General features: G+C 41.1%; 2 protein-coding genes across 2 annotated transcripts; one reads left to right on the forward strand and one right to left on the reverse strand.

Moving 5' to 3' along the window:
• Positions 1–44683: 44683 nt before the first annotated feature.
• Positions 44684–90975, reverse strand: LOC118665125 (intraflagellar transport associated protein). The gene is made up of 7 exons (XM_036326158.1): positions 90852–90975; positions 87700–87917; positions 66923–67080; positions 65046–65117; positions 62482–62548; positions 53074–53246; positions 44684–46224 (listed from the first exon to the last, which is right to left on the reverse strand). The coding sequence occupies exons 2-7, from the start codon at positions 87830–87832 to the stop codon at positions 46057–46059; spliced, it is 771 nt and encodes a 256-aa protein (XP_036182051.1). The 5' UTR covers positions 87833–87917; positions 90852–90975; the 3' UTR covers positions 44684–46056.
• Positions 90976–102918: 11943 nt separating this feature from the next.
• Positions 102919–109000, forward strand: RAG2 (recombination activating 2). Its single transcript, XM_036326157.1, has 3 exons — positions 102919–103040; positions 106056–106121; positions 107348–109000. Exon 3 carries the CDS (start codon positions 107376–107378, stop codon positions 108957–108959), a length of 1584 nt encoding a protein of 527 aa, XP_036182050.1. The 5' UTR covers positions 102919–103040; positions 106056–106121; positions 107348–107375; the 3' UTR covers positions 108960–109000.
• The last annotated feature ends 7398 nt before the right edge of the window (positions 109001–116398 follow it).

Here is a 116398-nt window from a genome sequence, read left to right on the forward strand (position 1 = left end):
CTGCATGACCTGGGCCAAGGACCTACCTCTGAGGATGAATGTGAGGATTAGGAGTTGATTCACTCAAAGCACCTAGAGCCGCAGCTGGCACCAAGTAAGCACTTGACAAATGCTAGCTGTTAGCAGTCCTATTCCAAAGTGTGACTCCTCCTAAATTGGTTATTCTATGGTTTTCACATAAAAACCGGTAGAAAGTTCAGCTTCATATTGGTAACCAACCTCTGGAAAAATGTATGGGGTTGCAAGCATTTCTGTAACAAACCTCACTTCCAGGTTCATCTAGCATTTTAATCTATATTTTACTGAGGACTTGATTCATTTTCTTCAGTTTCATTTATCTTATCGAATTATTATGTGATTCTCTGAAGGCCACTTTAAATCCTTTCTTCAACAAGGTGGGTCTTATGTATAAATAAGTAGTTCTCAATTCCTTTATGCAGTCTCTCCATGAATAATTAAGGGGTTTTTAGGTTCAAGCTGGCCACATCCCAACTTCTTCAGCAACCTGATCATTACTGTTTTACATGTTCAAGCACCTTAAGCACACAGCAATTACAGTAAACCACATGGGAAACATACATAAGAATGTGGTTGTTTTCCACCTGTCTTCCCAATCAACATTCTGTCCTTGTGATTCTTGATATAGAGTACATTCTACAACATCAAGCTATTGTCCAACTTCTGCTGCCCTTCTCTTATATTACTATTGCTGACCTGCCACTGATAGGCAGAGTCTTTCAATTGCTTTTGTGGCATTCACTCATTCAAAAAGCATTACTGAGTGCTAATATGTGTCACACTCTGTGCAGGGCATTAGGGAGGCCATAGGCGATAATACTCAAGACACTATCTGTCCTGCAGGAAATTAGAAGCCAGTGAGCAGACCCACAAATTGGCAGGCTATTACCATCCTGCAAGGTGCATGTTATGAATAATAAAGGTCGACAACACTTATTGGACACTTGCTACCTGCCAGGCACTGTCCTGTGCATTATACATGAATGACTCCTTTTATCCTCACGCCGACCAGACGAGGCAGGCACTACCATTTCCCTCACTTTGTAGTTGAGGAAACAGAAGCACAGAGTGTGCAAGGTCATACTGTAAGAGGCAGAAGCAGACTTCAAACTCAGGCAGTCTAACTCCAGGGCCTGTACCCTGAATCTCACTATTATTCTGCTTTTCTGCAACATACCATGAAGGAGAGTTTGGAGGAATAAAGGTTCAAAGGCTCTTTGGACCCAGCAATGCAAAAAAAAAAAAGTAACTCTGGGCAGAAAAAATAATTAGTGGGAAGAGAGAAGGGCAGGTACCTCTGGAAAAGCAGATTAGGGAGCAGAGTTAGGTACATTCCGCGGCACGGAACCGTGGGTTGAGGGATGGCTGAATAAGCAGCCTGCAGTAATGACCCGTAGCGCCATTGGAGGGTGGCCACTGTAGCAAATTGCACTACCGGCCCCCAGGAGACCAGAAGTTTTATATAAGAATCCAAATCAGCGCTTTCCATAGAGTTCATCCACACACTAAGATCTGAGGCCCGAAGAGGCACTCGCCTCCAGCCTTCACCGTGAAAGGAGAGAATAATTTTGCAGCAGGCATTGTCCAAGATGTCTGTGTCTGCGTGTGTTCTCTGCTTCAGTGTTGCATTTGTGACATTCAGCATTTATTAATTGCCTATTGCTCCATAACATAACGCACAAACTAAGCAGTAAGACAGCCATCGTATTATGAGGCTCACAATTTTGCACACTAGACTTTGTGCACACCAGACGTGGCTACTGGATGGTTCCAATAACTGGAGATGGCTGGGACAGTGTGCCTGGGGCCACCTGTCTGAGGCATCTGACACATTATATACCTCTTTGTTCACTTTATTATGGAATGTATCTCCACACTAGAATATAAGTGCTATGATGACAGGGTTTTGTGTCTATTTTGTGGAAGGTGAGACAGAGCGATAAGAGAAGGACTTGCTAATAAAATGACGTCTGAGCAGAGACATGATGGGAGTAAGGAATGAGCTGGTAGAATCTGAGGTCAGAGCATCCCAGGCAGAGGGAATTGCAAGTGCAAGCGTCTTGAGATGGGAGTGGTCCCATCCCAGCAACACGTAGGAGACCAGGAGAGTCAGGGCAGTGGAAAAGGGGGTGAAGGGGAAGAGATGAAGCCAGAGAGGCCAGCTCATGTGCCTACTTGGGACGTCCTCACAGCCCTCCATTCTTGTGCTGCCCGAGCATCGCCGAGGCCCAGGAAGAAGTGCAAAGAATATAAACTCCTCCCCCTCTCTATGCCCCACTTTGTCACCTGGACCCCATGACAGCTCTTCTTGGATCCACTTTCTCTTGAACAGTTCTGTCAGCTGCTGACCAGACTCCACTGACCAGTTTTCTCACAAGACAGCTCAGCTTTCACTCCTACTCCTCTAACCAGAGGAATTAAACCCAATCCGAGGATCCCCAAGAAAACTGACATTAAACCACCACTTCGTCTCTACTCTCCCCTGGTTCCTGCCCACAGCCAATCCTTCCTTCTTCTCCGACACCGACAGATGTGAATATCTGAGAACACAGACAAATGCTTGGAGGAAGGGTGGCGTTGTCCGCACCAGCAGTGTCCACAGGCCTCCCCATGAAAAGCACCAGCAGGTGAATTTTCATCAGATCACAAATGAAATAAGAAAAACAAATCTAGTGGGTTTTCATGAAATTCCGTTTGTTCAATTTAACTTTAGTTTGGAGATCTGTCGGCCAGTTACAGTAACAGATACCCAATATCGTGGTTGTTTAATACAATAAGAGTATACTTCTTACTATGGTGGTAATTAAGCTCTTGTCTCTCTTCTCAAAACCCACCTTTCCATGCTCATCCCTATTGATTTCCGGCTGGCATTCAGCAAACCACAGTATGCTGTTTCTGCCAGTAGGAGGTGCTAGAAGGAGCGTGCAAGGCTGGAGGATGGGTAAGGAATGTGGTCCTTCCTGGGCTTATTTTAGGTTTGTCTGTGTTTTTCGTTTTTGTTTTGTTTTTTAATATATTTTTATTGACGTCAAAAAGAAGGGAGAGGGAGGGAGAGATAGAAACATCAATGATGAGAGAGAATCATGGATTGGCCGCCTCCTGCACGCCCCACACTGGGGATGGAACTCACAACCCGGGCATGTGCCCTGACCAGGAATCGAACCGTGACCTCCTGGTTCATAGGTAGATGCATGCCGGCTGGGCTGTTTGTGTTTTTGTAGGTTGCCTTGTTTTGCAACACCTGTCAATGTCACCTGAGCACCACTTTCTCACTTGGCAGCAGCAATTGATTCTAGCAGCTGGTTTCACTTTCCAGTTTGTTTGTTTGTTTGTTTCCCTCTTTTCCAGAATGAGCCTCATCAAGTTCCCAGAGATATGGGCACAGCAGGCTGTCCCGTGCCCCCTCCTCAGAGGTCAGGGTGTCAGCTTGGCACCTGCTCACTGGGGATCCAGTGAGGATATTGTGGGTCAGCAGTGGCTGTTTGGGCACCCGGGCTCCTGTCACTGTGACCCAGCCATTCCTAGGCCCGGGTCCTCGGCAGAATCCTTAGCATCTGTCCCACACATGGGGAATTCAGAAAGAGGATTGTGGGACGTTTTTAAGGGCCAGGAGCAGGTTGAAACTCACTCCCACCACAAAGGCTGGGGACTGGAGTCCGGCTGTGGCTTTTGTTGCATGCACGGCCACCATTGCCACAATGCCCTTCCTACACTTGGGTGGCAGAACGTCCTTTCATAAATTAGAGGACTAGTACATGATAGGTTGTGTCCTCAAAACCACGGTGCTCTTGTTCAGTGAAATCAAAAGCCGGGGAACCACCGTTCGTGTAACACAGCTGGCCTCAGATGCTTCTCTTTATGCTCACGTAGAGCGATGCCCTGAATCTGTTTATGCTCATTTCTGAGTTATAGTCTTTCCTCCTGAGCACAGTGATGCATCAAACGCCTCTCCCCCTAGTGCACGGGAAACCTATAATCATATGTCATCCTTGATTCCTAACATCAGAGTTATAATTGTTCTCTAGTGAACGAGCATATTAGAGGCTCCAAATGACTGTTGAAACTGGGACGGCATTGGCAAAATTCTTTGAGCTCCTTAGAAGAAATCTTCTATTTAAAAAAAAAAAGACAAATGCAGAGTTTAAAATAGTCTACGTTAGTTGGACATACGCATTGCTACCTGTTGTAACCCTTGCTTTCCATAAAGCTGCTTAAGTTAATGTCTGTACTCTTGGCTCTTTCATTAATCTTTGCAGACTGTGAAATGTTTGCCTAAAGCTCCACCCTCCCATAAAGCACTTTTGAACCCATGTTAGGTAAGGCCACTGTAAAGCAATAGGTCCTCTGACCTTCAGAGGGCAATGCTGATTGTGAGACCGTCTTAGCATATCATCCCCTTGCTGCAAAATAAAAACAAGTTTAGCTCAGTGCTGTTGCTATTCCCTTTTTAAAAAATAATTGAACCAGCCCTACCTGGTTTGCTCAGTGGTTAGAGCATTTTAGAGCATTGGCCTGAAGACTGAAGGATCACCAGTTCAATCCCCGTCAAAGGCAAGTACCTCAGTTGCAGGCTCTATCTTCAGCCAGATTGGGGTACAGGAGGCGATTAGTCGATATGTCTCCTTCACATCTATGTTTCACTTTCTGTCTCTTCCCCTCCCTTCCACTCTCTCTAAAAATCCATGGAAATAGATCCTCAGGTAAGGATTAACAAAAAAATTTAAAAAATAAAAATAATTGAACCAGAAGTTTTCAGGGTGAATGGACAGAGCCCTTGTAATTAGTGCAGGAAGAATTTTTTTTAAGCCAAGTTAGGACTGTGGGAGGTAAAGAGGCAATTAAGAGTCTCTCTCTAGGTATAGTCATACCAAAAATAAGTAAAATTTTAAAGGAGAAACACCATGGCAGCAGGGTTTTTAAAAGATTGCTGGTGTTTTGTTCTTTTGTGTTGTTGTTTTCCCCCCTTTTTCTGTAACTCTTGCAAATCCAGGATGAGCTTGACTGGAACTGACTACTGCTAGAAAATCTTAACTTCCAAATTCCTCATAACATAAACACCAATACACAAAGACCTCCAGAAACCTGCTCCTCTCCATTCAAAGATACATTAGCATCCACCGAGTCGCTGGAGCTAGAAAACTTAGAGTCATTCTTGGCAGCCTCCTGTGTACTGCTTCTGTACACAAACCTATCACAGCATGCATGGCATTGCATTGTCTGTATCTATTATCGTTCTTGCCTCCCCTTCCAGCTACTTAAACACAGAAACCATTGCACGAATGCTTTGTTTCTCTAGTGCGTAGCATATTTCTGGTACAGAGTAAGCACTAAGTAAATGAACTTGAGCTCTTCCCTTTTAATCTTCATTTATTTTATTTAAAATGTATTTTATTGATTTTTTACAGAGAGGAAGGGAGAGGGATAGAGAGTTAGAAACATCGATGAGAGAGAAACATCGACGAGCTGCCTCCTGCACACTCCCCACTGGGGATGTGCCCGCAACCAAGGCACATGCCCTTGACTGGAATCGAACCTGGGACCCTTGAGTCCACAGTCCGCAGCTCTATCGACTGAGCCAAACCAGTTAGGGCCCTTTTAATCTTTATTGTTCGTCACTAAGTCCTGCCCATTTTTTCTCTAAAATGTCTCTTCCATCCATCCTCTCCCTTAGCATTCAAACCCTTGGCACTCTCACTTAGATTATCCAGAATCTTCCATTAACTATTCTCTCTGACTCACAATTCCTCCACCTGCCCTCCATACAGGTGCCAACTTCCCCTTCTAAAACACAAGGCTAATCCAGTCACCCTTTTGTGAAATGCCTTTAGTAGTTCCTAGCATCTGGAATAGAGTCCAAATTTCTCAGCATGATTCTCAACACAGCCTACCTGCCCAAATTCAGCTCCAGAAACTTGCTCCTGTGTGTCTGTCCTAAGCCCTAGCATTCCAAACAGCTGACCAATTAGTCAAGAAATATTCCTTTAGGCCTCTTTGGTTTGTTCTTTCTCCTTCTTCCATTTAAAATGCCTTTTCCACTCTCCTCAGAAAACTCCTACTCACACATCCATGCCTAAATGAAAGTATCACTTCTATAAAGCCAAATTCTCTAAATATTTGCTTATGGAATCTTCCTCTTCCACTAAATGTTGTGCCCCATAAGGGTAGAGACTGTGTCTAAATTATTATCATTGTATACATGGTGCAGAATTCAGTTTCTGACACCATAGGCGTCAAAAAAATCTTTGTTAAGAACAACTGCCAATCAGTACCTAGGATTCTTTGTTATCCTTAAATCCTAATTGGTGCCTTCCCTCCTACAAAGGCTGGATTCCTGCTCTTCAGGGTGACTCCCCAAATGTGTTCTTTTAGTACAAACTGGAAACTCTCCAGCACCTCTGCTAAAAGTAACAGACAATAGCATTCCTTTCTCAGCAGCTAAAGAAAGAGAATTTACTTATTAGGGGGTAGGGCTGGTATTATCAATCTGAGACAAAGTTAGCATATAGTCCTTTTCATTGAAGATGAGGATGATAATCTCATCATGACTAATATTTAAACTATATACACATACATTACCTTACTTGATAACACATTGACATAGCCTGGAAATAGTCAAATGCATTAGCAAGCAGTCATTTGGATGTTGGCATAAGCATGGCAAGGGTTCCACTCCAGCTCCTCCATTTGCTAAATATTTAGCCTTGGGAACATGACTTAAGCTCCTTAAGCTTCCTTAAACCCATGTCTTCTCATCAGTAGAAATAGGGAGACTGATGGTAAGGATAAGTATTGTTTCTTATATAGGCAAACACTATTCTAAGTGGTTTCCATATTTCACTTAATCCTGTAAGAAGCGAAGTGAATACTATGAACTACTCTTAATTAGGAAGCTGAGGCATAGCTAGTCAATGGGAAGGCCAGGATGGGGACCTGCACTTTTGACCTCCCTGGACATCACCTCGGAGATTTCCTCAAATACCAAATGAAACCAAGCAAGCGCAGCCCTCTCCTCAAAGCCTGCTGCAGGGCAAATCCTTGATAAACATTGGCTGTTACTGTTCTCATCACTTTTCCTTAGGAGGACAATAGCAAACATTCAGCTGAAGTGTGAAGTTTTATCTAATCACCTGCCTACACCAAGCACCAAAATAGAACTGCTCCCTTCCCCACAGCCTCAGAAAGAAAACAAAAGGCTGGGCAACAAGATTAGCATGTGGATACAAAGGTAATTTACAAAAGATACTTCAGAAAAGGAATGGAGGTGCTGTGACAGAGGCGGGAATTTTTTGAAGGTCCTGAATCTCTTGCATTTAATTGTCCTAGTCCCAGTGTAAGAGCCGGCTCATTTTTCTCCTGAACGGATCAGCCCGAGCCTCTGGAAAAGTGAAGAGGGCCTACCTGAGATAATTCTCTCGTAATTTACATGTTTCTCTGATATCTCACTGGTGAAGACCAGACGGTCACATGATAATAAATGAGTCAAAATGGAGAATTGAGCAGTGGCTTACACTCTCTGGTTTATAGTAAATATAGTAAATTCTGCACAAGTCATTACCCACTTTATGTCAAATACCTGTTTTCTTTTACAAGGATGCAGGATAATAAAAGGCAAAGCACTAAAAATAATACTAATAAAGAAAAGCATCTTAGACTGGGCCTTCTGCTGGACACAGATCACATGATAATCCTGTGTCCACATGGGAGCCAGCATGACATGCTGGGAATAAACCATCCTCCCTCACTCTTCCCCCCAGGACACTTAGAGGGGGTTCTCTCTCCAAATTCCACTGCCTTCCATGTTTTACCATTGGACCTATTTTCTTCCCAGCAGGCTACATGGATTCACTTCCCCCCCTTAAGGTTTTACTGAAAACAAAATGACAACTCTCACTTAAAATAGCAGATTGATTATTGTCAATGGAAAGAAAATGTGTCACTATAGGCACATCATCTATGTCAAGTGGAGGGCCTGTCTGCAGGAAGTTGTCCCATAAGATTTTCTGCCATGATGGCCATATAGTCACTGTCTAATACAACAGCCATATTTATGGCTATATGTGCATTTTCGACTTTTGAAATATGTCTACTGCAATTGAGGACATGAATAGTTTGTGCCATTTAATTTTAATAGATTTAAACAGCCACCTATAGGGAGTGACTACCATATTGGCCAGCGCACCTCCATAGACTACCGCTCACTTCTAGTCATCAGGGTTCAGGGTCTGAGGGCCCAGCTGATCCGCTAAAGATGAGAAGACTTACAGAGATGGCCAAAAACAGATGTTTCCAAAATGTGCTTCTAGAACTGACTCTCCAATGGGCCCTGAGCCACTTTGTCACTCTTTCACTCCTACATGCAAACCAATTCCTCTTCTATAGCTTGTCAGGAAAGGTGGGCTACTGACATGGAAGTGGCAGGGAAACTCTGGATTTGACCGCTGCTATCACAGCAAGAACTGACAGAGGAAATTAAAAATTGAGTATCACCCAAAGCAAAGCAAAATAATTTGTCTCTATTTTTTCCTCTTACGAAACACGACCCCAGGCATGCCTTGGGCTGGGAGCTGGAGTGATTTGCTGTCCTATGAAGATTGATTTGCTAAGGACAAGGGCAGGTGACAGCTATGTAAGGCTTGTAAAGAGCAAAAACCAAGCCTCTGTGAAGATGCAAGTGTGTGCAAAGGAATGCGGGCTTGTGTCTTCAGAACAATAGAAGCATTGGGCTATTCGAATCAGAGAGGAGACATGAGCATTTGAGGTTTTGTAAAGATGCTATGGCTTTGAAGTGGTAGAGTGGGGGGAGAGAGGTGTGAGAGACCACGAAGGAGGGCTTGGCCATTGTTTTGGCAAAAAGGGATAGAAGTGAGGACTCTAAGAACAATAGAGTCCAAGAGAGGAGGGTGGAGTCAACAGGTATTTACAGACCAAATTACTAGAGGCAATTAGAGCTTTGTAATGATTGGAGAAGGGCTGAGGAAGCGGGTCCTGGTTCATAGCTGGTGGAGAGAAGTACTATTCCGGGAGATAAAGGCGCCACAATGGGCCGATTTGGGAGAAATGAGCTTCATTTTTGACCCTTATGTTTGAAGTCTCTTTGATACAAAAGGATGGCAAGTAGACAGTTGGTCATGTGCCTCTGGAGTTTGGGGGAGTGGTTTAGTCTATACTGCTGATTCCATTTAAAAAAAAAAAAAAAAAAATAAAGTGGTCGTTTGGTGAAATGTCTCACTTTTCAACCCATGAAAGGTGATGCACAGAGTATCCTTAAGGAGAGCAAGTACTTCTCCAGAACTCAGCCTTTACAGGCCACAGCTCCATCCTCAGAGAACTTCAGGCTGCCACCCCCTACAGAAGAGACTGCATTCCCTGCTTATTTCAGAGATGAGACGCTGTGGGATGAGCTCTTGTTCTCACACTGAAGACCCCTGCCTTTGCCCCTTTTGACGCGTCCTCCATCCTCTCTCAGCCTGGAATGGTCTTGAAGTTTCTGTCTTTTCTCACTTGCAGCATCATGGACTGGACACTACCTCAATCTATATAGCCACATGATCCCCGAGTCTAGAGAAGGGGGAATAACTGGGGGTCAAAGGCTCCAATGTCCAGAGGCTGGGCTTGAAATGAGCCACTCCCTAGCTCCATGATATTGTCAGGCAATAATAACCAGTATGGCTGGATGTTACAATTTCTTAAGAGGAGCTGAAAATGTAATTTTTTTAAAAAAAAATTGTACTTTTAAATGCCTAGCTTTTAGTTTTTAAAGAAGACCACCTGGGCCAACCAAAACCTATCACGGGTCCTATTTGCCTGTGACTTTTGGGTTTCATGTCTGTGACTTTGGGTTTCATGGATGGTAGGTGCTGATCATCCCTTATTGATAGCCTCTCCTACTGAATCTGAGTGCAACCTCAGCATCTATCTCAACGAAATCCTCCAGGGAGATAGCGTAGCGAATAGTCAGAGCCGCATACAAGTTGAAACTTCTTCACCAGGTTTGTTCTAACTAATGCTCTTCTACAGAAACAGGAGTGTCACAAAATGGCCCAAAGTCCCTCTCCTCTCCCTCCTTCTAAACTGCCTGCGGGCACAAATTCAAATGGCAGGATTCTTTCTGGGCCTGTTTCTAGTATCACATATTGTGTTACCTGAATCTACAAACTGTCCTCCTTTCTTTGCACCTTGTCTCTGCTCAGTGACCTTTTAAACGCCACTCTAGCTCAATTACATCAACATCTTCTTCTTTTTCTAGTCACTCTTGGCCCTCACCTCTTGTCTCAACTTTTATTTTTAATCTTAGCAGCATTTCCCTAAACACCTTGTCCTGATTAAAAGCAAGACCTGGACATTTTTCTCTACATAATTCTCTAATCTGATGGTAATTGATGGAAAAGTCTTTTCATACACTAACCTCAGACCTCAAGGGCAATGGGAAGAATCTGTAAGCCCTTTTACTTCCTATAAAAGGACTCCTTTTGTTTTCGCCTAAGTTTAAATGAATGGAAGAATGAGTTCCCATTCATTCCAATTAGTGGGGGGAGAATCATTTTCCCACATAAAAAGAAAGCTTAGCAGAGGCACCTTTCCTTGGGAAGACATGAAGCTGAACACTTTTAATGGAAGCCAAACAGGGACATTAAGAAGATGGATTTCTCTAGAGCTGTACTCCTTCCGGGTCCCTGAATGCCAGATATTGGCTTACATCTTAGCGAGGTGAAAGATCCCTTTGCTGTTGTCATTAAGAAAAGAACCAGCAGTTACTCCATATTGAGTTTTCTTTGTCAGGGGCAGAGGGAGGAGGAATTATGGCCTCATATCTTGGAGAGCGTTGGTTAGTCTGCTAGGGGTGCCAACACAAAGTACCACAGACGGGGTGTGGTAAACAGCAGAAGTTTATTTCCACACAGTTCTGCGGGCTAGAAGTTCAAGATCCAAATATTAGAAAGTTCGGTTTCTCTTGAGGAGCTCCCTCTTTGGCTCAGGATGGCCCCTTCTCCCTGTGTCTCCTCTGTGTATGTGTGTTTGCGTCCTAATCTCCTCTTAACTGGATTAGTCATGTTGGATTAGGGCCCATCCTAAAGATCTCATTTTTATCTAATTACCTCTTGAAGACCCTGTATTCAAATACAGTCACATTCTGAGGTACTGAGTGTTAGGACTTCAACACATGAATTGGGGGGGAGGGGGCGGACACAATTCAGCCCATAATGGGGTTATTGGGGATAACCTATATTAAAGCAAAGTAAAAGTTTTTAGTGATAAGTAACAGGACTCATATATGCCAGTACGAGCGAATAATAACAATAAACAACACCATCATCCAAAGAAAGAAGAAACTCTAAGGCAGTACCAGTTTCCAGGGAAGAGAATCAGGTGTCCCAGCATGGGTCACCATGGTCCAATTAGTTTTGGCCATGGCGATGTGACCACCTATATTAAATATGGCTGTCTGGGCTTGCCCTGTGAGCCTGGCTGATTCCGCTAGGAAAAGGGGAGTGCAGACAGATACACGCTGTCCAGCCTCTGAATTGGGTTAAGGCTCTAAAACTTATTGCTATGTGAATGAAAATATTTATCTACTTGTCCCATTCTTTCTTTGTTTTTCTTTTTTGGTCAGGCCTCAGCACCTATTTCTCTCATGCTAACTAGCCTGCCTAGATATGTCTCCCCTTGAAGCATAGACAATAGGTAACTATAGCAACTTGTTGTGCAGGGAATTGCTATAAAACATCGCCCAGGGGTTAGAAAGCCAGGGAGACCCTGACCTCTTCATTCGACTGAAGCATTAGTTCACAGCTAAGGTGAGTGTCTTGCCTCCAGAACAATCAATGTCTTACCTTTTAAAAATAAAGAGAAGTGTCTGCTCCACAATTCTGTCTGAAAGCTCAGGCATGGAAGTGGCCCCAGGAGATGCAATTTCAAACAAGACTCACCTTTTCATCTTCCAGGTCCGCGGCTTGCTTAGGTCTCAGTTGCCTCTGATCTCCTTGCTCGTCTTGGCTTCCACTGCCCACCGTTTCCAGGGGCAGGCTGATGAGGAAAGACACAGGTTCAATAACATCACCTTTAAGCTCTAACAAGACAGCAGGCCCTCGGAAGCAGTCAGTTCATCTCCCATTGGTCCAGCCAGCATGGTAGGCATCCCAGAAGCCTCTGGCTCCTGGTAATTGCCCTCCTCATTCATTTGCTGTCACCTGGAGTTCACAGACACAAGAACAATGTCCTTCCCTCTCTTTCTCTATTTTAAACTAAACATAGAATTGAAATGACTCGCTTTAGAATTGCTGGGATAAAGAAAAAGACATAATCCAGGGTTTTATAAACTTGTGTCCTCTCTTACCAATACTTTGGGAGACGGCTCAGTGATAAGTGCACAGATCCGGGAGCCAGGCTGCCTAGGTTCAAAGCCCAGCTCTACTACTTACTAGCTCTACCTTAGACAAGTTATTACCCTCTCTGAACTTCACTTTCCTCATAGAGTTGTTATGCTCATCAAATGAGTTAATATACCTAAAGTGTTTAGAGCTATATAATTTATTGCTATTACTATTGCTACTGTAAAATCTGTCTTGAAGGGTCACCTAGGGTTGGTCTGTGATAAAATGTAGGGACTTTCCTCTCTGTTCCCTATTCAGGGCATTCTTCTCCCCTGTCTCCTTTTACTACATCCGCCCCAGCACCCAAGCATCTGGGAGCCTCATGGGAACTTCCCCCATCAGCACCCACCCACAACTCACTCACTCTCTGGGTCTTGTCTTCCAGCCATCCCTCTCCCACTCCTATTCTGTCTTCTCACAGCAAGGCCAATGTCCAGCCCTTATTGCCAAGGTTCTGGTTACCAACAGCAGTGACAAGAAAACAGAACTTCTGAGGTCTTCTAAATGACCAAAGGCAAAGCTGAGGTTAAATTATGCGGTTGTTAGTGGAGGCAAAACTAGGACTTGGCAAGACTCCCAGAGCACAATTCCTTCCAAAGGGCACAGTTCCTTCCTACAATGCCATAGAGTCAGGCTTGCCACTCAAACTCAGCTTCCTACTCAATGGAGCATTTGCCTTCTCACTGGTTTTCCAACTCCAGGCTGGCTTCACTCCATCCCATCCTCCAGCCCACTGTGATCTTTCTAAACTCCAACTCTAACCATATCAGACCCTTATAGAGCAATGTCCTGAACACATCCTACCCTGCTATGTCAGCCCTCTGTCTTCCTACACATAGCTGGGTGTTAGATGCCACACTGTCAGTTTCACTCACTTGTCTACTTATCTTAGTGTCCTAAGAGATGGTAAGTTCCTTGAGAACAAGAGCCCTGTCTTATTCACCTTTGTATTTCCACTGCTCACTCCAGCAGAAGTTGTAATTCAATGCTAAGTAGCATCGTTCCAAATCCAAGTGTCGTAGGAGTTTAGAGATGGGAAAAGAATCTAGAACACTTAATACAAAACCTTTATTTAACAATTCCTCTCTCTTCCAGGGCACTCTGCTCTCCTGCCATCTTTTGTTGCATCCTGTCAGCAGCCAAGCAAACTTCTCCCACCAGATCCCACCCAGAACTCATTTTTTTTTTTAAATATATTTTATTGATTTTTTACAGCGAGGAAGGGAGAGAGATAGAGAGTCAGAAACATCGATGAGAGAGAAACATCGATCAGCCGCCTCCTGCACATCCCCCACCGAGGATGTGCCCGCAACCCAGGTACATGCCCCCGACCGGAATCGAACCTGGGACCCTTCAGTCCTCAGGCCGACGCTCTATCCACTGAGCCAAACCGGTCTCGGCCAGAACTCATTTTATACAATATATATGACAAAGTATTCTCACTACCAGTGTTCTACACTCTCTCCACTTTTTAAAAATCACCTTATTGATGTATGATTGACATGAAAAGGACAAGGAACTTCTACGACTCAACAACCAAAAAACAAATAGTCCAATTTGAAAAAAAAAAAATGGGCAAAGGACCTGAAGTGACATTTCTTCAAAGAAGACATAATAATGTTCAACAGATATATGAATAGGTATTCCACATCACTAATCATCAGAAAAATGCAAATCAAAACCACAATGAGATATCACTTCACACCTGTTAGGATGCCCTTTATGAAAGAGAGAGAGAGAGAGAGAGAGAGAGAGAGAGAGAGAGAGAGAAGAAGAAGAAGAAGAAGAAGAAGAAGAAGAAGAAGACCACCACCAATGGACATGGGACGCTGGGGGGTGGGGGAGGCCAGGGGATAGTAAAGGGCGGGGAAAAAAAAAAGACACATATGTAATACCCTTTGTAATACTTTAAGCAATTAAAAAAATAAAAAAGAAGAAGAAGAAGAAGAAGAAGAAGAAGAAGAAGAAGAAGAAGAAGCAGCAGCAGCAGCAGCAGCAGCAGCAGCAGTAGTAGTAGTAGTAGTAGTAGTAGTAGTAGTGTTGGCTGAGGGGGAAAGGGAATGATGGTGCACTATGGGTGGTAATGTAAATTGGTGCAGCCACTACGGAAAACAGTATGGAGTTTTCTCTTCCACTTTACTCTAAGCTCTTTGAGATCAGGAATCATGTTTTATCAATTCTAGTACTTTCCTCAGCCCAAGCCCAGAAAAGAGCCTGAGCTATAACAAACATTTGATGAGTGAGTGAATGAGGGAGGAAGAAAGGAGGTGCTATTCCTTATACGAAAAGATGAGGACACTACAATCCTATCAATAGACTTAACCTTGGATATGCTTCCCAACATTGGGATGGGTTATATGGATACATCCACATTCTTTCATCCTTGTTCCTGAGGAACCAATGATTATAGTATGGTTGAGTGAGGGACAAAGCCAACTGGCTCACATTTAAAGGAAATTCTGCCCTTGGCCTACACGTCAGCATCACTCATTCCCCAGATGAACTGAGGCCCTTGCATGAAGTCAACTTGCAGCATAGCCTGACAGTGGGACTGAGAAATGTAAGGACTAATTTCTCCAACCTGCAATGAAACTGAAAAAGCCCAGTGCTCCATGTCAATAAATAGGAATCTTCTTTTCTTCTTTCTGGCCTTCCTTGGCCTTCCTTATCCTTCCTTGTCCTTCCTTCCCCTCCCTTCCTTTCTCTCCCTTCCCTTCTTCCTTTCTTTAATACAGAAAAGCAAATGTGATGTTCCTATTAACTTGAACCCCACAACTTCGGTGGTTGATTAAATTCTCAGCTTCACGCTGTTGCTAATCAACTACAAAAGTCTTCAAAACACATACCAACCTCAGAGAGGATTTACCACTTAATTACTATAAAACAACCCCACCACTTAATGCATGCTTGATCTCAAAGCAGTGGTAGTAACCATTATGTTATTTATATCAGTTGCTCAGTTAGAAACAAGCACAGAGAATTCAAGCCTAGAAAGTCTGATTTAATGGGATATGCTTTCTTGGGACCCAAGAAGCACACCCCTGATCCCACCACCACTCTCTCAAACATGACCTGTATTCCTTTGAGATTTATTTCCTGTTAAAGTGCAAATACCATACAGGGTAAATTACATATCAAACCATGGTCAATCATTTATGACTTAGATAAGGTTAATGAATTTAGGTATCTTTCTTAGGCACTGGTGTTTTTAGAGAATTAAGAGAGAGTACCCAGAGGCAGTGACCTGGTAGTTGAGGCCAGACCATCAGCAAGGCAAGGTGGGGGGTGGGATAAAGCAAAAGAGGAGTGAGGGTCCAAGCAAGCAAACCTCACCTGTTTCATGTTTTTACTTCCTGCTCGGCATTGATAGAATCATGGGCAACTGCATGGAAATCAGAGGTTGAGGAGTCTGACTATAGCTAGCATCCTATTCTGCAGAATTGAGTTACTGAAATGTTCTGCCTCTGATTTTGCATCACTAGTATCCCAGGCATGAGGCAGCATGAATTCCAACTCAGCGCGCCACTTTATAGAATGTACAAGTTCCTGACAAGCTCTGGGTAAATAATTTTTGATAAATCAAATTATGATAATTCCAGGAGAGAACTGGTGAGCTCATCTTGAACAGTGAGACTCTCTTGACTGTTTTGCATAAATGCCTGCTTTTCCACACCGGGCTTGCTTGCTAAGAGGTGCATCTATTGTATGTTTGCATCTCTCCTTGAACAACTACAGTGGGGCCTTGACTTACGAGTTTAATTCTTTCCGAGACGGAGCTCGTTAACTCAAATTACTCTATCAACTCAATGCAAAAAATTGGCTGAGAGACAGCTGGTAAAAACTCGTTAGTCGGGACACTCGTAAGTCAAGGCCCCACTACACTGATTGAATTATAAAACACCTGCTCAGGTGGGCAAGTTTCTGCAGGAGTGTCCTGATGACCTCAATATGTCTATTTGGGATGCATAGGTTGAGTATGAGCATTCCCAAAGTGGTAAGATATTTTTTTTCACTGGACAAGTTAGTAAAGGAATCAACAGTCTTCTCTCTTGGGAAATAGAGAGGACACCAGAAACTAGGAGAGAGACTTCTTACAGCTATGAGCTCCAAGGTGAGAACAACTCCTAACAAGTGTATCTGAACAAAAGCCTCAATTTCATTGAAATAGTTCATAGAAACTTAAGAGTAATGATATGCAGCACTGTGTTATATGAAATTAGACAAGTTGTTTCTAACATGGGCCAACAATCTAGAGGGTGTTGGGAATAGAAAAGCACACTCTATATCTCATCCCCCTAACTGGGTTTGCACACAATGATTCTTAAGAATATTTTAAATAACAAAAATAATTGGCTTTTTAGGCAGTAGCTGGGGGCAAAGTGAAGCACGCCCAAACAACTTGGAAATAAACGTGTCCACCTACAGGCAAGTCAAACCAATCAACCCTGAATAGGAGGAAGCAAAAAGTCCATGTTTCTTTTCTGAAACATAATCAGTGATGTTGACGCACTGGGGCCTCACTCTGACCCAAAAGAAAAACCCCTCAAAACTATTTGCATCCTTTAGCTTTAAATCCTTATTCAACCATTTACTGAGTAATAATTTAGCTCAATGCCTGGAAAGGAGGCCATCCAGCCAGAGGCAGGAGTTCTCTCTGATTGTAAATAATAAGGTCGGCATTTTAGTTTATCATCCATCTCGTGAACTGACTTAGTGAGTATCCTTTACTTTAACTCTGATCAATTCTAAGTAAACTGATGAAGCCCAATTTCTGTAGCCCGTGGACAATGGTACACTCACAAAGCTGCTGCTGCATTCTACCAAGAAGGCTTTCTAGGACTTTATCCTTTCTTTTGCCATTGATCTCCTTCCATTCTCTCAACATGGCCTAAAAGGTTCATTTCCTTCAACAGTATGACTTGTAAGCAGTATGGATACAATACCAAAAGGGTGAGTGGATCTCTTTTTACTAATGAAAAACCTAATCCAAATAATGATTTGGCAGCATAAGCAGTGATGCAAGACTAGACTTTGGTATGATTTTCAGTAACACCTAAGGTTAAGGTTCTTAGCGCCTCGGAGGCTGTAAGAATCTGATAAAAGCTATGGGTCTCCTCTCCATTAAAATGCACAATCACAAGATCTGAAGTTGGAGGTGATCCATGAATCCTATCTACAGACGGCTATTTAAGGAGCCTGGTCCCATGCAAACCCCTCATTGGCAGATGGGGAAACGGGGGCTCAGTGAAGGGAAATAACTAACCCACGGTTATGCAACTAGTGATAGGCAGAATCAAAGTTAGGTCTTTAACATCTTCAAACCAACATTCATATGACTTGTTCTTTTTTCGCTTTATAACAAGTCATACTGACATCAAGTCGACACAGACGTGATGCGGAAACCAGTCAGTACATTCTCCTTGGGCACCAGCCTCTCCTGGGAAAGGGATCTAGAAAGATTGCCTCACCCAGCCGACCTCAACTCTCTAAGCCAGCGGTTCTCAACCTGTGGGTCTCGACCCCTTTGGCTGTCGAACGACCCTTTCACAGGGGTCACCTAAGACCATCCTGAATATCAGATATTTACATTACGATTCATAACAGTAGCAACATTACAGTTATGAAGTAGCAACGAAAATAATTTTATGGTTGGGTCATAATAGGAGGAACTGTATTTAAAGGGCCAGAAGGTTGAGAACCACTGCCTAAGCCAAGCTGCATTTAGTCACCCAATTCTTGAGTCTTTATTCATATCTTCTAAAATGGGAGGTGAAAGAGAGAAGCAGAGTTGAGCAACCCAATCTGGAGAAGATTCCAGGAATCATCAGCACTTCCTCCTGCAACCTGAGCTATATTATGCAAACTTTTGGAGATTGCAATTAAACAAACATGAGATTATGGAAAGAACAGAGCCAATATATCTGAACTAAGTAGGCTGGTCAATGAAAACAAGCCTCTAAGGCAGTGGTTCTCAACCTTCTGGCCCTTTAAATATAGTTCCTCATGTTGTGACCCAACCGTAAAATTATTTTCGTTGCTACTTCATAACTGTAATGTTGCTACTGTTATGAATTGTAATGTAAATATCTGATATGCAGGATGGTCTTAGGTGACCCCTGTGAAAGGGTTGTTCGACCGCCAAAGGGGTCGCGACCCACAGGTTGAGAACCGCTGCTCTAAGTGATCCAGGAAGGCTTCTCCCAAAGCAATTTCTCTGTAACGTATTAACTAACATGTCTACGATGTTTCATATTTCTTGAAGTGCTTTCAGGTACATAAATCAACCAAGGAAGGAACAAATAAAAGGGGGGAAAAAACAATCAGAAAATCCTTAATAGTAAATGTGTTACTTCCAAAACAACTCTGGAATGAAGAACTCTCTTTTTAACCCATGAGGAATCGGACTCAGAGCAGCTAAGTAATTTGCATGAGGTCCCAGAGCAATTAGCAGATCCAGGATTTAAATCTTGATATCTGATTAAAAACCCTATTTTATAGATGACAAAATGAGGTCTAGGAGATTACGCCAGGGCCCTCATTCACACAGCTTCTAAAATATGGGGCCTGCATTTGAGCTCACAAACTTAGATCCTACATCAAGCTATTCATTTCATTGAGTCAATGTTTCTCAACATTTTATGCAAAGCATCTAAATGAGAATTACCCACTAGGAATTCTAGCTCATTCTTTCAGAGAAATAGATCTTGAGTAGAGGTTCTGCAAGTGTGGTCCTTGGACCAAAAGCATGCACTATACCTGGGAACTGGTTGGCGATGCAAGTTCTCAGGCCCTCCTCCAGAACTACTGAATCAGAAACTCTGGGGCTGGGGCCCAGCGCTGTTTAAACAAGTCCTCCAGGTGATCTGAGAACCACTAATCTAGCGGCCTGCTCTCCCTTAACCCTCTCCATCGAAGCAAATCATTTACACCTGAGCCTGTTCTAGATCTAATAGTTCTAACGCCTATAACCTCATTTAAAAATGATCAAAAGTTCAATATTTAATCTAAGTCCATCAGACTTCTCAAGGCTCCAAACCCGGAGGACTTGCTCACACTGCAATATTCATTTTAGACTCTTTTCCCCAAACACAGTTGGCAATCAGAGGACTCAAGAATCTGCTGAAAGAATTCAAACCCCAAACATGTCCTCAGAGATTGTTTTCTAACAAAGAGGAAAAAGATCCACAACGATATCATTTGTTTAGGAACATTTTGTGACTTTGAGCAGGATTTTTTCATGGAGATGCTTATATTAAAAAGTGGTTTCCTGGACTAACAGGAAGATGGTGTGCATAGGTAAATGCCTGCACTCGCGGCCTCCCCCAACCACATCAAAATTACAACTAAAACACAGAACAACCATCATCCAGAACCTGGAAAGCTGGCTGAATGGAAGTCTTACAACTAGGGAAGTAAAGAAGAAAGCACACTGCGACTGGTAGGAGACGTGGAGGCGCAGAACGGGCTATGGGCTGTAAAAACCAGTGCAGATTGGGGCTCAGCGACACAGAGGCTGCCGGAGACCCAGCTGCTCCTCTTAAGAGGCCGATACAAGGAACTGAACTTACAAGGTCCTGCTTCCTCTGAACTCCAGCACCAGAGCGAGGCTCTGGGGAACACAGACACATAGGAGGAGGAACTGGATTGTCTGGCATCGGAACAGGAACTCAGGGGGTGGCTTTCTCCCAGACGGAGGTGCTGGCAGGGATCATTGCTCCTGTGCTGGGGCCTCCGGTCGCAGGGCTGACTGGCAGCCATTTCTGTTTGCTCCGCCCTGGTAATTCCCTAAGACCCCGCCCCATCCAATTTATAACCCCACCCAAGCTGCCTGTAGCATCTTTTGCATAAGGGTTGTTTTCTTACACTAAATGTTCCTCTCATGCAGGTGTTGGCTGGATGGAATAAAGTAAATTAAGAATGAATTCGTCTGATCTTTGGGGAAACTGACCCTAAAACACAAATTCAGACTCTTCCCATGGTTAGTTCCTTGAGTTACACAAGTGTGCTAACAAGGGGTGAACATGTATTACTTTTCCTGGAGTATGCTATATTTTATCATGGAAAATATAATCAGAGGTACCAAATACAAGGATAAGGTTCACTGGTTAAACCAGCATCATCCTGCTTCTCCCAATTTATTGCTTAGCAGTTGCACTTACCGGGAGTCCAGCTGCCTGCGGGTTGAGGTTTCGCAAGGAGTGATGCAACATTGCCCCCGTGTGGTTCCCAGAGGGAAATGTCTGAGACAGAGACAACGTCCACTCCCATTAAAATAGATGCACTACTTCCCAGGCCTCTCCACATGTTTAACCTTTGCGTTTTCAGCTCCGAAGTCAGCTGGAAGGAAACCTGTTTCCACACAGCGCAGTGCAGCATCCTCTGGGTTATCAGGTTACCCTTAGGAACTCCATTTTCACCTCCCATTCACTATAGTTCGTTCTCTCCCCATCCTGTTCCTTTCTTGTTCATACTGTAGCCAGTATATGACTGCAGCCAGTCCATTTCCATGCCATTCCTGAATCTCAGCTGCTGGCTGTATAGGTGCCTCCAAGCTGAAATCATGGTCCCATTCCTGTCCTGACCTTCCAAGTTTCACAAAGGCCACATCCAGCATTTAGAAACCAAATCTTATCCAGGTCTGTAAGAAGGGAAGAAGAAAAATAAGGGGAGGAGGGGGGGATTCAGAAAACCCTAACAGTGATCACTCCATCAATTGGCCTGCCCATTCTTTGACATGTCTGATCCCTTAATGCACTGGTTCTCAACCTTCTGTCCCTTTAAATACAGTTCCTCATGTTGTGACCCAACCGTAAAATTATTTTCGTTGCTACTTCATAACTGTAATGTTGCTACTGTTATGAATCGTAATGTAAATATCTGATATGCAGGATGGTCTTAGGCGACCCCTGTGAAAGGGTCGTTCGACTGCCAAGGGGGTCGCGACCCATAGGTTGAGAACCGCCGCTAATGAATCATGTGTGAGTTTTTAGTTGGTATGAATATCATAGACTCTTAAAAACCATCTGTAATTTTAGAAAAAAATCTAATTCATTTTCTAAATGAATCAAAGGCATATCAGTAAGCTTATTCATCTGCAAAGAACAATCCCTAACACTTGCATTAGTGTACCTTCAGGGTTCTACTATCATATGGCTGCTTCCAACAAGCCAGTAAAAAAAACACGGGTGTGTACAATGTGCCATGCATGTGTCATGTGTTATTGAGACGATAATAAACAAAACATGTGGTCCCAGCTCTCGTTGCTCACTGCTGGAGGGAGAGCAGATATTTTATAAATTTATAGATGAGATCTGTTCTCCAAAGTGCAATGGTTGAATCCTTACAGGAGACTTTCTCACCTCTTCCAAGAGGAGGCAGTGTGGTGTTGCAGGAAGAGCATGGTTCTTAGATCCAGCTTTGAATTCAAAGCTTCTCACCCATCAGCTGGAAACCTGGACAGGACACTGGGGGCCTCAGTTTTCTGATCAACAGAATCAATACATGAATCTCTACTTCATGAGGATGGTAAGAGGACTAGATGTGATATCGCATGGAAATATGTCAAGGTCTCTTCATGCCGGGGTCCAACCCCAGCAGGTCCAGGGGTCCCCAAAGGTGTGGACGGAGTCGGCAAAGAAGGAGGACACGGAGACAGCGTTCAGTTGATCAGCAGCCTAGCCAGGATCTCCAGCCAGGATCTCCAGCCAAGTTCTGGTCTGGATCTCCAGAGAGGTTCTGCTTCGGATCTCCTGCCAGGGTCTGTGTCCATGTTCTCTTGCTAGGTTCTCCAGCCAGGTTCTGAAGCCATGTTCCCTCGCTAGGTTCTCCAGCCAGGTTCTGTGTCCATGTTCTCTTGCTAGGTTCTCCAGGTTCTCCAGCCAGGTTCTGTAGCCATGTTCCCTTGCTAGGTTCTCCAGCCAGGTTCTGCCCAGGTTCTCCAGCCAGGTTCAGTCACCAGGTTCTAGTCAGGTTCTCTTGCCAATTTCTGTAGTCAGGTTCAGCTCAGGATCTTTTGCCATGTTCTCTCCAGCGAAGTTCTTCTGTCTCTAGGCTCTGTGTAGGTTCTGTCTTCTAAGTTCTGTGTGTAGGTTCTGTCTTCTGAGTTCTGTGTTCTAAGTTCTGTCTTTTGCTGTCTTGTTGCATCTGTATTTATACCAGTTGATTCCAATCCTATCAATCTCTATTCCAAAGGTTAGGGCGTTTCTTATCTCCATTCCAGGGAGTAAAGATTATGTAGCTTAAGCATGATTGTTCATAGTTAAAATGATTAATTACCCGCCTGGCACTTAGTTAAGAGGTTTTATTCCCTCCCTAACTTCAGGGGAAAATCCCTACCTGGGGATTCAACCTTTCTCGGAGAGGTGACCTTGGTTAAAACACAGCGCCAAGAAGGTGAGCAAACATATTAAGAACCGTATACCATATATGCCAGGTCCCTTGAAACAGCAAGGATGGACCGGCTCCCGGCATCTTCACAGAATAAATGATAGCCCCCCCCCCCCCCTTTCAACCAGAATACTCTGATGACAAAGTCACCTGGTCGCTCTCCTCACCCAGCTTTACCTTGTCATTGGTGTTAAAGAGTGAAGGCTAGATTTATCACCCACCCAAGAAAAATCTGGTTAACCCATATTTTTACAGTTGCCCCCATATTATGAATGACACCCTCTGCATGCCAGGGCTTGGCTAGGTCCTCCATTCATGCTATTTCTAATTCTCAAAATTTCTAATTCTCAAAACTTTGCATTTTCTTAGATGCTGCTTTCAAACCATACACACACACACACACACACACACACACACACACACACACTATCTGGAAAAGCTCATTATTTGCATGAGGGATGGAGAGTCTCTTTCACTCCCATAGTATGGCTATCAACTTTGGTGTTGCTAGTCTAAAAAGTTAAACTCAAAATGGCTTTTCCACTCATCTCTGCAGATGAGTTGCACTGAAGGTAAAATGAGATGGTTGGGCTGACCATGTGAAGGCAAAGAAGGGGGGTTTTCTAAGAGAATAAGCACATTTCTTTGCTTGAATCTGCTTTCTAGCAGCTTTGGCCAAACCGTCATGCTCGTCTCCCATGCTCCTCTCTGCTCAGCTGAAACAACCGGGAAGGTTCTCTCCCACATCCCCTCCACCTCGGGAGGCACTGCCTCCTGCTGGCGCCTCTACAAACAGAGGTCTCCCTTTGGAGAGCACAGAGGATCCTGGGAAACATTCAGTCCTGAAGACTTTTAAGAAGCATAAGACATACACACGCTGTAGCAGGATCAATATTCACTTACACCATGCTCAGATGTACAAAAAACAAACAGCCTTTTTATTCCTCTGTAATTGATCCAGTTTCCCTCACAGGCCTTCGCCCAGTTGATAGCTGGAGAAAAGGAATGAAAGGTTTGTCCAGCCTAGTAATTGAGTTTTTCTCGGTGTCACATCCCAGCTTGGGTCGCCTGGCTAAGTGCTCCATGTGTCAGAGGCTGGTCCCTCTGGCCCTGCTCCTCCTAAGACGGCACCTTCAAGGAAAGATGCCCTCATGAGGGCAGAGAGGAGATGGCTGGAATCCTGAGATGTCAACAGGCACCTGGTACGGAGGACCCAGCTGGGCTGACCTCCGGACCGGAGACCTCTGAGGCATGAGCATGTGCCCTGGACATTCTTCTGGTGCCTGCGAAATCTGTGGCTGGCGTGACTCAGTTCCTGCTGGTACAGATGGACATACCCCTGAGGCCTGGCCAGCGATCCCTGCCCGGCCGTCCTTGGCAACACTGACTCCTGTGCCCACTGAAGCAACCCCTTTCTGCCAAGATCCTCAGTCAGGCTCTGCACAACTCAGTGGTCAGTCCTGGGGGCATGAGGCACCTCCAGGTCCCTTTCAGTCACCTGAGGATTAAGGCAGGTTCAGAAAAGCCAGGCTCTTCTTGGCCTAACCGGGCTGTGCTGACCAGTGCCCTTTGATGAAGCTGCCCACAGGTTGCTGAAAGGCAGTCTGTGAAACAAATCTACATCCAGAATCCCAAACCTGCTGCTGCTGGCATTACACACACTTACACACACACACACTTACACAGTTACACTTACACATACACACACACTCTTCCCATCTCCAGGACTCAGCCCAAAAGAAAGATCAAAGCCTATGTCTCACCCTAGCTGGTTTGGCTCAGTGGATAGAGCATCAGCCTGTGCACTGAAGGGTCCCAGGTTCGATTCCAGTCAGGGACACATGCCTAGGTTGAGGGCTCGATACCAGGTGGGGAGCGTGCAGGAGGCAGCTGATCAATGATTCTCTCTCATCATGGATGTTTCTGTCTCCCTCTCCCTTTCTCTCTGAAATCAATAAAGAAAAAAAAACTGTCTCACTCCTTCCTCACTTTTCTTCTCCCTCTCTTCTCCCAATGCCCCCTCACACGTCCATGCCAGAAAGAGTAGATCATGGATTTCGTGATTTTCCATTTCCTCTACATATTATCATTCTCTGGACATCAAGTCTTGCCCTACCTGCCCCAGGCAGAGGGGGGAGCGCCTCTATAATTGGAAAATCTTCAGGCTATAATTCACGGAGGCCTCCCCTTGACAATTGGGATGGGGGACAATAAAAGGAGTTCGTGATAGCTTTTCCTCTCTTGACAAAGATCTCACTGCAGAATCAAAAAATACTGCTTTAAATATCAAGCCAGGGATAATTCTCTCGGCCTCCCTCTTTTCACCATCCTACCAGGTATGCAGAGAAATGCAAAACAAACATAATTCCAAGTATCACCCCACGCTACCACCACAGCTCTTCCATTACATTCTCCGGCCCTTGCTGAGTCCCTGCTCCATCCTCTACGTTAGAGAACTTACGCCAGGAAGAGCAGAAGAGACGTGAGACACCGTCTCGACCACAAGGAATCTTCGATCTAATGGTAAGAGACTGTTGAATAGCAATACCAGGTACGCCCTGACTTGCACACAGGTGTGGTGAAGGCAATAAGTGCTCCAGTTGGCAGTTCAAAAGGCACTCTCCGACCAGTGGCTTCCCCACCTCCTCGGCTATTGTGAGGTTCTTTATTTTTTTAAAACCTCTCTGCTGCTGGAAAGAAAAGCTCTGAGGCAGAGAGAAAGCAAGCACCCTGCACACTTGACAACCCTATTGTCAGGAGCCAGCAGCTCCCTGGGGATAAGCCCAGGGTGGAGGACACCCACCGGGTCTCAGTTTTGCATATGCAGTTTGTGCCCATCATCATTTTGATTACTTCCCGGGTCACCTATGGCTTTACTAAGCAGACAGCCACTAATTAAATATTATGCAAAATGTTTTGTTCCCACAGTCTTCTTACATGTGAAATGTAGTCCACTGAAAAATAAATCCTACATCGAGTGATGTTTACCTGTCTGCTTTCACTTCAGGAAGCCCTCTTCGGAGAATAGATGTTCATTTTTTTAAGTCAGCTTTCATAGAGAGAAGACTTAAAATTACAGAACTCAAGATTGCCTATAGTTCCTCTGGATCATGTGTTTGTGCATATCTGTCTTTTTCATTTTGTGCAATTTTAAAGATTAGCAACAACATTTAATTTTAAGCCAAACAGAGCATGAAAAGTGTAACAGTCAAAAGTCAAAGCATCTTATACTTAATTTCTATAGGTTTTGGTGGTTTTTTAAAAAAGATTGCTTAGATGTCTACATAAAGAAAAAACAGTGAGCGAGGCAAGTACAGGAGACCTGCTTACAGACACGGTCACATGGACAGGTGGACAGACAACGGGAGGAAGAGGTCGGCCCTCAGTGACGTCCACTGAAATCAGATCATCACAGATTCTCCTGGCTTTCTTCAGTCTTCTGCTCCGTGACCTTCTCCGGCAAAGGAATCCTATCATAGACTGAATTTTTGTGCCCCCTCAACACGCATCAGTTGAAACCCACCCTACAATGTGATCGTATCAAGTGGTGAGACCTGCCCATGACCATTCCACCTGGGGCGGCACATACTTGCTTTTCTATTCCAAGTTCTTTGCAGGACTTGAGCTGCAGCATCTCCTACAAGCAGAGGAGGGCCCTGGCCTCAGGTCACACGGGGACAGCAGGCCACGGGAACAATAGGCACTCCATGCTGTGATGCACTTTCCTTCAATGGAAGCTTCTCATATCCCCTAAGTATTGTTCTGGGAATACACGCAGTGGTTCTCAACCTTCCTAATGCCGCGACCCTTTAATACAGTTCCTCATGTTGTGGGGACCCCCCAACCATAAAATTATTTTGGTTGCTACTTTATAACTGTAATTTTGCTACTGTTATGAATCATTATGTAAATATCTGATATGCTGGATGTATTTTCATTGTTGGCGACCCACAGGTTGAGAACCACTGGAATACAGTCTTATACATGATGGAAGTTGTGGACATTTTAAAGTAAAAAAGAAATCCAATTCTACCAGCTTTGCTCTGAGCGGAGTTCCAGAGGGAGCCTGGTGGCACCACGTCTCTGTGGCCACAGGAACCGACCTGGTAGGGCTGCCTTTTAGGGATGAGTCAAAGCTGAGGCACAAAAGCTGTTTTCGCTGGGCAGTCTCCCTAAGTGAGAAAGCTCCAAACAGCTCCAGATAACCCACCTCCGTCCCCATGCCTAGAACTCCAAGGAGGCCTCTGAAACTCTGGCTGTTTGGGGTGTATGGCCAGCTGGGGTCCTGCAGAGAAGGGGGAGCTCACTGCCCAGGCTGCTCACCTGTACTCGTGGCCCCAAAAGCTCCCACTCTCACCTCGACCACTGTTACCAGAGCCTCCTCTGCTAGTTTGGCTTTAAATATATCTGCAGGTGATTCCCATTTTCATCCAAAATTTAGAAGCACTGATAAACAAAAGACCTGGTCCCAGGACAGAGCCAGGTGAGCTTAAGAAAGGAAAGCGTGCATGTGAGAAGACTGTACAATTGTCTCAATCCCCTTGCCTCCTTTATGGCTTTCCTTAAGTTTGGGTATTTGGTGATTTGCTAGAAAATCAGGCAACGCTTTGTATATTACTAGTAAACTAGAGAATGCACTCTAAAACAGTGAACATAGATGCTGGGGGCGGGGGTGGTTTCTAGACAGTTGTTCCTATGGAAAAAGACATACGGGTTACAATTATTACAATAGCTTTACTAACTCAATGGCACAGCATGACTCACGACTATCAACCTACTTTTGCCCATCCCTGTACACCTGATGCTTTTGCCCATCCCTGCATATCTGATTCTTCTGTTTTTGTTCCTCCCTATTATGCAAGTCTTTCAGATTTGACCGGCTTGGCTAAACTAAAGTTCATCTAACATCTTTACGTCAGATACCTTAATTTCTTGCTGCATAACTGAGGGTACCGTGTGCAGGCAGAGCAGGTGACTGCCTCTCTGATGCAAGTTGCAAATAACCATTCAAGTGACATGAAATCCTTCTCCTACCCAGATCCTCGCACAGGGCCTGCTGTCAACAGCCCTCAAGACTGTCCAGCTTTAGGGAACATCAGCCTCACCTGGGAAACTGGTCTGGTCCTGGGCCCCATCCCCAGGGTTTCTAGTTGAGTAGGTCTGGGCTGGGGTCTGAGAATTTAAGTCTCTGCGGTTCCTAGGTGATGTCGATGCTGTCAGTGTGGCGGTAAATACAAATGTAGAGGTGAGAGGGAAATATAATTCTCCCTAAGGTGAAAAAAATAAATAAAAAGAGACCTCTGCCACTCCCTTTTTTCTTTGAGCATTTACCTTAGAAAATTAGTCACTTACAAGCTCTTTGTCTCTTTGAAAGGGATGTAAGCCTTTTTAAAAGCGAAGTGACAGGAAAATAAGTCTGAGATGTTCTAAATTAAAATTACAGCGGCGGGCGACCTATTCATAGAGGCAAACAGCTCTGACAAAGGACTGCTCACACGCCTCGGTGTACGTGGGGACTTCAGGTTCATTTCCAGGTGGTATTTCCACTGTTATTCTAACAGAGAACAGAATAGCCAGGCGCCTTGGAATCTCAGAGCCTCTGTTCTTACTCACTCATGAACTTCCCAGACTTGTCCACAGCCATGGAAGTGAGCACACACCTCTTCCTTGGAGTCGGCACCTGTCCCAGAACTAGCCTCCCGCCACCTCCTGTCCCCTTTGCCTCGAGTTAATGTGCATCCGTTCAGGGCTTATATCTGTCTCCCCTCTGCTCCATATATAAAAACGCTCACAAAACTCTGGAAGGATGAATGTGCTTGTGTCGTCTACCTGGCCATGTTGCTGGTGGCTTAGGTTTCATGCCCCAAGACCGGCCTTCCTTCTTTGCTAGCAAATAGATCCTTCCTTTTACAAAGGCTCTCAAGCTTTAGCCGGTTTGGCTCAGTGGATAGAGCATCAACCTGTGGACTGAAGGGTCCTGGGTTCCATTCTGGTCAAGGGCACGGTTGCAGGTTCCCAACCCTGTTGGGTGCAGGAGGCAACCAATCACTGTGTCTCTCTCACATCGATGTTTCTCTGTCTCTCTCTCTTCCTTCCAATATCCTCAGGTGAGGATTAACAAACGAGCAAACAAAAAAACAAAAAACAAAACAGGCTTTCAGCCATGGAAGCTAAAATGTTTTGTTTAACGTAAGGCTCTTGCCAATTTTATAATCCAGAAATGTTTCCACAGGGACCAGGGAGCCATCTCTTTGAAACCCAGAAAGATAGGGCTCCCATCTCTCAGTGTGCTGGGTCCTTATCGCCAACCTACCTCCTGTCATAGAGACATGAGACATTAACTTTTTTTTGGTTAAAGGCACTTCAGCAAATGCAGAAAGTCATCACCAGGTGAATTTAGGAGGAACTGAGTGGCAAATAGTTCTGTCGAGCCCTCTGAGTTGGGGAGCAGTTATGAATGGTGACCTTGAGAACGCTTATGTAATGGGTTGTATCTGCTTGGCTATATGAAAGTGGGAGGTTTCTCCCTGTCTTTGTCTTCTCTTAGTGGGTTGCCTGGGATACATATCTCATTCTGGTTTCGTGCTTATTCAATAATAGGCACTATTTCCTTTCCCTTCTACCTCGGGGAGAGGATTTCTGGGTTGGCTGGGTGTTTTGGATTTCCTATGTGGTTTTTGTTTGCTCCAAGTTTTCTATATTAAATAAATTTTACATCTGTGATGTTATGCCATGAAATTAACATAATAATTAAATTTATCTGAATGCTGTTTAGTTGTCTGGGGTTTTTAAAGACATATATGAATTAAGTATCAGGAAGGAGGAATAGTTCTGGAATATTCTGGATAATATTTAACACAATTGATCAACTCTTATAGGCCTTGGCTTCTCCATCTGAAAAATGAGGATTATGTAACTCATGTATCAATCAATCACGGGTTTTAAAAGATGTTCAAACATCTTTTCAATATGTTCCAAAATAGAGTAAATATCTGACTTAATCACACACCTGTATCTCCATGCCCTCCGGCCACCTATAGGCCACCTATAAAGCTTTCTTCAAATGAAACTGAAACTTCTTTTCAATCTATGGCTCTCTGTTAAGAAGAAAGCGCGCACACGTGCTGGGGTCCAACCCCAGCAGGTCCAGGGGTCCCCAAAGGTGTGGATGGAGTCGGTGAAGAATGAATGACACGGAGGCTGAGTTCAGTTGATCATCATAGCCGTGTTCTCTTGTCAGGGTCTGGTCAGGATCTCCAGCCGAGTTCTGGTCTGGATCTCCAGCGAAGTTCTGCTTAGGATCTCCAGCCAGGTTCTGTGTCCATGTTCTCTTGCTAGGTTCTCCAGCCTGGTTCTGTAGCCATGTTCCCTTGCGAAGAAGGAAGGACACGGAGACAGTGTTCAGTTGATCAGCAGCCTAGCCAGGATCTCCAGCCAGGATCTCCAACCAAGTTCTGGTCTGGATCTCCAGAGAGGTTCTGCTTAGGATCTCCAGCCAGGTTCTGTGTCCATGTTCTCTTGCTAGGTTCTCCAGGTTCTCCAGCCAGGTTCTGTAGCCATGTTCCCTCGCTAGGTTCTCCAGCCAGGTTCTGTCCAGGTTCTCCAGCCAGGTTCAGTCACCAGGTTCTAGTCAGGTTCTCTTGCCAATTTCTGTAGTCAGGTTCAGTCCAGGATCTTTGCCATGTTCTCTCCAGCCAAGTTCTTCTGTCTCTAGGTTCTGTGTAGGTTCTGTCTTCTAAGTTCTGTGTTGTTACATCTGTATTTATACCAGTTGATTCCAATCCTATCAATCTCTATTCCAAAGGTCAGGGCGTTTCTTATCTCCATTCCAGGGAGTAAAGATTATGTAGCTTAAGCATGATTGTTCATAGTTAAAGTGATTAATTACCCACCTGGCACTTAGTTAAGAGGTTTTATTCCCTCCCTAACTTCAGGGGAAAATCCCTACCTGGGGAAACAACCTTTCTCAGAGACCTTGGTTAAAACACATAGTGCCAAGAAGGTGAGCAAACATATTAAGAACAGTATGCCATATATGCCAGGTCCCTTGAAACAGCAAGGATGGACTGGCTCCCGGCACACACGCACATACACACACACACACACACACACACACACACACGTTCATACCTTTTTCTGTGATTTCCAAGAAGTGAGAAATACAAAAATAAAGACATGGGTCTATTTGACATTAATATAAAGACAGCACTCTACCTCATTTACATTATCTAATTTATTTCTATCAGCAAAATACTCAGAGATTTGCTGATTGGCCGTGTTGGGTTTATTTTTTAAAATAACCAATGTTCTTTAAATCCTAAAAACAAATATTTTCTATACTTACTTTTACTTACATTTGAAGAATGCCATAGCAATGAATAATGGCCTCATAACAAAGATCAATAATACTTTTCATTGCATTAAAATGTTTATCAACCCTAAATTCAAACAGGGTCATGCTAAGATAACCATGAGCAAAAGAAACAGGAGGCCATCTCTTCTCTAAATCCCTACATTACAGCTCACTATTAGACTAAACACCATATAGACCTTAGAAGGTATATTTTGTTAAATTGAGATTAATGTTAGCAATTTGGTATTTACCACCAACCACACAAGAATTCCCCAAAGTCCTACGATCCTGAAACCTGAACAATGAAGAGCACAGATCTGGATCAACAGATCTGGCTTTCAATCCAGGCTTCACCATTAACCAACAATGCAAACTAGGTCAGGTTATTTAATCTCTCCGCAACGTTTCCTTAACTAAGAGTGAATTAAAATTAAGTGAGATACTACTCTCAAGAAAGAGTAGCCATTAAATATTGTGATGGAATTGTTCTATCCAGCTCTGTCATTTCAAGGTCTCAGGGTTCTAAGCTTTGTGGTTGCCAGTGTCTCAGTTTAAGATATTGGTAATTGGTTATGTCGTGTCTGTTTTTTTAAGAAAGAAAATTGGAGAAATTGGCAAAATGCTCTCAGAAATTATCATGCAATCAAAAGCCTGATTTCCAAAAGAGGCACAGATTCTTCAGTTTGTCCCTTTAAGAAAGCAGAGCTCTGAGTCCATCGCTCAAACAAAAATAAAACCAAGACCCACCACAGCTCGTTCTGATCAGAGAGATGTTTTGCTTGCAACACAATTTATCGCCCTATAGTACAAGTCAGCATCACTACAGCCTGCTTCAAATTAATTAAAAGACATTCCTTTACATCCAACCTATAATCAAGGCAATTTATTTCCAAACATAATCAAGAAATTATGTAAAGGTCGATTAACTATATGAGCAACGTTTTCATATGTGCAGTTGATTTATTTTCATATCTTTTTTTATGTTTCAAATGAGGATTCTAAAAGACAGGGTTTTCCTAAATAACTCACTCAGCAGAGTGTTGAAATACTCCTTCAGAAGAGAGGACACTCCACCTAAAGCAGCTCCCGGACTGCGGGGCGGGGCGGGGCACCTTGTGAACTCATGGGCCTGCAGCCGCAGCTGCATTCGGGATGCCCGGAACCCTGGGCCAGAATTACTTCTGAACCCTCAGAAGAGGTCAAAAGGAGTGAGGAAAACATGATCGTTCTTTCTTTCAATCAAGCTTGGAGCTGGGTATTTTAGTCCAGCTGAGGACCAGATAGATCTCTAGCAGCTCTTAGAATGGGAGAGCAGTGGGGAGGGAAAGCTGCCAGCCATGTTTGTTCATCTCCACTTTTCTGGGGGGAAACACTGTTCACTTTCAATATTCACTTCCATCAAGAGGACTGGCACCCTCTGCTGAGAACCAAATCAGGGCCTCATGGAGACAGCAGACACAGCTGCCTCGGTTGCAAATGGGGGTTCTAATCCTTGGTCCCAAATCTCTACACCAGCATTTCCTGGGCCCTTAAATTGACCCCTGAGTCATTCCAATCAACCCCCTCTGATAGGGAAACATTACACAAGGGCAACATGATGGCACCATGAACAGTTATCACTCCCATTTACCCATTCTCTTCACAATTAAGGATCCTGTGATCATACACTTCTCCACACCTCCATGGAGTCCATGTACTGAAAGATCTTGCCAATCAAACTTAGGGCATTTATTAGCCATCCCTTGATCCCATTTTTTTTTTTTTCATTTATGAAGGACATAGCAAATGACAAGCTCTGGTCATCACAGGGCTACCAACATCATCACCACAGTGAGTTGGTATAATTCCAACCAATGGCCAGTAAGAGTGGTTCAGAGCCAGAGCACCTGGCCTAGAAACTCAGCTCTGCCAGCTGCCAGCTGTGTGACTTTGGGCAAGTTATGCAGCCTCTCAGTGCCTCCATTTTCTCATCTGTAACACATAGCCGTCCCTTCCCAGTGGGCTGTTGGAGAGACTTAAGAGATATAAGTTAATTTACTTAAAGAAATTATAATCATGTCTAACATATAGTAAATGCTCACTTATGAGAGTTCTAATTTTTTAAACAGCTTAATTTCTAGAGCTGTCTCCAGGAAATATTCCTAGAAACTTGTGTTCCTAGATGTTTGGATCTACGTGAAGGAGTTCAAGGCCTTTTAAAGTTTCACCTTGTTTTTATGTAGTCCACAGTGCAGCTCTCATCACGATAATTCATTGTAGCTTTCATACCATCCTTCTGGTCAAAGTGAGGTGAGAATAAAAATTATCTGTAATAGACTGTGTCCACAACACTAAACTCTAGATCTTTTAAAATTACTGTCTCATCATTCATAAAGAACCACTGGGAAGTACATATTGTTTCCATTTCCCCCATTTTATTTGAAAATTCAAGATACGAGATTTTGTCTGATAGAAGCCAGACACTCTGGGGAGTAGTGGGTTATAGAGGGGCAGGAGAAGTAACTGGGTCCAATCAGATGTCTGAGGGAAATAGCTCAAATGCTCTACCTGGGAAACTATGTTAGTATGCCCACATGACATGAAGAATGCAGGAAATTTTGATGTAAGGAAATTGGCAGTGGCCCAATCTTTCCAGTGCTGAAATGGATAACTATGCAAAGGGTGAGAGAGAGTTGGACTATACCACCCCCCTACCAGCCATCCTCGGGGCTCCCAGCACTTGGAACACTGTTCCCAAAGGCTGACCCTGTAGACAGACACCGCCCCCTCTCCCCGCCAACCAGTTTCCAACACTGGCTCTGTAATCTTGAGAAGTTACTCTGTGGCTTGAGTTCCTCATTAGTAAAACAGAGTTAATGAGTTAATGTATGTAAAGCTCCTAGAACAGTGCCTGGCACAGACTGTATTATGTAAATCTAAATTATTGCCTTTATTTAAGAAACCTAAAATAAAAAAATGGGTTCCTGAGCTTCTGCCCAATCCTAGTGAGTCAGAATCTGCAAACCTCTCCGAAGTGATTCTGATGTGCAGCAGGTTTGGGAACCAGGGGTGGGCACCTTGACTTTCAGTGAGATTATCACTTGGCCATCTTTTTAAAAATATCTCTGAATGGCCCTAACTGGTTTGGCTCAGTGGATAGAGCATCGGCCTGTGGACTAAAGGGTCCCAGGTTCGATTCCAGTCAAGGGCATGTACCTTGGTTGCTGGCACATCCCCTGTAGCGGGGTGTGCAGGAGGCAGCTGATCCATGTTTCTCTCTCATCGGTGTTTCTGGCTCTCTATCCTATCTCTTCCTCTCTGTAAAAAATCAATAAAATATATTTTTAAAAAAAATCTCTGAATGGCCCAGGAAGAGAAATATGAGACATTTTGATGGATCAAGACCACTAAGCCCTGAAGACCCTCAATAAACCAATTAGATGCCTATAAAATCCTATTGTAGCTAGATAAAGAGGGGTGCAGACAAGTCATGTCTGTTGCTTGGTTTCCTCATGAAAGGCACCTCCTAAAGTTCCCTTGGCAAACACTTCCCATGGCCGATGTGTAAACTGAGCTGCAATAGCAGGTTACTGTATTTGTCCAGGCGAATTTACAACTAAACACAACTTGGGTTTATGTCAAAACAGGCAAAAAATGAGTTCCCATGCTCTGATTTCACAGAGATGTGGATTTGTGAAGGAAGTTCATTGAAATCACAACGCTGAAAACTGAGCCTTGTGAAGCACCACCCACCACCTCTGTTCAGTTTGTGGTGGGAAAGATCAGCACGTGCCCTTTATGCTTGGCTTCTGGACCCAAGGGGACTTTTTCTTCTCAAACGATATCCTTGGGATATCAGCTTCTTCCTCTGTAAAATGAGGGAGTGGAACTAAACAGTCTCCAAAGTGTCTTCCAACTCCAAATTGGATGGCTTTCTGAAGTGGCCAAACCACTTTCAAATCTCCCTTTGGGAGCAGCTTATAGAACACTAGAGGCCCGGTGCACGAATTCATGCATGGGGGGTGGAGGGGGGGGCGTGGAATCACTAGAGGTTGGCTTGCAAATATACTGGAAAAAAGAAATGCTTCTTAGATGTCACAGCGAATTCAAATTGTTATAAAAGTTTCTAATTGTCTGCTTTTCACTTCCAACCTACCTTGGCATGGACCTGTAACAAATAGCTCAAAACAGAAAAGAAGGACGATAGCATGTGACTTGAGAAATATCATAATCGAGTAAGAGAACATGATGATTAATTGGGAATGAAACCTCCTAATATTATAGGAGTTTATAATATTATACAGTGTTATGTTCATAAATTCCAGACAAATCTCAACACTCTTTCAACACATTTTTTTCTTTATCCCGGCTTTAACCTGTGGAGACTGGAAGAGAAGCCTATAAAGCCAAAACCTAGGATTCGGTTTCTATCCATCCCTAAACCTCCCCATATTTAAGCCCTCACTGAGTCTCATCAACTCCAGAAAAGATCCTGATCCATCCCCCTGCCTCCACCTCCACCATTGACACCCAAGTCAACAAGTCACCCTCACCTACCACCAGACCTGGCAGGTCTCCCTGCTTCTTCTCTTGACCCAACTCAACCCCATCAAGCAGATTTGATCTCTTAAAATATAAGTTCATCAAAGGCTTAAAAAGAATCACCCAAGGGTTTCCCGTAGCACTGAGATTAGAAACCAAGTCTTGACCATGACCAACAATGTCATACACTCTCTTGATCCCCCGACCTGATCACCTGTTCTCCAGCAACCTCTGCCTCCTGCACCTGCCCTCATTACCCTCCAGCCACATAGGTTTTCATGTCCCTTTGGTCACCAAGCCTGTTCCCACCTTAGGGTCTTTAACTTAGCCACTGGTTCACCCAGGAACACTCTTTCGCCAGGTCATTGCAAGCCTGGCTCCATCTTGCCATTCCAGTCTCAGCTTAACTGTAATATTCTTAATAAGTTTCACCCTGAGCACCTAAATGCTCTATTGTACTTCATCCAGATTGGCGTGCTTCGTAGCATTTATCAGTAATATGCACTCTGCCTTGTTCACTGCTGGTGCTTTGCATATCCTAAGCACTCAACAAATATCTATTGTCTACAGGAAAACTTTCAACACTGCAGAAGTGTGTGCTTAGTTGCTACTTAGCAATATGAAAAAAAATAACTAATTCATTTCAAACATGGGGCAATAAAAGAAGCTGAGGGAATTGTTTGCTGACTTACTTGGGATTTAATTACATGGAGGATTGTGATGAAAAGGAGGAAGAATATCGTAGTACATTATGGTGTTAATGTGTGGGAGTTTCATTGTTTACCCTTGTCTCCTTCCTAGGGTTTTATTAATGAGCCAACTATCTTGTAAGGGAAAATGTATTACAATGAGTTCCATTTGGTTGTGGATCAAGATAAAAATAACACAGTGTAATTTAAACGAAATGATGTTTGCTCGGTGAATGGCAGACCCATTTAACACTTGCTTCTCTTCTTACGCGCTTTGGCGGTGCACACCCCAAGTTGAACAGACTCAGCCTCCCTCCCATTTAGCTCATGGGAGGAGGTAGATGAGCCAGCTGCTCATCAGTCCAATACTCTTTGCAAAGACTTGCCACCTTGCCTGGCAGCTTTTGAGTGTTAGTGGGTCTCTTGACAGCCACCTCTGATTTTCTGGGCAGGTATTCACCACCTGGTTACTTCTCAGCAGCAGCTTCATGGACCAAAGCAGGGCACCGATCCCAGGGAGGCGGCATTCCCCTTCAACAGATAACCTTCAAAAGAAGGGCAGCACCTTACGCCCACCTGTGTCAACTGCCAGCCGCCCACAACAGAGAGCACAGCAGTGGGAATGCCCCCGTTATCGCCAGCTTTCATCGCTGTGATGGAGAGGAGCTGCTCTTGTGGGCTGAGAGGGATAGACTTCAAGGGTTTCTTTGCCTTTGATGTCAACCCTTCACCACCACAAGGTGAACATGTGCCACCTGTGGTGTGGCAGCGTGTCTAACAGGGGATTGGGATAAGCAGGGAGAGGCAAACATATACAGGTATTTGCCATTGGTGCCATCTCTCCCCAAAGAACATGGAGCTCAACTTCTAGAAAGTATGAAGAATGTTTATTGGCTTCTCTTCTGAGCTATTAAAGGTCAATACGTTATTTGCAGCAATGAATGTAGCTAATGCATTACTGGGTCACTACCTGGTTCCCTGGCATATTGCACTGACTTCTCTGTCCTGTGTCAAATCTGCCTCTCTGTGAAGTTGTAAAGTATTTTTTTCCTTCTCCCCCAGTTCACCTAAGACGATGCTGAAAGTATGACACCTAATTGATACTCAGCCTGTTCTTAATACTTTCTATTTTGATCAGTTATTGCTTAGGATGTCATGACTGTCAGATTTTGAGAAAACAAGCCTGGAAGCACAGTTTTCACAAAGTTTATTTTCTCATTGCGATGGCATTGGACTGGTTATTTATTGATACACAGCATACTAGACCTTAACTCAGCACAATGAGAGCTGATCACTTTGAGTGCCAACTATGGAAAACTCTCTGTGGTCCTTACAAATTGAGGACAATACCAGTAATAAGATATCATGGGCTCATTCACACTGACAAATACAGAAGCCATGATGTAAATAAAGAAATTTTCCAGAAACACTATGACTGACATTTCACACAGCCTCTGACATGTAAGGGTCCTATTGTGTTTTCAACAAAGAAGAATCTCAAGTCCAGCACCCAAGCCCTTATTCGCGACATGCATATATTCTTCTCTTTGTCTTAAAATCCCTTCTCCAGAGTTCTGTGCACCTGCCTGTGAGCAGCCAGGTGTTCAGCTGTTTAAACACAAACAACAGCCAGCATGCATTTCTCTCTGCTACTTACACCTGGCGGATGGGAGTGGGGATGGGGGAGGCAGATACAGATGCTACAGGCAAAGCCCCAAAACCAGAACAATAAATAGGAAGACCATTGAACAAAGACAAAAGCTGCATGATTTTTTTCCCCTGAGAAATGTTAGCAAACTCAATTTTCAACAAAACAAAAAAGCAATACAGACTAATCTATAAAATTCAGATTTGAAAGTAAGTTGGAAAATTATATATATACTAGAGGCCCGGTGCACAAAAATTTGTGCACTCGGGGGGGGAAAGGGGTCCCTCAGCCCGGCCTGTGCCCTCTCACAGTCTGGGACCCCTCGGGAGATAACGACCTGCTGGCTTAGGCTGCTCCCGGGTGGCAGAGGGCAGGCCCAATCCCTAGGTGCAGCCCCTGGCCGGGCTCAGAGCAGGGCCGATTGGGGAGTTGGGGCGCTGCCCCCTGTCATGCACAGAGCAGAGCAGATTGGGAGGTTGTGATGCCACCCCTAGTCACGCTCAGGGTAGGGCCGATTGGGGGGTTGGGGCACTGCCCCCTGTCACACTCAAGGCAGGGTCGATGGGGAGGTTGCGGCACCACCCCCTGTCACGCACAGAGCAGGGCCCATCAGGGGGTTGGGGAGCTCCCCCCTGTCACGCACAGAGTAGAGCCGATAGGGGAGTTGGGGCACTGCCCCCTGTCACACACAGAGCAGGGTAGATCAGGGGGTTGGGGTGCTGCCACTGTCACACTCAGGGCAGGGCCAATGGGGAGGTTATGGTTCTACCCCGTCACACACAGAGCAGGGCCCTTGGGGCGGGGGGGTTGGGGCGCCACACCCTGTCACACACAGAGCCGCAGGGCGATCAGGGGGTTGGGGTGGTCCCCCCTATCAGGCACAGAGCAGGGCTGATCAGGGGGTTGGGGTGCCTTCCCCTGTCACGAACAGAGCAGGGCGGATAGGGAGGTTGTGGCCCCGCCCCCTGTCACACACAGAGCTGCAGGGCAATCAGGGGGTTTGGGCGCTGCCCCCTGTCACGCTGATCCCAGTGCCGGGAGGCCTCACGGCTCCGCTGATCCCGGTGCTGGGAGGCATATTACCCTTTTACTATATAGGATAGAGGCCTGGTGCACGGGTGGGGTCCGGCTGGTTTGCCCTGAAGGGTGTCCTGGATCAGGGTGGGGGTCCCCACTGGGGTGCCTGGCCAGCCTGGATGAGGGGATGATGGCTGTTTGCAGCTGGTCACACACCCTTCAGGGTGGGGGTCCCCACTGGGGTGCCTGGCCAGTCTGGGTGAGGGGCTGAGGGCTGTTTTCAGGCTGGCAGTGACTGAAGCTCCCAACCGCTCCTTTTTTTCTTTTCTTTTTTTTAATTCTGGGCCAGCTTTAGCTCTGAGGCTTGGCTCCAGCTCTTAGGCCTCCGCTGCTGAAAGCAGGTATCTGGTTTGTTTGGGTTCTATAATCGAAACACTGTTTCAACTCCAGCTCTGAGATCCCGGCTGGCTGAAAACAGGTTTCTGGGGTTTTGTTTAGCTTCTATATTTGTAACATTGTTTCAAACTGCAAGCTCAGAGGCCGGCAGTGGCAGGCGGGGAACGTTGGAGTCCTCCGTCACTGAAGCAAGCAAGCCTCATGTTCGCTTCAAGCTGCCTGCCTGCCGGCCGCCATCTTGGCTGGCAGTTAATTTGCATATCGCCCTGATTAGCCAATGGGAAGGGTAGCGGATGTACGGCTAATTATCATGTTTCTCTTTTATTAGGTAGGATATATATATATATATATATATATATATATATATATATATGATACACACACACACATTTCATCAAAAATGATTAGCATCAAATGCATCAAAACAGTGATCAAAACATTCAAAGAAAGACATAAACTAGTCTTCATGAACTCAGCCTCTCCAGGAATCAGCAGGCCTTTGTTCTCTAAACAGAAGTCCTCTGCAAGTCTGAGACACTAACCCATTTAAACCCAGAGGACCTAGAAAATCATTTTGCAAGGATATCTGACCCCATGGTGTGTGTTTTTTCAAGTCCCAATCTGTATGATTAAAATATTTTCAAAGGAAAAAGAAGATGAGGATAATTAGTGGGTTTTTTCTGCCTGGTTGTTAAACACCCTAATTACTTCAAGCGCCATTACCGCCACTTGCACATAAGCCATCTTTTGAAACTACTTTTCAATCTAAACTAAAATTGATGCTAAGTTCTTCTGAGGGTATAGCCAATATTAATACAATTTGGAGAGTTGCTGAATTTACTCTTTTATCTTAACGTAGGTGTCAATATTCTAAGCGCACACAATGGAGCTAATCTACTACCATCTGAAGTAGAACCAACACCAAAACCTCTTTAAAGAGACTGCACATTTTTTATAAACGTGAAAAGTATTATAATTATATATCATGTACCATAACTTTTACTACTGATTTGCCATTATTCGGATACTAAAATGTCTTTCTATTTCCCTTTACGCCAAATTTACTTACTGTAGAATTATACTGCTGGGTCTTTTTTCCCCTCCCACTTTTCACTGGATAGAATTGCTTGGTTCTGATTGTTGACTCAATAAATCATTCTGGTGCAGCATGTGCAGACATTTTGCATTAGTTTCTTTACTATACTTTCAATGGGCTAATAAATCATGGCATTAATTATTCGTTTCTATAATAAACTGTAACCAAGAAACCAGACACTAGATAAATACTGGTTGAATACGAAAATGGGAATGGGATCCATTGTTGTCGGCACTCCACCTGGGCTCTGGAAGTAAATGAGGTCAGTGGGAGCACCATCACAAGCAAGAGACAGTGCTTAGCTGAAGCTGTAAGGATGAAGGAGACTTGGTGCTTGCCCTCAGGGTCAGATGGGAAGACATGTACACGAATGGCTAGGATACAAGGCAGAAAGTGGGGAGCACCCATAGTGCTACAAAATGATAGCAAGGTTCTGGGGAAGGTGAAATGAAAGCTGGTTGGGAGGATCAGAAAGGCTGCATGAAGGAGGCAACCCCTGTGGTGCATCATAAAGGATGAATGGAAATACACGGGGCAGAAATGAAGGGGGATCATCCGGAAAGAAAGAACAGTAAGAAGAAAAGCGTGAAGGTGGAAGGCAACCTTCAGGAGCCACGTGTAGTCAGTGTTGTCTGTAGCATGGGGGTCCATGGGAAAAGAGCCGTGAATGCTAAATTGAGAAGTTTTCACAAATTCAATAGACAATGAGCAGCTAGTGGTGGTTTTGAAACAAGATAGCAACATGAAGATTCACATGAAATCAATGTGCAAAACAAGCTAGAATGGAGAGAATAGAGACATTTAGAGACTAATTGGGAAGCAAGAAGACTTGAAGAGTGGCGAGGGGGGATGCAGAGAAGAGACTGGAATCAAAGGACTACAGAGGCAAAACAACACTCTGCTAACCAATGTAGTGTTGCAGAACAACACTCTGCAATAGGAAATGGGGAGGAGGAGGATCTGCTTTTGAGGATGGAGCTCCTAACACATGAATGCTCTATACATACCAAAGGCAACCCAGCCAGAGACCCAGCACCCTCATGCATCTCTCACCTCCCTGTGCCAGGGGTCCTAGCTCTCAACTAGCTACCACATGGTCACATCTGAGGCTTTCTACAACACGATAGAATATGCAAAACTCTCCTGACATCTCGCTCCACTTCCTATTGCTCATTCATTCAACATAGTAAGCGCAAGTGCTTATTACCATCAAGAGGCACTATCTCACACTCTCAAGGATAAGACACCCTCTTCACCTTTTCTGCCTAATAGTCTCGTCCTGATGCAACTCTGTTTTTTTTTTCTCCCCTGGAAATGGTTTTACTGTTTTGCAGATTTAAAACTAAACTAAAAATTTTTTTAAAGAAAATAATACATTACAATTAAAATGTGGAAGATAAAGTTGGGAAAAAATCTCAAAAAATAGAGCAAAATCAGGGGGTAAGATAGAAGAGAGTACAAAAATACTAGAGTAGCAATCTAGGAAGTTCAGCATCCAAACATGAACATTCTGGAAAGGAGAAAATAAAAGGAAGAAAAATCATCAAAAAGTAATTCAAGACAGTTTCAATAATAATAACAATAACAATAATAATTCAAGACAACTTCCTAGAATTGAAGGACATAGGTTTGCAGACTAAATGGCTACTTAGTGCCCAGCACAAAGGACAAAATAGACCTATGCCAACACATTCTACATTTTCAGAATACCAGGGATAACAAGGTCATATGAACTTCCAAAGAGAAAAGTGTGAAGGTCCTTCACATTCTAGCCCTGCACACCCCTCCATCCGGGTGACCTCCCCCAATACAATACAGCCCTACCCCCTTCCTACCATCCTCCATCAACTGAAGTCATATCACATCCCTCCTCTGCTTAGAACCCTCTTGTGGCTCACAACGCACTCAAAATAAGTAAAAATATAAAGAATGCAGGGGAATTAGGCTTTCAAACCACCTCTAAAGTTTGATGACTCTTCTGAGCATTAACATTATTAAGTGAAATGATAAAGAATTCTGCTTTACCGAGAGCGACAGTGACTGGGGTGAAAGTTTGTGAAAAGGGGTTAGATAGGTGTTCGGAGAGAGGCTCTAGGGAGATACTTCTCACCTGAGACCTAAATAATGAGAAGGATCCAGCCTTTGAAGACCAAGGAAGGCCAGGCACAAAGAAGAGTGAGAGTCAAGGCCCTGTGACAGAAACAAGGTGGAGCGTTTGAAAAAGGAAAACAAATACAAGCTGGTCAGGACCTGATATGAAATGAGGAAGAAGGTAAGGGTAAGTGGTGGCCATATTATATAAGGACTGGACAGACCATGGTCAGGTAAGAATTTCTCTTCCTCATACTGAGAAATATTTTTCTAGAAAAGTCTCAATAACATTGCCTCGTTCAAATCACTACCTATTCATTGACCATCAATTCCAAGAAACAAGCACATGAAATTAAAATTGTCTCTTTCATATTTTAATTCGACCATACAGTCACCTGCAGATAAAGAACATTTCTTTTTTAATTGAGGATACAGTTCTATCTCCTTCATAGGGGTGGTGGGGATTCTTGATGAAAGAATCAGGAATTTCAATACCCGGTCAATATTTTTTCTCTAAGATTGCTCAGTGTGCCACCACAGGCAGGGTGGCGGGCTTGAAATCTTCGTTCAAGCTAGTTTGCGTGGCAAACGCCACATTATTTCAACACACTTAACAATTTTTCATGTTCTCCCCTCCCATGTTGGTGTATACATACAGGTGCACCTCCTTACCTTCTACTGCGCATTAATCTTACCTCGGGTGGCGCTACCTATTCCACGAAGGCATTATCCATCAATACACACGCGGGCTTCTCCTAGAGGCACTCGGCTAGGGGTTGCCAGCAGGCGTAAAACAAGCCATTTACATCGATTCAGGGGATCCATAAAGCTGAAAGTCATGGAGGAGGAGTTGCTAGTTAGGGCAAGAGTAACGGTACAACTGAGACAAAACTATTTCATTGAGAGGCTTTCAGGGACTCATTTTCCAGTGTCACTTTTGCTGTAATGCACAATTGCCCCCAAATAATGCAGGAATCAAGAATTGCCGGAAGGACCGAAGCCAAGACGCAGTACACCAACTCTACAGACAGAATGCTCTGCGGTATCATTCACCTGCCACCCACCCAGCCCAGGTAATGAAATACGACACAAAAATGCCATTCTTTTTAAACACTTGGAAGGATGACTTTGTTTCTTCTATTAGAAAACTATTGAAGTCCATAAAATTGAGATGCCTTTAAAATGGTGAAGTCTTTTCTTTATTTAAAATGCCAAAGTGCTGTGTATAGATTGAGTCAAAAGAGTGTGTCTGATCCTGTGAAAAATTATATCACCACGGGATTCCCTCAAGTTGGTGCGCTATATAGTTTGCATGCTAAAATCTCCTTAACCTCGCAATTGCTCTCTCCTTCCCACATCAGTCAACAATCCTTGCTAGTTCTACATCCAAAGCGCTAATCAAATGTATGCCCTTTACTTCCAAGTACACCGCTTTAACTCGGGCTCCTATCATCTCCCCAGACAAGCTATTCTAATAGCCTACAGTCAAAAACTCCTTTCTTCCTGACCACTGTCAAAGGCCACCTCCTCTGTGAAGACGCCCCAGCTCTCCATGGCATGGTGCAATCACTCCAACTTGCTTTGTCCCAGGAGCTCACATACACAGGACTCTTACAACACTCTTTACTGCAGAGCTGCAAGTAAGAATATGCAAGCCGCATGTGTGATTGTAAATGTTCCAGGAGCCTCCTCTAAAAGGTAAAGAGGAAGGGGTGAATTTTAATAATACTTTTTATTTAATCTGGTGTATCCAAAATATCATTTCAACATGTAATCAATACAAAAATATAACAAGACAGTCTACAGTTTCTCATATTAATCCTTTGAACTCCAATGAGTATTTCACATTTGTAGCATATTTCCAATTTAGACACTAAGCTGTCATCAAAAATAATTGATCTGTATTTACATGTCATAAAAGTACAGTTGAAAAAGTACAGATGCACATATCTAAGTTGTTCCAAATGTACTAGAAATTTTTATAAGAACTGTATCAAATATCAACTTATTTTAAATTAAAACAAAATTAACATCTAGAAATCAGTTCTTTGCCCTGGCTGGTTTTGCTCTGTGGTTAGAGCATTAGCCCATGGACCAAAGAGTCACTGGTTCGATTTCCAGTCAAGGGCACATACCTCAGTTGCAGGTTCAATCCTTAGTCCTAGTCAGGGTGCAAGCCAGAGGCAACTAATAGATGTGTCTCACATCAATGTTTTTCTCCATCTCCCCGCTCCCTCCATTCCACTCTCTCTAAAAATCAATGGAAACAATATCCTCACTCCTTGGGTGAGGATTAAAAAAATCAGTTACTCTGTCACACGAGCTACGTTTCAAGTGCTCCATAGACACATGCAGCCAGTGGCTATTCTATTAGACAGCATAGCTCTACTATAATTATTTATGTATACATCTGTCTTCCCCACAACATCAGACCACATCTACTTGTATCCTCCCCATTGCCTTGGCACATAAAGGGTGTTTAATGAGAGTTTGTTGACTAAATAAAAAAAAAATAAATGTGGAAATCACTTGACTCTATTGTAATGTTAAATCAAGAACATTCTTTCCTAAGGATATAAATGGCCATTTCTATGAATACACATATACACACACATGCATGTACATGAGCCCAGGCCTGAGTGAAAACTAATTAAGACTAAGTGCATTTGATTTGTAACGGATTCCTTCAATAATAAAAATGACTTCATACATACTACTCCCCCTGCACCTGTGCCTCCAGCCATCTATTCTCCTTTCCTTAAGGCATGTATGGGTAGTCTACACAATTAGCACTTCATAAGCTTCACATTCTCTAGTTGTTTTTTCTATCTATGTCTTGCCTCTTCAAATTATATTTTATGCTTCTGCAGACAGAGATCATTCCTTGCACTTTGTAGCTATCACAATGGCGATAACAAAGTACAAGAATTTAATACATGACATAGAATCAATTCTCAGTTGCCTTCTTTTCCAGTCATGCCTTTCCCAATCAATCCCAGAAGCCCAGCCTCTCAGCAATCAGATTCATACCAATATGTCTGGATAGCTGCGGCCAATAACCTCCCCACATAATCAGTACTTCTCTCTGTGCTACAAGGCATTTTGCATGTGTAACTGTCCTTCATCCCCCAAAAGGTGGGAAGATGCTTCCAATCTTTGTTAAAATGCCCCGTGTTACCTAGTTGTACTGCTCTCTTCAAACTGACCCTTCAGTGGGTGTTGACTCCTGTCCCAACTTGCCACCTCCATCACCCCCTACCCGCCATGGATGCAGCAACAACGTGACAGAAGGGAGCTCTGTGAGGGTGGAGATCTCTGTGGTCTTGTTAGCAGCATCTCCCTATAGGCAAGTAACTTTGACAAATCAATGCACACATAAATTTCCACAGAGGGGCTTCCAGTAGGTTTATCATTTATTCTATTTTTGCTTGAATAAGAACAAAATGTAAACAGGAAGACGTCTTGGTGAATCAGTCACGGGGTTCCTCCAAGTCCGCGTTGGTGTTCTCTCGCTTGTGCTTGGATAGTTGTTCTTTGATGGCTTCTACCTCTGCAGGAGTGAACTTGGGGGTTAGCATCACAGTGTCATAATCAAATTCTTCATCAAGTCTGAAGGGCTGAACTTCATCCCCGAGTATCTGCAAGAGGTAGCAAAGGAGGAAAATCATTTACAACCACTGTAAATGAAGATAAAGTCCAAAACGTGAATTCCCTATTACTATTTAATTAAACATTTTTTAGACTCCAACTCTCTCAGCTGGTTAGGCCGTCTTTTAAGTAAAGAAATAGTCACTTATTCAATTTGACCTAATGTAAGCCCCTTAAAATGCCCCATTTGTACCTCCCTGCCTCTAAACAATATCACTAACTAATTCTGCCCACAGCAAGAAGCAGAAAATCTCTCTTGCACACATTCATTACATTTTTACCACCTGTAGTGTTAGGACTGGAAGCATATGGAAAAACTAAAGGTTTATATTTAAAGTGTGAAAAAATACACCTGAAGATTTTGATCAACCTTGAATACATTTTCACCATTTACCATAAAAGACATATCAACAAAACAATTTTCTTTTTAAAAATATTTTTATTGATTTCAAAGAGAAAGGGAAAGGGAGAGAGAGATAGAAACACCAATGATGAGAGAGAATCGTTGATTGGCTGCCTCCTGCATGTCCCCTAGTGGGGACTAAACCCACTACCTGGACATGTGCCCTTGACCGGAATCGAACCCGGGACCCTTCCGTCTGCAGGCCTACACTCTATTCACTGAGCCCAACTGGCTAGGGCTTAACAAAACAATTTTCAAAGTTAAAAGTACTCTACACTTATTTAATTTACTTCTTCAGATAATACCTATAATTCCTGGTCCAATAAGAGTAGGAATTAAAACACACAGTAGCTCCTTAAATTTAAAAGTCCAGGATCCTTTTGTCCTACCAAGAATTTTTAAAATATTACAGAATTTATCTACAAGCCAGAGTAAATGCAAAGAGGTATAATAATTTTGTATCGATTTATTCATAATCTGTGTTTTAAACACTTTCTAAAAGAAGTTAGATTTTTTTGAAAGTGTATGTCCCACTAAACAAAAAGAGAATGCCTTAAATCTCACTGTATCACCCCTTCAAGAGCCTCTCCCCAAGCAAATGGTGTGTGACACGTGAACTCATCCGGCACCCCTGTGCAGCTCTATAATATGTATGGTGATTCTGAAATAATTGAAAACTATGGTTTATGCAGGAATGAAAAAAAAATGCCCTGAAGCCATAATCAGCTTTAAATATTCTTGCCTGGAAAATGATCTCACTGAGTGGCTTTTGCAATGTTCTTGATAATGGAGCATACAGCTCAGAAACCGTGCTGTTATTAAAGGTGAAAGAAAGCAAAAAAAACCCACAACCATAAAAAATAGATTATCTCCTGTCCGTTGGATAAGTTGAACCTCATAGGGATGCAGGGTTAATAGCAAACACCCGACCATCTTTCGTCCTTTCTCAGTAAAACCAGCAAGGGAACGCATTTCAGAGGCCCGTTGATTTCCTCTTTATTAGAAAGTGCGCGCTCTCCTGACAAGGGTGATGGGAGCTCTCACTGGAGTGAGTTCCCACCAAGGGCCAGCCCCGGTACTCGGAACTGTGTGGGCAAGAGCAGTGATCTTCAAACAACCCATCTCACAAGGAGCTGAACGAACGGCGAAGTCACGTGCCCCAGACTATGCAGTCAGTTAGAAAGGGAAGTGAGTTCTGAATCCAGAGTCTTCAGGGAAAGCTTCCCCTTCTCCAAACACACAGGAAAAATCAACCTGGAAGACTTCCCTAGGCCTGGTCATCGCCGCCGGGGAGAAAAGCCCTTTCCTGGATAAGCTAAACAAATCCCATGGCATATAATTGAAAGCACTCAAGGCTCCACATAATACCATGCCGTCTGGAGCAGCCGACCAAGGGGGCCAGTCAGCCTGCAGAGGGACCGATCATTGTGGTCACTTTCTGAGATGAAACTTCAACGCCACAAAGTGGCCATGCGGTAATACTGCTGAAAGCAGCTCAAATGAAGAAACACAGCAGGCAACATGTTCATTTCCTGCATGTGAGCATCCCTGCAGTCTCCAGGTCTACTCAGCGATAAGCACTGAGGCTTGCAGGCCTGGCCCCATCCTGAAGGACCCTGACAGGGACACAAGGGAGCACCATTTTACCAGTGCATTCCGGCTCAGGGGACCCTTGCTGCCTTGCATACCTGGTTAAAGGAAGCAGGCATCATGCCTTGTTTTTATATTACCAGACCCTGTGCTAGGCATAGGAGAGCAATGGTACTAGAATGAAAAGGCTGCCGTCCCAGCCTACCAAGAGATTACAGTTACATGCGGTCGAGCAAATTGAAAAGAAGCAAATATAACACAATGTTGTTCCGGGAGTACATACAAGGTGCAATGGGATCCTAGAGCAGGGACACTAACCCCAGCCTGGAGGTCAAGGAGAACTTCCGGGAGTGATGCCTAAGCTGATCCCAGCTCAGAAAGGACTAGTACAAGTTAAAGAGGAAAAGAGAGAGTGAGTCTGAGAGAACAGAGAGGACAGAAAACACCCCAAGCAAAAGAAAATATACATCTAAGAACTAAGGGCAAGAAAGAATATAAACTATTTAAGAAATTGTAAGTATGAGAAGTAAGAACAAATGTTATAATACAAAAAGTGAACCCAACTGAAGAAAAAATTGACTTCTTACTGAAGTTGAGGTGTCTAACTTACTTTAGGACTTAGTTTATTTTACACTATAATTTCAAAAGTAAACTTTCTACCTAACGTTCTTTCAGAATATGCACACACATAGATACAAAGAGTGGTTGGGGAAGGGAGGTATAGATGGATAATTTGTAAATCGTAGCAATTTTAGCATACATTTTTACTAGTATGCATCTTGGGTTTTTTCCAAGCCTCTGACATTATAATTTTGTATTAACGTACTATTCTGAGTTTTATTAACATTTAGTATATATCAATGGCTCTTGCAGACTGAATAGTAATAAATCAGTTATTAGAGCAAAGTAATTGTGAATATGTAATTATGAATACCCTAGTATTTATAGATTTATAAATCAACATAACATTTAGAAATTTATAAAACAACATAGGACTTAAAAGGTAACTATTGCCCAGCTGGCATGGCTCAGTGGTTAAGTGTCGACCTATGAACCAGGAGGTCACAGTTAGATTCCTGGTCAAGGGCAGGAATCCCTTGGGTTGTGGGCTTGATCCCCTTGGGGGGCATGCAGGAGGCAGCCAATCAATGATTCTTTCTGATCATTGATGTTTCTCTCTCTCTCTCTCTCTCTCTCTCTCTCTCTCTCTCTCTGAAATCAATAAAAATAATATTTTTTAAAAAGTAACTATTATTTTACTATATATGTTAATGATGCCATTTAAAAATCCTAAATATAAATAAAAAGTATTTCGGGTTTTTATTTAGTATTTTTTACTATATACATGCCAAAATGGTAAATTTTACTCTATAAATGCAATCTCAATAAACCTAACTTTTAAAAAGGAAAGAGAGAAAGGGAGGAAGGGAGGGAGGGAGGAGGGAGGAAGGGAGGAGGGAGGAAGGAAGGAAGGGAGGAAAGGAGGGAGGGAGGAAGGAGGGAGGGAGGGAGGGAGGGAGGGAGGAAGGGAGGAAGGGAGGAAGGAGGAAGGAGGAGGAGGAGGAGGAAGGAAGGAAGGAAGGAAGGGAGGGGAGGGAGGGAGGGAGGGAGGGAGGAGGAGGGAGGAGGGAGGAGGAAGGGAGGAAGGGAGGAAGGAGGAAGGAAGGAAGGAAGGAAGGAAGGAGGGAGGGAGGGAGGGAGGGAGGGAGGGAGGGAGGGAGGGAGGGAGGGAGGAAGGGGACACACACTGCAACTCAGAAAACTTCACTGCGAACTTTAAAATGGCAGCTTTCAAAAGACATCAAAGTCGCAATTCTGTTTATGTATTTCAGCTGTTGGCTACTCTGGCACACTTTGGGAATTCCCTTCTTTCAAGTAAGGTTCATCTTAGGGTCCTGAGCTACAAGACTCCAAATTAGTTGCAAACTCCAATTCTGATTTATTTCAAAGAGAAGCATTTGTGCAATGGAATGCCAAGTCTCCCACTATTATACAGAAAACAACTGTGAATTAAGTTATTAACTTGTTATTTTTGCCTAAGGAGCTGAAATATGTGGATTTCAGGTATATAATTTCAAATCTAATTGAAATCTTTTTGAGCCTCTGGGGGAATAGAATTTGTACACTGGCAGAACACTGCTAGTTTCCTTAAATTGCTCATGTGACTTATTCTAAGTGCAACTGCTACAAGAGGAGTCATTTTCATTCAGAATACCACATAGGCAAGTCAAAGAAAGCAGAACTAATGCTCAAATCAATGACAGCAGCATTTGGCTGTAGGCTCTATTACAAAGCAATATGGTAAGTAAACTGTCTTTATAGGTGAAAAATTTTGAAGACCCTATATGAATTGGAAAAACAGGAGATCTCCCATTAAAAACATACTATACAAGTTTCTTCTATGACCTCTTCTATGGGTTGGGGATGGGGAGGAGGAACTCACAATTTTTCATCTTTCTAATGTGAATTACTTTCATCAAAATATATTAACTAAGGCAAGAAATTATTCACAAATAGAAACTGGAAGGTTCTTGGGAAATGTTTGACTCTAAGGGGGGAAATGCACATGTATAAAACCAGTTATCAAATTAACAACAATTTTTTTTTAAATTGGTCTGATCCATACTAGGAAGCTGTGGATTCCTATTAGGCAATTACAGGAAGTTGGGCCATCCAGGGTACATTTTCATCTTTCCAGACTGAAGTCACAGAAAGCAACTGTGTCTAGCCCCTTGGTAGGCCCTTACAGGACACATTTGCTGGAAGTTGATGCTGATGGTCTTATACTGGCATTGGGTGCTTTAAAGTAAGATTAATACTATTAAACCATGCAGGGTTGGTACAGTATTATGATTTCTAGACAGTTCTGAAAAGTTTCTCTTCCAAATGGTGATTAGAAATAAAAATCCCAAACCAAGGGATATTCAAAAGTTATTCATCTATGTCTCATGAGTTTGCCAACACAAACATGTTTATATCATTTTGATTCCAATATTTAAAAATGTTGGCATTTTCTGGGAAGAAATGTATATTCTTTTTGAAGATACAATCATCTACAGGGTTTTAAATAGCATTTTACTGGATGTTTGACAGGTTCCAGAAATCATTCCGGGTTTTCTTTTAACCCATCAACTAAAATCATTTTATAAACATTTCCACAATGGCACCAGATGCAGTGACCACGAGTTGGTCAAATCATTTGTATGGTCACAATGGAAGTCATAAACAAGCCTTTGAAAGAAACTCATTTCTGCCAGAAATAACCTTGCAATTTTAGTTTCTTACTATTCAACAAAAGCAATCCACAATTCAAAAAGCACACCGAAAAGTGGCTATCCCTACCAGTTTACCTGGTAACCAATTTAGGGGTTTAACATAAGCCTACTAGCACCCTAGACATAAGTTTGCCATACCAGTGCACAAAGTCTTATAATAAATGGGTAATTTAAAATTGAAATGCATGGATTATTTCTGATTGAACGACTGCTTCCATAACCAAATATCTTCAAGTGGCAAGACTAGTACCTGATAATTAAATAATCAAGAAACATCCTAAGGGCTTTCTTAGAAAGAGATAGTGAAGAGCCCTTGGCAACCTCTGTGCCTGATCCCCTTTCGTGTTCGAGTGAACTGAGTGCAAAGGTCACATCTGGCAGCCTCTGCTGGTGCACCTTTGTCGAGTACATGCAGAAGAGCTGTAAAGGATGGCGAAGGGTGACTTTCAAGTGGTGCATTTGGGAGAGGACGCATGTGGCAGAGATTCCATTCTACCCTGCTGGGGAAGCAAACAGCTGATGACACTTCCCAGCCTCTCTTGGGGTGGGTAGGAACATGTGACTGAGTGGCTGCCAATAGGGCGTGAGCAGAAATGGAGCCCTGAGCTCTGAGCCTGGGGAAGCAGGCTGCCTCGGGCTCTCATCCCCTGCCCCTGGAAAAATGGGAACCTGACTTGCAGCATGTGCTCTCATCCCCTGCCCCCGGAAGGATGGGGACCTGACTCGCAGCAGGCGCTCTCATCCCTTGCCCCCGGAAAAATAGGGACCTGACCCGAAGCATGCACTTGAGGACAGTGTCTGGAGGCAGAGTGGAGTTCCAGAGAGAAGGAGCCGTGGTGAGTCCAGGGAACAGAGCCACTTGCTAACTTGAGAGACCCTCCACAGGTTATTCCAGGAAAGAAAGAAACTTCTATCCCCTCCACCACCGAATTATTGTTGGGGTTCTCTCCTGGAGCAGCCTAGCTTTACCTTAACAAATACAGGATGTCTACGGGGCCTTAGGAACAATAATACAAAGAAAAAAGGCCAGTTCGGACTAAAAGACATAACAAAGCCATCTGTCCCCTTCCTCTGTCCTTTCGGTTGCATTGTCCCCAGGTAGCACTGGCCTATAGAGATACGTCATGGAATAAAAATATTTTCCATGGCTGGTGTGCTCAGTGGTTGAGCATCGACCCATTAACCCACTGGTCACTGTTCGATTCCCATTCAGGGCACATGCTGGGGTTGAGGCCTCGATCCACACTAGGGGGCATGCAGGAGGCAGCTGACTGATGATTCTCTCTCATCACTGATGTTTCTCTCTCCCTCGCTCTCTCCCTGAAATCAATAAAAACATATTCTAAAAAAACTAGTTTCCATGTAAAAACACAATCGCTCTCTGTGTTTAAAAAGAAACATATACAATAGCAATAGACGGCCGTGAGAGGGGCCCAAATAAGCAACTTGAATTTGGAATTTTCCCAAATCTGAGAAAAATACAAGAGAGACGGGTAGAGGAGCATTTCTCTGAAAGGACAAGTTGCAAAACCACTGCAATTTCGAGACTGATGGAGTCCACCATGGAGTACCTCGTCCTTTTGCGTGTCCGCTCTTTCCACCGTGGGCCTTGGATTGACTGCAGGGGTCAGAGGCTGGGCTGCGGGAAGAATGTCGGCTGCGGGAGGAATGTCAGCTGCAGGAGGAATGCTGGAAGGAATGTGGGTGCTTACGTCCTCCACTTCCCCGGGCAGCAGCGGCAAATCTGCTGGACAGAAAATATTTCATTTGATCCTTTCTTGGAATTTACAATTGACCTAAATCATCTAAAAGCCTGTAATGGTCCCAAGAATAAAGCAAATATGCTCAGGTAGAGTAGGTCCATCTCACAAGGCCTGTCCTGGTTTGAGATTCCCCTTTCTAGAAACTAGAAGTCCCTGGTACATCTATTTCTACCCCATTGTTGCAGTTAGAGTCCATCCAGAAGGTCTCAGTGAAATATTGTTTGGGGAGTAACTTGTTCATGCCTCTCACCCCTCAACCCACTGTCTACCTCTATAGGAAAATAAGGCAAGAAGATGCTGTTTTTGCCTCATTTTCCCATATTTTCCTGAGGGGAGAAGAGAAAGGAAATAGAGTGTAGAATTTCATCCTGTAAAGAGATGGCAATATTTCAACAACAACAACAACAAAAAAGCATATTAAAAAACAATGATGCCAGAAGGAAAGAACTTTAACTTTTAACAGAAAAATGAACTACTCTGTCACATTCAGAATGCATACTCTATGTTTCAACACCTGCAAACAACAAAAATGTGTTTCCGGCTTATTTGGCACAGTTATAAGAATTCAAGAGCCAATCTTGGTTTCCTGATCAGCTCATGATGAAGGGATGTGTTCCCTTATATTTGCACGTGTGAGAGAACGTGGAGGCATCACAAGTAAATGATATTCTCCCACAGCTTTCTTTAAGGGGGACAAAAAAACACACAAAACACACAAATAGAAGCACAACAGGCTTCGCCCTCAGTAAATTTTCACAGGACCAGAGGCTGCAGGAGATACCCAATAACTTGCAGTTGGCTCAGGGATGCTGCCTGCTACTCAAAGACGATCTTACGGAAGAATACATTCTCCCTGGAAGTGACTAACAATAGGCATGCCTTGACCATTGCCAGTGGCAGCATATATGGGGAGATAACTGAGCATGATTCGCTATTCAAAAACTGAATCTTATATGAAATACATCTCTCGCTGTTGTGATGCTGTCGCCTTCACAAAAAAATATAATTACAAAATTCATAAGACTCCAGCAACAAAGAACATAGCCTAGAAACTGAGCGTGTGAGTGGAGGATTGGTGAACAAGGTGGTTTTACTACGATTAATTATGGAAACCATAAAATATGACCTGATTAACTGGCAGAAATAAAAACAATAGTAACAGTCAACTCTTATAAAGCTGATATATTACATGCATTAACTCAGCTAATCCAACAGCTCCATTACTTCCTGTTTTATAGGCAATGAGCTCTAAGCACTAAGAGTAACCTCATTGAAGGTGCCACAGCCACAAAGTGGCACAGCGAGGCAGTCTGTCTGCAGAGCCAGGCACTCTGTCTGCAGAGCCCACGATGCCACATTATAAACTTCTTTTGAATAAGCATTTTCATTATATATATATTTTTTAAATCTATCAGATTAGCCAAACTCAGGGCCAAGAAATGTCACTGCAATAGCTCATTAGTATGGCTAGTCAGTTGTAAGTGCACTCAAACATTTTATGCCCAGAGAAGTACTTTTTTTAAACTCATTAAGGTTGGTGGGAAGATTGGCTTTCTAATATATCTATGTATGAGTTCAAAGCCAAACTCAGTGCAACTGCCTAGGACTGGTACAAGCCTGGTTAGGGGCCTGCCCACAACAAAGGCAAGATGAGAAAGGTTCGGGCCTCTTAATGTAAAAACCAATGTCTACCAGACCCATTGACCATCAGTGCAAACATCAGTTCAAGTGTAAGATAAAAATCAATTCTGCCTTCAGAGCTATTTAAAATCTGATTGAGAACCATATGCACCAAGGAGGGCAACTCTGCAATTGCTTTGCTAAACCTCTTCACCTCTAATATTTTGGAGAAGACGTTTTCTTTCATAAAAATTCTACTGCCATGGGAACAACTTCAAAACAAGAAGACTCAGAATCCTCCACACTTCGCTTTGCCATTTGCTTCTTCAGTACAAAAGCAAAATGTACAAATGTGTTTCTATTGGTGCTGAACACAGCACCTTACACGTAGTATAGTCTTAATAAACACTTTAGGATAGGAAATAAATTTCCTGCATCTCAACTTTTAAACGGAACAGCAAGTATCAAGAGTCTGTGTGCTAATAGGACATTGTGGATGATGTAAAATATGTATAGCTCTTACCCTCAATGATTGAACTTTGTTACAGGAATAAGATTTTCACACATAAAATCAAGCAGAGAATAATCAAAACAAAATTGAACAACCTTAACTCGAAAGAGGATAGATTCATAAAAGAGTAAAACCAATATGGATGAGAAGAGTCTGATAAGACAGTTATGAAGAAAGCTACCTTATCTTTTAGCCGTTCTATAATCACGGGTGTGTTATTTATATACGCATGTTCTCTCCAGGAGAAAAATGATGGTATTCATTAATGGTGGGGAATGGAATTTGGTATCTCTGTAAAACCTTCTAAAACTGAAATGTTTTAAGAAACTCGATCCTATCTTAATTGTTTCTGAAATACCAAAGGCCTTGTTTTCATCTTCACTAAATACCACTCTCTTGGCTGATGTACATGTAGAGTCAAGGCAACTCTCAAAAACAAATTTTGATGCTAGGCAGCAAGACTGAAATCACTTCAATCTCTTCTTTCTCAACTACATAAGAATTTCCAATATTTATGAACTATGTGCTCATGCCATTTGTCTTTCTGTATGTAGTCAATAATCAGCAAGTCAAAAGCTATACTCACAGAATCCAATACAACATTATAAAGCAAGCAATCTATCTGACATCTAATAAATTAGGTAAGAATAATATTTAATTGTGTGACATAGTTATTAAATTAACCAATCTGTTCCTTTCTTGTCATGTAGAAATGACAAAAAATTTTTTGAAATTTTGGGCATTCTCCAAGACGAAAAAGGATGTAGGTAAATGCTTTAGTAATCCAGGCCTCTTCCACACACAGCTTTCAGCTAGGATAGTCTATCTCAGTGGTCCTTATTCTTAAAATTTTTTTGAAAACTCCAGAGAACTTTAGTTTATGTAGGTTATGTCCATGAATATTTATCATATTATAAATTAAAGACTGAGACTTTTCTCAAATATTTAACTATTTAAAATATCATTATATATTAAAATAAATATTTTAATGAGAAATCTATTTTCCCAAAACAAAGAAAACAGTGAGAAGAGAAGCACTATTATATGGTTAAAAATAATTTTTTTGTCTGCCTTAAGCAAAGAAAGCTGGATCCTAAACTTGTTAAGCACTCAAGTTTGGAATATTGTTTCACTTGATGTCAATGAAAATAATCTAGTCTCACACAGATTTATAATTGGAAAAGGGAGGAGTACTTTAATAGTCTTTTTATATAATCATGGACATTCTTTGATGCTATACTAGATCTCAAAAAATGATAAAGTAAAAAAAATAAATTCAACGTGCAGTCTGAAACCATTTCGGTGAATTTTTCATACTGTCATGTTAAAATCTTGGTCAATTTTACATGTTGAATGGTTCTTTCTCTAATACATGATTTTGTAACATAAATTTGGAAAATACTGATTCACTGTTTTATACAGGTCCCTCAAATATAGACATATTTCATTATACAGTATAACAATCACATTAGCTAACATTATCAATTTTATCAGAAAAGTCTTTAAATATTGGGGAAGCGTCAAGCTCACAGTACTGGATGCACGTCTCCAAAACTCTGTTTTTCACTCAATGCACTGTCAATTTTGTCACTGACAATGAATACTATCAGTTACATCAGGCAGAGGTCCTTTGGTTGAGCGTCGTCCCATACACCGAGAGATTGTACGTTTGATTTCTGGTCAGGGTACTTGCTGGTGTTGCGAGCTGGATCCCCAGTAGGAGGCATGCAAGAGACAGCAGATACTGTAGATAGTTCTCTCTCCTCAATGTTTCAATCTCTCTCTTCATCTCCCTTCCTCTCTCTGAAATCAATAAAAACACACTAAAAAAAATACTATCAGTTGTTTGTCTTAAAGAAATAGGCCTACTTTATTCACTTTATTTACTTGATTTTTTTGAGAACTATAGTTTGTCATTCTTTCAAGTAAAAATGTTGATCTACATAAAAAAAAGAAGAAAAAAACTGGTTCAAAACACCACTCAATCACACGATTGATTTTCCATGAGACAACCATTGTATTTCAGTATGTAGCATTCAATGTTCAGCATTTAAACAAAAAACTATCAGGTATACAAAGACAGTAGATCAAAAGGGGAAATTAATAATATAAATGGACCCATAGGATACCTTAGGTATTAAAATTATAAAACACAAAATTTAAAATAACTGATTAATATGTTTTAAAAAATACATCACAAAAAATGGAAAATTGCAGCAAAACTAAAGTCTATAAAAATAGATATTCCAGCCCTAACCAGTTTGGCTCAATGGATAGAGCATCGGCCTGTGGACTAAAGGGTCCCGGGTTCGATTCCGGTCAAGGGCATATACCTTGGTTGCGGGCTCGATCCACAGTAGGGGGTGTGCAGGAGGCAGCTAATCGATGTTTCTCTCTCATCGATGTTTCTAATTCTCTATCCCTCTCCCTTCCACTCTGTAAAAAAATCAATATAATATATTTTCAAAAAATAGATATTCCATATCTTTTGATAACTTTAACAACTGGAATATTTAGGGATTTATCAGAAAATTAGATCCAATTCAAGAATGGATTAGTAATCTACAATACAGATAGTAGAATATACTCCAACTGAAGCAAGAAAGGAAATAAAAAAGGATGGAAATGCTGATAAGAGCCTAAGTGATATAGGGGATATGTAAAAATGTTCAGGCACAGGTAATATTTGAAGAGAGAGCAGCTGAGGATATCCCAACACTTACAGGAATCTCTGCAAACCCCAAACAAAATAAATACAAATAAAACAATACCAAGGGATAGTGAAAATCAGTCAAATGAGAGGGAAACAAAACATATTATCATCAAAAAACCATATTACCTTCGAAAGAACAATAATCAGATTGATATCTGATTTTTCAACAGTTTTCATTAATGAAGATAAGAAAAGATTAGCATATCATCTTTAAAGTGCTGAAAGAAAAAAATAACAAACCTAGAATTCTCTACCCAGTAAAAATATAGGAAGATGAAATAATAATAAAATAATACTGGATTAATACAAAATAGGCAAGAAATAAAGAAAACATAATTGGCAGGATAAGTATATATGTATAGATGCATGTGTATAAATGATAGGCAGTTCTCAAGAGACATAAAATTCAGAATAAATGAAAGTAGAAGAAAGAAAGATTAAAAAGTGCAAAAGAAGAAAGGTAACTGCTCTCCAAGGAGAAGGTGGCCAAGTTCAGGGAAGACTTACTTCAAGGATGATATTGGCATTCAACAATGATAATAAATCATATCCCTCTCCCTCCAAGTACAGAAATAAAAAATAGATACAGGAGTCAGGAAGATGGGGAGCAAAATATGAAATATACAATGGATGGAGCTGAACTTAAAAGTGCTGATTGTTCTGCAGTCACAATGGGCTTCTTATTTTCCCAATTCTGTTCTCTTCTCAGGAATGGACTGAAAGTTTCCTCATGAAATCATGAGGCCTGGGCAGCAGGTTTGCCCTGTGGTTGACATGGCTTTTGAGCTGGACCTTAAAGGACTGTTAAGTTTGCACATATAAAAATTGGAGGGACAAAGATAGAGGAACACTTGAAAGCAAAAATTTTTCCCTCTCTGTTTTCAGTGATCTAGACAATGAAGGAATGATTTTAACAGTACTAAGTATAAAATGAATGAAATGCCTAAATATTAAGTTGGCTGAAACATGCTATCTCCTAGCTAGTCCTGTTATACATGCTGCGCCTTATGCTGTTCCTATACTCTCCTAACCCTCAGCCTAACTCCACCCGCCTCATCTAGTTAAAGATTACTCATCCTCCAGATCTCAAGCTCTCAGAGAGTTTTCTCTGACCCACACACAAATTTAAGTTCCCCTGCCATATGTATGTTCTCATGAGATCTAGAATAACTTATAATTATATGTGTGTGATTATCTGGTTAATATTTGATTCTTCCAACAAATTATGAATTTCATGAGAACAGGAACCAGATCAATTTCATTCTCCCTTATATTCCAGGCACCAATCACAGTTGTTAAATATTTGTTGAATAAGAGTCCCAGGTCAATGATAAGCTACATAAAGCTGCTTAAAGATAAGGAAAGAGTTTAAAAAAAAAAAGAAAGAGATGACTGATACCTTTGTTAGAATTGGGAGCACTGGAGAGCTTGAAAATGAAAATCAAATAAGGCTGCCAATCTTTGGGCAGGAATTATTTGCCGGTTCTCCTCCAATACAATCAACCACAGAATAAGTACACACTGACTAAAAGAGTATAAGCCTGAGAAACAGACCTCAATAAGGCTCTTCAGCCCACTGCACTCAGCTAGAGAGCAGGCTGGGCCAACTGAAGGGAGAAATAAATAAAGATAGCCAGAAGATTCTCCCTGCTCTAATGGCTCAGTATAGCTAATACCTACTCCAAATAATGATGATTCTGGATAAAAGCCAGGGGTTCGCTAGTAATTACCCTGCTGGTTAATTACCTTATCTCAAATTCAAAGGAGGAAAAAGTGGTTAACTTGATTTCAAATACACACAGGGCCCCAAACTCAGTGGCAACTACTAGTGCTCGACACCACTGCAGTGAGCTGGTTCCTCTGAAAAACTGTGTCCGCCTGAGCTGCCAAAGCCAAACACTGGGGAAGCATCATAAAGCCAAACACTGGGGAAGAATCCTGCACCTGAATCTTAAAAGAATATTTACGAAAGCAAATAAGGTGAGCAAATGACATCAATGGTAGAAAAACAATGCTCAGCTCACTTCCTGGTTGCCCTAAGCATATCTGCTGCTTAAACAATAACAACAGACTCTAATCAGTAAGCCTCTCAGCTGCCAAAATTTTACAAGCAACTCGCCTATTTGAAATGTCACATTTCCCATCTGACATAACTGTTTGCCTTCTGCTCACATTCCTGAGGCATAATACAAATTAGGCCCAAACTACAATTCGCGCTGGCACAAACTATTTAATTTTTTCCTTGTAAGTGACCCAGGCTGTGCATTATGAAAACTGTGAAGCCCTGGTGGTCCCTGCTGGTAACTGGAATAGGGCAATGAAGCCAGGGTTGCTTCGCAGCCTAGGTTTTCCACATTATTTTACATGTGGGAAGGTCTTGACTAGCTCATTCTAGTCCACTGAGACTTGGTTCAGGCCTCAGTGACCTTTTTCATGTAAGTGCAAGATGGCCTGTTATCTGATTTCTGGAAAAATCATACTAGTGAGACTTTTTATGCAATTTTTTCAAACTAAAGAAATAGACCTGATTTTTTAAAAAATCATTAAAAACATAACTTGAAAAAATATTTAAGGAAAAACAATATGAAAATAATAAAAAGTGAAAAAGGCTAATTGAAGAGATTTCTATAACCAAAATCACATTCGTTGGTTAAGTAGGTTTATGTCAGTGTATACTAGATCTTCTCATTACTCGCAGGAAGCAAGAAATTTAAACCATCAGGAAAAATGCCCAACCAATGTATTTTTGTGCCCTCCTGTAAAATTAACTTTATATTGTAAATGTACTAAGTGCAAACTAGAACTATTTGTCTCCAAGTGTCATCCACACACATGAACTCTGTCCGAATCCCCTAGGGTAGTGGCTAAAAACACAGATCACAAGATGCCACCGAAGACCTTCTGAATTAGACTCTCCCTTGGCACTAGGCCCAGGAATGTTCCTTTTTAACAAGCTGGCCCTCCCAAAGTCACTCACAGCCCCAAACCAGTGTGCTTGCTCTACAAACTTGGCTCTTGATAAGTCCATAGCTATCCCTTCTAATGCAATTGGAGTCCCTAAACTGCTCTTACACAGAAATTCAGAGCAACCTAGGGTATCACAGTTAAGAGAACCTTTCCTTGGACTATGCGATTCCATCAGATTTCTGATCTCACTTGAACCAAGACTGCTGGTTAATAAAATGCTTGAAAAACAAACCCTTCAGTAGAGTATTGTGATGTTCAGAAGCAGAATATAAATGTTAATTGCTTCCAATTACCCTCAATCCAGGCAACCAAAGAAGCCAGAATAGGGTTTACGGCGTGTCATCATTCCCAAACCAAGTACACCCAGACATGCTAACTCCTGTCTGGTTATAAAGAAGTCCCCATCCAATAATCGTGACCATAATTCATGATTATGCTTATGACTGCCTAAACACTGTAAGCAACACCAAATCCCATGGAAACTGCCCCTTCCCTAACGTTAGTTCAACATTGACTTTGAAATATTCTTGCATATTAAATTAGGAATGAGAGTTTTCAAAACAAACAACTCTAATTTGGAACATATTTCAAAAGTCCTTTAAGCAAAAAAGGATACCTATGTTTACACAAAAATGCTAACCAGGAAAGGAAAAAGGACTCATCTACATAATCATCAGTTAATTAGCATAAAGCCTCTCTCAGTCCAGCCCATATGGGAAGATGCCCCCAAAAGAAACATTTATGCCAAACCAATGGACATGGACAACAGGGGGATGGGAGCATGAGTGTGCGGGGCTGGGGGGTGAGGGGGGGTGAGGGGGTGGGGAGGGGGAGGTTAGGGGTTAATGGGGGGGATGAGGACACATTTGTAATACCTTAACTAATAATAATAAAAAAAAAGAAACATTTATAATATACCTTCAGTCTTAAGTGTTTGGTTTACATATTTAATAAATTTCTATGAAAGCAAAGATTTGGATTTTTTTGTTTATGATGAATTCTGATATTTTTTTATTTTAATGATCAATTGATGTTCTACTTTTCATTCCAAAATAACCTCAACTTACAACATGGTGCTTCTAAGAAATTGGGTTTGACTTAGATGACTTTACTTGGGACAATCATTCAAAAATCAAGCATATGGTATATCAGTGTGGGGAGGGGTAGAAGGAGAGTGGACATCTTTATTTCATTTAAGATGCAAGACTTTACAACCTTCAACAGGCTTTGACCTTTCCACTGAAATCTCTGTTATTGAAAAAGAAATTGCAGAACTCCAGTTTTCCCTGTCTCAGGGAAGATGGAGATAGGATTGCCAGGAAAGAAAAAAAAAAAGCTGCCTAAAGTATTACTTGTAGCTTCTAGAAAGAGGCCAGGCAGTTTAGAAAGAAAACAGAAGGCATACCCTTGCTCATTTGGGGCTTAATCTCTTCATCCATGTCCAAATCTTCTACTTCTAGGAAATTATCTACCTAGAGAAGAATTAACATTATTTTTATGCATATGTATTAGACTTTTAAAAAAAAGGGCAATTAAGAATCAATGAATCCATTTCCAAAACACTCAAGTGAGCAACTGAACCCAATTTTCTCATTAACTTTTGAGTCCCCGCTAAAGGTCTGTGTTCACACAGCTTTCCCAGAGACATCTGAAAGAAGCAGTAAATTTGGAAGTTGGCCTGGATTTTGCAGGCACCATAGTAAGGTCTTTATACTGAAAGGGAAAAGAACCATCTGGGGAGTTCTTGAAAAGGGACTTCATTCCAGATTCTATCCCAGAATATATTCCACAGCCACGACAGTCCAAAACAGTGTCGTGCACAGGTGGGGTCCCTCTCGGTGGCCTGCAGGGATTGGGCCGAAACCCGAAGTCCAATGCCACCTGCAGCTCCTACCTGCTGCTCCCGCTCATCCCGGTCCCACTGCGCCTGCGGGCTCCAGCCCCATCAGTGCTGATCAGGAGAGGATCACCAGCCTTGAGCCCTGCGGCTGGCGCCCTCCCGAGGGCAGTGGCCTGCGGGTTCGGGCTGAAACTGGCTCTCTGACATCCCCTGAGGAGTCCTGGATTGCAAGAGGGCACAGGCCAGGCCAAAGGACCCCACTGGTGCACGATCGGCTGGGGAGGGACCGCAGGAAGGCTGCAGGGCGAGTCTCGCTCAGTCCCGATCAGCCGGACTCCAGCAGCAAGCTACCCTACCAGTTGGAGCGTCTGCCCCCTGGTGGTCAGTGCACATCATAGCGACTGGTCGACCAGTCCAACAGTCACTAACCTTCCAGACCTCACAGACCATAAGTAGTCCACGGACCATCGGTTGGCTACTGCTGTACTAGTCGACTGTCTGCTCCCTGGTGGTCAGTGCACATCACAGCAAGTGGTTGAGTGGCCTTAGCATATCATTAGCATATTACGTTTTGATTGGTTGAACAACCTGGTCACCAGACAACCAGATACTTAGCATATTAGGCTTTTATTGTATAGGATTATTACTGCTGCTGCTGTTTTATTGCTTTTGATTCTCAAGCAAATGATGGTGGTGGGTCTGGCTGTTATCATAACAGCACATTTTTCACTGGAAAGAGCCAGAGAGAAGAAAGAAAGAAAAAGAAAGAAAGAAAGAAAGAAAGAAAGAAAGAAAGAAAGAAAGAAAGAAAGAAAGAAAGAAAGAAGAAAGAAAGGAAGAAAGGAAGAAAGGAAGAAAGGAAGAAAGGAAGAAAGGAAGAAAGGAAGAAAGGAAGAAAGGAAGAAAGGAAGAAAGGAAGAAAGGAAGAAAGGAAGAAAGAAAGAAAGAAAGGTTCATTCAAAACAAAATCATCCTGCCCTAGCCAGTTTTGCTCAGTGGATAGAGTGTCAGCCTGTGGACTGAAGGGTCCTGGGTTCGATTCTGGTCAAGGGCACATACTTCGGTGACAGGCTCTTGGCCTTGGTCAGGGGCATGTGGGAGGCAACCAATAGATGTGTCTCTCTCACATTAGTGTTTCTCTCTCTCTCTCTCTGTCTTTCTTCCACTCTCTCTAAAAATTAATGGAAAAAATATCCTCAGATGAGGATTTAAAAATAAAATATAAATATCGTTATAAAAAAAAAAATCATCCTGCCCAGGTAAATCACAAGCAAGGTGAGCAGGGCAAAAAAATCAAGTGTTCTCTCTTTCGAACAAATAAAACTGAATATTACTTCAAAGGTTAAAAAAAGCAGAGCAAATGACCTTTACAGACACAATAGCTACATTTCAATGAAAAACTATTCCACGAGGAGTAACTGCTTTCCACTGCAAGCTGACAAGGAGACATTTTAGATTAACAAAATGGTAACATTTCAGACACCAAACTAATTCATCTCAGGTGAATATCAAAGAGTGTAAATAAGAAAATGATTTCACCACCGGCTCCAAGGAGACCTAGAGTAAAGGCATAATGTCAAAACACCTTTTATGCTTATGACCTGAAATATGTGCATAACAAAATACCTTCAAATTGCAAATTTAGAACTCATAATTGGAACTCAAAAGATAGCCTGGGCCTTTCTTCTTTCAGCTCTATTTGTCAGGCCATGGCTCTTACGTAGGAATTTCAAAGGGTAGCTTCCAGGGCTTGTAAGTACAAAACTGCAGTTGTTTCCTGGCATCCAAGTGACAGGAAAAATTTATCTTCCATATGCCAGTTTCAGTACGAAAATGGAAGAATCTGTTAAATCCCATTTTTCTTAATGGTATATGCTAAAGGGGACTAGAGCCACATTTCCCTATTGAAGCACCCCTTCCATTTATTAAGCTTTGGGGGAAAAGATCTGGAACCTAGACAAACATGCATAGTGTAACATTCTCAAAAACAATTTTTTTTAAAAGTATAAGGATGAAATCTGCTGAATTCCCCAACCTGTATGAGACAGCAAATGAGTCCTGCAGGTTTTTCTGCTTTTATAGTTTTTGGGGGGTTTTGCCACGGAAACAAAAATTAAATCATGCCTTACCTTCACCTTTCCTGCCCAATTTGGATCACTTTGAAAGGAAATGCCAACTTGTTGGCCTTCATCCAGCACTATCTGAAAAATACAATGAAGACATATTGATGGGAAAATGGAACAACTGAAAATAAAGGCACTGATCCTGTAGCCCTTCAGACAATAAAACTTTCCTTCCAGCTTTTGTTAATTAGCTATGCATGATGAAACCATCCCAGCCGGTGAACCCTTGAAGGGCAAACCTGAAAATGCTAAAACAACTTTTTCAAGTTATTAGAAAACAATGCCATTGAACAATCCTTTGTGTCCAACATGCTGGTCAAAGATTCAATAGATGATATAATTCCAGTGGCTAAAGATTGCCAGTAGATAGTGAATTCACTGGGGGACAAAGTTTCTGTCTCACAATTATCTCTCTCTCTATATATATATAGCCTCTGCTATATATTAGCACATTTCTAATGCAGAGATTTTTGTTCCCTTGGATAAAATCACAAATACAATTCTGTCCACAATATCACAGGGAAGATGTGATAAAGCAGAAACTCAAATGGCTTAAAAAGTAGAACATTTTTTGCTGGAGGCAAATACCAAAAAGTAGTTAACATGTAAATGCGAGAGGTCCGTCAGAAGGCTGATGGACCTTGGGCTTTAGCAAGGGCTAAAAGCTATGCACCGATTGTTCTGTGGAGACAATGGTGGCTGAAGGCAATCTCCTAACCTGATAATCTTTTACTGTTTACCAAACCTTACCTTTGATATGTCTGTTTGGTTTGCTAAAAGGCAAATATATATTCTAGTAAATGAAAAGCTTTGGGTCCGGACATTCAGAGAGCTTCACCACTAGAGTGAAGCCTCCGCCTGGTTCCCCACGCCTTCTAAATTTATATTTCTTGTCTAGTGTATCCATTTATGCGTGGCCCCTTCTCCAGATTCTGAATCCTTGCTGCAAAAGGCTGCAGCAATTTTCCATGACTATATCTACTGCCTTGTCTTGATTTATAAGCAAAACCTGGACAACCTACAGAAATGTGTTTTGTAGTTTATCTAAGAAAATATACAGAAAATATTGCTGTTATTTTAATGAAGAAAATCAATCTTTATAGCTTATTTCAACCTAAATAAAACACGCATTTGGTTTTAAAAAATAATAACTTTCACTTAGATTCCTTGAAAGTTAAAAACCACAGCTAAGGATAATATGACTACAGTCTTTTAAGTCTTGAAGGTTTGGGAGAGAGACTATAATATTCATTGACCAAATCCTGGAAAAAAAACAAAGATAACAGCTTCTACTTTAAGCTCGAAAGAGATGAATTCAGAACAGGTAGAAGAAACTCCCATTTTACACAGAGAATTTAAAAAGGAATTCTTTGGTTCCACATAGAGGACAAGTTAAAACGTATTTCAAGAAGAACTTGTAGATGACAAATTCTTAAGAGGTTTTTCGTTTTGTTTTGTTTTTTATCCTCACCTGAGGATATGTTTACTGATTTTAGAGGTGGGGGAAGGGGCAGAGAGAGAGAAACAGCGGTTGAAATGTAGGTTAGTTGCCTCCCATACACGCCCCAACCGGGATTGAACCCAGAGCAGGAATCGTCCTGCAAACTTTCAGTGTATGGGATGATGCTCCAACCAACTGAGCACACCAGCCAGGCTGTTAAGAGGTTTTTAACAAGAATTGGGGATAACCAAGTTATCATCATAAACGATGGCTGTTAAAATCATACAATGTAATAATGATTTTCAATAAAGTATCCCAATGACACGCCTTCTAGAATTTGGAGTCTGAGTTATTGGTCTAATAACTGTCCAGTGATGTTCTTCCAGATATTTTTTTAATTAATCAAGAACGTCTTTTCTCAGATTGTTTCTAAAAGTATTACCTGTTTCTCTTCTGAAGACTGTGATGAAGTACGAAGAAAGATGGCTTTACTCCTAAGGCGGTGATCATTTGGTCCATTTTCATGAGTAAGTTGTACTGAAATAAATATGTCTCCTGAAGATCTGGTTCCAAACAAGCCTCTTTGGGTCACTTTATCCTCTGAAATAATAAGTGACATAATATTGGAAAACATCCACCACACCCAGTCTAGTTCATTTCCAGTCGAGAATCTTCCTTCCAACCAAAAAAAAAAAAAAAAATAGTTTTCAAAGAAATATAAATGCAAAAAAGATAACACTATTTCATTTACTACCCAAAAATATATGTTATGTGCTTACTATGTACCCAACATTGTTCTAAGTCACTGTTAAAATATTGTTAAAGTATAGTACTTCCAAGTCTCCTTGGCATTACCTACCTCATTTTTTTTCCTAAATTTGAGGGGGATTTTTTTCTTATATGAAAGCAATATAGAGAGGATTTTGGAACCTTTGTAAGATAAAACATAAAAATTTGAAAAGTACTCCTAGTAGGACAGAAAAGCTGCAACCACATTTTTTCGGTGGTATTTTTCTCATATTTTTACCTATGCATTTTGTTTGAGGTAACACAGCTGGTAAATAGCAGAGTGGGGATTTGAAGCCAGGCCTTCTGACTAAGAACCCATGCTCCTAACCACTGTCTATACCACAAAGGAAGGGAATCATGCCACAAAGGAAGGGAATGAGTCCATAGAAAATAGAAGAATGACATGAGAAAAGAAAAAAAATTCCAAAAAGAAGACAAAGAAGAAAAGTTTACAATAGTACAAAAAGAACCAAAGGTGCATGGTACATTCCAAAATAGAACTCATTTGCTGCAACCGCAATAAATACAGGACTCCACATCAGTGATCACTAGACAAGTGATAAGAGGGTCCAAAGAGACCAGGTGGCAGAAATCAAGACACTGTGAGGGTGGTAGAGTAAGGCTTCATCCCCTTACAATACTCTATCATGAGACACGGGGACTGTTTCTTCTGTGAGCTCCTTAGGCAGGTATGTAACTGGAGGGGTTATGAGAGAGCCTAACCCAGTGAAGTGGCCATGCTTGCTCTTGAGCTGTTAGTTGCATGGCATGAAAATAGGTGAGATTCTTGTTGTTCTAATGATCATAGCCTGGTGCTAGTCCAGTCAGGATCCTTTGTTTGCTTCTGAATACCCATCACTAGTAGAATTAAAACCTATAGGGATGTCTAAAGGACATTAATGCTGAGATACTGTTGGGGAGCAGAGGTAAGATAACCTGGGGTATAATTATTAACTCAATCAGCCAGAGAGGCAAAACACAAATATTGATTGAATTTAGCGCGTTCTCTGTAAAAGGGTCATATTAGTAAATGACACACACTCAGGCCAGCTCTCCCTACTGCCTCCTGCACCAACATCCATGGCTCCTAACAAGCTACTCCTGGGACAGGTCACCCCTGCCTTTGGCCTCAACATCCCATCAGCAACTCTAATGTGAAGCACTAGCTTGGGCTGCTGGGGTAAAGGGACTGGGGGCGCTCAGTGAGTAGGGTAATGGGAGAGTTGCTCAGAATATTGCTGCAATAACCAGCACTGTGAAAGATCAGGTAAGTGAGGAAGGAATAGTCTTAGAGGATTTATCCCCCTGAGGTCTTCCTCTTTTACAGCCACAAAGATGTCCTAAATCAGTCCTAGGGCAAAGATAAGCAGTGTAGTAGCAGAGTAGAGCAAGATAGTTCTAAAAATGCTTGGAAACAGAAGAAGTTCTCTGAGAAATGAAAGGGTTCCTCAAAGTTAGAATCAGGGCTTCCTTTGGCCTCCTGCCATTCTTCAGTGCACTGTTCTAATACGAGGTGGAATTACTTCAGTTCTCCCTGCTTATCCTTTAAGGCTTGAACAGCCTAAGTCTAGTATTTACTAAGAAAATACTGTGTACCCAGCACACTATTGTAACAGTCTATTGACTTAAATACTTGGAAGGCATTTAGTGAAACAGATATTCCATAAGGACACGTTCTATTTGTTCTCATATCACACAAGGCACTGCCATTTCCAATAAAATAACCAGGGTATTTGACAGATGAAATTCCTTTGAAAGAAAGAGCAAAATATAATGAAGTCCCCACTTCTGATGCTGATGTTGAAATGCTGGTGGGGACTTGGATCTAATAAAATTTCTTGTTCATGCTTTTAAAATTTCTTCATTTTGGAAACATAAAACTTTCATTTTTAAAATACTATTAAGGGTGCTGAAATAAATTACAAATTCCTAACTGGGCAGATCATGGTGGGTAGTCATGCCCATGCCTACAACTTCTTCAGAAAGGTGTGTAAGCCAGACCTGCCCATTGTTCTTGTGCATCTAGATCAACACACCTTTGAAATGCCAGAAGTAATACCCCTTGAAGACATAACCCAACAGAGCACAGAATCTTAACTCTCCTGGGATCCATTCCCTGCCTTGCTTTCTCCCACCTTCACTTAAACTTCCTTAAGTTCCCTCAATAGCAAGTGCATACAAGAAATTGCAAACTGCTATTCTCCTATTCTCCTGAGCATTTGAGATCTTGCTTCCTGGCAACAGTAAGTTTGGCTCAAATAAATTCTTAGAAAAAATTCTCTACAGGTTTGGATGTTCTTAGGTCAGCAAGAAGATTCAGGAAAGAACTTGTTCTCTCTCCAATTGCTCCTACAGTTTAAGGCTCCTTCCTACTCCTCACATGAATACATACTATATCACTCCAAAGACCCAGAAGTGATCCTTCCAAGGCTTTTATCGCTTTCATAAAAAACCAACAAATAATAAATCTCTTGGCAGAATGAGGTAGGAAAGAAGTTCTTTTTCAGTATGATAATGTCAAAATGAATCCAAAGGGGCCTAAAGCTGATGAGAGACACTGCTTCCCAGAGTTGTCCTGGTGGCCTGGTGACAGTCCACATGAGCCACCCAAGTGTTTGTTTTTCAACAGTCCTTTTTTCAGTATTTCAACTTGTCCCTAATGTTTCTTGCTTTGAAATAAGTGTCAGACATAAAAAATAAATAAAAATCTAACGGCAATATTTCAGAGAACAAGTAGGTTGTTCAGACCTGAAAGAGCATCTCTTTGGCATTTCTTTTTACAAAAAAAATATATTTTTATTGATATCAGAGAGGAAGGGAGGAGAGAGAGACAGAAACATCAATGATGAGAATCATTGATCAGCTGCCTTCTGAATACCGCCTCCCCCCTACCCCCCCCCCCCGCCCCCCACACACACTGGGGATAGATCCCAAAACCCAGGCATGTGCCCTGATCAGGAATCGAACAGTGGCCTCCTGTCATAGGTTGATGCTCAACCACTGAGCCACACCAGCCAGGCTCTTTGGGCATTTCTGAGTCAAAACTTCAATACAAGTGAAACAAAGGTTTCTTAAAGGTTTTATTATTCTGAAGCAATGGAATTAAAAAAAATTATTACATACCAAGCATGCAAACTTCCAACAGATCTGCCTTATTAGGCCACACCAGCTGTACCTACAATGTCTAATTTCAGGCCAAAGCAAAAGGTTCTGCTCCTTGAAAAGATGGAAACTACTGATGCCTTGATAAATTAATACTAATCATACATTGATTATATGGCTTCCAGATGAAAGTGATCACTTTCAGAGAAGTCTATTTTGAAAGAAACTCTGTAAAAACTCAGATTCATCCATACAAGAGCCAAACCAGTGTCCACGCGCTGAGAAGCGTCGCCACCCTGGCAGGGGAGTTTTCACAGATCTACACCAACCTCATCCGAATTCACGGCCAGGTCCTGTCAGCACGGCTGAGGCTCTGTTCTTCTGCACCATGGTCAAGAGCAATATAAATCAAGAGCCGCAAACAGATACTGAATATGTTGCTAGAAGGAACGAAAAATTCATGGGGGATATTTCTGTGCAACTCTGAGCAGTTGCAAAAGGCCTTCTGCAAAGAGAATAGGGGCTAAGCAATCATGCTTATAACAAGGTTGGGTACTTTGAAAGCCATGGGGTGATTTTCACATTATACTCCTAGCCTAGAGCAATGTTTCTCTGGACAATAATATCTGCTCCTCATTTGTCCAGCCAAACTACTTCGCTCAACTGCTTCCTGATCACATGCTACGTGGTATCTGGCCTCCCCTGGAGCGACAGTTGTTAGGATTAAATAAGCAATTTAAAAACCAATCAATCATAAATCAGAATGAATCCAAAGAAGCTAAATTCAGCAGACCGATGTTTTGTCTAAATTCCCTCTGCAGTGCTCTGAATTCCACCTGTTTTATGTTCTGCATCGAAAGGGCACAGAGAGGAGAGGATTACTTCGGCCTGGCTAGTGGGGAGTAATCGCGCTTTCCCTGAGGCGGGCTGATAATTGACTCATTATTCACAGGCATAGCTCTCAAGCTGCAAATGCACAACCCAGGCCTGAAAAACTGTGTCAAAAGCCCAAGGTGAGGGACACAATGGCAGGAAGTTGAAATTTTTCAATGTCCAGTGCTAGGCACTTACAGAGAGAAAAATGTTTAGAGTGTCAAGTTGCTGAAAGTTTCTTTCCAGGAAGAAAATCTGAGTGGCCATTGAGTTAGGCAACTCATTCGATCCAAAAGTTACATTCTGGGCCTCAACCACGTGCAAGGTGCCGAAGATGGGAAAGAACCAATCCTGTCCTCACAGAATTTACAAACTAGGAAGTTCAGCCAGGTATGCAAACCACCAAAACAGAACACAACCATGGCAGATGATACAAGGGAGGGGCAATGGTAAAGAATGGTGAAAGCTTGCCATCGGTTTGGGAACCACGGACGGCTTCACACAGTCATGGGGCGTCTGAACTGGGCTTTGCAACAAACTACAGTTTCAACAGGTGGACACTGCGAGGAGTTCTCCCACAAAGGGAGCAAAGTGGCGAGGTGGGAAAGCACAGAGCCTGAGAAGAGTCACCAAATACTCCAGGGAGATGGGAGTAACACTTGGTGACACATGGGAGGGGTGATATTTGACGGGCACAACGAAAACTCTGTACTTGACCCAGGACTTTGGGAGTCATGGCGCTGTACTCTCAGAGGAAAAGTGGATAGAATAGAGCAGAGTGGTTCAAATACGGGAGGTAGAAAGTACAGAGCATTTGTAGTCATCGGGGTGAGGGGTAAAGGGAGCCTCAGCAATGGGTTTAAGATTTGGAAAAACTCACCAAGGGAATTCTGTGTTTCTGAAACAGAAATGAAGACATCATCGCCAAGTGCTTATGTTCCCTCCCTCTAGATATCTCAAAATGTTAACTTTATCTTTCCACTGCAATCTGTACTAGTCTTCTAATTTAATTCAGCGTGACTTAGGTAACATCTTGGTTTCTTAACAATTTCTGTGATGGTGGAAGTAGATAATACAGTGTGCTTGCAGCTTGTCAAATAGGTTACAGATTGGTGCAAAGAGGCCACACGCATCACCCCACAAGGTCGGCTCCTTCCCAACCGATCCAGTCAAGGCCACTGAAGGGAGGTGGCCCAAGGGGGACAGATGCAGCATCTTTCAGCACAGCTTCCTGTAGCTCCCAGAACCCCTACCAGAGTGACAGCTGCTGGTGACACTGTCTACCAGTAGTTCTCAACCTTCCTAATGCCGCGACCCTTTAATACAGTTCCTCATGTTGTGGTGACCCTCAATTTCATTGTTACAAATTGAACATAATTAAAGCATAGTGATTAATCACAAAAACAATATGTAATTATATATGTGTTTTCCGATGGTCTTAGGCGACCCCTGTGAAAGGGTCGCGACCCACAGGTTGAGAACCGCTGAATAAACTGAGATCTTGCGGCATCCAAATAGTCCATTTCTTTTTGTATGGCAGTCCTTACCTACTTAACACTTTCAAATCTATGCACAAATTACTTATTTTCTTAGTAGGAAATATTTAAAACAAACAGGACCCTACTATTTCTTGAGCCAAATCCAGAGTCACAAGGTCATGTGAAGAACTCAAGGTCAGGACCTAAGTATCCATGAACAGCATCTCTGCCACTCCACAGCTTTACTGATGAGTAACTTACAAAATGCACTTGTCTTAAGAGTACAAGTCTATGATTCTTAGTAAATACACAGAGTTGTGCAACCATCATCATAATTAAATTTTTAGATCATTTCCATTCTCCCAAAAAGGTCCCTGGTGCTCATTTGCAGTTACTCCCCATTCCTACCTCCAATCGCAAGCAAAACCACCAAACTACTTTTTACAGCTATGTTTCCCTTCTCTACACATTCCATATAAATGGAATCATACAATATGTGGTCCTTTGTACCTGATTTCTTTACTTATAGTATAATCCCACTTTTATAAAATAAATTTGCTGACTATATAAATGAAACTTCAGTTGAACCCTTACTGTAATTCACATACTGCTAATATAAATAAACATATATGTAATGTGTATGTGTGTGTTTATATATATAATCATTTAATCCTAGTAACAAGTCTATGAGGTTGAGGTATTATATCCATCTTTCAGATGATAATTGTGAAGCTGAGAGATTTTAAAGACCACCTAGTTAGGAAGTAGCAGAGATTAGACTAAAATCCTGGTTGTCACCAATTCCCATGTTCTTAACTAATAATTATATATATATATATGTATATATATTATATATGTATATACACATAATTATATCTGTATAATTATATATATATCCTTCCTGAACTTTTCTGTTGAATATGAATATATATATATATGTATGTGTGTGTGTGTATATATATATATATATATATATATGTATGTATATATATATATATGTTCAGGAAGGATAAATACACCCATAGTTTATCTCTAAAACACAGGATTATGGTATTATTAATTAATTAATTGAGTATGGACATAGATAAGTCAGGGCTAACATGGCTGTTCTGCTCCACAGTCATCCCAGAACCCAGGTTCCTTCTATCTTTCTGCTCTGCCATCCCTAGGGCAGCACCCTCCTCCACATGGTCCAGGATGATACACCACCACACCCTTGCTCCAAGCAAGAGGATGAAGAAACAGAAGAATAAAGTGTGTACATCTGTTCCCTTCCATTATTAGTGAAGGTATGGCTTCAGCTACTGTATCATGGAAGCACCAAAACAGAGCAACTGAGACAAAAATTGTTTCTCTCTCTCAAGTAACAGTTGAGGACAGGTGGGCAGGCTCTGTTCCATGCGATGATCCAAGGATCAAGGTTAGTGGGGTGCTCTGCTATCCTCAGCACACGGCTTCCATTTCTGCGTCTAAGGAGTTGCTCCAATGATTGCCTATTTCCAGCCAGGGGGAAAGGAATTTTTAAAAGAGGCCAGGGCACGTATCTTAAAGATATGGCCCAAAAGTTATACATATCAATCCCCACACTTCTTATTGGCAAAAACTTAGGCAAACGGCTATACCTAACTGCAAGGGAGACTAGGAAATGTAATCTTTATTTTGAGTGGCCACAGAGTAGCTAAAAGTTCTATTGCTATAGAAAGAGCATGGCTTTTTGTTTGTTTTTCTCTGTGTTTTGATGTGTATGTGTATTTCCTAATTTTCCTCCCATGACTCCAAAATAAATTTTATTTGTAGAAGTGAAGAAACATTTCCTCCTAAATCTGCAATCAAGGGAGAATACCTACATGTATCTCTTCTTTCTTAAAAAATATGTAATATTTTACATTTACACTTTTCCTATTTTAGAATCAAAATTCCTTTAACTTCATGTCTCTCTTTTAAATCATAATCACCCTCATCATAAAAGTTTACACTTGAGTAAATTTTTTGAATTTGCCAAGTGCCTTCATGTATGAAATATACAACAGAAAAGGTACCAAAAGCAATGAAAGTACTGGAGGGGCATTTCCTAGAACTACATCAATAAGATGCCTCCATTGCCCATGTGGTCTTCCAAGACTCTTGGCTGTGCACTTGCTAATGGCGACTGCTCACAAAGAACCCAGTTCTTCAGCAATAGAAGTCGCCAGGAGATTTCCCTGTGATGGAGTAACATTGGCCTACAGACATGTGAACAGTAATCCTTCAGCTTGGGACAGAATGTATGCTAAACCAAAGTCTGCCGTAAAAGTCTGTAAGCTATTATATTCTAGCCTCTGGATCAGAGTTTAACAAGACCATAGTAAAATTATTCCTGTAACCCACAACACCATCAAAGTGCCTTATGAATAATATAAAATGGTGCCCTAGCCAGTTTGGCTCAATGGTTGGAGCATCGGCCCACAACTGAAGGGTCCCAGGTTCGATTCTGGTCAAGGGCATGTACCTTGGTTGCAGGCTTGATACCTGGCCCTGGTCAGGGCACATGCAGGAGGCAACCAATGGATGTGGCTCTCTCACATCAATGTTTCTCTCTCTGTCTCTGCCCCCTCCCTTCCACTCTCTCTAAAAATCATGGAGAAAATATCCTCGGGTAAGGATTAACATAAATAAATAAACAAACAAATAAATAAAATGGTGACATGAAATGAAAAGTTATATTTAAAGTAAAATGATTGTTGTTACCCTTTGAGTGGCGAGTGCAAAGAGTTTCACAAAACTCTATGGTTCTTCTTCCCAGAAAAATGAAATATTTAAAAAGCACAGAATTTTGAGGAATTCATACATCTCCCCGTACCCTCCTTGATCTCATTTAGGGTACACTTCTCACCGCTGGTCTGAAAGTCAAGGTTCCTGGGCTGCACACTAGAACTATGAGATCAAAATGTGTGGCTTGATCCCCAGGAATCTGCATTTTAATAAGCAGATCTCAAGGGTGACCTTTACACATACTTAAGGCAAAAGTCCCAGGTAAAGAGTCCATGCAGTAGAATCTAAAAATTGAGAATAAAAAAGAAGTATCTGATACCTCATCTTTGTCAAAGCATAAAAATACCCTTGCTGAAGGCCATGCGTAGACAAACTATTTAATCCATCCACCAGAGGCCAGTGTAGGATTAGTCCCTGTAGTCTTACTACACAATAGACACTATGCATAGACACTATTCAATACATACTAATAGTTGGTCTTAACACTTCAAGGAATATGTTGTAGACAACTAACATTGTAGATAATATTTTACACTTTTCATATTGTAGATGCAAGATTTCTTAACCTTATGCCCCGCTCTTAAATCATAGTAGTCCCAATAATCATAAAACTTTACACTTGAGTAAATCTTTAAAACTTACCAAGCACCTTCATATACATATTTCCTCTGATCCTCACCACAACCATATGAGACACCCTGAGCAGGCAGAATTATCCCTGATTTACAGGTTCAGGGAGAGTAAGTGACAGGCCTGAGGTCTCAAAGAATTAATAAATGCCTGAAATCCGACTTCTGAATTCTAAGCTAGAATTGTGCCTTTTCCATTACACTGGCCCTGCCCACGACGAATCAGAAATAGAAGGGCACTAGATGAAACTCTTCATACAACTACATCCCTTCACCCCAAAATCATGCCCTTCTGTCTGCCTACACAAAGATGCGTCTACTTAAGACAACCTCTTTTACTCACGTAGGTGGAAGAAAGTTAGAGGGATAAATTTTTTCTCTCTCCTTTCCAAATAAATGCTTCTTAGAAGTTTTCAAACTTTCTGAGGTAGAATAACCTCTTCTGCACAAAACTGTATAATCTAGGACTCATCCATTGGCATACAGCCAGCATTAGGGAATGCAAGAGCAGACCTAAATGCTACATGCCTTTCATTCCCTCGTTCTTTCAGGGCACTCCAGAACATCCCCTGGGGGTGGGGGTGGGGGGTGGGGGGGAGAGCTTGAAGTAAAAAAATAAAAAAGAAGCAGTCTAAAAATTCACAGTTCTTATCATTTTTATTGCTATTTTACTCTAACTCATAAACAGTATTTATTCAAAATAAAACTGAGACAATCAAAAAACCAACAACAACATTCTGGATATTATTTCATCAGCACCAACTAGAGTAGTTAGTATTGCCCTACCAGCCTCTACACAGTTTATAAGCAGTTGCATTGCTATTGTGCCTTCACACGTCGAGAGCATTCAGAACACACAGCACACAGAAATAAATAAGAAGGACACATAAGAGTGGGGACCCTGTCTCCTTCACCTTGTATTCCCAGATTCTAGCTCAATGCCTAAAATATAGCAGAACAGTCAGTACTGAAATGACCTCCACATTAGCAAGAAAACGGGATTGATGCTATAATTAGGGACTGAACGCAATACCCAGAAATTAGATGACTGGCTACAAGTCACACAAAACATAACTTATGGGGAAGAAGGAGAAAAAAAGAAAATATGGTACTTGATTCACAATCTAATCAGCAATTCGTACACTGTAAAATCCACAAAACACATAAACACAGTGTGATGATTCCTCCCCGTGCTAATGAAGCAATGGGCTGCAACATGAATCTCTCTCAACTGGGACGAATCCAAGTAGGGGGAAAAGACACTAAAAATGTCATACAAGACAGACTGTGGTTTGATTTTCACATAAGAAAGATCTGAGTTTTGGTCAAGATACAGTTTCCTGTTTGCATCCTTTGGGTTTAGCTGACCATTTCAAAGAAAATATTATTGTTTTATGGCTGACAGAACATTTTGCTAAAACCATCCAGATGTGACTATTGTACCCATTCAACTGAATCAGGGGATGCAGTCTAATGATCACCTCAGTGTCAAACCGGGTATTTACTCTTTTCCATCAGTATAACACTATCTTTAACAACAATGAGTCAAAATAACATCTCAAGTTAAAGAGAAAAGCAAACAAAACAAACGGGCATGTACTTATCAGTGTTTAAATTGGCTACTTAAAGGTTGATAGTGACTATCTTAAAAGTTTATTTGTGTTACTAAAAAGGTCTCTGCTTGTGTTTTGTAAAAGTTCAAAATGCCATTTGCCTACTGAAAGTTCACCTCTCTAATTTATATGTATGTATAAAATATACTGTAAAATATATATGTGTGTGTTGAAAAGATATTGAGAAGTAAAAAAATGATTTTTTATTTGCACTTAAATCAAATTTAGAAACTTCCCACAATATCTTTCTTCACTGGAAAAAAAAAAAAACAACTAGAAAAAAGTATTCATTGTAACAAACTACTAGGCACTAAAGACACCGCCCAAAGTAAAATTTAATGATTGTAATTCAAAATGTTGTAAATACTCAAATACATTTTCTTTCCTTATCCAATTATACCTAACTACAGCAGACACAGAAAACAAATGAATATCTATGGACCAAATATGCATGGGTAGACTAAAAATGAATTATAACAACCACAGCTGAAGATTTATGCTAACATATCTAACACCAAAATGGTTCCATCAGCTCAAAATCCATCAGAATTTGAGGGAAGAAATTTCCTTCTGCAACTGAACCAGCATTTTTCTGTGTTTCATAATTTGTCAATTTATTCCCTGAGTGTAGTGATTTAGTGATGACAAAAGAATTAGGGAAACAAACGAAAATTGCTTAATTACAGTTTGCAGATGTTCCCCCAAAGAGAAAGAACAGGTTAATGCTACTGATGCTGTTTCTTCCATAGGACTGTGCTATACATTAGCTTCGCCCAATTCTATTTTCCTCCTTCAGTGTTCTATGTGATGTTTGATGTAATGTTGTGATAAAGGAGTCACATACAGATAGCTACTGAATTTATGATCAGTAGAAAGCCATAAGCTTTTTTTCTTTTCCTTTTATCCTTTGCAGCAATACCAAGAAAGAAAGAAACCATCAATAAAAAGCTTTAAAATAACACCACGACCTTATTCTTTCCCTTGGGATGCCAGATTAATTGAGTTTTCTAATTTCCTCATTGCTTCTATTGGCAAGTCCTCATGAGATGCCTTCTACGAATTTCTCTTGAGGGTAACATCCCAATAGCCTAATGTCTTAAGTTAAAATATGTTTATTGCTGTTTGCTGTGTTATTTTCAATTGTGCGCTTTCCTGTTCAACTCACATATGCAGGGGTGCTTCCAGAGTTGCCGTTTTTTTTCTTTATGTGGCTAACGGAAAAAAAAGGAAACAGAAAGACATTGCAAATGGCCTGTGAACTAAAAACACCACTCAATATTCAGTAGGGAATTGAATGACTGATAACAACAGCGCAGAAAATGTGGCTTTAAGTGCCACCTGGAAGGGTAAAGCCGGTCAGTTCGTTTCCAACTTCCTGTGGCAGACGATCTGCCAGTTGCAAGGGCATCAAAACAATGCTAAGCCTGCTGGTCTCTGGCTAATGCTCTACGGAAAACAACTGCAAAAGGCTACCCAGCAGGACGTGTTTGCTGCTGCGGTGCTGTCTTTCATGAGAGAAAGCCGTTTTTATGCTCGGCTGACATTCCTTTCCTGCTCTGAAACTGGTTAAGAGGGCCAGCTGCTTTCTGTCATTTCCTCAGCGGTGTTTTTCTCAACAGATTTTGAAGTCATTCTTCAGAGTGGGAAAAGCCTCTCTGTGGCCCTGTGGAAGCTGAAAGGTGCATCTCTAATGCTAACATTCAAAACAGCTCTGGGCACCAAAATGATGTGTCAGCTTAGGAGCTGGGCTGTTTCCTGCACTGTCACCAGTTTCATTTTTAATTACATTTTTAGAAGCTGTTAAAGGTGAGCAGTGATAGTCCTCTGGCTGAACGGACAACTCGAAATGTATCAGTCAGGAAGTATAAGCCAAACCCCAGCCCAACATTCTAAGCTCTGGACAGAACATACACTCAATAAGGAAAAAGTAAAGGACTCCTGTAGTGAAGCTGTGGCCTCCGTGGGCCTCAGCGTCTCCCAGGCAAGATGCTGGTGACTGGCCTTGGACTCTTTCTTCTCCCTAATCCTCTGTCAGTCACCTGTAACCAAGTGCAGCATCTCAATGGCCCTTTTTGCTTCCCCTTTTCCTTCCACTACCCTAGTCCATATCTCCACACAGAGGTTTCTGTTCAGCCTCCTAGCTTGTCATCCGATTCCAGTTGTCTTTCCTTCTTGCCTCTACCTTTCCCACCACGTGTGTGTATGTGTATATGTGTATGTATGTGTGTATGTGTGTGTATTGTATGTGTGTGTGTGTATATATATATGTGTGTGTATGTGTGTGTGTTTAAACTCTACGATGGCTCCCAGTTAGCTAGTATATCACACCCCAACGTGGGGCATCGGGACACAGTGCACTCTGCAGGCTCTTCTTCCTGTGCCTACCCATTAAGTGTGAATGTTCTTTAGGACTCAGTCTGAGGCCTGTCTCAGTCTGTCTCTTCATCATTCTGAATTCTCCTATTTTCTTTTCACTTACTCAACAAATATTTATTAAGCATCTACTCAGTCTACCAGGCACTGGTTCAGGCCCTGGAGTAATAATGGTGCACAAACCCCACAAGCAACCAGGCCCCATGAAGCCCACATTCTGGAAAAGATAGAGGAATCCTGTTTTGAGGTAGCACTTCTATTTCTGGCTCAAATCACCTGCATGCCAGAGACTCCCAGATCCTGAGAACTGCCCAGCGCTTAAGGTAAGGCAGAAAAGTGAAGTGGGTCAGAGCATGGGCTTTGCAGCCACACTGACTAGGGCCATAATCCAAGGCCACCCCTAATTAGTCACATAACCTTGGGCAAGGCTTTTAGAGCTGCCATCACAAAACACCACAGGCTGGTGGCTTAAACAACAGAAATGTATTTCCTAACAATTCTGGAGGCCGAAAGACTGAGATAGATCAAGGTGTTGGCAGGTTTGCTTCTCCTGAGCCCCCCACCCCCAGCCCTCTCTTTCGCTGCTCTCTTGCTGTGTCCCCTCACAGCCGTTTCTATCTGTGTGCACTTCCTTGGTGAGTCTCTCTCTTCTTATAAGAACACCAATCATACTGGATTAGGACCCACCCTTATGACCTCACTTAATCTTAATTGCCTCTTTACCGACCCTAAATCCAAATACAATCACATTGGAGGTTAAGGTTTCAATGAATAAATTTTGAGGGGACAAATTCAGTCCTTATCAGTAAGTTAACCTTAAGCCTTGGTTTCCTCATCTGTAAATTGGGAATAATAAAAATTAAAATGTAAAAATACTCACTAGGTTATTTATTCTAAGGATTAATTAAGATGATCCAAGTAAAGTACTAAGCATAATACCAAGTACTTAGTAACTGTTAGCTACTTATCAATAATATTACACTAGATTTCTTACAATCTCACAATCCCAGATATTTCTGGGGGGAAAGGGGATAGAAGTACAGAGGAGGGCCAGAGGCCTGAAGTTTGAATGCTTGGCCGCATCTCAAGCAAATTGCTAATCTACAACGATTTCCATTTCTCTGAGCTATAAAAAGGCGTAGTAAATAGCTATTTGTTTGCATCATTGTGGTAAATAAATTACTCAAGACAAATGCTTAGTGAATATACCAATGAAGGAATCCTATATAATAAAAGCCTAATATGCAAATTGTCCCCTCAGGCGGTCCTTCAACCGCTTGCTATGACATGCGTTGACCACCAGGGGGTGGCTCGGAACATGGCGGGAATCGGCGACACACTGCAACCTCTCGTCCACTACCTGGGGGTGGGAGTGACGGGCGGGGGGGGTGGGTGGAATACAGGGTGTCCACCGCCGAGCTCACTCTCACTCCCCCTGCTACCCTCCCCCAGGACACAAGGGCTTGCACGCCGGGGGACCACCCCTTCCCCCCCTCTTCCCCACCCCGCACCGAGCACCTGTGTGGAACCTGCCCTGGACCCACATGGCCTCTTCCGGGTGAACCGGGCCACAGCCACCAGGACCACAGCCACCAGGACCACATGGGCCAGTAGAGCTCCCTATGGGTTTATGCAGGAGCCGGTCTGCGAGGCGGGCAAGAGCGCGCTGCCCGCCCACTTCCGTGCGGTGCCATTGGGTGGCCCAGAGGCCCACTCTGTGCCTCAGCCCACAGCGTCCAGCCACACTCACCGCATCTCTGAGTGGTCGCATCTCCGAGTGGGAACTCGGGCACCATGACTCAGGCAGAGGGGGCTGTGTGGAGGCCCGGGGGTCCAGGTGCTGCCCAGGGCCCAGAGATTAGCTGGGACCTGCCCTTCCACCAGACACTTGCACTTCAATCACCAGCCAGGCCTAGGGACTGCACCCATGCATGAATTTCATGCACCAGGCCTCTAGTCTAAAATAAGGAGCACTGGACTGCCTCTTCTAAGCCTACAGTTTAGACAGAAACAAACCTGGAGCTGGTGTCTTAAAGGAGTATCGGTAGTCTTGCTTTTGAAGGGTCTGCATTAGCAGAATTTGTAATCTAAACCAGTGGTGTTCAAAACCAGTGAGGCATCAGAATTACCTAGAGAGCCCTGCAAATATAAAACTTCCTAGACCCCTAGCTATTGGGTTCTCACTTAATAAGCCTGGAATAGTGTCTGGAAATTTCTATTTCTATAAAAGTTTGCTACTATACAAGTCTTTCTGAGTATCAGCCACGTTTGAAACTACTGGCCCATAGCAGCACTTCCCAGTAGAAGTACAATGTAAGCCATACGTGTGGTTTAAAATTTTCAAGCATACTTTTTAAAAGTTTTTTAAAAAGTGAAGTTAATTTTAATAATATATTTTATTTAAGCCAATTTTCTAAAATATTATCATTTCAAATGTAGTCCAAAAATATTGAGATATTCAGATCATATTTTAACTGTCTTTAAAAACCTGTGCTCACTTTGTACTCATCACATATCTCAGTTCACATGCAAAATTTCCACCAGAAATACTTGATCTGTATTTATATTTCATACAATTTACACTTTAAAAACTTTGATTCATAAGTTGTCCCAAACACATTTAAAAGTTATCCAATAACTGAATTATTAGTGTTTTGATGGAGATTTAAATTAATTAAAATTAAGAAAAAATTAAAACTTAGTTCCTGGGTAGCATCTGCCACATTCCAAATGCTCGGCTGTCACCTGTAGCTAATGGCTCCTGTGATGAGCAGCGCAGGCCTAGTGATCACAAATCATGTGATAAGTGTACATTCCTGAAATACGTAATGGTGGTAGACTATTGGCATAGCTCCTTAAAGAACTAAATATGAATAAAGTAAAAAGTACAGATTAAACTCTCTTGTGATTACATAATATTAGTAAAATCTAAGAAAAACTAAAGCCTATTCAGAGGTTTTGAAACTAAAAGTTTCAAAGATATTAATTCAAACAATCAAAGGTCTGACCACCACCAGTGAATAAAGCCATGGGCATGGCCATTTGTGCTGAACATTCAGATATATGATGTTCTAATTACAGGAAGGAAATTTAGTTCAAATATTAACAAGTACGAAAGGAAATAGAGAGGGTGAGTTGACAAGAATGTTATTCAAATACCTGTGGAAAGAATAGTAAAATGCTAAAAGGACAAAGTATTGCAAGTGAAATGAGAATAGCATAAAGAAAACTGGAAACAAAAATCAAACATTAAAATCAGAAACAAAATATTTGATCCAGACATAAAGTGGATAAATATAGCAGTGAACAGAAAGCTGTTTTAAATGGTAATATAGAAATTGGTAGAATCACTTGGGAAACTGGATCCTAAGGATTTTAAGAATGAAATGGGAGAATGAAAAACAAGGATTTATTTAAGAGTTAATGATAAAATCATAGTGATTCACTGCAATTTCCAAACTGTTTTAAGATGAATAGCTGGCAAAATGAAAAAGTTTAATGGAAATTAATCATTTAGCCTGAAGCACAAAATAGTTGTGTGTGTGTGTGTGTGTCCCTCCTATGAGCTTTCACAGAACTCTGCTTCTGTCCATTATGGTACTTTTCACACATTAGTGTAATTTCTTGTTTTCTTATTTCTCTCTCACACTGGACCATCTAGAGCTTGAGGACAATTATTTATTCTTTGCTCCTCAGCACCTAAAATAATACCTAGACTATAAGGACTCAGAGAATGAATGAATGCATTAACAAAAAATCAAATATAAGTTTTCATGTCCAAGTTTTTATAACCTAAAAAAATGACAGCAATATGACAGACAAGGAAGAAGAGCATTTTTCCCTTTAGATGGATATTCTAGAAAGGCCTATAAATTAATCATATTCACAAAGAAACTGAGACACCTAAGACTGCAACCTAGCATCTTATCTTTAGCCACAATAATGTCAACATATAATAATGTCTTCATCAATAATGAATAAAGCCAAAAATCCGCATTCTTATTTTCTCATGTAAATCTTAAAACTTGGTCTTACTCTCTTGAACTGAAGACACTATTGAGAATTCAATTATAACTGTCTCTTTAAAATAAATGTCTCCTTAAAGATTTTGATAGAACATTATATTTATTATCAAATATGTATCTTGGTTTAAAAAAACAGAGCAGCCCGGCCAACGTGGCTCTGTGGTTGAGCGTCAACCTATGAAGTAGGAGGAGATCATGGTTCGATTCCCAGTGAGGGCACATGCTTGGGTTTCAGACTTAATCCCCAGTGCAGGGCATGCAGGAGGCAACCGATCAATGATTCTCTTTCATCGTTGATGTTTCTGTCTCTCTCTCCCTCTCCCTTCCTCTCTGAAATCAATAAAAATGTTTTTTGAAAGTAAATAAATAAATAAAAATTAAAAACCAGAGCTGTTCTAAAAAAATAAAAAACCTGTAAAATATGATCGACATAAATGTACTGTAGGGAGAATTATGCTATAATATGAACAGTTTCCAACTGTTTTCCAAGAGACTGTAGTGGTAATGTGAATATCTTTCAATAAAGCTATAGTTTAATTTTTTCCAGGGAAATATTTTTAATAGGATTACTGACCCTTTTAACACTCTTAGAAAGAAAATGAATCCCATCAGCACTCTGGCATATAACTATTATAAAATTAAATAGAACAGTCAATCAGTGGAAATGAGAATAGACCTGAGAAACAAAACTTATTGAAGAAATGTGCATAAGTATGCATGGTTTTAACCACACATACTCTTTAACAGAGAAAAGATTCCACTACATAGCAGCAAAACGACCAAGGAGACTAAGAGAAATTAAGGGCTGAAAAGAAGGGGAAAACTGTGAAGAAACAACTTTCATGTTTTCCTTAAAACTGAATGAAAGCCTGGCCGGTATGGCTCAGTGGTTAAGCATCAACCTATGAACCAGATCAAAGTTTGATTCCCTATCAGGGCACATGCCCAAGTTGCAGGCTTGGTCACCAGTAGGGGGCGTGCAAGAGGCAGCCAATTGATTTTCTCTCATCATTGAAGTTTCTATCTCTCTCTCCCTCTCCTTTCCTCTCTCTGAAATCAATAAAAAAACATACTTAAAAAAAAACACACACAACTAAATGAACCATATTTACTTTGATCAGTTCTCCTATCACTCAACTCTTAGGCCTGTCCCTAAGTCCCGTTTGGTTCGTCAGAAAGTACTTAAATGTTTCAGGAGGAAAAAGGATGCTTACTGATTTAAGACACATTTCTGCACTCACAACTCTTTGTGCTTTAAGAGGAATTTTTTCAGGTCATTAGTTTATAATGTGAATGTCGCCTAGGGATATTTTGAAAGGAAAAAAAAACTAGTGTGCTTGGCGATGCAGTTTATGTGATTTGCATCATCATTTATTTCAGCTCAATTTGGGGCCCAAACTAAACTCAAAATGAAGTGACCACATGTGTAACAGTTTCTGTCTCAGCGTGCAATTATCATACAGAACTCTGAAAAGAGAAGAGCCCTCCTTGCCCCCAAAACCAAAATATTAAAACCTCCTTAAAACACCCAAGTCCTTGCACGTTCTTACTCTGCCATAGTACAAAAATAAAGTCAGCTTTACAAATAATTTGCAAAATAATTTTAATTATCAAAATGCCATTGGCATACCAAATTGCATAAATTCGGCTGGTTCTACCCTTGTTTTCACACACACACACACACACACACACACACACACACACACACACACCACTAGACATTGCATACCGGCACGTTTGGGTCCAGTAATTATGGAACTAAATCATTCTCCTCAAAGAAAGCAAGCATCTTCCTAAACCCAAGTTCATAGATGAAGGTGATTTGGCCATTATCATGATTAATCTGATCCACATATCATGTCAATATAGATCATTCAGAGTCCTAAAGGTAACTAGAGGTTTCCTAAAGTCTCCATTTCCCTTAAGGATAAACAAAACCACAGTCCACAACTTTTAAGGGTAAACAAAACAGATATTGATATTCCAGCTACTTTGTATAACAAAAGAAACAAGTTAGAATCACTTTTTCTTTGCTTCCTGATAACAACCCTACTTTTATATTTGTCAAGGACACATGAATCATGACTTAAAAGCATGACAAGTATTTTGAGTGTCATGATCTTTAAGATTATGAAACTCCTTATTCTCATTCTCAGGTACATGTTAGAATCACCAGAGGAACTTTTGCAAATTATTGATTTCTAGACCCCAGCTAAGACTTAGAGTGAGCCCTGGTATCAATATGCTCTAAAACAGTGGTTCTCAACCTTCTGGCCCTTTAAATACAGTTCCTCATGTTGTGACCCAACCATAAAATTATTTTCGTTGCTACTTCATAACTGTAATGTTGCTACTGTTATGAATCGTAATGTAAATATCTGATATGCAGGATGGTCTTAGGCGACCCCTGTGAAAGGGTCGTTCGACGGCCAAAGGGGTCGCGACCCACAGGTTGAGAACCGCTGCTCTAAAAGTTCCTCCAGTGAGTCCAAGGTGCAGCCTAATGGAGAACCAATGGCCTCACAAGTGTGGATTAATGACCCAGAAAGGACCAAGGTTGAGATCAAGCCAATGAAGATCCGAAGCAGAATTTACAATATAAATTACAAACTCAAATGCCTACAGGAGCCACTTAAGTGAATGAAACAGGCGATGTATACACACATTTTTAGATTGTGTGAGTGCCAGAGAGCGCTACAAACTAGGGAGCTCACGGGGCAAGGGCTCCTGAGCTCTAGCTGATATTGCCGACAGGGAAATTACAGGTACCAGATCTCACTTATCAGAAAAAACACATCAAGATTTTTATGTACAATTTCGCAACTCTTAAATGTTGGCTCAATCTAAAAAACAAAAACAATACTGTGGGTGGCAAACAAAAAACATAATGACACACACACGACACAGGTTTGGCCTTGAGGCTTCAGTTAATCACTTCTGGTCTAAAAGTTCGTTTCCGTTGTACAAAAATCAGAGCACCATCATCATCATCATCATCATCATCATCATCATCATCATCATCACACAACAACAATACCTAGCCTTCAGTAAGTACTTACATGTTAGCCAACATGCTAAGAGTTCTACACAGATTCTCTCAATTCACCGGCACCAACCTTTGGGGGTCTATTATTATTCCCCTTTTCCTCGATAACCCCGTTCCCCAAGATCACATAGCCAGAAAGTGGCGATGCCAGGATACAAATGTTTGCAGTATAACTCCGCAGCCTATCCTGTGCTATATTTCTTTAAAGTTTTAAACATGCTTTAAAACCCCTCCACTGTTTGCACTTGGGTTTCTCCATAAATAAAATGAAGAGATTATACTGATTGATTTCTCAGGTCCTTTTTAACTCTCAAATTCAACAGTTCTTACTCCATCATACAACTCCTGGTTGCATTAAAAATGTTGGTATTTACATGAATCAGCCATGAATGCCCTGATAAGAATTGTCTGATCAAAGGAATGGAATGAATGAATGAGTGAATGTTCATCAAACAGTCTTTTGGAAAAGGAGCAAAGACATAAAATTACACTAAAATTCTTTATTTCTACTACTATAGAAAGTTTACTTTTCCATTTTACCTTTCGAAAGATGAATAAAGGTGCTCAGAAATTCTTCATATGTTTGCTCATGACAATTAACAAACTTATCCAAGACTTCTTTAATTATTTGATCTTCATCCATGGTCTCCAGTTCTGGTATTTGGGCAGGCATTCCTATTCACGGGGCCACTTTATCCATGAAACGAAGAAAAGCATGAGCTGGACAGAGTCATGCAGTACCAGCCTCTCAGAAAATCCTGTAATGAGCACGTGAAAGAATTGCAAGACTCAAAAGGACAGGTCAAGATAGTTACGACAGCCGAAACCAGTTTGGCTCAGTGGATAGAGCGTCGGCCTGCGGACTGAGGGGTCCCAGGTTCGATTCCGGTCAAGGGCATGTACCTGGGTTGCGGGCACATCCCCAGTGGGAGATGTGCAGGAGGCGGCTGATCGATGTTTCTAACTCTCTATCTCTCTCCCTTCCTCTCTGTAAAAAATCAATAAAATATATTTTTTAAAAAAAGAGTTACTACAACAGTAATAAGGTCTAGTTCAAGAGGTCAGAGTTCATTCATATCCTAGCTTCTGAAGTGCTATCACAATTTTATTTTTGTTTCAATTTCCACATTTCCATCTCCTTAATTCACGCCTTTTCATCTTTGTATCCCAAATGTTTAACAGCTCAGGAAAGGGCATAGAGCTGGCAGTCAATCAATATGAGGCTAAAATTATAGACAGTCCCTGACTTAAGATGGTTCAACTTAGGATTCTTTTTTTTATTTTAGCGATGGTGTGAAAGCAATATGCTCTCACCATACTTCAGATTTGAATTTTGGTCTTTTCCTGGGCTTATGATATGCAGTACGATACTCTCTCCTGATGCTAGGCAGTGACAAGAGGCCGCACCTCCCAGTGAGCCACACGATCACGAGGATAAACAACTGATACTGTCTAGTGCAGTATTAAATGCATTTTCAACATACAATATTTTCAAAAGCTTATGCTGGCTTTATCTCGATGTAAACCCATCATGAGTCAAGGAGTATCTGTTCTCATTTGAGCAGGTACTACAGTCTGATGTGGCTAGAAACTGGTAAAACACTCATGTAAACTTGCCCAATTACTTCACCTGTGCCTCACCAGACATGGCTTCAAGTCCTTTCATCCTCCTGACTAAGCTACCTGGAAAAGGTTACACACCGCCTCCTTTCCTTTAAAACAGGCCATCCAGAAATGAAATCCGGACACGGTCTGGATACACTGAGATGGGACTAACTCCCACACTAAATACTGCACTCCTGCTACATAGCTGGAGACCGCGTTCACGTTGCTGGTGGCCCCTCCAGTGTCAGTTCACTTGCCATAACTAAATGCCCGTTGGCTAAGACACAGAGACTGCCTCAATCCACACACAGTTTAAACTTCGTCTTAGTGATGATGTTTCACCTTGTTAAATTCCATTCATTCTGGATGGAATGTTAGTCTCACCTCGCTTTGAGAAAACTGACTATCTATAAAAAGCACAGGAGCAATTACTGCCTAAGTAGTTGGTGTGATTCAGGGAGGATAGTAAAGAGGAGGGGTTCTCCAATACTGTCTAGCAAACAGAGAAAGCACCAAGATTCTTATATTTTTCTAAAACAAGAAAAAAATCAGTTCTCTGTTATTAATCATATTTATTTGGTTAGCTCAGAAAAAAAATAAAAATCTTTTCACAAGATGATATCTAACCTCATTTGATGGAAGGATCTGATCTGCATTAACATGAAAGTACTTACAGCTTTAATTTTTAATTTCACTCAGAGTAACTATTCACATAGTTCCCTGTAGAAATACTATCTGGCTTGCTTTTGCGATGCTTTTCCAGACCCCACTGGAGATTTTGTGTAATATGTGGCATTTGCCCTGATTACCTTTGTGAACTCCAAACTATTCTGAAATCTGAAATACACCTGACCCCAAGGTTTTAAATAAGAAATTGTGAAGCTACATGTACCTCCCAGGATTGGAGTGAGGATTAAATGAACAGACACGGCACCTCAAGAAGTGTTAGCCACGATGATCATGGTGATGACAGTGGATCGGTCTTAGCACTCAGTCCTCTGCCTACACAAAGACCTCTTTTGACTGTCATTCCTCTGACTTTGAAGGCGCTGCTATTACCTTCAGATAAATCAAGATGAGTCCTCACTCATTACAACCCCAGATAAAACAGGGTGCTATAAAAGACGGGGTGAAAATAAAGCGTGGAGCTCTGTACCAACTCAAAATGAAAGAAACTGTTTCAAACTATTTTTGTTGTTGCTGCTAATCCTCACCCAAGGATATTTTTCCATTGATTTTTAGAGAGAATGCAGGGGAGGGGAGAGACAGAGAGAGGGAAACATTAATGTGAGATAGACACATTGATTGGTTGCCTCCCACAGGAAACCTGACCTGGGCCAGAGGACCAGGCTGGGGATTGAACCTGCAACCCACATACGTGCCCTTTGATTGGAATCGAACCTGGAACCCTTCAGTCCGCAGACCGATGCTCTATCCACTGAGCCCAACTGGCTAGGGTTCAAACTACTGTATGAATTAGATATAGGAAAAAGCATCAATTAAGGTTTATGAAAGTTTACTTCTAACACTGCCAACCTTCAGCAATCCAAAGTTTAATCAATTATGTTTGGAGTTGCTAGATAAAAAATAATAATAAAGAAATTCCCAGGTAGCTATTATGCCACTACCAGTAGGACATGTACTTAATTCCAAGAATGTCAATGTCAATCCAATTTTCCAGAATTGAACCCCAACAAAACTCTAACACTGAATTATATCAATGTTGCTCGAACCATCTCGGGTAACTACTTCAGCAAGCAAACACCACACAGCAACCGTCACCCATATTGGAGATTGCTGTAGATGTCTCCTTTAAGACTTTAAGTGATGACAGAAATTCCTTTAAACTTCCCAATTCTCAAACTGGAATAGTTTGAGTAGTTCGCCTTAACACATGTCAGCTTCACTAAAGGCAAATAATTAACAGACTGTGCCCAGCACAAATTCAAAATCCTTCAAGACCTTTAATTTCCTTCACATGATTATCACAGTAAAGAAGAGGTTATGCTTTCATTGACTTTTTTAAAGACTTTTGGAAAATCAGTTTCACAAAATGTCATTATTGGAAGCACTTAACAAATACCCACCTTCAAATGTAGAACTTGCCCTGTCTGTGAAAATACAAAGAACCTAATGTGAAAAGTCCCCCGGGACTGACAGAGCAGCTCAGCGTTCGCCAGACAGTCGAGTGGTTTATGCAAATCCCAGTGGTTTTCTAAAAGGAAGCAATGCTTTTTCAGTTACTATTCATATTGTGTTTGTGTTTTTCTATCATAAAGTATTTTTCTAAAAGAAAGGGAGAGAGAGAGAGGGAGAAAGACTTGCCTGGATAACAAGATTCTTTGTTTTGCTTTGGTTTTCATGTTTTTGGGCTTAGAAGCTCCACATGAAAGACCCAGAACATATGATGATCAGTCAATGTGTATAAATATCTACCGGTAAATCATAAGTATCACCATCACAATCACAGCCTCCAGTAGGAAACACTGGGAGGAAGCATTGCTCTCCTCGGACGACTAAACATCACAGGAAACCACAGGTTTGGTGAGGAACAGGGTTCTTTTTATCGAGCCGCTGAGCTACAGCACAGGAGCCCTCCCTGGAGTCGTTTCCTACCACCACCCAAGCCCATCAGAGTGTGTGCTCTCTGAAAGGAGGTTATTATGAAATATGGGATGTGGAATTACCACCATTGACTTAGCACATCATTGATGTTTACCTTCAGATCCCTGCTCCATGCAGCTTACCTACACACAACTTTCAAAGACAAGAGTGTAAGCCTTAAGAAACAAGATGCCATGAACTAGTCTCCTCTCAATGTGCATAGCCTGCTTTTTAAAATTATTTTATTGCTGAGAGAGAGAAAGAAAGAGAGAGAGAGAGAGATTGAGATTGTTTGGTTGTTCTACTTATTTATGCATTCATTGGTTATTTCTTGTATGTGCCCTGACTGGGGATCGAACCCACAATCATGGCATACTGGGTCAATGTTCTGACCAACTGAGTGACCTGACCAGGGCCATAACCTGCTTTTTAACAGTACAGAGAGAGCTCTATGTCCACAAACAGGTTTTTTAAAAAAAAAACTGGGAGCCTTACCACTGATACTTAAATAAATAACACATTTTTAAAGATTTGTCCAAGAGCCATCAAAACACACTTCCTCAAATTCTCATAGTTCTGCTCAACAAAAATCTCCTACTGTGCTCAAAGGTAAGATGGGATATTATCAAAATAAGTCTCCCTGCATAAGGAAACGAAACCATCAACCTTGATATATCATAGAATGGGTCTCCCTTTGTAGTTTGGAAAATGGACAAATCTCAAAAAGACCAAGTTGCATTGTAAGGGTACTGAGTTAATTTATGATAGAAGAGACCCGGTGTGAACTAATTGCTTCTTCCTTGACAACTACACCTATTTTGCATCCTCTAATTTTTTTAGGTCTTTTAGTTCATATTAAGAAAAGAGAAAAAAGACCAGTGACAGAAGTTGCCATAGATTCTTAGACTTGAGAGAAACAGGAAGGTCATCTAGTCCAACCACAGTGAGTGAATCTATGAATCTGGGAAACTTTAGTTGGGGTTTTTGTCATCTAATGACTCTATTGATGAGAACTATTGCGTGTCTCTCAATGTCATAAATAATAATGACATGCTCATGATTATGAATCTCAGGGTATATATGAAGTCAGCAGGAAATTAGGCAAAAAGCAACTATCTCCCCCCTGGATGGGTATATCTATGCCTCCGACTATATTCTGTACCCAGTAATACTGTTGTTTCAAATACTTACCAATACAAACAAGGAAACAAAGGAAAATATAAAAGGTATAAAGAAGAAGGCATAAATACACATCTTACAAAATAGAAAAGAATCTCAACTCCTTTACTTTTTCCCCCCTAAGGATGAGATAATAACATACAATTCTAACATCAAAGAATACACTGCACTTCAAGTTATAAGCTTCTGCCAACAAATCTATTCTAACACTTAAAAGGCATGGAATTTTTCATTATCACCAAAAATGTTGATGGCATAAGCATCTATATTTTACAAAAATTCTCCCAGGTACACTGCAGTGAATATCAAAGGAAGCACTGAGAGAGAGGACTTTAGAAAAGAGAAGTTGTGTTGTCATCCATGCAGAGGTCTCAGTAGGAGGCATGTCTTAGCTATACTTTTTTCCTTGACCAAATCTCATCTTAAGGAAAAGTGAAGAAGAATTGCATGTAATAAAAAATGCGGGCTTACTACATGCTTACCATGAACATAGATATCATGAAGTTTGCCTTAATAGAACAGGTTCTAGTTCCTCTCCTAATGAAGATTGTAATCTACATATTCAATACAGGACTCTATTTTTGTAACAGGAATGACTATGATGATCTGTTTCATGATTAGTGATATGGAATGGAGTGAAAACATCCTATATAATAAAAGCCTAATATGCAAATTGACTGAACAGTGGAACGACCATGGAATGACCGGTTGTTATGACACACACTGACCACCAGGGGGCAGACACTCAAAGCTGAAGCTTCCCACAGTGTGTAGGTCCTGACATGTGTTGGTGACGGGGGGCAGGGCCAGCGAGTGGGCGGTGCCAGGCCAGTCAGGCAGGTGCCAGCAGGAGGCCCCAATTGCCCTGCCAGTCACCCTGCAGATCAGCCCTGATCGCCAGCCAGGCCTAGAAACCCTACCCATGCACGAATTTCATGCACTGGGCCCTAGTTTTAAAATAAAGGATGTAGTAGGAATAAGGACAATAAAACATATCAAGGCAAAATAGTGAATTTTATAAAGGAAACAGGAAATATATATATATATATATATATATATATATATATATATATATACACACATATATAAACAATCTGTAGGATATGGGAATAGGGAAAAGTATGATCCATAAAAAGAAAATTTGATCAATTACACCTTAGGAAAATTAAAAACTTTGCTCTGTGAAAGATCCTGTTAAGATGAAAAGAAAAATTTCAGACTAGGAGAAAATATTTATAAGTCACATATCCAATAAAGGACCAGCATATAGGATATAGAAAGAACTCTCAACACTTACTAAAGAAAAAATCCAATTTAAAAAGGACAAAAGACACACACAGATATTTCAGCAAAGAGGATATATAAATGGAAAATAATCTCATGAAAAGATATTCAATATCATTAACCACTAGAGAGATGCAAATTAAAACCACAATGAGTAGCTTATTAGAAATGACTAAAATAAAAAATTGTGTTAACACCAAATGCTGGCAAGGATGCAGGAAAACTGAGTAACTCGTATGTTGCTGGTGGCAGTGCAAAATGGTTCAGCCATTCTGAAAAAGATTTCGGCAGTTTCTGACAAAACTAAAAATGGACTTAGCATACAAATGAACAATTGCACTCTTTGCATTTACCCCAGAGAAATAAAGACTTATTCCCATGCAAAAAGTTGTATATGAATGGTCATAGCACCTATATTCACAATAGTAAAAAGAAACGAAACTATCCAAATGTCCTTTAGAGGGTGAATAGTTAAACTGTGGCACGACCCTACCATGGAATATTACTCAGCAATAAAAAGGAACAAACTATTGATTCATTCAATAACCTGGATGATCCTCAAAGAAATCATGTGGAGTGAGAAAAAGCCAATCTCAAAGGGCTATACTAGTGTACAGACTGCATGATTCCATTTATATAACATTCATGAAATGACAATTATCAAGATAGGTGGGGAACAGTTAGTGGTTGCTGGGGTTATAAACAAGGGGAGGAGATGGGTGAGTATCAACGGGGTAACGTAGTGGATTCCTATAGTGGTGTTAGATTACTTAGTAGATCCCTATAGTGGTGTTAGTTAGTAGATTCCTATAGTGGTGTTAGATTAGTTAGTAGATTCCTATAGTGGTGTTAGATTAGTTAGTAGATTCCTACAGTGGTGTTAGTCAGTAGACTCCTATAGTGGTGTTAGATTAGTTAGTAGACTCCTATAGTGGTGTTAGATTAGTTAGTAGACTCCTATAGTGGTGTTAGATTAGTTAGTAGACTCCTATAGTGGTGTTAGATTAGTTAGTAGACTCCTATAGTGGTGTTAGATTAGTTAGTAGATTCCTATAGTGGTGTTAGTCAGTAGACTCCTATAGTGGTGTTAGATTAGTTAGTAGACTCCTATAGTGGTGTTAGATTAGTTAGTAGAATCCTATAGTGGTGTTAGATTAGTTAGTAGACTCCTATAGTGGTGTTAGATTAGTTAGTAGATTCCTATAGTGGTGTTAGTTAGTAGACTCCTATAGTGGTGTTAGATTAGTTAGTAGACTCCTATAGTGATGTTAGATTAGTTAGTAGACTCCTATAGTGGTGTTAGTTAGTAGACTCCTATAGTGGTGTTAGATTAGTTAGTAGATTCCTATAGTGGTGTTAGATTAGTCAGTAGACTCCTATTAGTTAGTAGACTCCTATATTTGTGTTAGATTAGTTAGTAGACTCCTATAGTGGTGTTAGATTAGTTAGTAGACTCCTATAGTGGTGTTAGATTAGTTAGTAGACTCCTATAGTGGTGTTAGATTAGTTAGTAGACTCCTATAGTGGTGTTAGATTAGTTAGTAGACTCCTATAGTGGTGTTATATTAGTTAGTAGATTCCTATAGTGGTGTTAGTTAGTAGACTCCTATAGTGGTGTTAGATTAGTTAGTAGACTCCTATAGTGGTGTTAGATTAGTTAGTAGACTCCTATAGTGGTGTTAGTTAGTAGACTCCTATAGTGGTGTTAGATTAGTTAGTAGATTCCTATAGTGGTGTTAGATTAGTCAGTAGACTCCTATAGTGGTGTTAGATTAGTTAGTAGACTCCTATAGTGGTGTTAGATTAGTTAGTAGACTCCTATAGTGGTGTTAGATTAGTTAGTAGACTCCTATAGTGGTGTTAGATTAGTCAGTAGACTCCTATAGTGGTGTTAGATTAGTTAGTAGACTCCTATAGTGGTGTTAGATTAGTTAGTAGATTCCTATAGTGGTGTTAGTTAGTAGACTCCTATAGTGGTGTTAGATTAGTTAGTAGATCCCTATAGTGGTGTTAGATTAGTTAGTAGACTCCTATAGTGGTGTTAGATTAGTTAGTAGATTCCTATAGTGGTGTTAGATTAGTTAGTAGATTCCTATAGTGGTGTTAGTTAGTAGATTCCTATAGTGTTGTTAGATTAGTTAGTAGATTCCTATAGTGGTGTTAGATTAGTTAGTAGACTCCTATAGTGGTGTTAGATTAGTTAGTAGACTCCTATAGTGGTGTTAGATTAGTTAGTAGATTCCTATAGTGTTGTTAGATTAGTTAGTAGACTCCTATAGTGGTGTTAGATTAGTTAGTAGATTCCTATAGTGGTGTTAGATTAGTTAGTAGATTCCTATAGTGGTGTTAGATTAGTTAGTAGATTCCTATAGTGGTGTTAGATTAGTTAGTAGATTCCTATAGTGGTGTTAGATTAGTTAGTAGACTCCTATAGTGGTGTTAGATTAGTTAGTAGATTCCTATAGTGGGACTAGGGAAAAGTATGATTCATAAAAAGAAAATTTGATCAATTACAAATGTATTGATTGTGGTAGTGGTTATGCAAGGCAACACGTGTGCTATAGTTAAACTACTCACACATACAAATGAGTGTATATATACATAGCTAGTGAAATCAGAATATACTGTGTGGATTCTACCAATGTCAATTTCCCACATTATACTACTACATTTGTACAAGGTGTTAACATTGCAAAAGGCTGGATTATGGAATCTCCCTGGACATTTCTTTACAACATCATGTGACTCTATCCTGTAAATCTATAATTATTTCAAAACTAAAAGTTTAAGAAAAGGCAGTGCGGGGGGGGGGGGGGGGGGGGAGTTGTAGAAGAAGGTTGAGCCACCTAAGGCAAAGGAGATTTAGGAAAAGAAAAAATTATCACTAAACGTTTTACCAGGAATGTTGGCACTCAGCATGTTGATTGCTTTCCCCCTGCAGAAAGCTCTGGGGGGTGGGAATAATGCTAATCTATAAAATTACATGTTTAAGCAGAAACTTTCCTCTTGAAAAATTTGCTTCCCTATCCTGCTCATTCATCCAAGCTACTATAATGACGTTTCTTGAGGCTATCATTCATTAAGCCTGGTTGTTCATCAGCAGATTGTATAAAATCAATTTTATTTCCCCCCAAATATACTCTTCCTCCAAGCTGTTTAAGTCAATCCAGACATATCGGCATTGGCTCACTGAGGCAGGTCAACTGAGTATTAGGCTGTTTTCAATTACACAGTTCTGCATTCCATTAAACAAAGAAAAATGCAAACAGTTAAGCATTCAAACTTCCTCTCTCTGCTCACTCCCTGTCGTTTTTTAAAAAACAGATCACCCTTGGATGTGGAATCTGAAGGATACACCCATAAGACAAATTTCAGAAAATCCGTTGTTTCTGAAATCAGGAAGAATACCTTTTCACCACCATTTTTGTTTCTTTTACCTGCTTTTTTTTAAAACTTTAGAGTTGTGGGTAACCACAAGTAAATACCCTGTCTTCATCCCCTAACAAAACTCCCACATCATTTGACCTCTAGGATAGCACATTTATTAAGAAAAAAATGTACAATATACATTTATCAACCATATTCAAAATTGATCGCCTACCTTCGGAATTGTGATCAACTACATCAATGAGTTATGGACAATGACAGTGAGTGTTTGAGTGAACATTTCTTGAAAGGCCCCTTTCAAAGAATCCATAAGGAAGTAGTTCCAGAGTCAACTTACAGCTCTATAATCACGCAATAATGTTTAAATCATAAAAGGCTTATTAGCTCATTATAATCCCACCTTCACATGGGATGCAATGTCCCATTAACGCTTATTTAATCTGTATTGCACAACTATAACTGGAAGGCATCCACTCCTGATTAAAGGTATCCCCCTCTCTCCAGCTTCCTGAGCCTGTCGGCCACCTGCGCCCAGTGCGGTGCAGAGCACTTTACACCAGAAAGCCTATTCTAAAGCAAAATGTGCACAGTGGGTTAGGAGCAGGTGTAGACCAACGGAACTAAATCAACTCTGCTTGCAGGAGTTCATTTCTAAGTATTTCAAAATGCCAGCTCTTGCAAATAAAATCGACCTTTTCATTTGACATTCTCTTAAGAGAAATGAGATTTTAAAGATGTATTTCCCAACTATTTTTAATTCTAAAGTCCTAAGAATGTGAAATTATAAGTGGGCTTTAAAGATAATGCAGTGATTCCCCAGCTTCCACTTAATCTCAGCATTTGAATTTGCAATTTTGCCTCAATGTACACAAAGCAAACACACAGACACATATACAAAATTTCTTCTTTCCAACATGGTTTCTATACTCAAAGGTAGAAATTAAGAACACAAACTCCCTCATCTAAAAGTGAAATTTTTATTAGTACACCACTGTAAAACACCTATGAAATTTCCTCCCATTTAACTTTATAGCAAAGAGTACACCTCAAATCAGAAAACATGGAACATAGACAAATACCAGTGATTCAGGTCAGGTGGCCATATTTAATTAATTGCTTTAAACAAAAAAATGACAAGTCACTTGTCATGTTCTTCTCTTGACAATCCATCATACTAACTGTAGATTGCTTCTGTGCATATATTTGCTTTTCCTTCCTCTTTTCTCCTCTTTGTAAGTTTCAGTTGTGGCTCCTATATTGTGGGATTCACTCAACAAGCCAAACTTCTCCCTTTCCTTTTCTATTCATATTATTTTTAAAAATCAACCACCTAGCCCAGCCAGTGTAGTTCAGTGGTTGAGTGTCGACCTATGAACCAGGAGGCCATGATTCGATTCCGGTCAGGGCACACGCCCGGTTTGCGGGCTCAGTCCCCAGTGTGGAGTGTGCAGGAAGCAGACAATCAATGATTCTCTCTCATCATTGATGTTTCTCTCTCTCTCCCACTCCCTTTCTCTCTGAAATCAATAAAAATATATTTTTAAAATAATCAACCACCTATTAAAATTTCTTAAATTGTCTATGTCTATCCAAATGCTACGTAAAGTTCACCAGCCTTACTTCAAACGCTAACTCATTGAGCAACGATGTAATCTGTTTCTGCATTTATAAAATAGGGGTGGGGATGCTTGAGGGGTGCCCTGGGCTTCTTGGTTAACACTGTCATGAGTTCATGGAACAGCATTTCTCCCCTACCTCCGCTCAACCCAGTAGGTACACACACCTGCAGCTCTGTCACCCTGGTCAAGTTACTTAACTTCTCTGGCCGTAAGTTGTTTGATTGTAAAAATAAAGGGACTGGACTTGAAGCTGTCTTCCATTTCTGACATTCTATTTTTCTCCAATTATGCTTGCTTTTTGTTCAATTACTATGTCAGTATATCTCAGTACTTTTATGTCACCTGTGGAATAAAAATTATTTTATTCTGTAATTACACTGATTTGTATTCTTTAATTGTCCACTGTCTCTTGGATTTAAGGTAGGCGAAATCAATATATTTCGTCAATATATTTCAGGAGGAGTTTGAATTTGATTCTACCTCAAGGTTTAAGAATGGGCTGAGTACAATTCAGCATAGCTAAGATCTGGAAACAGCCTAAGTGCCCATCAGTAGATGAATGGATTAGAAAACTGTGGTACATCTACACAATGGAATACTATGCTGCTCTAAAAAGGAAGGAACTCTTACCATTTGCAACATCATGGATGGAACTGGAGAGCATTATGCTAAGTGAAATAAGCCAGTCAATGAAGGAAAAATACCACATGATCTCACTCATTCATGGATAATAGAGACCATTATAAACTTTTGAACAATAATAAATACAGAGGCAGAGCTGCCTCAAACAGATTGTCAAACTGCAGCGGGAAGGCCAGGGAGGGTTGGGGGGCAGGAGGTAGGGGGGTAAGAGATCAACTAAAGGACTTGTATGCATGCATATAAGCATAACCAATGGACATAAGACACTGGGGGATAGGGGAGGCTAGGGGACTGTCTAGGGCGGGGGGATAAAATGGACACATATGTAATACCCTTTGTAATACTTTAAGCAATAAATTTTTAAAAAAAAAGAATGGGCTGAGTAACCTATAATTGAGATTTCTTGGTGAACTTTTAAGGGTAAGTATGGGAAGAATGTGGGGCATCTTTATCCACAATCAAAAGTTGCTTCATTCTACTATCATGCATGTTCCTTAAGGGAAAGATCTATGTCTGTGATTTTTCCCCATTTCTCCCCATGACTGTTCATAGTGGACATACAATAAATTGTTTACTATTTCACGTTTAGTTTCTATGCTGAGCACTTTGGCAGACTGAGACCTTGGATAAACATTAGAATAGAGCATAAAGAAATGAACATTTTTATGGTTATGTGATAGGCTTACTAGGTGGTATATATTTTTCTTGATGCAACAGTTTTTAATTAATTGTTTTAAAATTATGTCAGCTACAATAATTAAGACTATGGCATTGGTGAAAGAAAAGGCAAATGGATCGATGGAATAGAATAGACAGCCCAGAAATAGACCCACACAAATATAGTTAACTGATCTCTGACAAAGGAGCAAAGGCAATACAATGTAGCATGGACAGTATTTCTACAAATGATTCTGGAACAACTGGACATCCACATGCAAAAAAAAAAAAAAGAATTAATCTAACCACAGACAGCACACCCTTCACAAGAATTAACTTAAAATGGACCATGGACCTAAATGTAAAACATAAACCATAAATTTCCTAGGAGAAAATGTGGAAGAAAGCCTAGATGACCTTGGATATCTCGACAACTTTTTAGATACAACCCTAAAGGCATGATCAATGAAAGAAATAATTGATAAGAGAGACTTCATTAAAGTTAAAAACTTCTGCTCTCTGAGAGACACTGTGAAGAGAATGAGAACACAAGCCACAGACTGAGAGAAAATATTTGCAAGAGACATATCTGATAAAATGTTATCCAAAACACAAAAAGAACTCTTAAAATTCAACAATAATAAAACAGAGCAATTTAAAGAATAGGTGGCCATATTTAATTAATTGCTTTAAACAAAAAAAATGACAAGTCTAAAGACCTTAACAGACACCTCAACAAAGAAGATATACAGATGACAAATAAGCACAGGAAAAGATGCTCCACATAATATGTCATCAAGGAAATGCAAATTAAAACAATGAGATACCATTATACAACCATCCGAATGGCCAAAACCCAGAACACTGACAACACTGAATGTGCAGCAACAGGAACTCCAGTGCACGGCTGGTGGGAATGCAAAGTCACACAGCCACTTTGGAAGACAGTTTGGCATTTTCTTACAAAACAAAATATACACTCACCATATGATCCATCAATCCCACTCTTTGGTATTTACCCAAAGAGCTAAAACTTATGCCCACACAAAAACAGGCAAATGGATGCTTATAGCAGCTTTATTCATAAATGTCCAAACCTGGAAACAACCATGATGTCTTTCAGTAGGAAAGTGGATACACTAATTAGTGTGTGTGTGCGCGCGCGCGCACACACACACACACACACACACACACACACACACACACACACATACACACGGAGCTATCAAGCCAGGAACCTTTAATGCATATCACTAAGGTAAAGAAACCAATATGAAAAGGTTACGTACTGTGTGATTCCAACTACAGGCATACCTCATTTTTTTTTCTGTGCTTTACTTTATTGTGCTTCACAAATGTCTCATTTTTTTTTTTTTTTTTTTTTTGCAAATTGAAGGCAAGACCCTCCACCAGCAAAATGATCGTAACTCGCTTTATTGCAATACTCACTTTATTACAGTAGTCTGGAACCACAATATCTCCTAGGTATGCCTGTATGTAACATTCGGGAAAAGTCAAAACTATGGGAACAGTAAAAAGAGGAGGGAGGTATGAATACACAGAGCACAGAATATTTTTAGGGTAGTGAACCTATCCTATATGATGCCATAACTGTAGATACAGGTCATTTTTCATTTGTCCAAACCCGCAGACTACATCACACCTGATGCGAAGTATGGACTCTGGGTGATAATGATGTGTCACTGTAGGTTCGATTGTAACAAATGTACCTCTGGTGGGGGTGTTGATAATGGGGGAGGCTATGCATGAGTGACACAGGAGGTATATGGGAATCTCTGTAACTTCCACTCAATTTGCTGTGAACCTAAAACTGCTCTAAAAAAGAAAGTCTATTCAAAAATTAAGTCAACTTTTAATGTAAATATTTATATTATCCCCATTTCAGAGATGGGGAAAGAAGCTTGGAGATTAAGTAACTCCACCTGGAAATGGCAGAGTGAGCAAAGAAAATCAGGTCAGCTTGACTCCAAAGCCCACCGTCTCGATCATTCCCTTGTACAACAACATTACACAGAAGCTTCCTCATATAAGCTAGTAATAGATCTCCAATAATCAGAACTCCTTTCTGAGGCTTACATTAGAGAAAATGAAACTGTCAAAGAACAATTCCAAGTCAAAGTGACTGACAATGGGTCCAGCTGGTGCGGCTCAGTGGTTGGGCATCAAGCTAAAAACCAGGAGGTCATGGTTCATTTCCTAGTCAGGGCACATGCCCGGGTTGCAGGCTTGATCCCCAGTGTGGGGCATGCAGGAGGCAGCCCATCAATTATTCTCCCTCATCATTGATGTTTCTATCTCTCTCTCCCTCCCTTCCTCTCTGAAATATATATATATATATATATATATATATATATATATATATATATATATATATATATATATATAATGATTAACAATGGTATTAATGGTCACTGCTTTAGGAAAAATAATTTCCCATTTGATTCATAATAGTATTTATTTTAATCACAGCAATGATATTCATTTTCTTCTGTGTTTTTCTAAAATTTTTTCAATAAAAATATAAATAAGGTTTCAACCAGATTTTTCCTTTGTCTTTACAGATGAACAGTGGGCTGTGTGTCCATTGTTTACCAGCAAGGAAATAGTTAAATCTTGAGGGTGCACCCTGGTGGATATCTCCCTCAACCATCTAAAGAAAAAAAGGTCACAGTCAGTTACTCCCGTTAGAGCAGTGTTCGCCTGAACATCTGCAGGCACGCGCGCGCACACACACACACACACTCTCTCTCTTTACCGTCCGCCTTCTGCCTGCCACGGCCAGAGTGGGCAGTCAGTGAATCTTCCCCAAGTCCCGCTGACATTTAATACCTGGTTTAGCGGCAAAGACTCAGAGAGGGGTGAAGCGGCCCCTCTGGCATTCAGGTAGGTCCAAAACCTTCATTTCTACCAAAGCTGAAAGATGGGCACCTATGTTTGTCAACTGTAAGGGAAAGACCCTTCAGCAGCGTGTTAGTTAGCAGGTGGACTGGATGTCCAGATGGGGAAGGGATGATGTCGAGTTTGGAAACTCTGGGGCCTTCTGGTCTCAAGCTGCTGCAAGGATTTAATCCCTGTGGCATCAGAGCCCATTATTAATCTTAGCGCATAAATGCTTCTCTGGCCTAAATGTCACAAGGAAGACCTAATTCTGGTTTGACTGCCAGCAAAACAAAACAAAACAAACAAACAAACAAATCAGATAATGTATGCCTCAAACCTGATTAACCGCGCCAGGTATGGTTAATTCATGCACCAAACGACTGCAGTTGCATGAGGTCACCTGCTATTTTGGAGCAATCAGAAAAACATTGGTGACACTGATGAGTAAGTTTTCATGCTTTGGAGTACAGTGGTTTTCTTTGAGAGGAAAGGAGTCCATTCAGGCACAAGAAACTACAAGCTCAGACCTCACACCATCAGTCCTCTTTTGATTCTCAGCTATGCCCTGGCTTCACGGTGCACAAATGAACATCTCCCAGCTGAGAAACGTTCGCATGGGGTTGAGAAAATTGTTTAAGTTTATTGAGCCTACAGAACTGTCTTTTAAAAAGAATACTGAATGTGTTGGTTTTGAAACTTCCTTTGGTTGAAGAACAGTGTCTTCTTTTTCAAAATCTGCCTGTTTTATCCAGCCTATTTAATGAAAGTTAGTTATTTTAATTCTAGTATAACCTTTTAAAAACTCTTACAAGAAAAGATGTCACTAATATAGGCATATTAAAACCATGGAAAATATACAATAGTCTATTCTAGTAAAAACATATTCAAGTGAATAAAGCAAAATTTCAAAAACTAAATAAATATTGCAAAATAATGTGAAAACACCTTCAATGTTCCTGTTTATTCTTTACATACCTAAGTTATCTGGTCACGGTTCAGTTATGGGTAATCTAACATTAAGTACACCAATAGCTGAACTGTGTTACAAGAGGCGTTAATTCATCTTAACAGAAGTAAACATGAGCATTGTTTTTAGGTGCCTGAAATGATGAGGTGGGCCAATGGCAGGGCATCAAAGAGAGAACAGGTCAAAAATCTTTAGGAATCTGAACTAAGCTACAACAAATGGGTAGTATTCCTTATGCCTTGCCCAAGAAAATGTTTCTGTTTCATCTACGTTAATCATGTTTTGACTCATGAGAAGCCGATATCTCTATGACAACCTTACCATGAAGCCAATGGGCTGCAATGAAAACAGTTTTTTTAAAGCTTGCTGCTTAAAACCAAGTGTTCTTGGCGTATGTTCACCCTGGATGGGCTGCTTTATATCCTACTAACAGCCTTCATCAGTGTTTAAACAAACAGGCTTTGGCTTCAGAAATCCCTCCACCCAAAAGTGGGCAACTCTGTGCCCATCATCACACAGTATGCTGGGTGTGATCACTTAGGGTTTGCATTTACGGAATTGAGGGTCAACAGTTTTTCCTTTTAGTTCCTTTTCCACTTTCTTAGTGGCACAGATGCCTTCTCTTATGTATACTTGGGTAGGCCACAAAGAAAGAAAACACTTGCCCACGTTATTTCAAAAGCAGGGCAAGCTGCTGAACCTACAAACCACTGTGGTCTGAGGAAGAGAGAAGCTTGCTTTAGCAACAGTCCGTCTCATACACCATTCATTTCTCACTTGGTTTAATAACCCACAGGATGATTGATTATTAAAAGATCTCACCTTGAGGACTCTCCCAACTAAAACTAATGGGTAGAAAGGATATTTAGCAATTAATTACATCCGTCTACAGAAGTAATTCAAGGCAGAAAGCCCCACCAACATCTCGGACTGACCATAGATCCTAAATAGTCCCAGGAACCTTTGGAGGGTGTGTAAAAATAAATTATAGTATCAACATTTACTGAATACTTATTATGTGCGAGGCACTCTGCTATGAGATTTACATACACAGGGATTTACATTACCCCCATTTAATCTTCAAAGCAACCCAATGTAGCCTTAGCCAGTTTTGCTCAGTGGATAGAGCACTGGCCTGTGGACTGAAGGGCCCCGAGTTCGATTCCAGTCAAGGGCACATGCCTATTGGGCTCGATCCCCAGTAGGGGTCGTGCAGGAGGCAGCCAATCAATGATTCTCTCTCATCATTGATGTTTCTATCTCTCTCTCCCTCTCCCTTCCTCTCTGAAATCAATAAAAATATATTTTTTAGAAGACCAATATATAGATACTAATATTATCCTCATTTTACAGATATGAAAAGACAGGGGGAAAGTAACTTGTCCAAGATGGTTCTAGAGCAACTAGTTTTAGAGCCCAGACTTGGACTCAGACAATCCAATATAAGACTGCATATTTAATGTGGGGTTACAGAAAGGGCCACAAGAAGGGTGAAATATTTCCTTTGATCTAAATTGAACCCATCACCAGCATCTCCACTACATATGCTTATCCAATTTTCATTAGTCTAAACATAATTACCAGTCTATACCTACTAACCAGATTCCCGAATCTTAAAGCCCTTCTAATCATCTTAGTATTATAAATATGATCGGCCATGACCAGCAGGTAACTGTGTACTAACAACCTTCCTTTTGATAAGTTCAAGTATAATCATAACAACTATCCCTAAAACCCAGAGCAAACTATCATGTACCATGTGCAACGTCCTGTTCGAAGTCCTTTATAGGTGTGCATTAATTTATTAATCAAGACTTACCAACCTATGAAGTAGGTAAAACAATTATCCCATTTCACAGATGAGGAAACTGAAGCAGAGAGACATCAAATTACTTGCCCACATTCACGTACTTAGTGGCAGAGCCATGAGTTGAATACGGCCAGTCAGCCTTCAGAGTCCATACTGTCAGCCACTGTTTTATGAAGCATATAAACCATTTACTCTTAAAAGTCAAGGAACCTGTGTTATTTTGTTTCCTTTCTCCTTGTAGTGCCTAGGACTTCGCTCTGCGAACAGGGAAGGTGCTTCTCATTAAGGCTCCTGACATCTCTCTACGGTAGGTGACAATAATAAAAATAAAAATTCATCAAGCTTACTTCACCTAGCAGATACCTTTGGAAAAAATACTGTCATACAAATATTAAATCCTGGATAATGGTGGCACCTTTTGGCTTAATGCCTGCTTCAGGGTCACTGAAGAATTACTTCAAACGTTTTGGGCTGGAAGGAGAGGTCTGAATTAACAGCCACTAACTCTATTTTCGGAAAGGGAGAGGGAGGGGGAGAAAGAGAGATAGTGGTTTAGGGGTCTTCTCTGCTTCGCTAAAAGAACCCTAAAACCCAGAGCAAGTGCAGTTGAGAAAACAAAGGGCCTTTGACGTGGCACTCACTTAAAGTCTAATTAATGTATATTTTCATGACTAAATACAAGAATGGTAAAATCATTATCAGGTCGCTTCTACCCTACACTCCAGGTATTCTGAGACTCGCCTTTCTGTTCTGCAAAACAGTCACGGCTTCTCCAACCTCGGCGCGCCCCTGAGCTCCCAGTCCCGGCCACCTGAGGATGCTCAGGGGTGCGATTCCTGGCGGAGCGCTACCGCTTCCAGGCAGCCCTCTGCAGGGACACCCCGGCCGGGCGTCCTTCAGGCTCCGGTTTCCAGGCAACCCCACTCAGGCCCGAGCAACTCTTCCTCCTCCTAGGTCGCCAGTTTAAGAGTCCCGGGGAGCAGCACCGGGGAGCCCTGGGCAGAGGGCTGGCTTCAGCCGCTCCAGGTGCTGCAGACTTCCCTGACCCGGATGTTGGGGCTGCGGTAGCCACTCTCACCTCCCAATCCCTAGATTTCCGCTCTGGCTCCAAATCTAGTCACCTCGCACTTTTGACGTCCTCCTTCAGAAAAAAAAAAAAAAATCCTAGGAGTCTCCCCCTCCGGAGCAACGGAGCAACGGACCCTGTCTTAGCCATGCAACCCATAGAGAACTGATTCCTGGGAAATGTAGTTCTTTCTGACGTTAAGTGGTGAGTTTTAAGGAAAAAGGACTGCAATTCCCAGAAATCTAAGGGAGGATTGTCCAATTCTAAAACGTGTCCCAGCTGCTTGCATTGTATTTAGACAGGAAGGTTCTGTGGCTCTTTGCTTACCTAACTGCCTGGATTGTACTAATTCAGTCCCACTACAAGTTTGTGGAAGAACTTTTGTTTAAAACATGTGTGAGGGGATCTAAACACAGTTATTTATAGAAAGAGTTTTAGTAAGTTAATTTTTTTTGTAATTCTTTCAGATAAAAGAACTATCCACAATCAGAAAATATGTCACTTCAGATGGTTACAGTCAGTAATAACATAGCCTTAATTCAACCAGGCTTCTCACTAATGAATTTTGATGGACAAGTTTTCTTCTTCGGCCAAAAAGGCTGGCCCAAGAGGTCCTGCCCCACTGGAGTTTTTCATTTTGATGTAAAACATAATAATCTCAAATTGAAGCCTGCCGTTTTCTCTAAGGATTCCTGCTACCTTCCTCCTCTTCGCTACCCAGCCACTTGCACATTCAAAGGAGGCTTAGAGTCTGAAAGGCAACAATACATTATCCACGGAGGGAAAACACCAAACAATGAGCTTTCAGATAAGATGTATGTTATGTCTGTTGTGTGCAAGAACAACAAAAAAGTTACTTTTCGCTGCACTGAGAAAGACTTGGTAGGAGATGTTCCTGAAGCCAGATACGGTCATTCCATTGATGTGGTATATAGTCGAGGGAAGAGCATGGGTGTTGTCTTTGGAGGGCGGTCATACATACCTTCTGCCCAGAGAACCACAGAAAAATGGAATACTGTAGCAGACTGCCTGCCCCATGTTTTCTTGGTGGATTTTGAGTTTGGTTGCTCTACATCATACATTCTTCCAGAACTTCAGGATGGGCTATCTTTCCATGTCTCCATTGCCAGAAATGATACCATTTATATTTTAGGAGGACATTCACTTGCCAATAACATCCGCCCTGCCAACCTATACAGAATAAGGGTTGATCTCCCCCTGGGTAGCCCAGCTGTGAATTGCACAGTTTTGCCGGGAGGAATCTCTGTCTCTAGTGCAATCCTGACTCAGACAAACAATGATGAATTTGTTATTGTGGGTGGCTATCAGCTTGAAAATCAAAAAAGAATGGTCTGTAACATCATCTCCTTTGAAGACAACAAGATAGAGATTCGAGAGATGGAGACCCCAGATTGGACCCCAGATATTAAGCACAGCAAGATATGGTTTGGAAGCAACATGGGCAATGGAACTGTTTTCCTTGGCATACCAGGAGACAATAAACAAGCTGTTTCAGAAACATACTATTTCTACATGTTGAAATGTGCAGAAGATGATGTGAACGAAGATCAGAAAACATTCACCAATAGTCAGACATCAACAGAAGACCCAGGGGACTCCACGCCCTTCGAAGACTCAGAAGAATTTTGTTTCAGTGCAGAAGCAAATAGTTTCAATGGTGATGATGAATTTGACACCTATAATGAAGATGATGAGGAAGATGAGTCTGTAACTGGCTACTGGATTACATGTTGCTCTACTTGTGATGTGGATATCAACACTTGGGTACCATTTTATTCAACTGAGCTAAACAAGCCTGCCATGATCTATTGCTCTCATGGAGATGGGCACTGGGTCCATGCCCAGTGCATGGATCTGGCGGAACGCACACTCATCCAGCTGTCGGAAGGAAGCAACAAGTATTACTGCAATGAGCATGTGAAGATAGCAAGAGCATTGCAAACCCCAAAACAAGTTCCCCCCTTAAAAAGGCCTCCACTGAAATCCCTTCACAAAAAGGGTTCTGGGAAAATTCTTACTCCTGCCAAGAAATCCTTTCTTAGAAGGTTGTTTGATTAGTTTTACAAAAACCTTCCAGATTCAAGTACATCGAGTTTTTAAACCAATTATAAAGAATCATAGCAATGATAAAATTATATTCATCCTTTCCTTTATTGAAAATTTCTGCATTTGCTTTTAGTTAGATGAAATTTGGTACCAGTAAAAAGTACTTATAATACAGTACTAAGTAATTGAAAATATTTTACTCAAAGATATCTTAAATGAATATTTCTGACCTGAATTTCTTCAAAGAATCTTAAATGCAGAATTAGTAATAATAAGATAGATAGATAGACTCCATTGGCATGAATAAATAGAAAAGGAATAATCCTCAAGTTAGTTAAATTTTTATCAAGTATCTGCATGAACTTTCTTTGAAGGATCCCTCATCATATGGTATACAAATGATAATCCAAAGCCAGTCACTTGAACTGATTCTTGGAGAGAATCAGTTCACTGATGCTTAGTACTCTGAAAAAAAAAAAAAAGAAAATGAGTGAGAGTACACTAAAAAAAATTAGGGGGTACGGGATAAATCTCACAGAGAAAGATAGTATTGTTTATTTCCCCCAAAAATAAAAAGTTTAAAGAATTTCCTATAGTTAACAGGTAGAAGACTTCAAACAAAGGGAAATAATTTATGTATGTGTCTAGTTAATATGAGGAGTTTGCTGCCAGTGAAACTGTAAAATCAGTGAGCTTGTTAAGGTTCAATAAAATACTTTCTAGAATGCAAGTTAAAAGGACTGTTAATTTTGAGGCTTAGAGACATCAATCGATAATTAGATGACCTTTGAAACAAATATCTCCCCCCACCCCCCACCACCACCAAAGTATTTTTCTGGAAAGGAGTTTTACCTTAACCCAAGAGCCTAAGCCATAGACTCTTGTCATCAGTCTTCAATGAGAGTCCACAATGTAAGTTACTATTGCAAATTTTTGAAAAATATGAACCATACAAAAGATAAAACCCTGGAACCCAAGTTCTTTTATTCCTAACAGTTCCATGTCTTAGATGTTAAAATTAACTTGAATAAATTAAATCATGTTAACTTTGTTTCAGTAATGTTGTTTGATGAACATTCCTTTTGAACAATTTGCTGTGTCATTGTTTTGATTTTTTGTTATTTCTATCATCTACATGAAACTAATAAAATATTAAAATGCCTCTTGTTTATACTGATTTACTCCAATTATTAACATTTATAGTTACCCAATGAAAGGCAAAATTATACTATTTAATAGTCTCAGGATCCCGGTAATTTCTTTTCTATCTGTTAGTAGAAACTGGTATAAGTTACTAGTAGAGCTAAAATATCCTTCACAGAGTTCAAAAGAGTTATTCCTTCTAGAGGCAGATACAAACTCTTATCTTGATTTGTCTACAGATTAGAAAAAGTAAAATTGTCATTCATTCATTAGTTCTCTATGGAAGAATCAAAATGTAAAATACATGTACAAAGATATAGTGTTAATAAACATAGCAAAAGAGCCACATACTACGGTCGTTTTTATTAATATCCATTGTTCAAATATAAGAAAATTATACTTATCCAAGTTAGTAAAATCTTTTAAAATATTATCTTTAGAGAATATTATTTAAAAGGGCAATGTCATTTTCAGACATGTTCTGAAATTTAAACTCATTTTGTAACAGAATTACAGAATAGCATCTTAATTAAATTAAATAGTATCTCAAATTATTGTCACACTACACAGACTTCATCATCTCTCCTCAATACTGTTTCAGCATCATCTAATGACTTCTACTCTTACACCTAAACCAGTAAACTACTATTTACTAAGTATACTAAGTGTCTGACTTTAACCAACTATGAATTTCATGAGAACTCAAATGGTGACTTTATAATTTTGGTATTCCCAGTACTTAGCATTATGCCTGGCCTATTGTAGGCTTCTAAAGTGCAGTTGAACTGAACTGAATTAAATTAAATTGATTGGTGACTTCCATCTATATTCCAGTAAGGACAACCTATTCTTTGTCTAACATAACACTAAGATACACACACACACACACACACACACACACACACACACACGAGACAACCTATACATATATATGTGTGTGTATTCTTAATACCAAACCCTGCTTCTGGTACATTAGTTAATGCTCAATAAATGTCCATTGAATTAAGTTCACTGTATATCGACTGAAATGTACTCACTTCTGTAGTTGTTGTCTCACTATCCTTCTGATTCCTAAATAAGTGAAAGATGAGATATGGAAATGCATCCCTTGTGTTCCAAATATCTTTACCAATCAAACCATCTCATCCCGCAGAGCTTGGAAACAAACAAAAAAACAAAAGTGTACTGCACAGAAGATGGGGTGAGGTCTTGATTAAATTTATTCTCTTTTGTAGTGAAAAGAGGTCACACAGGTTTAGAATGGATATCATGGTAAATTTAGGTAGAAAAGGCAGCCATTCTAATCCCCAGTGACAAGAATTCCAAATAATTTATATGCTACCAAATTCCACCATAGCATAGAATATTGCTTTTTGACTGGGAATTTAGCATAGATGATGCCAGCTTTTGCCAAACCTACTTCTGTCAGGAAACACCTAACGTAGGGATCTTATTTCTAAAAGAACTAATACCTCATTCTCTCTCCAGATGTCAATCTAGTAGATGTGTATTTATTTAAGTCATAATTTTGTGAGACTAGATAGGAAAACTTACCAATAACATTCCTTTTAAAAAGCTGATTAGCATGTATAGCTTAAGAATAAAGAGCCAAGTAGCCTCTTTGGGGTATCCACCAGTAAGCATTTATAGACAGTCCAAGGTCTACGCAAAATATGATGGGACCTGCAAAAGAAATGTAAAAGTGGAGCCCGATCCTTGGGGAAGTTACAGTCTCACTGTAGAATGAGGCAAGGGGGCAAGGCAGGAAAGTGATAGAAAATAAATACACTTCAAGCAACTGGTGACAAATTTAAAATTGGGTATCCATGAAGGAACACTTTCCCTTTTTTGTAACAGTAAGTCAGTATGTATTTTGAGACAGCATTGTCACCATCAGCTGGGGGGGTGGAAATGATTGGGTAAAAGCCAGAAGGAAAAGGAAGTTTCCATGAGAAAGAAGGAAACAAGTCAGGGGAAGGAATGCTGACTTCATGAGAGGATGAGTCTGCCAGGGAGGCACCCACAGACCCTCCCTTCACCTCCTCCCGGTGGGGCACAGTCGTCGGAGGGCATGAGATGTGTGCAGGAGGACATGTAGAACATGTCAAAATGTTTGAAGTTGCCACTCCGTCATTTAAATGAGTAGGCATAACTTTTCTCACTCTTGGACAAATCCCCTCACACTTAACACCTTCCTAATGCATTCTGCTCATATCCCACTCCTCTCTGGCCGTGGACTGTATCAGTTGTCTGCCTCAAATTCTTCAATGGTTTCCATTTGCGTTTGGGGTAGGATTGAAAGTCTTGACCTAGCCCAGCCGGTGTTGTTCAGTGGTTGAGCATGAACCCATGAACCAAGGAGTCCCTGGTTCGGTTTCCAGGCAGGCCTGATCCTCAGTGAGTCGGGGCGGGGGGGGGGGGGGGGGGGAAATGCAGGAGGCAGCCAATCAATGTTTCTCTCTCTGTTCCTCTCTAAAAATCAAATTTTAAAAACATTTTTTCTAAAAAAAACAACCACAATCTGTTGTTACTTTAAAACAAAAATTAAATAAAGTCATGACCCAATCAACCTGTTCCTGTGCAATGAGGCCTCTGCCTGATCCTCCACACGCACTAGCCCCTCCCTCACCTTCACTCAGTCAGCTCCTACAGGAAGGCCCTTCCTTTTGTTCCAAAACATCCTGCCTCAGCATCTGCTCACAGTCTAAGTGTTCTCCAGTCCATCACCTCTCACCTGTCTCCATCCACTCATTCTACCAGTCTCCTCCTAAAGGTTCCTCCTTCCTAGGCGGTTTATTTGGTTCCCCAGATTAAACCCCATTGTGCTATATTGTATTTTTATTGCACCTGGCACTTTTCCTTCGTGAAGCCAGCTAGAGTGTGTAGTCATGCATTTATTAGGTTTATTGCTGGTGATGTCACCTCCCCCAAAGTCTTTGTGAGCCATAACCATCTGTGTTACTGTAGCTCCAGTGCCAAGCACCCATTGCCTGCTCATAGAAGGCATTCTATAAATACTTGTTTAAAATATAGGCTGCAGTAGTTCGAAAAAGTACCAGGAACAATATAGAATATAGCTGGGTTTTCAAGGGTAAGGAAATACTTCATTATTTTTAAATTATTTCAAAGAGGAAGGGTGGGAGAGATAGAAACATCAATGATGAGAGAGAATCATTGATCATCTGCCTCCTGCATGCCACCTACTGGGGTTCGAGCCTGTAACCCGAGGCATGTGCCCAAATCAGGAATTGAACCATGACTTCCTGGTTCATGGGTTGACATTCAATCACTGAACCACACTGGCCAGATAAGATACTTCATTTTTAAATTCAAAGGTAATATTCAAATAATTGGCCAAAGAGTACCAACTTTCAGTTATGAGTTTTAGTTCTGAGGAACTAGTGTACAAGGTAGTGATTATAGTTACTGATATTATACACTTAAAATTTGTTAAGACAGATCTTAAGTGTTCTCACCACACACACACACACACACACACACACACACAATAAGTATGTGAGGTATTGGACGCATTAATTAACTTGATTGTGGTATTTTACAATGCATATGTATATCAACTCATCATGTTGCACCTTTAAATATGTATATAATTTTGTTTGCCCATTATACCACAAAAAAAGTTGGGGGGAAAATGAAACAAGGCAAGGAAATACTAGTAAAAAAAGTAAAGTAAATCGAAGAAGATTCTAGCCTGGTGCTGGATCCATAAGGCTCCTGCTGTGCTGGGAGTTAACCTGCCACTTGCTGGATTGTGGGTTTCTGGAGGATGAGGCAGAGCTGCTGGAATAGGGAAGGGTAGTGGGGGCCTTGGAGCACAAGCTGTTTACCAACAAATACAAGCATACTTTGGTGTTTTAAAGCTGTATGGTTACTGAGGCAGCCCGGCTGACTCTCAGTTCTGAGTAGAAGGGAAGTAGGATGTCTCCTGTAGATGACAGAGAGATGACTGAGCAGTGCTAAGGGGAGGAGGACGTAATCAGAAGGGAAATTGTGTAGAGGTGACTTGGCCATTTTCTATCTGAAATAAGCTTCCATGACCTTGAGTGTAACATGGAGAGAAGAGTAGTACCAACTCCAAAAGGATCCAGTGAGAACTCCATATGCAGAGTGGGTTTCAGCTCAATTCTGCCAATGTCTGCATAGCCCTGGACAAGTCATCCCCTCCGACCAAAATGTTGAGTTTATGAATATGTGAATTTTCTAGGGAATAGATCCATATTTTTATCAGATTCTGAAAGGAGTTAAAACCCACTGATTTGCAAACCCAACAATTTTCAAAGGCTAACTATTCACCTCAAGTATCCAGGACCAAATTGTCTCATTCTGCATTAGGATAAATGATACTCATTATCACAATTCTGTTGTCCTTTATTCTACAGATCAACAAATTTATTTTGTGTTTCCCTGAAGAAAAATGGTATAACTTCATTTTTCAAGTGTTGGACTCAATATTATTACTTGAAAATAGATCACAATACCCATTATTTCCAAATTTTAAACTTTTATTTCAAATACTTAAACATAACATTGTTAATAGTAACCATAATATTAATGAGTAGAAATATTAAAATATAAAAATAAGTATCGAAACACATGCTTCATTGAATTTGAAAACATATGACATGGAAATATAGGTCTCCCCACATCAAATAAATCCATTTCATCCTGGTACCTGAACTTTCCCTAAAACAACGTTCATGAAACAAACTGTGATTATTTGTAAGAAAATAAAGTGAACTACAATGCCACAAAAAGAAAAAAATCTCACCAAAAATGATCTGAGGTAAATTACTGTAGTTAAAGAAAAAAATAGGGACAAATAGCCACTCATTTAAAATCTCTCAGCTTTGAAAGGATAGACCCTCTCTCATACAATAACTGAAGATACGTGCAAATCTGCAATCAAAAACCATTGCATGTGAGGGGTGATTTGTTCCTCCAAACCACCACTGGTGCTTACAGATCCTAGCTCCCAGCTGTGTGGAATTTGAATTCTGTTTGATGTAATGCAAGACTCACACGCTCACCCAAAATCTTTATCTTCATCTATATTTTGTGAAAACAAATTGAGGCAAAACTAAATTCCAGTTCACATGGAAGCAAAAGATAACTTTTCCTCCTGCTCTTGCTTCTCGGAGCGCGTTTATTCATCCCAAAGTGCTTTTTGACTTCACACAGACCATTCATCCATTTTCATCAGCCATTATCGCTGGTCCCTGCAGTGCCCCTCGGTGGGCTGGAAGGAAAACTTGTAGAATCGGTTTCGCAGGAGGAAAAGGCATTGCACTCGCGAAGCTCCCACCTATACTTCAAAGAAATGCTCCATTCACTGTGCTGCACTTCCCTGGAGTATGTGATTGCATTTACAATGCGCATTGTCAAAAGTCAAAGTGGAGCATGAAACCAGGGTCTGCAATATTGTGGTCTCAACAAGGGCAAAAACAACCACAGGCAGAATTTCTACATATTGAAATTCCCGTGGCCAGACGTTCCTGGGGTTTATCGAAATGTGATCTGATTAAGGGATCATAGGGATGGTTGTGCTGGAAATCATGCTGTTAGTCACATGCATTGAAAATTGTTCCTACAAGGCGAGAAAAAGGGAATTTCATGCTGGAAAGTATTTATAGTGCCACCAATTGAGTAACAGTGGAAATGGGGGGAAATCCACAAACCAGTGCCAGCATGCTTTGGGGAGTCGGCTGATGGCATGGATTCCGCTGTTTATTAGCACAGAGACATGCTGTAAGCATTCAACAGGATGAAAAAAAAAATGGTTGGCTTAGAAGTCCATTCCTTTATAAAATGCAAAACTTTTTTTTCAAGAAAAAAAGAAAACTGAAATATGTATATGGTTTTGATGACTAAATTACAAATATCATTGTGATTTACATATCTTCTACATATAAAAAGTAAGAAAAAAAACTGCTGTATTTATTAAATGACAACATACTGGGCTCAATCCCCATTAAAAACACCAAATGCATATCATTTAGGAAAATGTCACTGATGCATGTTTGACAACTAAATTACAAAGCTCCTCGATATATATTTTGTATGAAGCATGACATTTACAGACAATGAAATCAAAAGAAGGAAAAACTAATTAACACTAACATATCATTTTGACTCACTACACATAAAATCCCATGCCTGCTCTAAATTGCCAGCAATTGGCAAGTCCCAAATTCCTAAGGGATGCAGACAATAGTTTCCAAATAACTGAAACCACCAGAAGTCTGGAGGTTCTTGGGAGCTTTAGCATCACTTTCTAGCAAAAGTCCTAA

This window comes from Myotis myotis, unplaced genomic scaffold (assembly GCF_014108235.1).
Source record: "Myotis myotis isolate mMyoMyo1 unplaced genomic scaffold, mMyoMyo1.p scaffold_m19_p_10, whole genome shotgun sequence".
Lineage (NCBI taxonomy): Eukaryota > Metazoa > Chordata > Mammalia > Chiroptera > Vespertilionidae > Myotis > Myotis myotis.

Coding starts and splice junctions, on each gene's coding strand:
- RAG2 (XM_036326157.1), top strand. CDS start 107,376: ATGTCACTTCAGATGGTTACAGTCAGTAATAACATAGCCTTAATTCAA.
- LOC118665125 (XM_036326158.1), bottom strand. CDS start 87,832: ATGCCTGCCCAAATACCAGAACTGGAGACCATGGATGAAGATCAAATA. Junction 53,247..62,481: donor TAAGCCCCAAATGAGCAAGG/GTATGCCTTCTG, acceptor TCTGTCCAGCAG/ATTTGCCGCTGCTGCCCGGG. Junction 46,225..53,073: donor CGGACACGCAAAAGGACGAG/GTACTCCATGGT, acceptor TACCTCTTGCAG/ATACTCGGGGATGAAGTTCA.